Below are 139,151 nucleotides of genomic sequence, written 5' to 3' on the forward strand. Positions count from 1 at the left end.
ACAGAGACAGTTTTGGGGTTCCAAATTGCCCTCTCCTCACTGCCGGAAGAAGAGCGTGGTGGGTATTTTTATTCACAGAAAGGGGAATGTGGGGTAGAGAGAGTTTAAGCAATTTGCTCAAGGTCACCTGGCAAGACCCGACCCTGTGAGTTCCCGACGCGCAAGTTTACGTTCGTCACAGCAGCTTGTCGTGGCAAGGTATGGGAAGGTGTGGGAAGCGCTGCAGACCCGGTCACCGAGGGCGGCGACACAAGTTTGCGACGGACGCCTCGCCCGTTGTGGACGGGCGAGGCCTCCGTCGCCAGGCGCGCGCCCAGGAGAGGCGTTGCAGAAAGTGGTGCGGGAAGAGGTGTGGCCACGCGCGGGCGGCCGTTGGCGGCGTGGGCCCGCCCCGGATGTCGCGCGCCGAAGGCTGGGAGACGGCGATTGGTCGTTGCCGTATGGAGGGCGTGGCGGAAGGTTCTGGAGAGGGCTGGCGGGCTCTGGAAGCTTCCGCCGGACGGGTATATAGAGTCCGGGACGGGGCGGCGGCAGCGCGGGGGGAGGTAGACAGGTTGGCGGTGGGCCGCAGGCGGGGGCCATGGGGAAAGACTATTATCAGACGCTGGGCTTGGCCCGCGGCGCGTCGGACGAGGAGATCAAACGGGCCTACCGCCGCCAGGCGCTGCGCTATCACCCGGACAAGAACAAGGAGCCCGGCGCCGAGGAGAAGTTCAAGGAGATTGCCGAGGCCTACGACGTGCTCAGCGACCCGCGCAAGCGCGAGATCTTCGACCGCTACGGAGAGGAAGGTTCGTGCACGCGCGCGCGGCTGGGGGCGCGACCTCGCCGTTTGACAGGCGGGGAAACCGAGGGTCCGCAGCTTGGCCGCGGAATCCCGGGGGGAGTGGGAGTGGGACGCCGGGTGCGGCGAGCAGTCCCCGCCCTCAAGCCACGCGGGCCTACGCCCTCGGGTAGGCGGCCGCCAGATGGGAGGAGGAACCCTGGCCTCGCAGCTCACCCCGAAGCTTCTAGCATGCCTGGGGCTGCCCCTCCCTGGGCGCCTTCACCCGCCTCCTTGGTTGTGGGTGCCGAAGGGGAGGGGGACGGACGTTTTCTCGGGTGTTGGCGCTGCAAGGCCACAGGTCCCAGTTGGCTTGGGAGAGGTTGGGGGCCGTGCTGTCCAAGAGTGCCGGCCAGGGTTTCTGGCCGAGCACCACCTGAGTGCACTGAGCCTGCAAAGGGTAGGGCCAGTTTTCGTCCACCATCCTCTCGGGCTCCTGGGAGGGTGGAGTGAGCTAATCCTCGTAAAGTGCTTACCCAGACAGAGCCAGGCATGTAGATGGCAGCCAGCGTCCACTTCGGGCTGCCCAGGTAGAGAGATCTCAGGGGCCTGCCTCTAACGCATCCTCCCTGGGTAGCCGTCCTAAGGGAAAGAGAAAGCAGCTTTCTTGTTTGTCCAGTTGCTTGTGGATAATTCAAACTGGTTTCGGGGCTTGATGTTAAGAAATTAAGTGATTTTTTTATATAAGGATGATGGCAGTTTGTGCCAGGATATGAGAATATGAAAATACACGTGTATGGTTTTACCAACATTTTTTTATTCTTCCCACACACGTCTCCAGCCTTAAAGTACTTAAGAGTGAACACTAAAAGCTGACCCTGGGTTGTTGTTTTTTTTTATCTGGTTTTTTTTTTTTTTTTTAGTGAATTCTTTTAATTTGTTGTATCATTGCTGGAGAGTGAGTCAGTGAAGAAGTGGCAGGATCTGGGTGGCCCCTGGAGAGGATCCTCACAGAGCTTGAGGCCCCTTGCTACCTTTATGCCAAACTAAAGTACCTGGATGGGGAGTCTGCCTCTGCTACTGTAGTGGGAGGCAAAAGCTCAGGCTCCTCCTTGTTCTCTAGCACACTAAATAAAACTCATGGCTTGTGGCTCCCAAGCTTTTTTTTCCTTAAGGAAAGTCCCCAGGCAACCATCTGACTTCTTTCAATTCTCCCTTTCAGGCCTAAAGGGCGGTGGCCCCAGTGGTGGGAGCAGCGGTGGTGCTAACGGCACCTCCTTTAGCTATTCATTCCATGGAGACCCTCATGCCATGTTTGCTGAGTTCTTTGGTGGCCGAAACCCCTTTGACACCTTTTTTGGACAGCGGAACGGGGAGGAAGGCATGGACGTTGATGACCCATTCCCTGGCTTCCCCATGGGCATGGGTAGCTTCACCAACATGAACTTTGTCCGCTCCCGCCCTGCCCAAGAGCCCACCCAAAAGAAGCAAGACCCCCCTGTTACCCATGACCTTAGGGTCTCCCTTGAAGAAATCTACAATGGCTGTACCAAGAAAATGAAGATCTCCCATAAACGGCTGAACCCCGATGGGAAGAGCATTCGCAATGAAGACAAAATCTTGACCATTGAAGTGAAAAGGGGGTGGAAAGAAGGGACCAAAATCACCTTCCCGAAGGAGGGAGACCAGACGTCTAACAACATTCCAGCTGACATCGTCTTTGTTTTAAAGGACAAGCCACACAATATCTTTAAGAGAGATGGCTCTGATGTCATTTACCCAGCCAGGATCACCCTTCGGGAGGTAAGGCACTAGGCAGGGCAATGTCTGTGGAGAAAGAGGTGGTTGCTTTTCGAAGTAGTTTGGTATATGTCTGACAGATGTTTCTGCGCATTTGGTGCCTGCTATACTTAGAGGTTGCAGCAGGAACAAGGCTAATCAGGACTCCATTTTCCTAGAGTTTCTGAGCTGGTGACTTGGGTAGGTCTGGAGGAGGTCCTACTTCAAACAGCCTCTGGACAGGATTGGAACTTCCTAAGGTACCCTTTATCTAATACTGTTCACTTTTCCTTTCCAAGGCTCTGTGTGGCTGTACTGTGAATGTCCCCACTCTGGACGGCAGGACCATACCCGTCGTGTTCAAAGATGTCATCAGGCCTGGCATGAGGCGAAAAGTTCCTGGAGAAGGCCTCCCTCTCCCCAAAATGCCCGAGAAACGCGGGGACCTCATTATTGAGTTTGAAGTAATCTTCCCCGAAAGGCTGCCCCAGACATCAAGAACCGTACTTGAGCAGATTCTTCCAAAATAACCATCTGTGTTTCCCCAAGGACTGACCAGGGACCTTTCTAGAGCTCAAGGATTTCTGGACCGTTCCACCATTTGTGGACCCATGAGAGGGCGGGAGGGCCCAGGGAGGGCTTGCGTACTGCTGAATGTTTTCCAGAGAATATATTACAATCTTTCAAAGTCGTGCATTAGACTTCAGTGGTTTTTCGAGCGATAGGGCAACAGGTGGTGGTGATAGCAGGAGACAGCATTCCCGTCTGCTCCATTGGGTCCTGCAGCCCTCCTGGGATGGGCCCACCCCTCCTCCTCTAGGCCCTGCACAGAGCCAAGAGGCAGCCCTGCAGCTGGACTTGAGCCCTCTGTCATCCTTTTGCTTGCGGCTGTTAGGTGATGTCAGCCTGCCATCCTGGTTACCAGGCCTTCTGTGTATACTCCTCAGTTTCTGTTGTGTGACCAGTTCGTGTTTTATTCTGTATTTGTCTCCCATGTCTTGCTCTTCCTCTGAAGAAACCCATCTTTCACCATCTCAAATTGAGAACCTAGACTGTTTTTGCAGACCTGCCGGGCCAGTGACCACAAGCAATACCTCTTGTTCCAGCAGGACAAGGGAGCCAGCCTCAGTGAGTAGGAGTGACTTGGACAGCCACCTCTCTCCCTCAAAAGTCAGGAGCCCTTTCAACCTCTGGCTCTGAGGCCAAGTGTGCTCACTTAAGGTCCTTTCCTGTAAGGCAATCTCTGGCACACCAGGGCTTCCTAGTAGCCTGGGTTATTTTTTTGACTAATGGACTCTGGACTCTTTTAAAAGGATCTGATCCTTTTGAATTTTGCACAGCCCTAGATATAATCCCTTTTGATAAAAGGGTCTTTGCTCCTGATTATAGGAGCACTGTGGAACGTCTGTAAATACGTTTTTATAATTCCATGTAAAGTTGGTGTACACCCAAATGAAACCAGTCTACGGCAGCTGCTGCTCTCTGTACAGGTCCATGATGGAATTCAGAAGGAATGGGGGGGCAGGGATTGGAATGAGTGTCTGTTCCCTGAAGGACAGTCTGGTGCTCAGACCTTTAGACTCATTGTTAAGTTGCCACTGCCAACACAAGACCAAAGCGTGTGACTTGTCAATGTGCAGCGTGACAGCATTAAAGACTGATGCTAAACCTCAGGGGAGCAGTCTTGCGACTCTGTTTGAGGGCTCTGCTGACTGGGGCTGGGGTGGGAGCTTGGCCATTCCTCCAAAGACAGCCAGGGCTGGAGGTGGGGGCTGCGTTGGAGGCAGGATTCCTTTGTGAAACAACTTACCAAACCAGAGTTAGCATCCAGAGACTCCAATGGATTCAGAGCTTGGGTTTTTCTTTGTGTGTGTGTGTGTGTGTGTGTGTATGTGTGGGTTGGGGCCCAAGTTAAGCATTTCCCCTTCCTATATTCCGGGTCCCAGAAGGCAGTGTGTGGTCCGCCCTCTTAATCATCCTTCACTCCTCTCTTGCTGGAACAGGCTGGGTGTCAGGCAGGTCCTGGCCACGCCTGACCAGGAATCTGCCAGATGCTGGCTGCCTGCCCTGAAGAACATTTCCTGCCCTCACTATTTGCAGGCCACTGAAGCTGCTTTTACTTTGTAACTTTTTAATAAGAAACTGATTTTACTACAAGGTAGGTAATTATACAGTCTGGAAACAATGTATTGCTACTTTGCTACAAAAAGTCTTAGAGTAAAAATTTAACACCATATTAAAGTCAACTTAGGAGTGGCTTTTACTTCCCACTGGAACAATTTAACCACTGATAACAGTCTAGGAACAGCACTGTCCAAGAAAACTTCCCAATGAAGTGAATGTTCTGTTTTTAAATGGAAATTAAAATTCAATTTCTCAGTTGCTCCAACCACATTTCAAGTCCTCAATAGCTACATGTGGTTAGTGGCAACAATTGGATAGCACAGAGCTAGAGGGCTTCTCACCAAATCTAAGACAGGTCCTCTTGAGCAGCCACATCAAGCCATTCTATGGTTCAGAGGTGACTCCAGATATCAGAGCCATAAAGGACCTCATCACAAGCGATTTTACTCAACTGCCTCAGGCACCAAGAAGACATTTAATGAAAAATTTAACCTGGCCTTGGGTGGGGTCACTATCCCCAGGGCTGCCAACCCCCTGCCTCCCAATCTCCATTATGTAGCAGGTCCCTGTGAATTTTATATCCAAAAGTGCGCAAAGGCTGAATGAACACAGTAATGGGAACTTCCAAAAACCTACAGTGATCATGGTGAAAAAGACAAAAGGACTCAAGTGGACAGAAGGCCTGCTTCCCGAGTGTGTACTGTTTTACCCGTGCTGGATCTGGCTGTATGTTGTGTCCAGAGGTGCTTAGTGGGTCCACTAGCAGACTGCTCCTCTTCCTGGGCTGCCCTTTAGGGATTTTTGTTTTTAATCCTCACCCAAAGACATGCTTATTAATTATAGAGAGAAAGGGAGGAAGAGAGGGAGAGAAATATCCATGTGAACCCACAACCTAGGCATGTTCTCTGACCAGGGATCGAAGGTCAGACCTTTTGGATTAGAGGACAATTCTCCAAACAACTGAGCCACACTGGCCAGGGCTCCAGATTCATCTTCCTGTTCCTGTGCTGCCTCTCTGAGCACATTTTGGAGTTCCTTTTCTGTCAGTACATGCAGAGCTACCCCATTGACCAGCCTCATTTTAAACCACTGTAGCAGCACTGTCACATTTTTACATGATTTAAACACAGCGCAACACTCAAAATGTCATCCAGCCTACCCTGAGAAGTTGAGTCCCCTCCCACTTCTGAGCCTGCAGCTGCCTTTCCCTGTGTGCCAGTGTGGACAAGCCGTGGCATCAGAGGTTTTTTTAAACATTTTTTGTGCATCCTAAGAAAGTGCTTATATAAACTTATATAATTTCTAAATGTTCAGTTCAATTGTTGGCTGTGTAACCATAGTACCAAACTTGCAAAGGCACATAAAGTGAGAATCCTCCCACCCTCCTATCTGAGTCCACCCCCAGCAAATATCTCCAGTACCTCGTGTTTTTCCTGAGATGCTGTGCAAACGCATTTTCTGTTTTCACACAAATGATACATATATACTCTGCATTTTTCCTCTTGCGTAGTGTATCATGGAAATAAAGAGCTTCCTCATTCCTGCTACTCTACACCTTTATTCTGCCATGCCTACCCACATGGGTGTGAGTACCCAGGTCAGTGTTTGATGGCCACCTACCCTCCCCTAGCCATTTTTTCTGCTTCCAGATTTGAGTCTCAGCTCAATCACTTTCTAGCCGTGTGACCTTGGACAAGTGACAACCTCCCTGTGCCTCAGTTTCTTCAGCTGTATAATAATAGAGTAGGTCCCCTCCTTATCCATGGTTTCGCTTTCCACAGTTTCAGTTAACACCAGTCAAACACAGTCGAAAATGTTAAATGGAAAATTTGGGAAATAATTCATAAGTTTTCAACTGCACAACATTCTGAGTAGTCAAGGAAGTCTGCTGCCAACCCACTCCGTCCAGCCCATGGCTGCATCATCCGTTTGTCTGGCGTGCCCACACTATATACGCTCCTCCCAGCCCGCTCATTAGTCAGTTAGCAGCCAGCTTGATTATCAGATCAACTGCCATGGTATCACAGTGCTTGTGTTCAAATAACACATTTTATTTAATAACAGCCCCAGCGTGCAAGGGTAGTGATGCTAACAATTTGTAGATGCCAAAGAGGAGCCATACAGTGCTTCCTTTGATAAAAAGGTGAAAGTCCTCAATGAGCGAGACCACGTTCACATAGCCCTTATCACAGGATATTGTTATAATTGTTCTAGTTTATTATTGTTGTTAATCTCTGACTGTGCTTAATTTATAAATTAAACTTTACTGTAGGTAAGTGCATACAGAAAAAAGAAACAGTATATGTAGGGTTTGGTATTATCTGTGGTTTCCGATATCCTGGGAGTCTTGGACTGTATTTCCTGTGGGTAAGGGGGTGGGGGACCACTGCAATGCCTCTTCTAGGGTTGTAAAGCACTTTTAGACACAGATACATATACCCCAAGGCCTAGCATAGAACCAGCACCATGTGTCAGTTATTAGCATGACCATATCCTTCACAGCCCTCTTAGTCCACAGCCTGTGACCCAAAGGCTGAGGTGTGTCCCAGGTCTTATAGGTTAAGTGCTCTTCTTGGCTGAGCTTTAAAAACCAAATTCCCAGGCAAGTTGCTGAGACCCTCAGCTCAAGCCCTGGCCCCTGCCCAGCCCGAGGACATTGTATCTGCAGCAAGCTCACTCCCCTGCTCTCATGACAACCTGCTCGGTCGACTCCTGGGCTGAGCCACCCTGGCTCCGAATCCAGGCTCTGTCACTCTGCTGCTGTGGGTCCTTGAGCAAGTGACTTCACTTCTCTGAGTCCAAGTGGCCTCCTTTGACAACCAAGGGCAATGAAAGTACAAACTTCATAGGGGTGCTGTGAAAACTGGGCGAGGCAATGCATCAGGAGGCAAAAGGACACAGTGTGAAGAACTTGGTTTCTGGAGGCTGGCTGTGCTGAGCTCAAGTCCTGCTCACTGCTCACTTTCTCGAAGAAAAATGATACAACCTCTCCGAGCCTTGATTTCTCCCCATGTGAAACAGAACTAATCATAGAAGCCACTCTCCCCTTCTCACTCCCCCAGAGCCAGAACTCAGCTAACTACAAGCCTGGCCCAGATCAAGGGTGTAATTAACGTGGGCAGTCTTTCTAAAGCACTCAGCAGAAAACCTGCACCAGGTCTCCTTGAATATTACCTTTTCTCATTGGTTACTAATTATCGAAGTACACAGCATAGTGCCTGACACATCATAAGCACTCACCCATTCAGTAAACATGTATTGAATAGCTACTGCGTGCCTAGCCCTGTTCTTGATACTGGAGACACAGCAGTGAACAAAACTGGACAAAATTCCTGCCTTTGCAGAGCTGACAGCCAAGATGGGGAGGGAATAATTAAGAGTAAATAAAACATTAAATATGCTAGATAGTGATGAGAGTGATGAAATATAAAACAAGTGGGTAGAGAGTGCTGAGCATAATTTCAAGTCACAAAGTCAGCAAATGCCTCACTAAGAAGGTCATATTTGAGCAAAGACTTGAAGGAGGTAAGGAGGAAGCCAGGTAGAGAGTGAGGGAGTAGTATTCCAGCCAGAGGGAGCAGCCCGTGCAAAGGACCTAAGGTAGGAGAGTGCCTGAGTTGTTTGAGGAACAGCCAGGAGCTCAGAGAGGCCAGATCCCATGACTGGGGGGTGAGTGGGAGGGGAGGAGATGGGAGGAGGTGAGGACTGTGGGTGTGATGGGGCAAATGGTGCAGGGTCTGGGGGGCTGCAGGGAGAACTTGGGCTTTTCCTCTGAGTAAGGAAGGTTTTGAACTTGCAAGCATTTTGGGTTTTGTTTTGTCTTAATTTTCTTTTGCTGGGGGTGAAGAGGTGGAGTGTCATTTAATTGTAAGAAAACTTCAAGTCCCCAAAACATATCATTATCAGTCTCTTGAGATTTCAACGCACCAACTTTCCATCTTAAATAGCACAACACAAACAATAAGCATCTATAGTTTCTATTAAAATCTAGTCATTAAAGTACATGTTCTCCTGTTCCCTCCCACAGACCTGGAAACACTTTCACAGGCTGCCAGTTCCAGACCCGTCTGAGGGGGGGTGGGGAAGGGAGCCTGGAACTCTGTGATTATTCAGTCAGACATCATCCCTCTTTGTCATGAGGGGAAGAGAGACAATCTCGGGAACACTCAAGAAGGTCCCCCTGCAGAGCCACCGATTTTCCCTGAGGTCACCACCATCTTTGCACCCCAAGTGCCCAGAGTGGCACCTGGCCCAGAAGTGACCCTCTGAGTGTCTGCTGAATGAGTCATTGAATGACAAAGTGATTCCGACAAGAGGACCTGTGACCTTTGTTCTATGACCGCTCACATCAGCGAGTGTGCAGAGGAAGGACATCCTGGCTGTCCAGGCCATGCACAGGCTGGGGATCTGCTGTGGCTCCCCAGCAAGAGCCCCCACACTTCAGCTCCTTCAACTCCCACCTGAGAGGAGTGGATGTTCTCTCTGGCTCCAGGAAAGCCCCTCTTTACTGGGCCCTGCTCCTACTTCATGACTCATGTATTTGTCATTGGGCACAGCTCCTGAGAGCCAGCTCAACACTAGGCCCTGGGGACCCAGTGGGCAACAGACACAGCAATGTAGGGGTGCCCTGTGAAGCTCACTGTCTTCTGGGAAATATGGACCTCACACATGTCATCGGCTTCAGGGCCCACCCTAATCCACAATAACCTCATCTCAAGGTCCTTAATTACGTCTGCGAAGACCCTTATTCCAAAATAAGGTCACACTCACAGGTTTGGGGACAAGAACTATCATTGGGGGAGGGGATGCATCATTCAGCCCATTAAACTGAGCAAGGCACTTCCCATAACCAAAAAGCTCAGAGGGCAGAGGCCGAGAGGCCCTGGCACACAGGCCAGGGGACAGGAGCTTGTTAGGGGTCAGGAGTGGGCCATTGGAGCTGAAGCCCCATGCAGGAGGCCCCTAAGCAGGTGGCAGGTGTGGACCCAGCAAGCCTGGGGAGTGTGAGAGCTTGAGGCCTGGTGTGGTCTGAAGAGAGAGAGCTAGAGAGAATAGGGTGGGGTGTGCCCATGATTAAGACAGACCTGGTGTCTGGGCCCTGCTGAGACAGGCCTACATGCCCAGGGCGGGCAGAGAAGCTGGTTGAAAGAGTCTGACTCAAGAGAGACACTGTGTGATTTCCTTTTACCAGGAAGTTGGCACTGGTACCTGGGCGGTTTGTCTAACTGGAGGCCCAAGTTTCCTTGGGAAGATTATGCTGGACATCAACATAGCCAGGCCTGACTTCAGATGAAATACTTAAGCAAAGGGTGTTTTGAGGGCACAGGGCCTCTTGGTCGGGTCGGGGGTGATTAGCAGAGAAGGCTGGAATTGGGGGTAGGGGACGGGAACTTGACTTCTGTGCTCACAGGCGCCCTCTAGCGGCTGTGGGGAAAACAGACACGGGGTGCAGCGAGGAAAGAGCCAGGAGACCAGAGAGAAGTCAACTGCTGGAGATGATGGGGCTAGACCAGGTGGGGCCAAGGTGTTGGGGAATAATTGGAGATGTTGTTTTGAAAAGAGATCTGCCCATCCAGAAAATAGCACTACTGCCAAGTTTTATCATGACTTCCTAAAATCCACTAGCCAAGGGCAGGCACCAGGCCAAGGCTGAGACCCAATGTCACTTAGGGCCACTAGCCTAGTCAGGGCCACTTACTCTGCTTCCCCTCTGGGCCTGTCCCTCTCATTCCAGTCCTGCCTGGCTACAAGAGGAGTCCAACTTACAGGCCACTAAGAGCCAGAAATCAGACTCTGAGACCAGTCTCCCAGGGCAACGTGCCTCAGCACCACCCTTCCTCAGTTTGCCCTGTCCCCCACACCTCAGAGTCAGGCTCCAAACTGAGGAAGATGAGACTCACACTCCCAGAGGGATGTCCCGTGTGCTGGGGTTGGAGCTGAAGTGCCACACCCACGCGTGTCTGTGCAACTTTGAGCCCGTGGATCCCCCTCTCTGAGCCTCTGTCTCCCTGTCTGTAGAATGGGGACAATATCCAGTGGGATTACTCCTAAAAAGCAGTCAACACAAGGCCTGACACACAGTAAGAGCTTAATAAGGGTTTCTATTTCTATCATGTTCCTTTTATGACATGTGGTGTTTATTCTTTCCTGTGCCTTCAGTGCAGTTTGATAATACAGATGTTCACAGAGCACTTGCTACCCACAAGGCACCACTGTAGGCATTTGACACAGAATAATTCATTGCATCCTATAGAATTGAAACAACTTTAGAATTATTATACCCATTTCCTATGATGATGAACTCCAATTTACAGATGAGGAGACTGAGGCACATGGGGGAAGGTGCTTGTCCAGGGCTGCATAGCTGGTGAGCAGTGCAGGTTATGAAGGAATATAACTGTGTCCTATCCCACAACCCAAGGTGGGCTAGAGACATGGAGAAATTAAAACGAGAGAATGAATAGAAGAAAATGAGTAAAAATAGCTTTGTGATTTGAGAATAGAAAGGGCCTTCTTAATTACATTTTACAGGTGCAAACCACAAAGTGGATGTTTTATTACACTGAAATTAAGAATTTCCTCCCAATGAAGAATGTCATTGGAAGGAAATGTGAGTAAATTGTCACATGATGGAATGGAAGAATATATTTGCAAAGCTGGACACTGTAGCCAGCTCAGAGGATCATTAGGAGAGTTAAATAGTTTAATAAATATAAAATTCTTAGAACAGTGCCTAGCATCTAGGAAACTCTATCTAAACATTATCTATTATTGCTGAAACTGACAAGGGCTCTATATCTCAGTTCTATCCAATAGAACTCTGCAAGTGCACGTGTGATTTTAAATTTTACATTAAAATAGTAAAAAAAAAGTTAAATTAATTTGAATAACATCTAATTTAGCCCAATACGTCCACATTATTATGATGGCATGTAATCAGTATAAAAAAGCAGCTAATGAGGTGTGGTATTGTACATCCTCTTTGCTTTCCACTAAGTCTTAGAAATCCAGTATGTGTTTTACACCAACAGCACATCTCAATTTGTATTAGCTATTTTTAAGTTCTCAATAACCACGTGAGAGCAAAGCGCTCAAGTCAGATCAGATTGTATAGTGCAGATTTACACTCTGTAAGAAACTCATGCAAACGAACAAGAAATGATAGCAAGATCAAGTGCAAACAGGGCAGAAGCTATGAACAGATATTTTACAGAAGAGGAGAACCAGAAGGCCATCAAGCAAATGAAGATATGCTCAAAATGATTAGAAATTAGACAAATATAAAATAAAGCAATGGTGATATTAATTTACAGTGAGTGAGATGGCAAGAATTAGTAAGCTGGATAATGCCAATGACTGGTGGAAATGTAGGGACATGGGACCCTCCAGTACTGCCAGTGGGTGTGATCGGGGCAGCTAGTTTGAGGGGCCACACAACAATTCACTCTGCCCTGTGACCCAGCATCTCTACATCCAAGTGTCTCTAGGGAGATTTTTACCAGGTCCCTAAAGAGGTATGTCCATGGCTGTCCACTGTGGTGTGGGAAGCTGGAGGCTGGCTGCCTGATGACCACCCTTGAGGGTAAAATGAGTCAGTTATGAGGGAGGCAGCTCATGGAGCATTAAGGAGAATTTAGAAGAAAACAGAGTCAAGAAATTAGCAATACAGATAGATCTTCAAGGTACAGTGCAAAACAAGCAAACAAGCAGTACCATGCTGAGTAGGGAGAAAAGTAAGAAGCCCAATATAATAGAACACCTACATAAAACAGTGCATTTTTAAAAATTTTTTTTTTATTTATTTTTAGAGAGAGGGGAAGGGAAGGAGAAAGAGAGGAAGAGAAACATCATGTGTGGTTGCCTCTCATGTGCCCCAACTGGGGACCTGGCCTGCAACCCAGGCATGTGCCCTGACTGGGAATCAAACTGGCGACCCTTTGGTTCGCAGCCCATGCTCAATCCACTGAGCTACATCAGCCAGGGCACAGTGCATATATTTTTAAAAAGACACAAAAAAGAAATTTGCCTCTGGGGATGGGAAAGAAATGGGAGTATTTTCCTGCAATGATTATTTTGAAAATTTCAAAGCTGTAGAAAACTTACAACAATAATAAAATAAATATCCATATATATATGTATGTATCACTCTCCTGAATTGTTATTTTGCCACATTTGCTTTCTCAATCTCTCTCTTTCCTTATATATTAATACTAATGTACACCATATTATGATACTGCATATAAAATACTGTATACATAATTTTTTTCTAAACTATTTAGCAGTTGCAGCCATCACAAATTTACCACAAAATAATGCAGTGTGTATTGCCCAAAAATAAGACCATTCTCTTGTGTAACCACAGTACAATGCTTGCCCTCAGGAAATTCAACGTGAACGTGATATTATTATTTAATATCCACTCAACACTCAAATATCCCCAATTACCCCAAGAATACCCTTTATAACTGTTTAACTGTTTTATCTTTTTTGAAATTTTATGCAGGATCCAATTAAGGATCATACAAATTTTGGCAGTCGTCTCTCTTTTGCCTCCTTCAATCTAGAACTGTTCCCCAGATGGCTTTTTTTTTTTTAAGACTTTATTTATTTATTTTTAGAGAAGGGGGAAGGGAGGGAGAGAGGGAGAGAAACATCAATGTGTGATTGCCTCTTGTGAGTCTCCTACTGGGGACCTGGCCTGCAACCCAGGCATGTGCCCTGACTGGGAATCAAACCTGTGACCCTTTGGTTCACAGGCTGGCTTGGCACTCAATCCACTGAGCCACACCAGCCAGGGCTTTTATTCATTCATTTGATTAAGGGATTGACTTTGCCTTTTATGACATAGATCTGCTTGAAGAGTACAGGTCAGTTTTCTCTTTCTCTTTCTTTTTCTTCCTTCCTCTCTCTCCCTTCCTTCCTTTTTTCCTTCTTCCCCTTCTTTCCGTTCCTTCTTCCCGCCCTCTTTTTCCCCCTCTCTCTTCCTTTCTTCCTTTCATCCCAGAATATTCCTCAATCAGGATGTGCCTGGTTCTTCTCAAGATTAGATTCAAGTTAAAGACTTTAGGCAGGGCAAAGGATTTTGCAGATGGTTATGTCCAGCTCCGAACATCACAGCAAGGGGCACGTAAACATGGCCTGTCCCATCACTGGTGATGTTAACTTTGATCACTTGGTTAAGGTAGTGACTTCCAGGTTTCCCCACTGGTATCTTTAACCCATTATAATTAACAAGTAATCTGTGAGCTGGTTCTTTGAGACTGAATATCCACTTCCTCATTTATAAGCCTTGCCTGAATTATGTATTCATCTGCTGGCTGCAAAATGGTGATTTTCTAAGTCAACCTTTCCTTTTGCATGTAATAGTTGGCATTCTATTAGATTTTTTTCAAACAGATTTTTTTCCCCACAGGGACAGGCATAATGCTCAGATTTGAGCTCCTTACCAGCTGGGTCTCACAGCCTGTTTTCAGGCATGCCTCTTGAACTCTAAAAGAGGGTAGGAGATGCCATGTGCTGCTCTGTGCCCTTGGGCAACTCCCTTACCCCTCCCTGGGCACTGCCTCATCAGTCAACATGTGGATTCAGGTGGATTCTGGTTCAGGACACTACTGTCGCTGGGGCCCTACATCCTGCCCTCTCCAGGTGTGTAGGGGGCAACTCAGATGTCAGGTGCAACCAGGGCAGTGGGCATAGTCCCACAGAAGCCACTGGACTGGCTGAGGCAAACGATGGACCAGTGGGAGTGATAAAGGTCAGCAGAACAGGAAGGAGAGGACAATAGCTGAACTTGTTGCCATGGCAAGCTCAGTGTTTGCCAGCTGGGTGGGGCCCGAACAGGCAGTCCTCAGCAGCTAAGCCCAGGGCCCACTCTTACCTTTCACTTTGCCTCTCTGCTGGGCCCCAGCCAGGCTGGGATGCACAGCAGCTCACTCCGAGAACTGCAAAGACCCAGTCACTTAAGGAGGCTTGAGCAGGGTCTTAGCAGTTAGAGGCCTCCAAGAACTACAGTTTCCAGGACACACAGCGAATTCCTGGCCTAGCTGCCCGAGTTGCCAGTTTTGAACTAGAACAAGGAAATCTCTCGCCTGTCCTGGGAACTGAGTGTCCTGGCCTTTGAGAGGTGCGTTTGCATCTTTGTTTCTCGGATTTGCTCGCGCCTGAGCAATCCCGGTTACAAGCCAAACCCCGAGATGGTGAGATTACCTGGTCTTTTCATGCATACATGTGTGCTCTGTACAGACTGAGGTGGCGGGTTTTTTCCAGAGGCTTGAGTTGCCTGGGTACCCTTTGAAATCTAGCATTTAGTATGTGCTTTATAGATATTTGCTGATCTAACCATCACGCTCTTGTCTTCCTTGCACCCTTTCACACTGCTTTGCTATCTATCTCCTACTATATTACTCTATCCTAAAGCGGTTTGTCTCTCTGTCCGACTTCCAGGGCTTTGCACGCGCTGTTCTCTCCACCAGGTGGACACCGTCGGTGTGTAAGTAGAGACAGGACAGAGCCTGGCACCGAGCAGGGGCACATTAAATATTTGATGAGTGAATAAATGAATGAATGAATGTCCTTGTCCATTGTACACCCTAGGAAGCAGGGACACTCAGGACCCTCCCTATTCATCTCGGTCCCCCTCCCGCCAGCCTGGAATGAATGCATCTTTTTATCCGCTCCGAGGATGGCCGGGCTGGGGCAGAGCAGGCCGGGTGGAGAACTGGATTGGGGGCCGCCCTCTGCTCCTTCTCCGACCTCCTAGAGGGTTCGCTTTTCCGGACGTTGAGAGTTTGCCTTCTCTCCCCAAAACTCAGCTTCAGTCACGTGACTCCCATGACCAGCCCCACACTGCCGCACACCACCCAATATCCGCATACAGACTCCCAGCTAACCGCACCGGGTCCAGAGCTCCCAGCTTCCCATTGGTCGCTCGTCTCCTTCCTTCCCCTCGATTGGCCGGGACCCAGTCGCAGCTCCCCCCTCCGCATCCCTGCGGTGGTACAGCCTGCAGCGGCTTAGGCGGGGCGGAAAAGTCCAATGTGTTACCGCGCGGGGGGGGGTCTGGAAGAGCCGGACGAGGCGGAGAGATCCCTCTGGAATGTTTTTGTAGGACCCACCCGACCGGTTGAGGCGTAGTGCGGATTGGCCGCGAGCTCCGGGAGGCAACTCCTGATTAGCTGAACTCAGCCTCCAGCCCCGCCCCCTGTCCGCGGCTGCGGGAGAGGCCGGGGCTGGAGTTTGCGGAGGGCAGAGCTGGGTTCCCGCACGCAGGCGGCGGTGCAGGTGAGTGATCCCAGCAGGCGGGTCAAGGCGCTGCCGCTCCAGGGACCCTGTCGCGGACCTGCGGGGATCTGGCTGATCGTACGGGGTGGGGCCGGCCCCATAGACGCGGTTGGAATCAGCTGGGCCGGTGAGGGCATGCCCAAGGCCCCTTCCCAGTTGGGCGTCTCCCTTCCCTCTGGGGGCCGGGGGCCAAGCCTCCCACCGCTAGGATGGGGTCTCCAGCCGCACCCCTGTCCCCTGCACCCCTCTGGCCCTCATCCCCGCGGGGACAGACGTGGGGTTAATACTTCTAAGCCCTACCCAGGCATCTCCCTGGAGGTGACCGTACCCCAATCCTCCAGGGCCCAGGGAACCTTGGTAAAGACCGAGGTCCGGATAATAATAATGAAAAAACAATCATCCGACTGGCATTCATTGAACACTTCCGTGTCAGGTATTTGCCATGCAGATCATTGAATTTAAACACCTCATGGATGCTACTGTTAACTTCCTTCATGAGTGAAGCAGCAGACCCAGAGAGGTGGAATGATTTGTCTAAGGTCACAGAGCTAGGATGTGGTAGATCGGGAACTCAAACCCATACCTCAGAGGCCAGAACTGGAGTCGTAACCAGGAGACTACATGTTCAGTGGCTCCATGGCTCAGATGTTCTTGAACAGCTCTTCTACCTGCTGCTGGCTGCCCAGCTTCCCCTCTTCATACCCTTTTTCCACCTCCCTCACCACCACCACCACACACACACACACAAACACCACACATACTACCTAGGTCACACCTGCAGGTCTTTTCTTCTCCCCACACCCCCTTCTTCCCTGAGCTGGAAGGCAAGGCTGAAGTACCTGGGTTCTGAGAAGAGAGTGACATCTTTAAGGGAGATAGGAGGCCAGGATGTTGGGGTCCCATGCCTGCTGGGCACCCCTGGGAAGCCTGGGCCCATGCCAGGGCAGTAGGTGTTCTCCCGGGAAACACCCAGGAGCTGGTTTTTCAAGATTGAATCAGAGGCCTCCCGCCCTCCTCTCCAGAGCATTACCCTGATGGACAGGGGAACCTGGGTGTTTCCTGTCTCTGAACTTGTGTGAGCTCCCAGGAACCCCCTTCACTGCTTCCTCCTCCCCCCATTCTGTGTGGCTGCAGGATTGCTAGTTTCAGGCCCTTCACAAGGAAGAGAGGGTGGGGATGCTAGAATTCCAGCTAACTCACTCAGTGCAGGGGCTGAAACTCCTCTTCTCCAGCCCTGTTTTCAGGTTTGAGGGGAGCCTGAAATGAGGGGAGAGGGTGGCAGTTAGCAGCCTCACAGCAATCTGAGGATTGGGGGGCTCAGAGAACACTCAGAATGAATATATAAGATACATTCATTCATCTACCAATATTTACTTAGTACCTACTCTGTGCCAGGCACTGTTTTGGGCACAGAGGGTTCAATAGTGAACAAGACAAAAATCCTTGCTCTTGCAAGGGGAAATGGGCAACAAACAAGCTAACAAGTAAATAAAGAAGATACCTACAGATGAGGATAAATGCTATGCATGAAATATGAGGGGGCAGCATGATAGAAACTCTAGGCAGGAGGGCTGTCAGAGAATGTGACTTTGGAGCTGAGGCCTGAGTGACAAAAAGGAGCCAGCCCTGAAAGATCAGGCAGAGGGCACAGCCAGGACAAAGGCTCTGAGGCTGGGCTGAGCTTGGAATAGGGTGGCTGGGCAGGAGATGCGACCAAAGTGGCAATTCTGTGAGTCAGGGGGTTGCATTAAGGAGTTTGGAGCTTTTTCTCCATGAGGTGGGAAATTGTTTTAAGATTTGAAGCAGGAGAGTAACATGATCTGGTTTACATTTTAAAATAGAGACATGGAGTTAAATAACAGCCTACAACTGGAAGACAAGAGTTCTGCTAGGGCAACATGTAATTAAGTTCATGGGCCTGAACCGTCTGGACCCCGGGGCTGATTCTAAGAGGCTAGGGCAAGCTAAGGAGGCTGCCTGGAGGAGGTGGAGTAGGTCCTGGCAGGCAGAGAGGACTGAGATGTTCCTGGACAGGACAGGGAAGGGGGCAATATAATAATGGCAATAATAACAGCTTCCTTAAGTTGACTGTGAGGCAAGTTACATGCATAATCTCTTCGAATTCCCACAAGCACTGTGAGACAGGAATTCTGTTCGTTTTTCAGATGCGGGAACTGAGGCCCTGTCAAGTGGAGTGACTTGCCATACAGCTGCACAGCTGGTAAGTGGCAAGGGTGGGATTTGAACCCAGGCCACCCTGCCTCTTCTGGCCTGGAGGACAAATTCATTAATCACCCACTTCCTTCACCATCGTTAGTCCCCTCTCACAGGTGAGGACACAGCAGGCAGCCTGAACCAGGGTAGCAAGTATGGACAGAGAGAGTAGGAGGTTGGGAATTGGGGAATAGAATGCGGGGTCCTGGGAAAAAGAGGAAGTTTGAATCTTCTCTATTTATAGATGAAAATAGTCATAATCAACATTTATGGAACCCTTATACTGTGTGCCAGGAACTGTTCCAGGCACGTGTTCCTTAGGACTCAGAGAGATTGAGACACTTGCCCAAGGCCATACAGCTGTTAATTTGGGAAGCCAGATTTCAGACTCATGTTCTTAACATTCTGCCTGTTGTAGTGTATGGTGGGGGAGGAGAATCGGGGGAGGTGATGATGAGGATTGGTTTGTTTTTTTATCATCAAGTGTAATGAAATAACTTGACAAGGCAGTATTGGTTTATTCATTCAGAATTTATTTTTTGTCAAATAATCCAGTTAGTGCCTACTGTGTGCTAGGCCCAATGATGGGTATCAATGGAAGTAGCCAATAAAAGACTAGTATTCAGAATATGTAAAGAGTTCCCATAAATCAATAAGAAAAAAGATAGGCTGTGAAATTTTTTTAAATGAGCAAAGACTTAAACAGGAAAGTCACAAAAGGGCAAATCCAAGTGGTTAATAAATGTATTAAAAGGTATTCCACATTATCGATTATGAGGGGAGTGAAAAAAAAAACATGATGAAAAGTAGAGATACAGCACCTGTCTCCATGGCTAGATGAAGCACTTGCCCTGTGCCCAGCTGTGTGCTGGGATGCAGGGGGTAGGGGACTACAGTGGTGGGGCTTGTGTTTTTGCTGGGGAGACAAGACCCTCTTGAGGGCAGAGACTGTGGACTGTAGTGCCCCTTTGTCTCCCCAGAGCTGGACACAGGGTCTGGTGGGCTGGTGAATATTAGGATAAATCATTCAACAAATATTTACCAATCACTTGCTATGTGCCATGCACTGTTCTCTGCACTGAGAATATAAGGATGAATAAGACAGACAGAATTCCCTGCCCTTTAAGCAATATAAATGAATGAAATATATTTTCCACGTGAAAGAGGTGAGAGAATGAGCTGTATGGTTACCAGGGAGCACAGCCAGTGCAAAGGCCCTGAGGCTGGATGAGGCCTATGTGTTGGGACGAAGCCAATGTGACTGGAAGGGTGAGTGAGGGGGAGAAAGAGAGCAGAGGAGGGCAGGGAAATAACAGGGACAGATATTTGGGGACCCATGGGCCAAGGGGAGGATGTTGGCTTTTACTCCAGTTGAGTGAGGAGCCCTGGGAGGATTCAGAGCAGAACATAGTTGTGATATGGCTTATATTTTACAGGATCACTCTGGCTGCTGTTTTGACAAGAGACCGTGGGGGGGCAAGGGTGGAAGCTGGAAGACCCAGAGGAGGCTACTGCCCTAGTCTAGGTGAGTGATGATAGGGCTGGACCAGGTGATACCAGAGGAAGTGTTGGAGAATGATGAATGAATGAATGAACAAATGGATGGATGCAGGAGAATGGGAGCAGCCCACTGGGCTCAACTGAATCCAGGACAGCTCCCAGAAGAGGCAATCTAAAGGGAGGGAACAGGAAATCTTTTATACAGAAAAATATAATTTGGTATAATTTGATCCTTGCCACAACCTGGCCAGGGATAGATACAGTGTCCCCATCCATAGGCCAAGCATCTAAGGCCCAGGAAGATTGAGCTGCTTAGGAGAGAGCTTTGTGGTTATGAACTTGGACTTGGAAGTCAAACCTGAGGATGCAGCCAGACTCTGTGACTTTGGACATATGATTGAAAAATGAAATCTCAACTCTTTCCCAGCCTGTAAGGCCCCACACAGTTGGCTAATGTCACCTCTTTTACCCTTTCTCTTCACGCCTTTCCATTGCTTACTCCACTCCATCCACACTGGTCTCTAGCTGGTCTGTGAGCCTGAGTCTGTGATTCTGCTCAGAACCCTCCACACTGCCCACCTCACTCAGAGCAAAAGCCCAAGTCCTCCCTGCAGCCCTCAAGGGCCTGCTGCATCTGCCTGTCACCTCCCCACCCTTACCTCCTCCTGCTGTTCCTCCTCTTTATTCACTCTGTTCCAACTACACGGGCCTCCCTGCTCTTCCTCAGGCATGCCGAGCACCTCAGGGACTTTGTACCAGCCGTTCCCTCTGCCTGGAACGTTCTTGCCTCACATCCTCACGTGGATGCTTTTGTCCATCAGTCAAGTCTCAGATTCAGGTATAACCTGCTCAGAGAGGCCTCCCTGACCTTGTCTATAGAACTTTTCTTGTTTTATTGTCTTCATGGGATTATGAAAACTTGTATTGGGTATTTGCACCTCCTCCTCCGAACTGCTTGCTCCTGGACATCATGGACAGGGCCCCATCTGGCCAATGTAGCACCTAGGAGTGACTTAGAAAAAGGCAGCCCTTCCTCCCAGCACACACATCACCACACCAGGGTCTGGTGCTTCTGCACAGTATCACTGCATAACTGTACATGGTGGCCCTAGTCAGGGACCTTGCTTATTGAAGGCAGTATCTAAAATGGTGTGTGGAATTCTGTAAATACTAAAAAAAATATTTGTTTGGAGGGAGGGAGTAAGAGAGAGAGAAAGAAAGTAGGGGGAGAGATGAAAGAAAAATAGTGTATCAGCCAGGACAGGTTGTGCAGTAATAACAGACAACTTAGTGGCTGAACAAAAATTTGAGTAGCTGAACTCAACAAAGGTTTTAATTTTCATTCCTGCTCCATGTCCATTGCAGCTCAGCAGGAAGTTCCATTCACTGTAGTTACTCAGGGCCTGGCCTGATGGAGCCACCACCCTATCAATTGTGGCTGGTCACCCTGCCAGGGAGAAACAGACCTCTGGAGGCTCTTGCTCTAGCAGTTAAATGCTTCAGTCCAAAAATGACATGTGTTACTTTCTCTCACACTCATTGGACAGAGCTAGTGACATGTCTGCCCAGTCATAAGGAGGTCAGTGAGTGCCATCTGCCTATGTGCTTTGACAGGAGAGTCGGAAATATTTTGCACAGCATTAACGACTGCGACTGATAGAAAAATAAAGAGAACTCTAACCGCTCTGAGCCTCCATTTTCTCATCCTTTAAGTGGGTGTAATCATAACATAATGTGATCCTGACATCACAATGTGGTGTAAGGTCATGGAGCAGTCAGCATGGGGTCGTAATAGGTATTAGCTGCTAATATTAGGTATGAGTGTCAAAGTGCTGTGACAGAGATGCGAATGGAGGCTGTTTGATCCGACTGTGTCATTGGGCCTGGGAAGTGGTAGTGGTGGGGGAGAGATGGCCTGGGACCATTGACCTGGCCCTAAGCCCACTCCCCACCCTGCAGATCTCCTGGGCGTGCTCCCTCTTCCCACCGCTCATGCCGCTGGGACTGGGGCGGCGGAAAAAGGCGCCACCTCTGGTGGAAAATGAGGAAGCTGAGCCAGGTCGTGGTGGACTGGGCGTTGGGGAGCCAGGGCCCCTGGGTGGAGGTGGGGCAGGAGGGCCCCAAATGGGCTTGCCTCCCCCTCCCCCGGCCCTGCGGCCCCGCCTCGTGTTCCATACCCAGCTGGCCCATGGCAGTCCCACTGGTCGAATCGAGGGCTTTACCAACGTCAAGGAGCTGTATGGCAAGATTGCCGAGGCCTTCCGACTGCCAGCTGCTGAGGTACTTACCAGGGAGCCCCCAGGGTCATGATGGTGGGCTAGAGGCCTGGACATGCATGCTGGTCCTGAGCTGGTGCTGACGCTGCAGATACTGAGGCCTGCACCACACTGAGTGGTGGAGAACTAGAGGCCAGGGCTGGATGCTGAGTTCCCATCAGGCACTGGGGGGCCTGGGCACCAGTGAGTCCTTGGGACTGATGTCCATAGCTGGATGCTGAGTTCCCATGAGGCATTGGGAGACAGGCACCCCAGTGAATTATGGGGACCTGGAGGCCAGGACTAGGTGCTAAGTTTTCATTGGGTTTTGGGAAACCTGTGCCCCAGTAGATTATAGGAACTGCTGTTCAGGACTGGATGCTATATTCCCATCATACATTGAGAGGCTTGCACCCCAGTGGATTGTGGTGGCTGGAAGTCTGTTGCAAGATTCACTTCTCCATGATGCATAGGGAGGCCTGATCCTAAGTACTTTGGGCACAAAAGAGAGCCTCAGGGGGCAATAGTGGGATTGAGCAAGAAGTAGCTACAGGGGTCTCAGTAGGCTGGGTAGGTGTCTGTGCCCTTCATTCGTTACACAGGCATTTACCAGGCACCCGCAGTAGGCCAGGTTCTGTGGCTGGAACCAGCAGGGAGTTTTTGCTAGGGCAGAAATCCCAGCCCTAGCAGAGCTGACATCCCAGCTCTGGCTCTGGAGGTGGTCAGGCACTGGGATGGGGACCCCCAGGCCTTTCCAAACTCTCCTCCCTTCTCTGTCAGATCGGTTTTGCAAAGGGTGAGGGAGGGAAGATGAGAGTTGAGTGTGTCCCACCTCTGCAGGTGATGTTCTGCACCCTCAACACCCACAAAGTGGACATGGACAAGCTCCTGGGGGGCCAGATTGGGCTGGAGGACTTCATCTTTGCCCATGTCAAAGGGCAGCGGAAGGAGGTGGAGGTGTTCAAGTCAGAGGAGGCGCTGGGACTCACCATCACGGACAATGGGGCTGGCTACGCCTTCATCAAGGTGCCTGAGGTTAGGTTGGGCCTTAGGATCAAGGGGCGGGGCCACGGGCTAACAGCTCCTTTCTCTCCAGCGCATCAAGGAGGGTAGCGTCATTGACCACATCCAGCTCATTAGCGTGGGTGACATGATTGAGGCCATCAACGGGCAGAGCCTGCTGGGCTGTCGGCACTACGAGGTCGCCCGGCTGCTCAAGGAGCTTCCCCGAGGCCGCACCTTCACACTGAAGCTCACGGAGCCCCGCAAGGCCTTTGGTGAGGGGGCTGCTGCCTGTACTACCAACATATACACTCCCTGTTCTCTTGGGCCCAGGCTGCAGTGTCATGGGCCACCAGAAGGTGGCGCCCAAGCCCAGCTGGCTGAATTGGAAAGAGGGACTGCTCCACCCTGCCGTTTGGAGAGGGTGCTGGCTCTCCGCCCAGCTTCGACAAAGAGGAAGTTGCCCCCACACCCAACTTCCAGGAGCCATTAGCCCAGCCAAGCGCCCCCAACCCTGGCCAGCTCCCCTAGGCCTAATAAGCCAGGCTTGGCTGACCTGTGCCAGCCCCCACTCCCTTTTCAGTCTGGCTCCACTAACTCTCAGGAATGGGCTGCAGGCCCCTAGGGTGGGGGAAGGGGATTCTGAAACACTTCCCCAGGCAGATAGGGCTGGTCGGTGGCCCAGAAGCTATACCCCTTTAGCCCTGGGAAGAGCAGCTAGAGATCAATGCCCCACCCCCTTCCTGTCCTGCAGGCGTGGAAGCAGATGTGGCCCACTTCAGTCTCCCCCTTCAGCCTTTTCCTTTCCCAGTGCTGGCTGTCCCTCCCCCATCCATGCCAAGTCTGAGGCGGGAGTCCTGCTCTCCTGCGGTCACCTCAGCTCCAACTACCCCTGGAACCTGAAGGAGCTTGGAGGAGATAGAGAGGGACGAGGATGTCTGAATTCCTGTCTAGAACAGGCTGGATTTGTTGCCCCCTGCACCCCCTCCCCACCATAACTCCCCTGCCTTTCACAGACATGATCAGCGTGCGTTCAGGGGGTGGTCGTCCTGGCTCCGGCCCCCAGCTGGGCACTGGCCGAGGGACTCTCAGGCTGCGATCCCGGGGCCCTGCCACAGTAGAGGATCTGGTGAGTGTTCTAGCTGGGCCCCACTCTGTACACTCAAAGTGGAGACCCCTTCCCTGCACACTCATAGGCAGCAGCACTACCTGGTTAGCTGAGGGGCTCCAGGCACTGGATGCAAACCCGCCTCTGCCTCCTCCCAGCTCTAGGGCCTTTCTTGGATAAGTGGGCCTTCCTTAGTAGTTTCCTTATCTGTAAAATGGGGTGGTGGTGGTGGTGGTGGTAATAATACTGATAAATGTCAGGGTTGTCATGAGAATGAACTGTGGGTTAATATATGAAGTGGCAAAAAGACACCTGCACTTAGTAAACATATTTACAGTTATAGTCACATTATATGATGCTGCTGTTTGTCCTCCACCCCACCTCTAGCCCTCAGCCTTTGAGGAGAAGGCAATTGAGAAAGTCGATGACCTGCTGGAGAGTTACATGGGCATTAGGGACACAGAGTTGGGTGAGTGGCTGGCACTTCAATCTGGGTATGGGTGGGAGGCTTGGGGAGGAGGCTTCCAAGTCTTGTGGACTGAGTCTACCTGAGCAAGCACCTCTGCTCTCTGTGCCTCCATTCTGCTCCCCCCACCTGCAGCGGCCACCATGGTGGAGCTTGGGAAGGACAAGAGGAACCCAGACGAGCTGGCCGAGGCCCTAGATGAGCGGCTTGGTGACTTTGCCTTCCCTGATGAGTTCGTCTTTGACGTCTGGGGTGCCATCGGGGACGCCAAGGTTGGCCGTTACTAGGCTTCCTACTGGACCTTGCAATGACTTGAGCCTGGCCTGGCGGGAACCCCTGGGGTGGGAACACCAGGGCCCAGACTCCAGCATCTGGCTTGGCCCAGCCTTCGTCCTGGCCTTGGCCCAGCAGTCCCAGGATGATGTGGCCAGGAAGTGGGGCTGAGCCCATACCCCACTCCAGTTGGTACCGCCCCTCCCTGGTTCCCAGCCTGGCTGGGGTCCCCAGATCCCCTGTACTCCTGCCCTGTTCCCCACCTACCTCAGCCAGGTCAGGCTCTGGGAAGGACCAGCCAGATTGGGCAGCTAGTCCCCCCGCCCCCAGTACTTTCCACATCAGCTGCCAAACTGGTGTCTCTGTCTCTCTGGGGCCTCGGGTTCTGTTTGGGGGTCCTGACCTCCCCTGGTTTCTTAATGTAGGGGATCCAAAGGGGGGGCTTTCCCCCTCAGCAAATGCAATAATCCCCCCTTTCTTCCACCCCCCTCCAGAGGAGCTCCCTACCTCCACATTTGAAACATGAGTCTGCTGTGAACCCCCAACGTCCCCACCCCACACCTGTGTCTCCCTCAGCCCAGCCCCAGAGAGACAGGGCATGAGGGATGGTGGTGGTGGGCTTTTGTATCTGAATTTGCTGTCTGAAACATAAAGACTCTGCTGTTGGACCTGTCTGGTTGGCCTTGGGGTGGGTGTGGGGGGTAGGCCCGGGCTGGGAAAGAATGTAGCAGCTGAAATCCATCCTCCTAGGGCTCCAAATTGAATTAGGAGCTGGCCTGGCTGCCCGCCCCCTCCCACCCGTTCCGCCTGACAAGGCTTCTGGCTGTGGGCCACCAGGCTTCCAGGCAAGGTCTGAGCATTTTGGCCTACTGAGGTTTCAAGTCTGGCTCCCTTTCGAACAAGGCCTCCTGCCACCTCAGCTTGATGTGAACACTGAGCACAAGCTGCTGGCTGTAGCCCAGGGTTTTGGGGAGTCCCAGGGCTGGGAGGTGTGGAGGCCTGACTTGTAGCAAGAAAAGTGGGGGGAGAGGGCCCAAAGGGAGCCTCAGGCCTGCTGGGGCCAGCGCGCTGGGGAGGAATCCGCCCCGAAGCTGGGGGAGCAGTCGTGATACCACTGCACACAGCCTGCTGGACGTGCAGGGTTTGCGGGTGTTCATGGCGGGCCGGGCCATGCACTGGACATAAGCCCGGCCTGCTTGTTTTGACAACCTACTTCATCCTTGAGGATTGAAGGGGAATTGGGCAAGGGGGGGTCGGTGGGACCTTGTCCAGACTTGGAGGGAAAAGCCAGGATTGAAGGGAGGGGAGCCAGCTAGGCCGGAGGTCCCTGCAGGAATGTTTGAGGGTGAGCTGAGGGGAAATGTGAGCCCAGTCCGTTCCCCGTTTCCATTGGGTGGGCGATTGGCCCCCGGGGTAGGGGAGGTGGGAGGACCACTGGGCTAGGGTACGTGGCTGTGTTCTCTAGTGGAACAGGGGCAGCAGCTGTTGGGGTTACTCTGTGCACTCTTGAGCACTGGTGGGTGTTTTGCATGTGCCAGTAGAAGGCTCTGGTTTGAAGGGTGTGGTGTATGTGTTGAGAGTAGAGCTGTGTGTATCGGAGTGTTGATGATTTGTGACCGTACTGAGCACTGTAACTGTTGAAGAAACCGGATGCAATGACTGTGTGCCAGGGTGTTTGTGGGTGTAACTGGCAGTGTCTGCATGGAGTGGGGCTGTGACTGCAGAACTGTGAGCGTGTATGTCTGGCTGTTCCAGTTTCTAGGGTAGGGGTAGGGGGCAACAGGCAAAGATCTCAGGGTGTCCAGGGACTCCTTGTCTTGGACTGTTAGGGGGTATCTCTGGGTGATATGGATGTGGGCAAGGGGTTGTATCAGCGATAAGGATCTCAGGGGGCTGCATTTCAGGGTGTTGAGAAGGGTGGCCAGTGTGAGTTGGTAACTATGGGGATGTCTCTGGTGCTGGGGGTGCAAATATCTCTCAGTTCAGGGGTGTGACGATGGCTGACCCCAAGGCTCTGAAGAATATGGCTGGCTGGGGACAAGCTGAGATGGTGGCTGGTCTCAGCGTGTTAGGGGATATACTAGTGTGTCTTTAGATGTGAGACTGTGTGTGTGCCCCTTCTCAGAGCAGGAGGTGAGGCTGCAGCTGTATGTCCACAGGTGTGTCCCAGGTGTCGCTCACCACATCCTGAAGCGGGACCTAGGAGAGTCTCCCGTCTCTGGGCCTCCTCCTCCTTCCCTCCATGGGTATGACTCTCTGCTGCCCTGGCCTGGGCCTTAAGCCCCTGTGTAAATAGTGGGCGGATCTTGTGGCCTGCTGGGTCTGACCCAAGCTAGTCCACCCAAGGCCACTGCTCATCACCACCCACCCAACATGCATGAAGGCTCTGGCAGGGTAAAAGCGTGCTACCGCCTCCACCAGGGTTAGCCTCTCAACCTCACAGCCCTGTGGGTGCAGCAGCACCCCCTGCAGCCACCCCAGCCCGCCCCTGGTGACGCTCACATTTTCCAGTGTTTAGATTTTATCCACTTTATTAATGAGGCAGGCGAAAGGCCTGAGCCTGGGGGGAAGGGGGGGTGCTCCCGCCTGGCTGGCCAGGCGGAGGGGATCGCAGGGGGCCAGGACAACGCTCTGGGAGCACCTCCTTATAGGGGAGCTGGGGCCCAGAGTGGTCTCCACCCATTGCCAGGAGCACCGAGATGGGGTCTCTACCACCCTAGGAGCCCAGCAGGCTGGTGCTGGGTGGAACGGCCTCCTGGAGGCCTGAGTGGGCAGCGGGGGGGAGGCAGGGAGCTGAGGAGCCGCCCCTGTAGAAAGGGAGGGAGGAAGCGGCCTGCCAGAGAGCTCGGGCGCAGTGGGAGGTGCAGCAGGCAGCAAGGACTGAGGAGCAGGCGATGGGGACCCAGCGTCCCAGGCACCACCAGGTAAGGAGGCTGGGGTGCAAGGATCTCAGGTGGGGCTAGAGGGCAGGAAGGGCAGGGCCATGGTTCCCTCTGCCTGTCCCATCCTGTGCTCCTTGACTCTCAGCCACATCTGTCCCTGCCGCTCTTCCCATCTGTCCATTCTCCCTTCCCGTCTGACCCAGGGGGCAGTTCTGTCCTCTCGGCCCTCACCACCAGGTATCAAGGAGTGGGTGGTCCTGGGTCAGCCTGGAGGCCTCTTGGGCAGGAACATGGATCTGGCAGAAGTGGAACCCTGGGCATCCAGGGTGAGGCAGCTGTGGTCAGGGGTAGAGCCTTAGTGAGAGACAGCAGTGGAACTCAGAGATGGGCATGTGAGGGACAGAAGTGGGTCTGTGGGGACTGTAGTGGGACCGTGTGGATAGAGACAGTGCATTGGGGAGAGAGGGGTCCACAGTGGCAGAGGTGGAGCTGTGGGCATCGCACATGGGACTGGAGTAGAGGTGACATGACTGTCCGAGATGGGGCAGTGGGGCCTTGGGATCAGAAATGGGACCAGGGACCAGGAATTTAATGTGGTGTAAGTGGGAGGTGGGTCTGTGAGGCCCAGAGGCTGTGACAGACAGGAGGGCTAGAGCCAGGGGAGCCACAAGGAGGCTGGGAGCAAGAGCTGGGATGGTGAGAAACCAGAAAGGAGTAAGGACCTAGGCAGCAAGGGTCATCGTAGTTGTCACAGGCCCACATGGGCTCTAATGCTCGGAGAAGGGACGATTAGCAGGTCCCAGCCCAACAGTGGGTTCTGTGCCCTGAGCTAGTCTCAACTTTCCCTTCTCTTCTCCCCAGCCCCACCCCAGTACCTGACATGAACCCTTACGGACCCCTCAACCTGAGCCTAGCGGACGAGGCGACCACATGTACAGCGCTTGGGACCCCCAACGCGTCCGCTGGGCCGCCGTCTGGCCTCGGGGGCGCCTCGCCGGCGCTGCCCATCTTCTCCATGACACTGGGCGCTGTGTCCAACGTGCTTGCGCTGGCGCTGCTGGCTCAGGCTTCGGGCCGACTGCGCCGCCGCCGCTCAGCCGCTATCTTCCTGCTCTTCGTAGCCAGCTTGCTGGCCACTGACCTTGCAGGCCACGTGATTCCAGGTGCGCTGGTGCTGCGCCTGTATACAGCTGGACGCTCACCGGCCGGAGGCGCCTGCCACTTCCTGGGCGGCTGCATGGTCTTCTTTGGTCTGTGCCCACTGCTGCTGGGCTGCGGTATGGCAGTGGAGCGCTGTGTGGGGGTCACGCGGCCTCTGCTCCACGCGGCACGCGTCTCGGTGGCCCGTGCGCGCATTGCGCTGGCCATACTGGCCGCGGTGGCCTTGGCCGTGGCACTGCTGCCGGTGGTGCGAGTGGGTCATTACGAGCTGCAGTACCCTGGCACATGGTGCTTCATTGGCCTGGGCCCAGCAGGTGGCTGGCGCCAGGCACTGCTCGCCGGCCTCTTCGCCGGCCTCGGCCTGGCCGCGCTGCTCGCGGCGCTCGTGTGCAACACGCTCAGCGGCCTGGCCTTGTTGCGCGCCCGCTGGCGCTGCCGCCGCTCTCGACGGCAACTCCCGGCCACAGGCTCCAAGAGCCACAGGCGCTGGGGAGCACGCAGACTCCGCTCGGCCTCCGCCTCATCCGTAGCTTCGGCCTCTGCTGCCCCCGGCATCCTAGGCCGTGACTCAGCGCGTAGAGCCCGCGCCCACGACGTGGAGATGGTGGGCCAGCTCGTGGGCATCATGGTGGTGTCATGCATCTGCTGGAGCCCACTGCTGGTGAGGGGCACACCGGCCCTTCCAGCCAAACTCCCTTCTCCTCCCCTCTCGCCATGGCCCTGCCTGCCCTTTTCCATCTGAGAATACTTGGGTCCTCCCTCCCTTCCCCATCCAGGGCCCCGCCTCCTCGAAGCCCTGCCAGACAGGAGAGCCTGCCCTTTGCCCTCTCCCTTTGACATCCCACCCCTCCTCCCAGCCCCTTTATCTTTAACTTACTCCTTCTAGGTCTTTGTAGTTTACCCCAACCCACACATGCCCGCTCCCCAGCCCCACCCCTCTAGGTCCGATGCTTCATGCCAGCCCCCTTCCTTCTCCCCACCCCATTTTTCTCCTCCCCTCCAGTGCTGCCCTTCCGCACACCGGGACTTCTTTCTAGCCCCCACCCAATGAAGGCCTTTGCTTTTGCCACGCCCTTTATGCTCCGCTGGTCTTTCCAGAAAGACAGCCTTTGGCCCTTGTGATGCTCCGCCCCCTCTCACAGCCCCCTTACCTTCTGGTCATGTTCCCACCCCTCTCAGCCCCACGCTTCGCTGGTCCCCTTCTCTCACACCCACCCCACCTCTCACAACCTCACACCGGCTTTTTCCGCAGGTGTTGGTGGTGTTAGCTGTCGGGGGCTGGGGCTCCAGCTCCTTGCAGCGGCCGCTGTTTTTGGCGGTGCGCCTCGCTTCGTGGAACCAGATCCTGGACCCTTGGGTGTATATCCTGCTGCGCCAGGCCGTGCTGCGCCAACTGCTTCGCCTCCTACCCCTGAGGTCCAATGCCAAGGGCAGCCCCGCAGGGCTGGGCCTAACCAGAAGTGCCTGGGAAGCCAGCTCACTGCGAAGCTCCCAGCATAGTGGCCTCAGTCACTTCTAAACACACCTGGAGGCCCAGCAGCTAAGGTAGACCACTCTGGCCCAGGCAAGGTCCGCAGCGCAATGCCTTCCAGAAATAAAGCCATATCGCAGACCAGCCCAGAGCGACATGTCCGGTTGGGGCTGCAACACACATGTGATTGCGGGGGGGTGGGGGGGGCGGGCGGCGGGACAGTGGTTGGCAGAGGCACAGGGTGCTCCTCTGGGGGTACAGTTCTGAGATTTGCCACACGGGGACCCAGAGACGTCCCACACGGAGCCAGAGACTCAGGACCCTGTGCAAAATGAGGGACCGCAGCCCCAGGATCCGGGCTCCACCGGTAGCGCAGCGATAATTGTGGAGTGTTTCTTGCCCCTGCCGCTGCCAGGACTGACTCCCGCAGCCATTTGCCCATTGCGGCTCTGAGCTCCCCAACACAGCCCCAAAACCGTACCCCCAACCACGCCCTGTCACTGCCTCTAATTCCAGATGTCCCTCAAAACAGCTCCGAATCACCTCCCTTCTTGGCCTGTCCGTGCTCCCCGCCATAGTGACAGCCCCGAGTGCCCACTCTCCCTTGACCCTCTTCAAATAACCCCTCACCATAACCCAGGACGTCTCATCATTCCCGACGCTCCCATCCCCCTCCCCATCTCTGATCGCGGCCCTCCATTCCCATTACTGCGAACAAGAAGAGCCGGGGATGCATGGAAAGAGCAAACCCCAAAGGCATTTTTAAAAACTACTCATAGCTGGGTGGGAGCAAGGACAGGGGACAGGGCTAGCAGCCCCCCGCCACAAAGTCGAAGTCCTGGAAGGCTGCCTGCTCCGCGGCAGTGAGGGGCCGCGCATCTCGGGGTGGGCTCAGAGTGGGGGCCTCCCCTGTGAACTCCTCGTCGAAGTTGCTGACATCCGTGCGACCCGACAGCGTGGGCACGAAGGGCGGCGGCAGGCGGCGGGCCAGCAGGGCGTCCCAGCCCAGGGTCTGTATGTGGCGTGGGGGAAGGTCAGCGTGAGGGTTGGGGCACAGATGGCTTGGGGAGCCAGTCCCATGCACCCATCCAGCCCTGGATCTGTGGAGATCTATCTAATGAGTCACAAGATAAAAGGGCAAAGTAGGGGAAACTGAGCTCAGGAAGGGTCACAGGGTGAGCGTGGGGAGCCCTGGTGATCGGGGGAAGAGCCTGGGCTCACACACAGGGCAGTGGCTCGGACCAGGACGGCCTGGAGTGGGTATATGACAGTGTTGGAGGTAAAGCAATGAGCTGTTAAGGGGAGATGACCAGGCCCTTGCAGAGTGTGTGTGGGGGTGGGGGCGGGGGTTCTCACCCTGAAGAAGGGCTGTTTCTTCACATCTTCTGCATCCCGCTCGCTGGACCCCAGCCTCCGCTCTGGATTCCTCCGCAGCAGCTGGAGCGGTGGGGCACTGTGTCAGTCTTCCCCTCTGGACCCCAGAACCCCTCCCCAGGCCCACCCCAGCTTGGAGGGTCCTCACCCTGCGCATGATGCCAATAGCTTCAGCTGACAGGAATCGGGGGTAGCGAACCTCATCATTGACGATGCTGTCAAATACTTCTTCCTCATCATCCCCTGGGAAAGGGGACTTCGGACAGGAAGAACAGGGTAAATGAATTGGGCAACTGGGCCATGCCATGCCCGGACCCACCCAAGCCCTCTGCTCTGGCTGCACTTCATGTGAAGGGTAAGTCCCCATTTTACAATTTGAAAACTGAGGCCAAGGAAGAGAAACCACCTGCCCCTGATCACACAACATGTGGTGGAGCCAGATTCTCTGGGCACATGCAGGTCCCAGTGCCATCCCCAGAACAAGCAGGGTGGGAGCAAGCTGGGGCCTCACCTCACCAACCAGCATCTCATAGAGCAGCACGCCCAGCCCCCACCAGTCCACAGCCCGCGTGTACGACGTGTCTGTCAGCACCTCGGGTGCCAGGAACTCCGGGGTTCCACAGAACGTGCTGGTCCGGTCCCCATAGCCCATCCCTGGGGCAGCAGGGACATGGGAGGTTATTGAGGAGTGGAGTTAGTGTCCCAGGATCAAGGGCGGGGTTGTGAGATAACCTTGGTAGGGCTGGGGACTCCATCCCCCACCCCAACTCTGTCTAATGCCCGCAGATCCCCACGCCACCCCTCACCCTCCTTGCAGAGGCCAAAGTCTGCGATCTTGACATAGCCCTCAGTGTCCAGGAGCAAATTGTCCAACTTCAGGTCCCTGTGAGGGGTTGGGGGGATGTAAAAGAGGGATGAGTGGGAATGGGGGCCTTGCCTGAACACCTGTGGGCAGAGCATGCATGCACGAGCACGTGCACGCATGCACACACACCCCCACATATACACACCTGTAGACAATCTTGTGTTCGTGGAGAAACTGCAGCCCCAGCACCACACAGGCTGAATAGAAGCTGCAGAGAGAGGATGGCGTGAGGGAGCCAGGCCTCCCTCCAGGGAAGATCATATAAATCTGGTTATCAGATCCTCAAAGTCCCCTGTCCCCCCAGACTCCAGGATCTGGGGGCGGGGCAGGGTTTCCAGGGGAAGGAGCAGGAAAGGGACTGAGGCATGGGGTGTCTGGGGGCGGGAGGCCAGGGGCACTAGGCTCACATGGCACGGGGTTCGGAAAAGACATCGCTGTGGATGTGCAGCATCAGGTCTCCGCCAGCTGAGTACTCCATCACGAAGCACACATGCTCTGGTGTCTGGAAACAGCCAAACAGGTTCACCAGGAAGGGGTGTCCCGCACTGGTCACCGCTGCCAAGATCCTCTTCTCACACATGAGGCTGGGCAGGTGGGGACAGGGGTCAGAGAGCACCACAGCTCCCTACCCCCAACTCTCACACTCCCTAGGTCCTCAAGAATCAGGTATTTGTTGAGGGCCTCTAATGGCTGTAAAACCTTGGGCAAATTGCTCAATATCTTTGAACCTCAGCAGCCTCCTCTGCTAACAGGCACCTAGAATCCATCTGTCATCCTAGTAACAGACTCCCAACTTCCTTTTGGGGAGGTGGCAGGGGTAAGCTGATTGGAGCACCCCCTCTCCCTGGTCAGGAATTGATCAGGAATGAGGAAGCCAAGCCAGCAGGGCTCACTCTGCTGTAATTTTTTTAAAAAAATGATTTTATTTATTTATTTTTAGATAGAGGAGAAGGGAAGGAAAAAGGGAGAGGAACATCGATCGGTTGCCTCTCATACGCACCCCAACCAAGGACTGAACCTGCAACCCAGGCATATGCCCTGACTGGGAATCAAGCCAAGCCACCTTTCACTTTGTGGGGTGATGCTGAACCAACTGGGCTACACTGGTCAGGGCTCTGCTGGAATTTTTAAGGAAGAAGGGCTAAAGCTGGTGGATGAGCCTTAAACTGCTGGGGTGGGGTGGGATGGGGATGTCTCTGTTCTCTGTCCCCATGAGGGATCTGCAATCAAAGCCCATACACAGGAAAGTAGAACAGAGACATCTGAGCACCTGGATACAGCCATGCCTGAAGGTAGACACCCCTGGATGTTTCTGATCCAATGCAATAAATTCCTCTATTTGCTTAAGCCTGTCTGAATTGGGTTCCTGATTAACAAAAGGATGTCAACGTGATCAGTGTTCCCATCAAGCATTTAAAGGGGACCAGGCACTGTGCACAATGCTCTAGATTTGGTCTCTCATTTAATCTACCTGATTACCCTTTAAAAGAAAGGCATTATTACTCCCCTTTTATAGATGGGGAGGCTGAGGTTCAGAAGGGCCTGCCCGGGATCTCTAAGTATGTCTGTGGCAGAGATGGGATTTGAACCCAGGGCCCAGACCCCAAAGCAGAAGAAATGCAATGGCACCATTAAGAGCACAGCCTTCAGGGCCTGAGTCCCTAGATCTAAATAATCCTGGACCTGATGCTTACTGGCTGTGTGACCTCACTGGTTGTGTGAGCAACTTGCTCACCTTCTCTGTGCCATCAGCAGAATGGGAGCAATAACAGTATTTACCACCTAGGGCTGTTGTGGGGAACAAATGAGTTACAAAATGTAAAGTGTAGAGTGAGTGTTTTCTAAGGGTTATTATTATCTTACGTGCTAGCTTAATTTCCCAGGAGAGAAGACTGATGTTCTCAGAGGGCCTGAGCAGGGTCCCTACCTCTCAACCTCATCTCGGGCCACAATGTCCCCTTTCTTCAGAGCCTTGATGGCAAACAGCTCCCCACTGGGCCGGAACTCAGAAAGCAGCACCTGGAACCACAGTGGGCAAAGGTGGCCTTAGCAGCTGGTACAGGGGTGTAGACTCCCAGCTCTTCAACCCCTTGCCCCCATCTCACCTTTCCAAAGTGACCCCGGCCCAGGACTGCCAGGAATTTGAAATCCTCCAGGGTCAAGGGTGACTTCCTGAGAGGGCTATGGAGAGAGGACACTGATGGGGATGGGGAGAGTGGGCAGGGGTGGTAGGTGGTAGGCAGGGGAGGGGTGTCACCTGCACAGGGTGGGGCCTGGGGTCTCCTGAGTCTCTGAAGGCAGCTCAGATATGGTGGTTGTGTCCTGGATTGGTGTACTCTGTGGCAGAGAGGAAGTTAGAGTGAGGGAGGTCAAAGGTACCCCATAACCACAATAGCCACCAAGGCTCTTGTCACCTCTCTGACCTCACTTCTCCTCCTGCTTGCCCCCTTGTTCCCTGCCCTCTAGTCACAAGTTCCTCTCGCTGTGCCCTGAACAGACTAGCATGTTTCCACCTCAGTACCTTCGCACAGGCCATTCCCTCTGCCTAGAACTCTCTTTTCCAGGCATCTGCCCAGCTCCTCCTTTAGGCCTTTATTCAAACATCACCTTCATAGGAGGTCAGCTGGCCACTCCATTAAATAAGTAACAGACTCCCCCCAACACTAACACCTTGTCCACCTTCTCTGCTTTGTTTTTCTCCCCAGCACATTTTGTGCTGTAAACATATTTTATCATTTATCTACCTATTCCTTTATTGGTATTAGCCCTTTGGAGCCACCTAATTTTTTTAAATTTAAAAATATATATTTATTGATTTTAGAGAAAGGCAGGGGAGGGGAGAGAAACATCAATGATTGGTTGCCTCCAAAAGGCACCCCAAGTGGGAACTGAACCTGCAGCCTAGTCACACGCCCTGACTGGGAACTGAACCCCCAACCTTTTGTTGTATGGGACAAAATGCTCCAACCAACTGAGCCACACCAGCCAAGGTTGGAGCCACTTAATTCTTTATACTACATGTATACGTAACTTTGAAAAGGGTCAAAATTAATAGTTTATTAGGAAAAAAGTTACCTACTGGTCCATCATCCTCCACTATCGACACTATTCCAAAGTTTCAATTAGTGCAAACAGGGTGAAACAAGGTCCTTTCCCGCCTCAGCTGCCCTCCCTGGAGCCAGCTGCTATTAATGATTTCCTGAGTATCTGTCTAGAAATATTTTTATACCCACATGAGCAAAAGTGTCGGTACAGGCTCCGTTTTTCTTGCAGCCACTATTGACAATACTCCGATCTTGTCTCTACCACTGGACAATGTCTTAGAAATCATTCTATGCTGGCACACCAAACCGATTTCATTGTTCACAGCTGTGTACTATTCCACCTTGTTGCTTATTTAGCACCTGTTCCTATGGGTGGACCCTGAGTTGTTTCCACTCTCCTGCCCTCACAAAGCTGCTGTGGTGCATGTCCTGCTGCGTGTGTGTGGAGGTTCGGGTAGGTGTCCAGGAGTGGGATTTCTGGATCGGGACAGTGTCCATTTCTACCTCAGTCAGGCAGGCCCTCCCAAGTGGATGCAGTGACTGGCACACCACCCACGGGCTGCCTGTTTTCCTGCCTCTTTCCCAGCTGTGGGTGTTATTTGTCGTGTATATATCCCCATGCCTACACCATGGGTGGGTAAATGCTGTTTTTTCTATTGTCTGTGTGCTAAGGATGGTCTTTAAGTTTTTAAAGGAATGGGAAAACGATAAAAAGAATAGTTCCTGATCTATGAAAATGAAGTAACATTGAAACTTTAGTGTGCATCAGTAAGGTTTTCCCAGAACACAGCCACACCCATTTGGGTACGTAAGTACTGTGTGTGGCTGCTTTCTACAATGGCAGTGTTGAATAGTTATGATTGAGACTATCAGGCCCACAAAGCTGAAAATATTGATTATATCACCCTTCACAGAAATATGCTGACCTCTGACCTAGATCAAGATGCAGAATATTCCCATCAGTTGGCAGGCTCCCCTGTGTCCCCTCCAACAATAACCACCTCCCTCCATCCAGGCCGAGTTGCTCAGCTGGTTGGAGCACCATCCCATACACCAAAAGGTCATGGGTTCGATCCCTGGTCAGAGCGCACACCTAGGCTGAGTGTTCAATCCCTGGTTGAGACTTGTATAGGAGGCAATGGTCAACATTTTTCACACAACGTGTTTCTCTTTCTTTCTCTTTGTCTCTTTCTCTCCCTTTTCCTCTCTAAGCATATCCTTGGATGAGGATTTAAAAAAATAAAATAAAACCACCCCAACCCTGCCCAGAGAAAACCACTATCTTGACTTTTTTTTTTAATTTATTTTTTAGAGAGACGGGAAGGGAGGGAGAAATAAAGGAAGAGAAACATCAATGTGTGAGAGAAACAGGTCAGTTGCTCTCGTACACACCCCAGCTAGGGACCAGGCCCACAACCCAGGCCTGTGCCCTGACCAGGAATTGAATTGGTGACCTTTCACTTCAGGAGGTGATGCCCAAGCAGCTGAGCCACACTGGTCAGGACTTGACTTCTATCTTTGACATTGGTTTTTAAACACACTCATTTTTACAGGGCAGTGCACTGAGCATGGAGAGGTGAGGTGGCTTGGTGTGGGTCACATAGCTAGAAGGTAGCAGAGTGGGATGGGGACCCAGGAGGCCTGACTCTTGAGCTCAAGTTTTTATTGATTATAAAGAACTGGACACAGGTTTGGCCACGGAGTGCTGTGTGACCCAGGAAGCTCCTGGTGGTCTCTGGGCCTTCAGCTGGGAAGGAGGCACCCCGGTGCTGCCTAGCCAGGCCTAGGGGGGGAAGAGAGAGACGCTTACCAGACTCAGTGGGCTAGAAGGAGGGCCCAGAGGGCTCTTCTGGGGTGAGCTGTCTGAATCAGCCCCAAGGTTCAGCTTCTCCACAGATACGTCACTGTAGTACAAAAAAGGAGGTTGTATTTGGACCCAGCATCCTGCAAAGCAACTGGGGCAGCTGGGATCCCCACGGCCTTCCATCCTTACCCTGTGGACCGGGCCTCAGATGCAGGAGAAGCCCCAGGGCTGAAGGTGCCCGTGGCTGTGGCATTGGGAATGAACCTTCGAAGCAGCCGCACCCAGGTGGCGACATCAATGTTCATCTGCCTAGCACGCTGGAATGCCTTTCCTGGGGTGACGGGCAGAGTCACACTCTGTGATGCTCCAGGGGCCTCTGGCCTCTCCCCTGCCCTGACCCACCCACTCACCTTGCTGCTTGGAGAAGATTTTCTTCTGCCGTCGAAGCCGGGGTATCCTCTCAATGACAGGATTGTGGAATGTGACCTGGGGAGAAGGGTCAATGAGTAAGGACCTTCACCCACCTCCAAGCACCTTGGTGGAGAAGCTCTCAGGAACACAGGTATGTACACCCATGTTTTGGGGGTTCCAATCACTGTGGCATTGCATCATATTAAGGGGTTACAAAACCAATCCATCACTTGGCAGGGCCACCCCCTAAAGTGCCATATTGGAAAGATAAGAAGCAGGAACCCAGGTTTTTCTTAAGGGGTGGGGAAGGAGTGTGGCTCAACAAGATGCACATTCAATTCTAGCAAATAGGTGCTACATCATCTAATGCCCTGATTTCCAAGGGCAGTCGCAGCACTGCAGATCAGCGTTACCTGGTAAAGTGCTAGAAATGCAGATCCATGGGCCCCTGACCTGGACCCACAGATTCAGAAACCGGGGGTAGAGCCCAGCGGGCTGCGTTTTAATAGCTCTCCAGGTGATACTAGTGCCCACCCAGGTGGGGCAACCACCAGTCTAGTTGAATTTGCCCAACGCCAACACATCTAGAAAGTGCTGAGTCTCAGAACAGTGTCACTTTATGTGTCCAATACGGCTGCTACTTGCCACAAGTGGCTATTCAAATGAAATATAACTTAAGTAACATTAACATTTCAGTTTCCCGGTCACACCAGCCATGCTTCAAGTGGCTAGTAGGCTGGCAGCTACTATACTGAACGACGCGGACATAAAACATTTCCTTCCACAACAGAAACCAACTGCTGTTGGCTCGTCGACAACAGAACTGCATGAAGCTCTACCCGACAGCATTTGGGAAAAACATAAAACAAAATCAAATGCTGTAGTTAAACCTTGCAGGCTTCAGAATTTGCCCCCAGGGCCAACCCCCACCATTCTCGCTTGGTTTTAGTTCCTGACGGGAGGAGTAGCCCTGCCACTGAGGTTCCTTCAGTGGGCTGCACTGTGAGATCATGTGGGAGCTGTCACATGGTGACAGGGCTCTGGGAGACATGTGCGTGTACATAACACAGGGCCCATGGTATGTTACAGGCAAATTTTAAAACATTTTTAGGATAATTTTGACTAAAAGAAGGGGCCAGGGACCTTCCCTTTCTGTGCCTCAGTTTACTCTTCTGTCATCTGTGTATTGGGTTGTTGTGGAGACTGACAAGTTAATGTCAACAAAACACTTGGGACAAAGCTTGACTCATACTACAAGTGGTCAGCTAGACCATGGCTTATCAACCAGGGGACACTGACAATGTCTGGAGACAATGTGGCTGTCACAACAAGGGGGCTGCTACTGGCATTCTGGGGGTGGAAACCAGGATGCTGCTCAATATCCCACCGTGCGCAGGATGGCCCCTGCAGCGAGAACGATCCCCAATCCCCACCCCCCACCCCCCCACCTATAGTGCTCAGGGCGGGGTGGGGTACCTGATTTGCATCTAACACCCCCTTGGAAGGAATCTCTCTCTACGAGACTGTGGCTCTGGTAGCACATGTTGCCATGTACCACGACATGTTGCTGAGTTATGTTTGTCTTTTGTAGCTGGACAAAATTTTGTGATTTTAATTTTTTTAAAAATCTTGCCTCAAAACAAAACCAATCCAAGCATAAGTCGTGTCACCACTGATGTGACTAATTACATGTGCTTTTCTTTAAGGTTCTGAGACCAATTGAACATATCTCTTCTTTCTAGAAAACTGGGAGCTAGAGAAGAAGGATTTTTTCAGGATTGGGGGTTGGGCTGTACCTCGGCCACCAGGCAGCCTTGGGGTTCCATATCCAGCTGGACCTCATGCCTCTCGTTGTCCAAGAAATCTTCCAACTTAAGGAATTTGAGGGCGCACAGGCCCCGCTGGTCCCGCCAGAACACAGCCAGTTCCAGTTCCCGTGCCTCAGGGGAAAGGAAGGGGGCTATCATTTGGTGTGCCCGAGGCCCAGAACCCTCCTCCGTCACACCCCATCATCCCCAAAGCTAGCTCACCCTCTCCAGCTCCAGGGTGAAGTTCTGGTCCCAGGCGTTGGGGCCACATGGCTTCCAGGACGTCTGTCCCACCACTGTGTTATCCAGCTTGAGCACAGTGCTAACTTCACCTGGAATGGGATGGGGGCGGGGGAGGGTCAGGAAATGCTGCAGTGGAAATATCTTATACCTTATTAAATATTTTTATCACATTATTTTCTCTCATAATATTCTGTTATGCTATCTTGACAAAGCTTTATGGTTCTACCTTTCACATTAAGGCCTTTAATCCACCTCTGGTTAATTTTTGTATATGATGTGAGGTAGGGATCCAAATTCACTTTTATTCTATATGCACATTCCAGCAATAGACTCCCAAATATTTACCCTAGAAAAATATATGCAGATATACATCAGCAGATGCATAAATATGATGCTTATATAATGGCCCCAAACTAGAAACATCTCCCTGTCCACTAACAGAAGAATTAATATATAAATGACAATTTAGTCTTATTAATTGAACCAAGAACTTGTTGATATTCAACTATTTTGACCTAAAAAAAAAGACATCACTTTGATATGGCTCAATTTAAGACAATGGACTATTAAACAGGAGTACAAATGAATGAATGAACTATAGTTCCGTGTAACAATATGGATCTGTCTCCGAAACAACATCGACTGAAAGAAGCCACTGCTGTGAAATACATTTTGTACGCTTCCACACACAAGAAGTTTGAACATCAGGCAAAATTAAACTATATTGCATAAGTAGGTGCTAAAATTACAAAGCAAAAAAAGAAAAGACAACCATAAAGTCAGAAGAGTAGCAACCTCTAGGACAGAGGAAGGGGCTGGAATTGGACAGAGGAAGGTGCCTGGGGGGTCTCACAGAGAGTTCTAGTTCTCAACCTGGGGGTGGAAACATGAGTGTCTGCCCTATTGTTATTCTTCTTTGATACACACTATTTTGGGTGTATATGTGTGTGTATGTGTATGTGTGAGTGTGTATATACATATACATATATATAAATATAAAAGTTTTTAAAACTGTGGTAAAATTCACATAAGTTACTATTGTAATCATTTTTAGGCGTACAACTACATGATATTGAATTTGTTCACACTGTGACCATCCCTGGAACTCTTCCATCTGCTGATACTGAAACTCCGTCCCCAGTACACATCAACTCCCCATCCTCCTCCCCCAGTCACTGGGAAACACCGTTCTCTCCATCCCTATGAACGGGACTACCCTAGATACCTCGCATAAGTGGAATCATACAGTGTTTGTCTTTTTGTGACTGGCTTACATCACTGAGCATAATGTCCTCAAGTTCACCCATGTTATAACATGTGTCAGCATTCCCTCCAAGGCTGGATAACATTCAGGCAAACATCAAACATCATGTGGTTACACCACACTGTGTTTATCCATTCATTCACCAGTGGACATTTGGATTGCTTCTACCTGTTGACCATTGTGAGTTGCGCTGCTGTGATCGCAGTGTACAAACAATCTCTTTAAGATCCTGCTTTCAACTCCTTTGGGTATACACTCAGAGGGGGGACTGCTGGGTCGCATGGTAATTCCATGTTTAACTTTTTGAGGATCTCTCATGTTCTTTCCCACAGTTGCTGTGCCATCTTTCACTCCAACCAACTATGCACAAGAGTTCTAATTTCTCCACATCTAATACCTGATGTTTTGTTTTGTTTTATAGTATCCATCTTTTTTTGTTTTAAACTTTTTATTGACTTTAGAGAGAGAGGAAGGGAGGGAGAAACATCAACTTATTGTTCCACTTATGCAATCAGTGGTTGATTGTTGCATGTGCCCTGACTGGGGATTGAACCTGCAACCTTGGTGTATCAGAGAATGCCCTAACCTACTGAGCTACCTGGCTATAGCCTATAGTATCCATCTTAATGAGTATGACATATTTGTTTGTTACAGTGTTACAAATGTGGGGCATCCTAGGACCCTGTCCCCACACCTCATCACCCCCGCAAAGGGTTCTTGACATCCACTCACTGGTGTTCTCAGCTTCTGCTTTGAGGCTGCTCCGGCCACTGAGGCTTCCACTTCTGCTATAAAGGCCCCGGGCCGGGCGGCTCAGGAACGGGGTGCGGCTGTCCGGGGTCCCAGGCCCTCCCGTTGAGAATGAGGAGTTCCAAGGGATGGTCTCTGGAAGGTCCTTGCAGCCCACCACACGCACCTCCAGGGTCCCTGAGGGAGGGTCAGGATTGGGGGAATCACATTTGGGCAGGTTGAAGGGAGGAGACCCCAGTGAAGTAGAAGCAGCCAGCATGCAAGTAGGAGCTGGCATGCAAGTAGGGATAACCAGAGTGGGGCAGGGGGTCTGATGCAGGGGTGGCTATGGCCATTAGAAATATGGGACCAGGGAAAGGGGATGAGGTTGTCATGGGCTATGCTGGGGAGGGGCTCCAGATGCTGGGATTAAAGGGAAGAAAAGAGGTTCAGGGCATAGGCTGGAAGTCCAGGCAAGGAGAAACAGAGTAGAGCTAGGGGGCCCAAGTATGATCAAGAGGGCTGATCTGAGGTCAGGGAAGGCGCTGAGGCAGGTGCCGGGGTCTACTGTAGGGCTGGTCTGGTGAGAGAGCAGCAGAGGAATCTAAGGGGGCTGGGGTTGATGCTGGGTCGAAGGTTCAGCACTGATGGTTCTGAGAGTGAATGGCTGGACTGGAGGACTATGGCTGCAGCAAAAAGAGCCAGGTAGCGAGGGTGGGGGAAGTGAGGGTGGGGGTATAGGGGACAGAAGTCCAGAATCACAGGGCAGGGAAGGACAGAAAGTCCAGGGTGCAAGCAGCTGTCTGGATTAGAGAAATGGGGACCAGGCTAGAGGAATGGGGTAAAGGAGAAAATGAGGGAACAGTGAGATGAGAGTCTGGAAATCTGGGTGGGGTTGAGGGGTGAGGATCTTGGGGCTGAAGACACTGAAGGGTCGGGAGTCTAGAGCTACGGGGGTGGGTTCGTGTAGGAGCGGTCGGGACCCACCTGTGAGGGGCGCGGGCTTGCATAGGGTGCTATAATGCGTAGCAGGGAAGGGCCCGGCCAGGCGGGCACTGAAGGCTGCGGAAGAGGCTGCCACGAGCTCTTCACGCAGCAGCCGCCCCTTGGGGTGGTCGGCGGGCAGCTCCCCGAGTCGCCTCTCCAGAGCCTCTCTAAGGAGCCCCAGCTTCTGGTTAGACTCGGTCAACTTCAGCTGGGCCTGCAATGGGACGGGCTGGGCTGGGCTGGGGATGCAGCCAGGCCGAGGGTACCCTTTTCCAAGTGGAGATCCAGGCCTTTCCACCCACTAAGTTCTCCCTAGGGCTCCTTTTCCCTGGAGACCCCAAACACAAACCCTCTTGGTCCTACCCCTGAACTCTCTGAAAACGAGGCCCAGGCACTGCCCGCCCCCCACCCCGCTGAAGCCCCACCCATCGCCATGGCCAGCCCAGGCAAGGCCCCTCCCCCAATTGCGAGGTCCCGCCCTCAGCGAAGGCCCCGCCCTTCACACTAGTAAGACTTGGGGCTCACCTCACTGACCGCCTTGCGATCCGGAGCCTTAGCGGAGCTGAGCAGGCGCAGCACGTTCTTGGCGCCCTCCGCCACCGCGTGCTCCACTCGGAAGTGGTGCCGCAGCTCCTCAATGCGCAGCTCCACGGCGCCCAGATCTGGACTCCCTGTGGGCACAGGACATGCGGCAGTGAGGCCAGCTTGGGACCCAGGGCCAACCCAGACCCAGACACACAGCCCTCCGCCAGAACAGGTACTGGCCACAGACATACGGGCACTGACATTTATCAAGTTTCACCCAAGGGGTGGTCAGCCTCTTTTATCCAAACACTGTCACCCACAGAGATGGTCCCACAGACAGAGGCTGTCACATTGGGGCAATGGCTGCCCCAATGTGACAGCCATATACACAGGCATGCTGCAACACAGGCTTAGGGACAGAAACGTTGCCAGGTCCCACTTCATCCCCAGGGACTGTCACAGGGACACCATGAACAAATGGACAGCCACAAGGCTAGAGTCACACAGACACAAGGACACTTTTTTTAAAAAAAAATAACTTTTATTCATAGCTGATGGGAATACAAGTTGCCTTCCAATGGAGGCAGTTTGGCCACATCCATCAAAATCACAATTGTATTTACTGTCCAACCCAGCAACCCAATTCCAGGGCTGTGTCCCACAGGAACACCTCTGCACTTGACATACGCACACGGTTACTCACGGCAGCTTTTTTTCTAAGAGCAAAAACTAGAAACAACCTGATTTCCCCTGGCAAAGGGACACTGTCACAGTGGCAGATAGACATGATCACAAGACCCTTACGAGACACAGTCACACCATGGCAGAACTCCCGGGACTCTAACTCCAGCCCAAGGAAAAGCAGAACTTAATCAACACTGCCACATAGATACGACACAGATTTGGGCAAAGAAATGCCATCACAGGCAGGGCAGTGTCACTGATACTGCTAGGGATGGAGAAGCCCAATGTCAAAGGGAAATAGGCTGGTTGTCACACCCAGTATGATACAAGAACACAAGAACACAGCCATGGCCTGACACGAGACACAGCCAGTCACCCAATGACACAGGAACAAGCACAAGGACATACAGTCACATAGGTATGTAGGAAATGTGTCGCCCAGAGGCAAAAGGTCACAGACACATTTATCCACGGCTGTGGGTTCCAGGGACAGTCTCACTGTTCTGTATAATGACCTGCACTCACACGCTGGCACTCAGTCACAGAGAGTCATACTGTTACCCACAGGTGTGTGGTACTCACCTAGACACCAACAATATAGACAGCGTCACAGAAACCCTGATAGTCAGAGGCATGCTGTCTTACAAACATAGTCACACCCTTGCTTCTAGCCCTGCTTTCACATGGCACTCAGACAATCACTGAGACTTTAACACTTACACGGACAAAGTCACACGGTCACAATGGTCATGATATCACCCAGAGACACATAGCTGTGATCATACCATCACACACCATCACTGAGAAACCCACAAGGATATTCACAACACAGATGGGCAATCACACAGTCACACTGACACCCCTCCAAAGACACACACATTGTCATCGGAGTTACAAGCTGCACTGCTATGGTCTGAGTGTGTCTCCCTAAAATTCCTAACTTGAAACCCAGCCCCAGTGTGGCAGTGTTAGGAGGTGGGACCTCTGGGAGGCGATTAGATCATGAAGGTAGAACCCTCATGAATGGGGTTAGTGCCTTTATAGAACAGACCCGCGAGAGCTCCCTCGCCCCTTTCGCCACATGAAGACACAGCTAGAAGACACCATCTATGAACCAGGAAGTGGGCTCACCAGACACCTGAACTGCCAGCACCTTGATCTTGGACTTCCAGCCTCCAGAACTGTGAGCGGTAAATTTCTACTGTTTATTAACCCCCCAGTCTATGGTTCTGTAATAGTGGCCCAAACACCCTAACACCCACCAACAGCTGACTCTCCTCTGTCGTGGTGATGCACACATTATCGCAGTTACCAGGGTACACAGTCCACCACTGGTCCCAACAGTCACGCTTAACACTGACACACATCAGCAGCACAGGCACAGTCACACAATTCAGCAAGACCCTATGCCAAATTCAGGTTGACAATCAGGCTGAGATACCCCCAGGCTTTCACAGAGATCCACAGGCTGTGGAACCCCACAATTCTATACACCAGAACAACATGACAAAGTACCCACTCAGTCCAGGTGGCTGCAATTTTTTTTATTAAGAACCAGGGAGTAAATTATTTTTTACTTTGCAGATCACACAGGCTCTGTTGCCACTCACTACTCAGCTCTGCTGTCCCAGTACAAATTGGCCTTAGATAATAGTAAATGAAGGGGTATGGATGTGTGCCAATAAAAAATTTTTTTACCAAAAAAAGAAAGCAGTAGCAGATCTGGCCTGTGGGCTACGGTTTGCCAATACCTGATCTAGTACAAACCTTGAGTGGGACAAAATGGGAAACCAAAGCCCAGGAAGGGTTGGGAATGGGTTCTAGTCACAGAGTGAATCACAGCACCCACCTCCCCACCACAGAAGAGGATCCTCACAGGGCTGGGAGCTGAGCTCCACAATCTGAATGCAGGCTAAGCTGTTTCAAGGCGAGGGACTCACCTTGGGCCTCGTCTGGGGCTGCCTGGCTCTCCAGCTGGCAGGCCTGCAGCGCCCGGCGGAGCTGCATGCGGATGATGTCAATTTTGGTCTTACTGTCCTGTAGCATCTGCTGGGCCGTCAACAGCAGCTTCCGGTCCTGGGGGCACAGGTGGGCTGTGAGAGGATGGCTAGACAGCTGGGGTCCAACCACTGGTTCTGCTGTCCACACAGTGCAGGCCTTGGGTGACCGTGTGACAGAGTGTTTGTGTGTGTGTGTGTGTGTGTGTGTGTTCCTGGATGTAGAGGAGTGATGTAGCCCATGGGGCTTGAATCCTGGCTCTGCCACAGCTGTGTGACTTTGGGCAAGCCACTTACCTCTCTGGGCTTATTTCTTAAATCTGCAGGAATGGGATCAGTACTAAGGGCACTGATCCCCACTGGGCTGAGGATTAAAGGAGCTGATCTGCATGCAGTACTCAGGGCTGTGCCTGGCACCGGCAGGCCCTGTATCTGCATCAGCTGTAGCACACATACCCATCCCCATGGCAGGTGTAGCACTGACTGCGGCCACACGGTGCGTCTCCGAGGGTGACTGGGGGTGTGTGTGAGACAGTCTGCTATAAATGGGGCTCCGGATGTTTGTGTGTGCAGTTCAAGGCATGGTAACAACTGGGCATAGTCCGGGGGACCCCTTGTGGACGCTGATTTTGGGTTTTTCCGTCTACTTTGTGCTGTGGTTCAAAATCAGGCAAAGCTAACCTGTGGTGACAGAGGCCTGGGGATTAATTAAAGGGGGCAGGAGGGACCTTTCTGGGTGACAGGAAATATTCTGGATTTTGATGGGGGTGGTATGTACACAATAAAAATTCATCAGGCTGTACACTTCAGTTTTCCACAAATTATGCCTGTATGTTATACCTCAATAAAAGGTAGAAAAAATAATCTGTGTGGTCCGTGTCCTCACATTTAATACTTATGCTTGTGTGTGTACACAAGCAAGAATAGGTAAGTGTCTACAGCAGCAGGTCTGTGTGAGTGTCTCTAGGTGTCAGTCCAGACCTGTGACTGTGTCTCCCCTGTTGGTATAACTGGGGGGGAGGGGGTGTCTTTGGGATAACTCCGGTCACTGGCTGTGAATTTAATGGTGTCTATGTGTGTTACAATGGTGTGTGCATCTAGGTATTGCTATGACTTTGTGACTCTAGATGTTATGACCATGGGTGTGTTTCTGTATGTTACGGTGATGTCGTGATGTGTCAGAGATATGACAGTAGCAGTGAGCGGTCGCATGGTGACCTAACCGTGTATACCCCTAAGTCCCTGGGTGGGCAGGGGGGTGACTAGTGTGGGAGTACAGTCTCTGCTGTGCGTCTGACATCACACACAGTCACCCTGTTTCCCATATGCCCCTAGGAGCTCTCTGCACCCCAGTCCTGCCTCCCAGCCACCGACCAGCCCCTGTCCTCCCCCGCTTGCTGTCCATGGGCATGCAAGCACATGAGGTACCTGCTTGTGCCCCCACCTTGGTGCTGCCGTTGCTGTACGTCTGGATCATGTTCTCTGCCCCCTGCTTCACCTTCAGCTCGATGGCCAGCTGCTTCTCCAAGCCAGCCACACGACTCAGGTTGGTGGCTGAGCAGGCCGGGCCACCCTCACCAGGGGACTGGGGGGCTTCTGCAGAGGATGGATGTGACAGTCACCAGGGCCCTCACCTCTAGCTTCCTGGGAGGTCTGACTCAGCTCAGAGGACCTGTCCTCTTCCCAGCCTGGATTCCATCACCAGACCAGGGCCCTGAGGATTCAACCACCCCAAACCTCACAGGGAACCCCCTCAGGGCTGGGGCGGGACCAGCATGAATGAGCAGGTGCTAGTGTCCAGGTGTGCATGAGTCCTCAGTGTTGGTAGGACTGTGAACAGAAACCCCTAACTCTTTACAGAGCTGTGTGGAGTCCATGGGTGTGCTGTGGTTATAGCTGTAACTCATGGGGTGTTAGCAGGATGAAAGGAGTGTCGCCGGTGCATATGCAATGATGTGAGACAGCAGGTGTTAGAGGGGCTGTGTGAGATTCTGGGTGCTAGGGCAACCCTGTGTGTGTGTTTCCAATTGTGGCACAACTATGGGTTCAGATCTCAGGTGCTGGTATGACCGTGTCTGAGTGTCTGAGTGTGGGTATGGCCTGATATTGAGGTCTCTGGCTTCTGGCATGGCTCTCTGGAGAGTCATGTGACTGTGCAGGAGGAGGCTCCAGGTGTAGATGTGACCGTATGAGATTCTGGGTGTTAACCAAACTTTCTCACTGCCTTAGAGTGTTGACAGGACAGTATGGGCCCCTGGCTGTTGATATGCCTATGTGTATGGAAAGGCTGATGGTGTAAGTGGCATTGAACCTTCAGGCCTTGTCCCATTGTGTGTATAAGTCTCTGGCTGTAGGTGGGACAGTGTACATCTGAAAGAGCCAGGCAGCCGTGTGTGTGTGAACCTGTGAGGGTTGGTATAACCATGTGTGAGTCTCTGGGTGTGGTCTGTATGTTGGGGTGACTGTGTACATTTGTTTGGGTGCTGGGTGGCAATATGGAAGTCTCTGGGTATTGTAGTGACTCTGAGACTTTCAGGGTATTCGCATGATAGTGTCTAGGTCCTTGGGTGTTGTCTGGGTATTGGTGTAATGTTGCGAGTCTAAATATTAGTGTAACACTATGTAGATCCTTTAGAAGTTGTCTAGGAGTTGGTGCATGCTTCTAGCTATGGCATGACACTGGGTAGGTCCTTTGGTGTTGTCCAGGTGTTGGTGTGACTGTGTGTGTCTTTAGGTACTTGTGTGACACTGCAAGTCTCTGGATGTTGTTTGGGTGTTGGTGTGATCATGTATAACTTTCTCTGGGTGTTGGTTTTGATGTCTGTTCTGTTTTGAGGCTGGAGGCTGTTGTGATTGTGTCTCCCTAGGGGTCAGCAGAGATGGGGCTAGCCTTGTTCTGGGGACCTGTGGCTGAGCCCCTGGCAGTGGCTCCCCTGCAGTTCCACCTCCCCTGCGGAAGGCCCTTCTCACCATGGGTGGCAGCCGCAGGGTCAGGCAGCACCACGTGGGCATGCAGCTCCTGCAGCTGCTGGTGCAGCAGGTCGAGCCGGCGCGAGGAGCCACGCAGCAGCAGCTCCACGGGTCCGAGGCTGCGGCCCAGGTCAGTGGTGGCCCGCCGCAGGTTCTCGGCACCTTCCTTCAGCTTTAGCTCCTTGCGGATCTCTCGCCGTAGCCGCTCCCGCTCTAGTTCCAGCTGCTGTTGAACCCCGGGGGCTGCCAGGTCCGCGCCCGCCAGGCCCAGCTGCTCCAGTAGGGACCAGCTGCGGGGCTCACTCTGTGGGGGATGGAGCAGGGTCAGTGGGGCCAGGAGGATGTAGGTGCAAACGGCACTCGGCCAGCCAGGCCTAGCCTCCTCCCTGAGGCCCAGGGCTCCCAAGACAGGACCTGCTCCACATCCTCTGACCGCCCGTATTAAGAGGTGAGACAAAGCCCTGTCTCAGGGGCCCCACAGGTACAGTCCCATCTCCCTTCATCTGTTTCTTACACAGTTCCCATTGCCCACTGTGCTCCCCGAACTACAGGAGTTCCCTAGGACAGGCCCTGTCTCCCTTCCATTGCCCTCCAAGTGACAAAGTCCTAAGGGCAGACCCCTTATCCCCTGTGCTGTCCCTCCAGACTAGCAGCTTCTAAGGGCGGGCCCCACCTTCCTCCTGCTGCCCCCCAATCAAGGAAGTATCAAGGGCAGGCCTCTGCTGCCCCCCAAACTATGCAGTTGAGGTCCCAAAAGCAGGTTCCTCCTCCTCTTGGCTAAATCTCAAACTACAAGGTGCCCAGGGAAGGACTCACCTTCCCTTGGCTATACCTCTATCTAGGAGGTCCCAAGGACAGGCCCCATTTCCCCTCCTGTCATCCTCTACACCCTGGACCCTAAGAAGCAGAGCCCCATCTCCTCCTTCCTCTGCCTCCCTGACGTGGGAGCCTGAAAGGGCCCCGAGAGTTTCATCCTCCATACAAAAAACTAACCCATCTCCTCCCCTCTGTCCAAAACTGAGGAGTACCAAGGGCAGGGCCTCTCGCCTGTGCCACTTGGGGTCCTCTTCTGCCCTCCTCCCACAGGGACCCCAGCCCCCACCTCCAGCTCCTGGTCCAAAGTAGGATCAGCCTGCGCCATCCTGGGTCCCGGCTGAGGGCCCTGCCCTCTTCCTGAACCTCAGCCCTGCCAGGGCCTCTCACAGGCCACTTCCTCTTTCCTGCTAGCTCCCAGCAACCCCTGCGCCGGGCCAGCTCCAGGGCTCAAGTGCATCTAGGGAACCTTTCCCCTCAGCCCCCATCTGAGTGGACTTGAAGACAGACTCCCTCAGGTGTACACAGGCTCCTGGGGCTGACCCTGGGGTACACACATTCTTATATACCTACAGGTATGTGCACAGAACACGGGTGTACACTGATATGCAAATGTCCATGAGTGTTTACATGAGCCAGCCCCCTGCCTGCAGATGCAAGCCATCACAACTTCCGGCTTCCTCTCTGGGTGCTCATTGCTGCTGACCACAGCCTGGAGGCTTAGGGGGCGTGGCCCGGCCAAGGGCACCTCCCTGAGACCTAATCATGAGAAGACAGCACTGGAGGGGTGGGGTGACGGTACTCCCAAACCAGCAACCCTCTGAAGCTCAAATATGACTTGAGTAAGAATAACAGTAATAATAACAGTAGTTATTACAAGCGGCACCCAGGTCAACTAGAATTCCATGAGGCAGGTTCTATTATCACCCCATTTTTGAGATAAGGAAACTGAGGCCCAGAATGATTATATAATTTGCCCCACGTTCTCACAGCCAGCAAGAAGCAGAACCAGGATTTAAAACAGGAATGCCCAGAACCCTAGTGCAGGCTAGGTTGTCAGGTATCCCCCCACTCCGCCCTACTGAGAGAACCCATTTCAGAGATAAAGTCTTCCTTGACTTGCCTCCTGACCAACCCCCAGGGCAGCTGCTCCCAGGGAGTGTTTACAGCAGGCCAAGAGCCTCACTCCCACCATCCTACCAGCCACTCACATTAACCCTGAGCAGCTGCCATTATTCTCCCCCACTTTACGGGTGAGGAAACTGAGGCTCGGAAAGACGACAGAGCAGTTCTCAACGGGAGGGGGGATTCCCCACACCCCACCTCTTGGGGCATTTGACATCACCCAGAAATATTTTTGGTTGTCACAACTCGGGGTGGAGAGGGGGTACCACTGGCATCTAGTGGGTTGAGACCAGGGATTCCGCTCAATAACCTACAGTGCACAGGACAATCCCCACCTCAAAGAATGATTCAGCCCTGAATACCAATAGTGCTGAGGCTGAGAAACTCTGGGTTAAAGGACACAGACTGACACCCTGGGCTGCTGACCATGACTGCCAGTAAGCCTTTCACAGCAGCCCCGCCTGCAGAGCACTGGTATATGTCTCTCCCTACCATGAACACCCTCGTAGTTTTCAAATGGCAGAACCGAGGCTCAGACAGGCAAAGGCACCTGGCCCAGGACACATAGCAAGGAAGTGACAGTACTGAAATTTAAACCCAGGATCATCTAATACCCCCACTCCCAACCAGGCCCTGCCCACTGCCCAGCCCCACCCGGCCCCCAGCAGGCAGAGCAGGGGTACAGCCAGGAAGGCGCAGAACCATTTCAAATGGGGGCCCAGGCAGAGCAGAGCAAGCGCTCTCTGGCAGCTGAGGCCTGAGAATATGCAGAGCAGAAGGAAGGGAGGCCTGTCTTTCTGGGTTCTCCTCCCTAGAGTGACTCACTCCTGCCCAGGAGGCAGGGGTCACCTGAGGGCCAGCAGGGTGAACACTTGAATCAGGGGCCTGGCCCAGCCTTAAAGAATCCCTGCTCCTCAACTTCTCACTGTAAAGCAGGAGACCGCAGGGTCAGACAGCCCACCTCCCAGAATTCCCCCCTCTTCCCAGAGCAGCCAGGGACCTAGACCCCCACGTCCGGAGATTTCAATGCTTTGGGCGTTTCCGGAATCTGGACAGGACATCCGTCTCCCGGACACAGAACAGACAGGCACAAGTTGGACAGACAGAGGGATAGGGTGGCAGGCCCAAGCAACCACGAGAGAGGGATGAACAGGGCAGGGGGTAGGGGGTAAAAGCGGGCAAGAGATGGGAAAGGGAACTAGGTTCAGCCTCGTTCCAGGGCATGGGTTCAGCCTCGTTCCAGGAATCACAGCCTCCATCCAGGTCATATATGGTACACACCAAGCACATGCATGTGCTGGGGATTCCTAATCAGCCCTCCCAGGGCCAGGGGGAGAGACAGGAACCTTGGCCCTCCCCAGCCCCAAGGTCTGACCTTGTGTGATCTGCAACACCAGATACGCCCAGCTCCTCGGCAAGGCTGGCAGGCCATCAGCAGGACTGGGGTGGGGGACAGGGGGACATGGGGGAGACACAGAAGGGATGAAGGGCAGGTGCAGAAGGAGACGAGAACCTGGTTACACAGCACCACAGGACAACAGTGGGATGGTGAGGCACTAAGGGGGCACAGGACATGTCTCAGATTTGGGTTACTGAACCAAAGAAGGTCAGAAGTCACCCTGGCCGTGTTTGTCAAAGGTGGGGAAGGTGAGTTCAGGGCTGTCATGTCTACAAGGTGGCACAGGGAGAACATGGTTGGGCAGCAGATTGGCGCCAGTCACCTGTGCCCCTTCGTATGTGTATACCTGTGTGTGAGTGGGGGGGAGGGGCACGGGGGAGCGTTTTTTTGACCCAGTCCTGCTACCCATGCCCAGGTAGGATTCCAGGTATAAGAGAATCCCCAGTCTGTTGATCCAGGTACTCCCACCTGGGATCTGGTTCCACCTGGCAGCCCAAGGGTGGCCCTGTGGGTTCCCCATCCCCCCACCTAGTGAGGTGACTCGGACACTTCTGCCAGCAGGTGCCAATCGGGGAGCGTCGGGACCCTCGTAAAACTCAAGTCTGGAGGCCGGGCCGCTGGAGCTTTGTTGTACCGGGGAAGGTCACGTGCCGGGCCGAGTGGCCTCCTCCCCTCCCTAGGCAACAAGCCAGGCACCTGCCCCAGGTGGAGCGGCACCTGCGGAGAACCGAACGCTGAGGGGAACGTGGGTTGGGGAGAGTGACCAGGGCTAATAGGCACTAGGACGCAGAGCCAGTCTCAGACAACCAAAGTCGCGTCTCCGCGGCGCCCCCTCAAATTCTTGGGGACGGGTGAAGTTTGGTGGTGCAGCGAGAGCTTCCGGGACCTCCGCTATCCCCGCGCGTTACCTCCTACCTGCTGAGAAGGGGGCAGTGCTGACTCCACAGGACCCACCCAGAGAGGGGACGCCAGGGGCTCGGGAGGCTCCCGCCGAGGCCGCCACACTCTCAGGGATCCCAGCAGCGCGTGGGCGGCGGTGCGGAGCCCGGCGGCCAAGGAGCGGCTGCGGATGCAGGTGTGCCTACCTGCACGGCGTCGCTGGCCATGTCCTCGCGCCGCCCGCCAGGGGTCCCCGCACAGAGGGAGGGGTGGCAGAAGGAGCGCGCGTGCGCCCCGCGCTGGGTGTGGAGAGCGGGGAGGGGGCGGGCACAGAGGGACCCAGGCCCAGCGAGCGGCCCTCTCTGGCCTGCTCCACTCGGGCCCCGCTGGGCCAGGCCGCCGAGTCCACGCGCCGCGCCCTCCGGCCCCAGCGGCCGCCGGACCCGTCACGTGACCGCCGAGGTCGGCGCCCGGGGAGGGGGCGGGGCAGAGGGGCGGGGCTCCCGGCGGCCCCTGGGGCTGTGGGGAGCCTTGCTGGCGCCCCTTCGGCTCTGCACTTCGTCCGCTACCGAGGCCCTTCTGGATCCTCATTCTGCCCAGGGTCCTCCATTTGAGTGCACGGAAACCCGAAAAGAGTGAGCCCGGTCAAAGCAGGGATTGGCGAAGGACTTTGGGCCTCCTGGGACCACTCAACAAATAATTCATCCCCCAGTGTTTGCAAGCTCAGGCTTGCTGGACCCATTCTGCCTCTGGGGCCCCGGTTCAAGTGCATGAGAGCTCCTCCATTGCCTGAAAACAAGCTCTGGGAGGATCTGGGTTCACTTCCAGAGCCCCATGCCTTGGGGGAAGCCCCAAACCTCTTAAGAGCTCCTCATCTGTGAAACTGGATTTACCCACCTATCCCTCGGGTGTTGGTAAAATAAGATAGTACGTGCCCAGAGCTGAGAACTCAGTAAGCGCTCGATAAATGTTAGCTGCTATATTTTCTGTTACTCCCTTTATGAAAAAGGTTTGAATCCCAACTCTGTCACTGTCTTGCTGTGGGCCCTGTAGATTCTGTGGCTGCTGAAGCTGTATTCCCCTCTGTAAAATGCGGACCAGCCTCTTCTCAGAGGCTGCTGTATGCAGTTGGCGCTCCATAAATGCAGAGTCGTGTCCGAACGGAGGCGAAGGGTGGAGGCTTTTGCAGGCCTTCTCCAGGGTCTTCTGGAGACCCTGGTGACTGGAGGTTGGCTCCTAGCCCAATCCGCACTCTTTACAACCGGTGACTGGGCCAAACTGCAGTCCCTGGGGTGCGAGGCTGGGAGCGCTCCCTGGCGGTGATGCCTGCACACTGGCGCCCTCCGGGGACCTGCCAAAGCTCGGAGAGTTGTGGGTACCTTGGTGACAGGTGGTTGTAAATGGTTTGCGTAGCACCAGAGACTAGGGCAAGATGTTTTCCTTTTTTTCGCCCCTCTGCGCAACTCCAGAGAAATTTTAACAGAGAAAAAAAGAGAAGATTGGAGGAGAAATTATACCAATCCAGAGTCTGCCCACTTCTCTCCCCTCCCAAGGTCCCCATTAGGGCCAGTCTTCTTCCATCATCTGTTAATGACCAGTGCCCATCTCCTCCTTTCAGATCTTTCATCTCTGCCCTTGACCTCGCAGTCTGTTTTTCCCTAACAGGCCAAGGGTGCCTGCGAACAGCGGTGTCAACTCCTGTCCCTTTTCTGCTTAGATCCCTTTATGGCTCCCACCTTTTCAAAGTTAAAGCCAAAGTTCTAACCATGGCCCACAAGGCCCTGCACGATCTGCCCCCTTCACCTTCCCTCTCTCCTTTCCTCCCACCTTCCACTTGCTCACTCCAAGAGGCCATGTTGGTTGTTCCCTGAATATTTATCTATTCAATGAAAGAATCCTTTGAGCTAGTTATTTTGCTCCAGACTTACAGATGAGGAAACTGAAGCTCAGAGAGATGCCCCTCACCCAAATAATGGAGCAGGATGTGTATGGCCCTGGCCCTGAAGGACAGGGTGTTTTCCTCTAATTCTCCAGCCCACCCATTTTACAGATGGGGAGGATGTGGCAGAGTAAGGCTCCATGCCAGCCAAGGGACTGGGCCACCCTGCCTAGGGATAGGCCTTCTGCTGCCTGCCAGGTTCCCTCCAGGGATGGAGCTAGGGAAACCTGCCAAATTCTCACTCCAACCTTCTGGCATTCATTTACTCAGTGATTATTTATCAATGCCCGCCCAGGTCTGGTGGCACCTGAAACAGAGTCACACTCCAGGCTTGAAACTTGAAGAGCAAGCACTAATTGTACAATTTCAACCAAATATGACAACTGAAGCTGCTCTGGCTTCTCTCCATCCTCTCTGGAACCGTGGAAAGCCTAAATCACACCATACCCCCACCTCTGCCTGCTGTAAAACCTGTTCACAGTTCTCTGGAGTTCTTACAAAAACTTCCCACCCCTCATTTGGTCTACAAGGGGATCCTATCAAGCCTCTGCCCACCTGTCCAGCCACATCCACCATCACACTACTCATCCGTACCAAGCAACATGCCTTCTCTCTGTTCCTCAAATATTCTCACCTTACTTCCAACTTCAGGGCCCTTGTACAGGTTGTTTTCTGGTCTGGAATGCCCTTCCATCACATATCCTCCAGGCTGGACTCTGGACCATTTAGGTCTCTGTTTAAACATCACCTTCTCTGCGAGACCTTCCCAGGGTATCCCCATGCCTCATCATATCTGAAGACCATCATAACATGGTCTTGTTTTATTATTTATTTATTTATTTATTTATGCTTAAAGATTTATTTTATTTATTTTTAGACAGAGGGGAAGGGAGTGAGGAAGAGAGGGATAGAAACACCAATGTGTGGCTGCCCCTTGCATGCACACCACCAGGGACCTGGCTGCAACCCAGGCATGCCCCCCAACCAAGAATTGAACTAGCACCCCCCAGTTTGCAGGGCAGCACTCAATCCACTGAGCCACACCAGCCAGGGCCATTTGAAATGTCACCCCTTTCTGAAAGTGGTCAGTGTCTGGCCTATGCTCACTCAGTCTTTGTGGAGTGAGTGAGTGGATGCAGTGTGAGGAGAAAAGTATTCCAGGCCCATGGAGGCTTTGAGGAAGTAGTCACCCCACTGTGGAGAAGGCAGAAAAGCTGACACTGAAGTTGAGTTATGAAGGACAAACTAGGAATTTGCAAAGCAGATAAAAAGAAAAAGGGTATCTGGTGGAAGGAACAGCAGGAGCAAAGGACTAAAGGTGGGTGAGGGAGAACCTGACATGTCTTGATTCCTCTGCCCCCATCTCCCCTCACTCATTCCACTCTGGCCTCACAGCCTCTTCACCACTCCTCGGATATTCCTTTCCCTACCTCAGGACCTTTGCATTGCCTGCTCCCTCTGCTTGCAATGCTTCTCCTCATCTTAGCATTCTCTCTTCCTTACTTCATTTCCATCTTTGCTCACTTTCTTAGAGAAGTCTTCCCTAATTACACCTCCACCTAAAACAAGCCCTATCCTCTCCTTACCAAATGCTACTTCTCACATAGTTTGATTTTTTTCTTCTTTGCAAGTTTAAATACATTCGACTCTACTATTTTCTTTCTAGTCTGTCTTAACCAGGAAGATGAATGGTCTGTCTAATCTGTCATCTCGGCCAGGACAGAAATCATTATCTGTCTTGTTCACTGTTGAGTTCCTGGTTCCTAGAACAGGGTCTAGCATGTGCACACAGACATAGACACACACACATGCACACACATACAAAAGCTCAATAAGTAGTTGCCGGATATACAGATGAATGAACAAACAGGGCATCTTAAGGGGCATGGCTAGGGTTCCTGGTGCTGAGGAGACTGGAGTGGGGGCAGGCTCCAGATGGTGCGGATGAGCGGTGTGGTGCTCAGGCTTGATCCTGAGAACTGTGAGAGCCAGAAAGATTCTTAGCAGGGGAGAAACGGAATAAGATTTGTTTCTCTAAAGATAAAGCTCTTGCCCTGGCTGGTGTGGCTCAGTGGATTGAGTGCCGGCCTGCAAACCAAATGGTTGCTGATTCAATTCCCAGCCAGGGCACACGCCTCAGTTGGCCAGGTCCCCAATAGGGGCCCTGCAAGAGGCAACTGAATCTCTAGCACTTTGTATAAGAGGCAACCACACATTGGCGTTTCTCTCTCTCTCTTTCTCCCTCTGTTCCTCCCTCTAGTAAATAAGTAAAATAAAGATTTAAAGATAAAGCTCTTTGCTAACCAAGCCTCCACCAGTAGAGGCCAGAGAAAGAAATGAGAGTAGATTTATCTACTGCAGAAGAACTACATAAATGTGTTGCAAGGCTAAGGTCAAAAACAATGCCTTGAAGGGGAATAAAAAAGCAAGTAAAAAATCACACCCTTGGGTATTGTTGATATCCACTAAAAATTCAGAAAGTAAAACTATGTATCAAGTTTGTGGATACCTATGGAGTGTGCCTTGTATCCTGGCTGAGAAGGATTAGGCTACCTGGGTTCAAATGCTGGCACCATCACACGCTAACAGTGAGATCCAGAACAAGTTACTTCACTGTCCTGTGCCTCAGTTTCTTCAACTGTAGTAGGAGATGATAATAGCAGTGCCTACCTCATGGTTGCTGGGAAGCTTGATTTTTGTTAGGCACAGAAGAGGAGTATGGTTGTTGTCTAGTCTCTTTTTTTTCATTGAGGATGCTGTTTCTGCAATGGGGGATGGGAATGGAGTTTGGGAGGTGAACATAAGTAACTTACACTTTAAGTATAATGTGTTGCCTCTTATTTTTAATTATCAATTATTTTGAGTGAGGTACAATTTATGACGAAGTACACAGATGTTTTGGCATACAGCTCTGTGAATTCTTATACTGGATATGTACACACTCCTGTGGCCACTCCTCCAATGCATAAATTTTCCTTGTGGCCTTTCCGAGGCAAACTTGTCCTGTAGGTTCTATCATCATAGATTAATTTTGCCTCTTCTTGAACTTTGTACTGCATGGAATCATTTTGTGATATTTTTTCATACTGTTTTTTAAACCTATATTTTAAAGATTTTATTTGTTTTTAGCAAGAGGGGAAGGGAGGGAAAAAGAGAGGGAGAGAAACACCAATATGTGGTTGCCTCCCATATACCCCCAACCAGGGACCTGGCCCACAACCCAGGCATGTGCCCCAACCAGGAATTGAACCAGTAACCCATTGGTTCGCTCAATCCACTGAGCCACACCAGCTAGGGCTAATATTGGTTTATTTATTTTTTTTAAGAAGAGACTTTATTTTTATCTATTTTTAGAGAGAGGGGATGGGAGGGAAAAAGAGAGGGAGAGAAATATCGATATGCAAGAGAAACATCACATGTCCCCAGCCAGGGACTGAGCCTAAAACCCAGGGATGTGCCCTGACCCGGCAACCTTTTGGCCTACAGGATGACCCCCAACCTACTGAGCCACACCAGTCAGGGCTCATTTTATATTTTTATGTCTGGATTTTTAAAAAGATTTTATTTATTTTTTAGAGAGAAGGGAAGGAGAAAGAGAGGGAGAGAAACATCATGTGTGGTTGCCTCTCACGCAACCCCCATTGGGGACCTGGCCTGCAACCCAGGCATGTGCCCCAACTGGGAATCAAACCAATCATCCTTTGGTTACAGCCTGCACTCAATCCACTGAGCCACACCAACCAGGCCTTATGTCTGGATTTTTAATGTCTGGAATTCTTTCAATATGTTTTGTTTTTATTGAAATAGAATTCACATATTGTATATAATTCGCTCTTTTTAAGTTTTTAAGTGTGCAACCTATCATCTTTTTTAAAAGATTTTCTTTATTTACTTTTAGAGATAGGGGAAGGGAGGGAGAGAGGGAGAGAAGCATCAATGTGTGGTTGCCTCTCATGTGCCCCACACCAGGGGCCTCTCCTGCAACCCAGTCATGTGCTCTGACTGTGAATCGAACAGGTGACCCTTTGGTTCGCAGGCTAGAGCTCAATCCACTGAGCCACACAAAGCCAAGGCTGATTTTTAGTATATTAATAATGAATACGATGTTTTTGACATTCATCCGTAATGTCATGTCTATCAGTAGCCCGTTCCTTTTAATTTCTAGTGTCATCCATGGTGTGGATGGACTACAGTTTCTTTCTTCATTCACTTGTTAATGGACATTTTGGATTGTTTGCTGTTCGGGCCTATTATGCATAAAAAATAATCATTGCTTGTCATCTTTTTATAGGCAAAAAGATCTCTATCTAGGAGGGTTGCATAATCATGATGTAGGTGCCTGTTTAACCCAATGGCTCTCATCTGGGGTGATGTTGTCCCCTCCCCCAGGGAGAACATTAGCAATGTCTGGAGAGATTTTTTGTTGCCACCAGTGGTGGTGAGGTAGTTGCTACTAGCATCTCCTTGTCAGCCATGGGTGCTGCTGAACACCCTACAGTGGGACAGTCCCCACCACAAAGAATGATCAGGCCCAAATAGCAGGAGTGCTGAGGTTGAGAAACCTGGTTAACCTTCTAACAAACTACTGAATCATTTTCCAAAGTGACTTTCTTGTTTTACATGTTCACGAGAGCTTGTCCAGCCCCTGGCACTGCCAGTGTTTTTCTTTTTAGCCATTTTGGAAGAGTAGTTTTAAATCTTTTATATCTTAAAATAATTTTGAATTATTTTAAGCCAGTCAAGCCAATATGAAAGATGTTAGTGTTTGTTAATCGTGGGTGGTTGGGTGGTGGGTGTACTTTAGAGGCTCTGATCTTTTCCTTTTCTGGATTTGAAGTTTGGGGAAGGGTTATCTGTTTGTTTTTGGAACAGTAGAAGCTCTCCCTGGCTATATGGCTGTCAGGGTGCTGGAGTGTTTTCCAGTTTTCCCAGACTTTTCAGCTGGACTCAACTGGCTTCAGTGGCCTCCTCCACAAGTCATCTCAGATGATCTATTTACTCCCAAGCTCACCTCCCACCTGCTTTCCTGGGGCACCTTCTCTTTCCCCAGGAGAATGGTTTTCTCCAGGCTTGGGCCTCTGTCTCTATCTTCAGAGCATGCTGGCCAAGTCTAACAGAGGGAGATGACCTAAGCATGAACCACCGGCAGCTTTGTGACCTTGGGTCTGGGGTTAACCCTCTCAGGACTTCAGGTCACCCACCTGACAATGAATATGCTAAAGCATGCACCTCTTTGTGGGGTGGGAATTCAATCTGTATATGTATGTATGTATTATAGATTTTAGAGAGCAATAAGCATTTATTTGTTGTTTCACTTATTTATGCATTTATTGGTTGATTCTTGTATGTTCCCTGACAAGAGATTGAACCTGCAACCTTGGCCTTTCAGGATGACATTCTAACCAACTGAGCTATCTGGCTAGTGCAATCTGTGTATATATTTAGATTTCTTAGGACAAAGCTGAGCACTAGCACAGGACCTAGGGTAAGGAGAGTGAGGCACTTGTCTCAGATACAAAATTTAAGGGGGGTGCAGAAAACTCAAGATACACAATACTTTAATGTGATATATTTTTTAAATTAATGTAAAATAAATACAAATAAAGACAGGATCAGTAATCTTAATCTTTTTCTGCTACTTCAGGCACCACCATGGATTGGTGTCATGAAGCATGGTTACCGATTCCTGCCTTTACTTAAAATTTTGATATTTTATCTATCATAGATTTAAAACATTAGTTTTGAATTTAAAATAGTACATTCATATATTATTTATCTTAATGACTGAAAAAGATATAATTTATCTTGTTTTGTTTAGTGGTTGGTGCCCCCTAAATTTTGCATGCCTCACCCCCATCCTGGCCCTACTGGGCATACAGCAGGTGCTGTGTTATGGTGTAATTGCGAGAATTACATACAGTATTGACCTTACAGTATGTAAGTCTCCCTCTGGATGGACTGATTTCCCTTCATTGGGTGTTTTGGCTGAAACGATACTTCTGGTGGCATCGGCTTTATATTGGTTGTCTAGAGCACAGACCCCAAGATAGCCTACACTAACTGAAATTGAAATGCTAGAACCTTCTTGAAAAACAGTGGTAGAAGGGTTAACTGTTCTAGAAGGGTTAACTGTGTTAGGGGCTTAGGGAGACTGGAATTCTAGAGCAGGCTTACCTCACCTCCCCAATCTCTTCCATATCCACAAATCAAAATATAGCTGAGAAAAGACTGACTATACCAAGTATGGGCAAGGACCGAGAGCAACTGGAACTTTCACAGGATGCTAGTGGGAATGTGAGGAGGAACTACCACCTAGGAAAACTCAGAATCCACCTGGAACTAATATAAAATAATATTAAATGTAAACTGTACCAAGAAAAAACTCCAACTCAGGATCTACTAAAGCTATACACATGACCTAGGACCCACCATTCCACTTCCAGGCATTTACCATGGAGAAGTGAACTTAAGTTCACAAAAATACCTGTACAAGCTTTATTCACAGTGGCCAAACACCGGAAAAAATCCCAAGTATCCAACAATAAGTGAATGGAAAGTTTATATTGGCTATATTGGGCATAACCACACAGTGGAATACTATGCAGCAATAGAAAAGAATGAAGTATTGGTATGTGCAGCAACATGGTCAAATCTCAAAACATTTTGTTGAACCAAACAAAATAGACACAAAAGACAATGTATTGAATGATTCTGATAGGGAACTCAAGACTTGGAAAATTTTAGCTTAAGATTAAAAATTATAAGCCTAGCAAGTAATGTGTATGTAAAAGCTTTTGTTTCAGAAACTACAGATATGGCCTGTCCTGCCTCCTGGGAAAACAGCCGACCTCTTGGGTCACTGCTAAAGATTACCACCTGGGGACAACTGGAGGCATCAGGGCCTTTGTGCTCCAGGGACAAACGGCCAACAGCCCCTGGGAGCAGCTAACTGCCCAGGACAGGAATGTTGCAGCTTCTATCACCTAATCCTCCCTGAATCTCAAAGCCCTCACTGCACCTTGTTTATTGCGTTATAAAAAGTCTGGCCTGGAGAGAGAAGGCAAGATGGTCTGTTAGGGTATGAACCCACCATCTTCTCAGATCACCGGCCATCTGAATAAAGACTTCATGAAGATTGAATCGCTGTCATTGCTTATTGGTTTGGTAGTGACAGGCAATCCGAATGCCAGTGTCTTCTGGGTACAAGTCCATTCATTTGATATTCAAGAAGGACAAATCCATTCATTTGATATTTCTACAGTGATAGAAATCCACATAGTGGTTGCCTGGTGGGGGTGACAAGGAGGGTAGGGTGGTAAGGGGTGTGGCTGATGTGGGAGGGGCACAAGGGGACTTATTGAAAATGTGCCGTATCTTCTCTTGGCAATAGTCACTTTGGTGACAATCTGTTCCCTTTACTACAAACTTTATCTCAGTAAAGTATTAGGGGAAAACATCCTGATTATGGGTTTGTGGCCTGAACTTGTATGGCCACTGGCACAGCGTCTGACTCAGGACACGACTCTCAGCAAACAGAAACTACTGTTACTAAGACCATTTCTTTCACTCCCGCGCTCTGAGGGGCCCCTTCCCCAATGAAGGTGCAAAATGTCCTCTCCACGCTGGAGTCATTCTAAGCTCTCAATCTTCCTTAGAGCCTCCCCACTGGAGGGCCAGGAGATCGCAATTAGTGACTCTACAAAAGGCCTAAATTCCGTGCGCTGCGTAGAGGTCGCATTTCTGTGTAACATAATAGCTACAGGTCAATCGTCCTGGATTCGACTGCCAGTGTCAAATATGGCGGCGCCCACCGTGTGGCAAACCCTGACCACGTGAGGGTACGCAAACAGGCGCCGACCCAAACCGGGAGTCTATTTTTAGATTGACCAATGAACGCGAGGCGAGAGACACGCCCTTTTTCGTCTTTCCACCAATAGCCTCCCGAAGCCTTCAGCAGAATCCAATCAATGTTTCCTCTTCTCTTGACTGAAAAGCGAGCGGTCCAGTGAGCAGACCCTCAGTCGGACTGTAGAGGCCGGAAGCGCTGTAGCTCGTGTTGGGGCGCGGGACCGGTAACCGGGTTTAGTCGGCTCTTCTTGGAGCACGCGGAGGAGAACGGGGAACCAGGTGAGCGGCAGGTCGGGTGCGCGGGGCCCTGGTGTGTGGACGTTGGACCTGCGGGTGAGCGGGAGAGAAGAGACGCTGGGGGTTAAGGGGAGAAGGAATGGGGAGGTGAAACAAGGAGGGGCGGGGCAGTTGGGGCGCTTGCGCGCGCGGCTGTGACCGTTGGGCGCCGGGGAGCATGCGCCAAGGGCGGAACGGCAGTTGGCGCGCGGGACTCGGACCCTTTTCTGGGAGGTGCTGTCATGGCGCCCCGCGGGGAGGTCCAGACTTACGGCGAGAACCTGCGTGTCGGAGGAGATCTCGAGGCGTCTCGAGACTGTTTGGGGAGGTGTTCGGAGGGCGACGCCCTACCTGGTGCCGCGATGGGAGAAGCTGGAGCTTGCAGACGTGACGGGCTTCTCTGAGCTCGAGGGACTCGGCTCAGTTGTTGCTCTGAGTTTAGGGGGAAGGGAGTTCGTGGTTCCAGAGATTTAGGGCAAAAAACATGCTTTAGGGAATAAACTTTGAAGTGGGTATTCTTTCTAGAATTTGAGGGTGAAGGTGGAGTACACGTGCATGCATGAGCTGTCACTTGTATCAGCTTCCAAGTTCATCCGCTTCTGCGTCTTCAGTCTGTCACCGCCCTGGGCGGGACAAATCTGCCAGATTGTCTCCTGATCTAACTTGTTTTGAGGTTTAGATCCTGGCTAGCCACTTTTAGAAAATTTTGCTTCCCAAATTCTGAATGTGCCCAAATCTATCTACCCATCAAAACAAAACGACTTTGTTTGACTCTTTTAAGTACTACCTCTTGTTGAGCTAGGTTTGCAGCCTAGCGTATCGTACGCTGGCTCTCATGCCCGCAGATTACCCAGGACATTGGTCCCACTTTGTAGAGTGTTCCACTCTTTTTGCTACTTAACATGGCCCCTACCTTGGTTAGTCCTCTTTCCCTTGGTGACTGGTTTTCCCTGATGCCTGTCTCATCCCTCATTGCTCTTCCTAGTAACTTGCTCTTGGGCAAATGAAGGGCAAGTACTGATTGAGTCACTCAAATCTAAAACTAATTAGAGATTCCCTAGTACAAACACCCTGGACCTGCCCAGCTCCTTTACCTTTGTCTTCTGCCTGTGTCTGCCAGCCCGCCCTGCTCTTCATTCCCGGAAAGGGTCTGGTGCTTTTGGGACTGACCCATTTCTTTCTCCTGTTGTGTCTGCTGCCTGAGAAATGACCCCTTCTTGTCTTTGCCAGTTGGAATCCTCAGGGCTTGTATCAGATGACTTTTCAAGAATCAGATAATATATGCTCACTTTAGCCTCTAAACTCTGCCTTGAGGCTTTGATTAGTTTCATTTAGTGCTTACCTGGTATATGCCAGGTCCTCTTTTAGGCTCTTGCCTGGGGGGCTGGCATGACTTGAGGGGTACTTTTTAGATTGGGGCCAGTGGTAAATGCCTTTCTAGAGCAACATGCCTAAGGGAAGTGGAGGAATTCATGACCTTTCTAGGCAGCAGAAGCAACGTGTGTAAAGGAGCTGAGGGTGTAGGAGGCTCAGCAGTTAAGACCAGTGAGGGAGGGCAATGGGAGAGGCAAGGTCTGACTTTAGAGGGGACCAGTTTGTATAGGGCCTGGTAGGATGGTGAGAACTCGAGTTTTATTCTGAGCACAGTGGGAGCCTGTGGAGGGTTTTTGAGCAGGAGTGATGCTCTCTTACTTAGCTTCTATAGATTCCTTCTGGCTGCTCTGGGGAGAGTGGATGGAGAGTCATGGGGGATGGAAACCAGGGGGGCCAGTGAGGGGGCTGTTGGCATAATCCAGGCAAAAGATGATGGTACCCAGATTCCCATCACCTGACAATGAATAAACTGGTACTATGTTCTGTACAATGGAATGTTCAGTCATAAAAAGGAATGAATTACTGATATATGCTACAGCATGGATAAATCTTCAAAACATGCTGCATGAAAGAAGCCAGAAACAAAGGACCACATATTGTGTGATTCCATTATATTAAATGTCCAACATAGACATATTCATAGAAAAGAAAGTAGATTAGTGGTTCCCAATGGTTTTGGGAGGATATGATAGTTACAGAGTAGTTTGAGGTGGTGAGATGTTCTATAACTGACTGTGGTGATGATTGTATATACCTGTGATTACACTAAAAACAATTAAATTGTACACTGTATATGGTGTAGCATGTGAATATTTTAATGAACTGTTCTTTTTTTAAGATTTAATTTATTTATTTTTAGAGAGGGAAAGGAGGGAGAAAGAGAGAGAGAGAAACATCAATGTGCAGTTGCTGGGGGTCATAGCCTGCAACCCAGGCATGTACCCTGACTGGGAATTGAACCTGTGAAACTTTGGTTTGCAGCCCACGCTCAATCCACTGAGCTACGCCAGCCAGGGCAGTGAAATATTTTTAAAAAGAAAAAGAAAGGGCCTTGGCTACATAGCTTAGTTGGTTAGAGCATCTTCCCTATACACCGAGGTTGATGGTTTGAGCTTCAGTCAAGGCACATACAAAAATCAACCAATGAATGCATAAGTACATGAAACAACAAATCAGTGTTTCTCTCTCTGTCTGTCTGTCTCTAAAATCAATAAATAAAATTAAAAAGGAAAGAAAGGTAATTGATACCTGCAAGGTAGCAGGGGTGAGAACGGGCCTGATTCTGGTGGAATTTGTTAGCTGATTGGACAGGGCTGTGAGAAAGAAAAGACAGCCACTGAAAGAATGGAATTGCCATTTCCAAGATGGGTGAGCAGGCCAGTGGGAAGAAATGAAGGGTTTTGCGCTGGGCATTTTGAACTGAATTTCCAAAGGGAAATATGGAAGAGGTGGCTGGAAATTGAGTCGGAGTTGAGGGGAGTACTGTAGAGACACAAGTTTGATAGGACTCAGCACAGAGGTAGTGGAAGCCCTGGGACCAAATGAAGTAGCAGAGAGCATGAGTGACAGGAGGGCCAGAAGCTGGGCCCAGGGCCTTCTGTACCCGGCTTAGGAAGAAGGGCTCTTTCAGCACTTCTACCTACTAGTTTGGAGGGTGGGGTGGGGCAGGAGTGACAAAGACAGTATTGTCATATGTGGATCTCTATAACACTCTAGCACCTCTTGCACCCAGAAAGTGCTCTGTGTGTATTGGATTAAGTAGAGCTAGAGGTAAGCTTTGTATTAATTCCATTTACCATCTTGGCTTCATTTTTAATAGCCCAAGCCCAATGGGAGTCCTTTTCATGAGAGCACTTAATTATTCGCCAGTGTAGACCACAGAGAGAGAGGATCTGGGGCTGGGCAGATGCTGCTCTCTCACAGACTCAGGTCTCTGCAGCATCAGGTGCAGGTTGGGTGGGTTCCTTGGGGATTGACAGGGACAGGCCTTCTGCAAGGTAGGTGGTCTCAGGTGGTTTATTAGAACTGAGACCAGAATGGTGAGAAGGAGGCATTTGTGTGAAGACCTGGAAGCAGTTCATTCTGGTGGCATCAGTGGGCCGTATAAGCTTGGGGTAGGGGCTTGATGAGTCTGAGCAACCAAGCAAGGATGGGGATGATTTGAAAGGGGTGGTATGGAATGAGGTGGGCAGCGGCCAAGGAGGTGGGTTGTGAGGGCTGTGGGGAGGAATTGGGATATCACTCTGAGAGCAAGTGTGTGTACATGTGGGTGTAGCTGACGGTATAGGGAGAGCTGAAGTGGCTTGGAAAGTGGTAGAGATATGGCCACAACAGGCTGAAGCTGGGAGGTGCTACTAGAGTTAATGTGGGGGTGAGGGAAGGAGGGGCCACCAAATGATGTTCTGTCTCAGCTTTGTCAGCTGGGTGGCTTTCCAGGCCAAACCTCAGTGCGTAGCCCCTTTGGACCTGTGTCAATAGCCTGTAGTCGCTGTGCAGCCTTCTCCCTTGTCTGGTGGGTTTTCTTGCATGCATCTCAGTTGCTTCTCTGGGCCCTTCCCGCCTCCTCTGTTCTCAGCATTATGGCAGAACAGGATGTGGAAAATGAGCTTCTGGATTACGAAGAAGACGAAGAACCCCAGGCTCCTGCAGAAAGCACCCCAGCACCCCCTAAGAAAGATGTCAAGGGGTCCTACGTTTCCATCCACAGCTCTGGCTTCCGGGACTTTCTTCTGAAGCCTGAGCTCCTGAGGGCCATAGTGGACTGTGGCTTTGAGCATCCATCTGAGGGTATGCTTCCCTGGTCCCCACCACCACACCTCTCCTCTGACTGTCCTCGCTGTGGTTCCCTCAGCCACCTGATGAGGGGCCCACACAGAGGGAGCATCCGGTTTCCAGTCACTGATGTGCTCTCTCTCCCTCAGTTCAGCACGAGTGTATTCCCCAAGCCATCCTGGGCATGGACGTCCTGTGCCAGGCCAAGTCTGGAATGGGCAAGACAGCGGTCTTTGTGTTGGCCACTCTGCAGCAGATCGAGCCCGTCAATGGACAGGTGGGTGGGCGCCCTCGCTCCCAGGCCTAACCTACCTGAGGTAGCAGGCCCTATAGCCCCTTTGTTAAAAATTTCTGTTAACCACACTCTCTTTGTGGGCCTTAAAAATGAAATACAGTACTTAGTTGTAACAAAATTCCTCTTCAAAATAATAAGGCAAGAGAAAAAACTGAAAAGTGCCCTTAGTTTTGCTATCCGGAGATATGGCTGTTATTTTACTGTATATTTTCTAAATCGTCCTTATTTCTGAAGGGGGGTTATACTGCATCCAATTTTGTTACTGCCCTTGCTGCTGAGATACCATAGCTGTCTTCTCATGTTGTGAAAATTGTGTGCTACTCTCTTAGGGGATAATTGAGATGAATGCCAGTGTTATGTTCTTGTCCTGCTGGGGCAACATCCTTGGGCTGTGTGTGGGTACATGAGCTTTGGCTTCCTTAGGGTGCGTGGATAAGGAGGTAGCTTGTGTGGTTGCAGAAGGCCAGGTTAGCTGGAGAGCAGAGACTCAGCATGGGGCCTGTGCCTGGCTAGAGAGCAGTAGTGTGGGCTCTGGCCGGGGAGGATTTAGGACACTTCTTTGGGTGAGTCTTTCCTGCCCACCCCACAGGTGACAGTCCTGGTCATGTGCCACACTCGGGAACTGGCCTTTCAGATCAGCAAGGAGTATGAGCGCTTCTCCAAGTACATGCCCAGTGTCAAGGTGAGCACCCTGGGCCAGGCTGGGTGCCATGTGGTCCTCTGCAGCCTGACTGGCCTCAGCTCTCTGGCCCAGCCAGCATTTACCAAACTTGGCTGCAGCAGCTGCCTTTGAGGTTTGCGGTGGTTTATACTCCTTAAAAGTGTAATGAATTATGCATGGCCCCAGAGGCCTGTGCTGGTCTCCACCCTGGGCTGCTTTTCAATGGAGCTGTGCCCAGGCTCTCAGGCCTCTCTAGGCTTGAGTCTTGGGGCCTGCTGCACGCACTCAGCCTGAGGTGGCAGGACTGCAGGCTGGGTGACTCTCTTTATGGAGTGGAGTGAGAGGCTTCAGCCCTTAGGTGGGCAAAAGTGACTGACTTCCTCGACTCCTTCACAGGTATCCGTGTTCTTTGGGGGCCTTTCTATCAAGAAGGACGAAGAGGTGTTGAAGAAGAACTGTCCCCATGTTGTGGTGGGGACTCCAGGACGCATCTTGGCACTCGTGCGGAACAGGAGCCTCAACTTGAGGAACGTGAAGCACTTTGTGCTGGACGAGTGTGACAAGATGCTGGAGCAGCTGGGTGAGTGTCCCTCACTGGGTTTGTGGGGGCTGCCAGAGACCCACCCAGCCATTCCCTCCTCCCTTCCAGCCCACCAGACTTCAGAGCTTGGTGAGCTCTGACAGACCAAGGGCTTCACCACAGTTGGGGTCATGTGGGTGGCTGGCACATAGGTCTCCTGTAAATGACCTTAGGGCAAGTTCTTGTTTTGGTCTGGTGTGACCTGCTACTTTGACTCCCAAGCTGAGTGGGACCACAGGGCCCAAATGAGCCACCGCCTGGCACACATACATGTTAGCCCTGGGCTTACCATGGCCTTGTCTCCTGCTGGGTTAGTTCTAGGCCCCCTGCCTGCCCTCAGCCCTGACAGGGCCAGTCAGAGATGGGGCTTGTGTCCTGGGAGGCAGCTGCAGCTCTCACCCCAGCGGCTGTCTTTGCTTCAGGCTCCCCTCCCTGAAGCGTGGCTCCAGGTACGCTGGCACGGCTGCTTCGCTCTGGCAGCGTGTAAGTGGATTGCAGCTCCTCCTGGGCCTGCGCTCACCCTGAGTCCAACCCCACAGGCACTGGGGACTCGCCCCTCCCTCTGCTCCTTGCGCACACCACCCTCATCTTGGTGCTAGGATGGGAGGGGCTGGGACTGATCTTGGGTGGGGGTTGAGGTCTGGCAGGAGCTCAGGCCCACCTGTTTCTTGTCTTCCCCACCCAGACATGCGGCGGGACGTGCAGGAGATTTTCCGCCTGACACCCCATGAGAAGCAGTGCATGATGTTCAGCGCCACCCTGAGCAAGGAGATCCGGCCCGTCTGCAGGAAGTTCATGCAAGATGTGAGTAGGGCAGTGGCCAAGACCACAGTGCAGCAGCTTTGGGCCTCCTGGGTCCTGGGGCCCAAGCTGACTCTGCTGCATGACACCCACAGCACAATGCTGAGAGGCTGTGGAGCCCGCCCTCCCTCCTCTGTCTTGACAGTTTGGGAGCTGAGCTTGGTCCAGACCTGAGCCAGACCAGAGCTTAGATCCAGCTGTTGGGAGAGAAGTGTTTACTGGGCGCAGCAGCCTCTCTGGGTGCGTGACTGAGCATCACAGCATGGAGTCACTTCTGCAAGGTTCTGGACAGGCAGGGTGCCCAGAAGTAAAGCCTTGCCCACCCCTTCCTGCTCCCCTCTCCTCAGCCTATGGAGGTGTTTGTGGACGACGAGACCAAGCTCACGCTGCATGGACTGCAGCAGTACTATGTCAAGCTCAAAGACAGTGAAAAGAACCGAAAACTCTTCGACTTGCTGGATGTGCTGGAGTTCAACCAGGTGACATTGCTCTTGCCTGTGGAGGGGCTCTGGGCCTTTGGGAGGACAGTGCCTGGGGACTCTGGCCCTGACTCCGCTGCCTTCCTTTGGCAGGTGGTGATCTTTGTGAAGTCAGTGCAGCGCTGCATGGCCCTGGCCCAGCTGCTAGTGGAGCAGAACTTCCCAGCCATCGCCATCCACAGGGGCATGGCCCAGGAAGAACGGTGAGTACATGCTGCCGTGAAGGCCCAAGGCAGGACCCTGGGAGGCAGTGCTACCCAGGAACCCGGTACCTGATGGCTGCCTCTTCCTCCTGCATCCAGCCTGTCTCGCTATCAGCAATTCAAGGACTTCCAGCGGCGGATCCTGGTGGCCACCAATCTGTTTGGCCGAGGGATGGACATTGAGCGAGTCAACATCGTCTTCAATTATGACATGCCTGAGGACTCAGACACCTACCTCCACCGGGTGAGTGGCCCCATAGAGGTGTCACCTCCTTGATTATCACTTTTGGGGTGGGAACCAGGCCCAGCTTGTCCTCACATCCCCAGGTTATGTCTCTGTGGCCCGACCTGTGCTCTTATCTCCCTGCAGGTGGCCCGTGCAGGTCGCTTTGGCACTAAAGGCCTAGCTATCACTTTTGTGTCAGATGAGAATGATGCCAAAATCCTCAATGATGTTCAGGACAGGTTTGAAGTGAATGTGGCAGAGCTTCCTGAAGAAATTGACATCTCCACATACAGTAAGTGGCTCGAGCAGGAGGGGTGGGCTGGGGTCCGGGGGCCTCTCCTTTCTCAGTGGCCTCCCCACGTGTGTCTTACAGTCGAGCAGAGCCGGTAACCACATGCCTGACATCCTGGAGCCACCCTGCTTCCCACGTGCTGCTTCAAGTCCTTTGTAGGCCACAGTAGGCCTTTCTTTTTACTGTTTAAAAGCTGTAGATTTGTGTAAGAATAAATTTTTATTATGAAAGCCTGGCTTTCACCCATCTGTTCTTACTGGTCTCTCCCCATTTCGCAGATGCAGTGGGTCTGGCCAGGGAGCCCCTAACCAGCCAGCACAGCCACCTTCTATATCAATGTGAGATTTAAGTGTCAACATTGAAAAGTTTATACAGGTAATAAAAAAAAAATTACACAATATCCACCACCTTCAAAACAGTGAGAACCCTCTGCCAAAGAGGCAGACTGGCCTCTGTACCGTGAGCCACAGGCAGCAGGGCCAGTAATGCCCTTCTCCCATCCTTAACCTCAGTCTTTGCTTAACAGGAAAAGTTGAACCTCAGCACCTTGGCCTCTTGATTTGTAGCAGACAGATGAGTGGGAGGCCAGGTGGGCACAGGAGGCTTGTCTGTCCGGGCATTGTGTACCAGGGCAAGAGGCTGTCGCCCTGGGCCAGCTCCTGCCCACCCGGGGTCCCAGCTGGAGTGCAGCAGAGGCAGCCACAAGCAGGTCCATCGGGTCCGATTCCACCCTGGCTGTGTGTTCCTAGGTTTGGTGCCACAGAACAACTATCAACTCCCCCTCTCCAAGGAGGGTGGAGGGAGCAGGGTAGTGGGAAAGGAGGGGATAGTCTTTGGCATGTGCAAAAGCTGCTGAGGAGGCCACAGGAGCTGCTGGCCTGGCTAGAACTTGTGGTCACATGCCAGACTCTGACGTCCTGAGGACCTGGAGAGAGAGGAGCCCAGTGAGAACCAAGTCCAGCCCAAGGCTACCTTCTGGCCCAGCACCTCCGCACCAGGGTCGGCCCTTACCTTAGTCTGGTTGTGGCTGGAGCTGGATGTGGACGTGGTGAAGTCTGAGTACTTGTTTCCAGTGGCCATGCAGGCCCACTTCCAGTACTCCTCCCTCACCTGCAGGGCCCAAGATGCCAGGTCAGGGGAGAGGCAGCCCTGAGAAGTAGGGGAAGGGGGAGGGTATGGCTTGACCCAAAGCCCACCCCCACGGCTTGACCCAAAGCCCACCTTCTTGTTGAGGAGGCAGTGCAGCAAGAAGAGGAAAAGGCCCTGAAAGCAGTTGAGGATGGTGAAGATGTAGGCCAGCACATGGCTGTAGCTACCGTATTGGAAGAGGAACAGGCCAGAGGCCCACGTGCAGCCCAGCACGAAGAGCTGTGCGATGGCCGTGATGGTCAGCACCCTGGGGGGAGGACAGCAGCTGCAGTAGGGGGCCAACCCCAACATCCCCCCACTCTCCCTGTCAGCCCCTGCCTTCACCTGGCCTTCTTTAATTTATTCATGTCTGGGTTGATCTCAGAGAACTTCTGAGTGAGCTTCCAGACAGTCGTCACAAAGATGACAGCATTGCACTGTGCGGGGAGCAGAGAGTTTGTGTTAGGGGTTGTCCTTAGAGCTTGCAGGGAGAGTTGATCTCTTGGGCTCAGTGAAGGGCCAGGTGTCTCAGGCTTTGAGGGTGGAGTGTGGGGGAATAGTTACCAAAATTATGAAGGCCACAGGTCCATTGAAGCTCCAGACAAAGCCGCGGTCGGTTTTTAGCCAGCAGCTGGGTGAGAAGGGAGGAATCTGGTCAGGAGCCTGAGGAAGTCTGGGGGGAGTGGGGCACTGTGTGTGGTGCAGCCCCATGTCCCTGGATGACTCCCGTTCCTCTCCTGGCCCCACCACTCCGCACTCACAAGCTCTCGCGGCCATAGCCATCGTGATAGGCCGCTGCCGAGATGGCCACGATGAGCCCGGGAATGCCGTAGCCAATCAGGTAGAGCCAGCGCTTGCTCAGGCCCTGGCCCTGGAACACTCGCACCACGAGGAAGTAGAGCTCCAGGCCCTCCAGGCTCATCCAGCAGAAGGCGGCCAGGAAGCAGTAGTGCAGCAGCCCGGCCACCAGGCGGCAGCTCGGCCCCACCTGCAGGGGTGGAGGGGGAACCCCCATGTCAGCAAAGGGCTAGGACACCCACTGCCAGGCCACAGGCAGCCAGTCTCTCGCCCTTATGGTGGTGGTGGTGGTGGGGGCAGCTGGGGAGTTGGGAAGTTACCCCTACCCTGGGCCTTGCTGACCTAGTGCTCTGGTGCGAGTGGGGCACTCCACAGGGCCGGGCCTCACCTGGTTGCCTTTGTTCTCAATGCCTGCTAGAAATATGGCGGAGCCCAGGAAGAGGCAGATGCAGAGGTGCAGGTGCACTGTGGTGCGGGAGCCCTGGATGGGGCGCACTAGCAGGAAGGTGAGGATGCACAGCAGCAGGCAGACCAGTGACAGCGCCAGTCCCACTTGGGTGATCAGGGTCAACTTCAGGTCCTAGATGCAGGATGGGATGGGCGGGGCTTGATCAGCACCCTGAGGCCTTCTGCCCTCCTTGCGGGTCCCACAGCCCAGACCCACCTGAGATCTGACTGGCCTGCAGGACTCAAATTAGGCTGATCACCACCCCCACCTCTGCCTTCAACAACAGAGCAAGCCTGATGTATCTTTGTCATCCTAAATGCCCCCTACACACACACACACACACACACACACATACACACACACACACCCATGGGTGCAGGTTCCCACTATGCACCCAGACTGCTCTCCCAAAAAGCTCCCCAGTGAAGTCTTGACTGTCACATCTTTTTCCAGCACTAATGGGTCCCCTTCTTGGACCTTATCTGCTTCTCCCCCATCTGGCCACACTTATCAGCTCACAAACCCCACAGTTTAGTATTTCCTGGGCCTTTGGCTTGGACCACCAACCTTCCCCACTCTGCCTGGCCCATTCCAATTATCCACATGGCCATAATATTTATGGATCACCTGAGGCCACATCCAGAAAGTTGTGTTTCAACTTTTAGCGATATTTAACAAGTGGACCCAAGGGATCAGGGCGGGTAGTCGGGAGCACTAGCTCGAGTGGGGGCTCCAGTGTCAGCTCAGACTGTTTAGTTGCTGGGTCATGGGGAGGTGGTCTGTGGGCCCCAGGGAGGGGACTGGGTGGGTGGATGCAGCATGGGCCCACCTGGGCTGTGCAACCATCCAGAACCAGTTGGGCCACACCATCAAGAACCAGCTGCTTGTCTCAGCTAAGCTGGCCTCATCTGTAGGCATTGAGGGGGGCCCTGGGACTGCTCACCTCCACCTCATAGTGGGCCATGAGGACTGCAAAACTGCTCAGGTGTCTGCATCGGCAGGTGGTGCTGCCATTCTTGCTGCCCACCTTCCAGCAGCCTGTGGTGGCCCAGTACCCACCACTGTCACTGTCGCCCTTCCAGAAGGCACAAATTAGCTCCTGCCGTGAACGGGGCTTCTCCTCCTGTGGGTAGGTGGGGGTGGTCAGAGATGTTAGCCTAGAGCTCACTCTTGGGTTCTGATCTTGGGCTGGTTCTGAGAAAGGGCTGCTTTGCATTGACAAGTATTTACTGAGCACCTACTGTGTGTGCCAGCCAGGGGCACAGCACAGACCAGAGCAGACACAGTCCCTGCCCTTGTGGGGCTGATGTGCTCATGGGGAGACAGGCAGTATATATAATAAACCTAATAGATAAGGAAACTAGATGGTGTGTTAGGAGGTGATAAGTGCTATTGGAAAAAAATGAAAAGAAAAGAAAAAAGGAAAGAAAAGAAAAAGGAGCAGGAATGGAGAAAGGTAGAGCATGATTGATTACAGGCTGTAATTTTAAATCAGGAGGTCAGCCCTGGCTGGTGTGGCTCAGTGGATTGAGCACCAGGCTGTGAACCAGTGTCACCAGTTCAATTCCCAGTCAGGGCACATGCCTGAGTTGTGGGCCAGGTCCCCAACAGGCAGCACTTGAGAGGCAACCACACATTGATGTTTCTCTCCCTCTCTACCTCCCGTCCCTCTCTCTTTATAAATAAATAAATAAATAAATAAATAAATATCTTTTAAATAAGGAGGTCAGGGAGGGCCTAAAAAAGAAGGTGGCATTTGAACAAAGACTAGAAATAAGCAAAGGGCTGAGTCATGTGAGGGAACTCTGTCCGAGTCAGCGAGCACAGTAAGTGCAAAGGCCCTGGGGTACATGAAGGAAGCGGCAGAATGGGTGGAGGTGGGGAAATAGAGACTGCAGAGGGGCCTCCATGACATTGTCTATGGGGTGACCAGTGGGCCAGATCCCCCTTCCCCACCCAAGGACTCACAGGGTGGGAGAAGGAGAAGTTGACAGGGGAGCCTAGTTTCTCCGTGTTCTTGTTGCTCAGAAAGACCATGTTGACAGCAGAGAGGAGCCTGGGCTGGCCACCACCAACAGGACCTCCATGTGTGCTTTCCAGCTGGGCTTTCTTCTCAGGGTCCAGCTCCAGGGAAGCATTGGCCAGCAATCTCTGCATGTTGCGGCTGGAGAATAAGCCTGCCAGGGTGGGGCCTAGGGGACAGACAGGCTGGCTGCCCTCTCCTGCCCTCCCTCCTCCCTCCTAAGAAGTATACATTAGGCATTTCCAATTGTTACATATTTGGAACCTCACCCCTAGCCACACCCAGCTCTTTCTTCCCTCTCCCTGGTGCCCCCTCTGGTTCCCCGATGTTACCTGGCTCCCCAGTGCCAACTGCCTCAGCCCAGTTCAGCTGCATCCGTGCGTGGCTCTGGCCCAGGGTGATGGTTCCATTCCCTTGCTCCTGGATCACCAGGGACAGCTCTGAGGGGAGAGGGGCAGTGACTGGGGGCTCCAGTTGCAGGGTAGGACCCAGGGCTGGGCAGGGCAGGAAGAAGCCTCACCTGTGTCCAAACGAGAATGGTAGGTGAAGGAGGGTTCAGGTATGATTTTGGTCAGGGTCCTCAGGACTTCTTCCAGGTACAATAGCAGGTAGGTGGCTAAGCGGTGCCGGTCAGGCAGGGTCAGGGCCTCCAGGTCCCCAGGGACTTCCAGTAGCTCATCCAATGCCTCAATAACATACTGGAGGGGAAGGGTGACAGCTGCTGGGTCACTGCACCACAGGAACCTCCTAAAGGACCTGATCTCACTCTCTCACTGGGGACACACCAGGGAACCACCCGGGGTGCCTGGGGGACAGGCACGGGGGAATCATCGAGACACAGCAGTAGCCAGAAGACAAGTAGGGGGAGGAGTGGTTGCCTCTGAGCACCTGAAACAATGGCTCTGAACATTGATCAGTCCCTGACGTTCTGTTAGAAACTGTTCTCAGTCTGCGCTGTCCAGGACGGTCACCATGAGCCACGTGTGGTGCCATGTTGAAGTGGTAATATTTTGAATCTATTGGGTTAATGCACCTTCACATTAATTTCACTTGTTTACTTGTACTTTTTTTTAATAAAGCTACTGGAAAATTTAAACTGACATAAGGGGCTTATATATTTCTGTGGGGCTAAGTGCATATGCTAAAACTGACATCTAATGCTAACTGTGTGCAGGCAGGAATCTTTGAGCCCTCTCTTAGTTCACTTAACCCTTCACAATGGCTGCATGAAGTAGGAGACTGAGCCCCACACAGGGGGAGTCGCTTGCCTGAGGTCACAGCAGAAAGGTAGGGGAGGGGTAGAATTAGAACCTTTATGGCTCAGCTCCAGATGCAAAATTCTCCCTCGCTCCATTCTGTAGCCATTAGATCCCTCTTGAGTGTGAGTGTGTGTGTGAGGGCCCTGCTCCAGGCGCTGGGGGCCCCAGGAATAAGGGGAGGTGTGTATGTACATCTGTTTGTGTGATGGGGATATCCATGGGGCGTGTATGCTGTGCACACAGCCACACATGTTTCTCATATCAGAGGCCCTTGTTTGGGCTGCCTCCACTTACCCAGAAGCATCCATCCCCCAGCCAGTCCCACACTGTCCTGGGGTCCCCCCAGGTCCAGCCCTTACCTTGATGGTGTCCTTGGCTGAGGCAGGCCTGAAGTCTCTGCCCAGGTCCTGAACTTTTTCAAAGAAGCGGGACAGGCTCTGGGAGAGAGGAGAGGAGGGGTCAGAGAGCCTCACCCGTGGTGGGGGAGCAGCATGGGGAAACAGTCTCTGCTGGAGTCGCTCACCTGGCTCGTGATTCCAGTGCTAGGGGTCCAGGTGGGGAAGATCTCTGCAGGGCACAGAACAGAGGCTCATGAGGTGAGACAGTGTCTGTGTGTATTGGAGGTGGGGTCAAGGGTCAGGCCAGGTACCTTCACACTGGGTAGTCCTTTGTTTATTCAGGAATCCGGGTTTGGGCACCCAGCCTAGGAGGCAGTGGCACACATATGAGCCAGGAGTGTTGATGCAGAAGGTGGAGTTGTCACACTGATGCTCCCTGGAGCTGCACTCGTCCACATCTGGGGATGTGAAGAGGGGGTCAGTCCCTGCCTGTCCCAGCCAGATCAGGCCCCTCTCCTCTCCATTTTTTGCCCCTTCCCTGTGTGAGTGCCCCCTGTGCCCACCCCTTGGCTGGAGGGGATACAGGTCCCTGCGTGGCAGACTCAGGGACTATGGGAAGTGTGCAGAGGCCTGACATGTAGCAGGTGAACCCCACAACAGATTCAGATGTCAGGTATCAAAATACCTTTATCCCAGTTAGTGATTAGCTTCTGCCTGGGGTCCTCCAGGAGACTTCCCCTGGATACCCCAGCTCCTTCCTCAGGACTCCCCAGGTCTTCTCCCATTTAGCCTCAAAAGAATTAACGCTGGGACAGCAGGGAACCCCCAGCATTCCTTCTGCTGGGATCCTGTGGGTGCCACTGAGTCTGTAAGTGTGTGTGGGATCTGAACTCCAAACCTTCACAGACGGTGTTGTTTGGGCCATTGGGGGACCCAGGAACTGGCTTCCAGCCAGGGCGGCAGCGGCAGTTGTAGCTGCCCCGGACATTGAGGCAGTGCGTGGAGTTGTGGCAGGGGTTTTGCCCTGAGGTGCATTCATTCACATCTGAGGACAAAGCCAGAGCATCAGGCCCTCCCTCTGCTTGCTGCACCCACTTCTCACTGCCCAGAACTAAGGACCCCACCCTTAGTACACGGGCCACCACCTGGTGAGCTTTAACTTCACTCTCTAAGCACCTTATTGTGGCCTCCCTGCAAGATGGACACAGCAGGGACCAGAGTCTCCAGTGTATAGGTGGCAAAACCAGGAGGGAAACAGTTTGTGGCTGAACTTCCTGACCAAAGGCTCCTGCCTGCTCCCTCCTGGGCCCTGGCCCCTGTTCCCTTTCTGGGACCAGGAAATGATACCTCCCTGGGCTTGCATGTGACACATGAGAAAGGGGAAGTGTCAGGGGGTGCTCACAGGGGCTACACAGAAAAACCCCTGCTCTGTGGCAGGACCTCTCAGGGAGGCGAATCCTTGGGCAGGCGCTTGGCAGGCCCGTGGCATTTCAGGAACCTGAGAATCTTCTCCCGCCTCCTCAGGTTGTGGGACCTGCCCCGGCTCCTTCCCCAGCTCCAGTCCAGCCTCATAGTGTCTTCCTGAGGCCTCTACCTCTGCATAGCTTCGGGTCCTCTGGGTTGGCCTCCAACCCCGGCGGGCACCTGCAGGTGTAGCTGCCCTGGGTGTTGATGCAGATGCGGCGGCTTTTACAGATTCCAGGGTCCAGGTGGCATTCGTCTATGACTGCAGGGGAAGGAGAGAGTGGTGGGCACCTGCAGCCATGGGCAATCTTCTAGCACAGAAGCATCTGGAAGCATCCCAGGTGTGTGGGTGCCTTTTCTAATTCACACGGAGGTGTCCTATGGATAAAAGTGGTGGCCTAGATGCTTTGTCGTCCAGATGTGGCCAGATGCCACCCATGTCCTCTCTGCCAGCTTTGACTCCTTCGGACTCCCAGGCAACTCCCAGCTGGGACAGGGACATCACCACCACCTGTGTTCAGCCTGAGGACTTGGGCAAAGGCCAGGGCGGGCCTTTCCAGAACCAAGTGCAGGAGAAATGCTGCATACCCTGAGCAGGGCTCATTTTAGTGGCCTTTGTCCTGACTCCCCCAGGGTGGGGGCTGTGGGCTGAGTTCTCCTTGGAATCCCGGTGGCTCTGGTGAGACATCAGTCTGCCATCCAGGCTAATTCTGAGACTCCAGCCTGTGGAGATGGACTGAGAACCACCCCTGAGCCTGACTAGGCTTTTGGGAAAGAGCCCAGGAAATGAAAATGGTGCCAGATAGGCCAGGGCCACCTGGACAGTGGGTGCCAGGCCGTGATGGACCCACAGCCTTGGAGCAGTAAAGGTGCCTCTTCTGGTCCCCATGAGGGCATCCCCTGGATAGGCAGGGAGTGGTGGGAATCCACATGTGAGCCCGGGCAGCGGTGGGCAAGGGCTGGGTGCCTGGAGCAGGGAGCAGGTGCTGACGGGTGAAGAGTGGCAGGCGTTTCTGTCACGTGGCTCCTTGTTCTCCCACCAGCGACACAGACTTGTGGGCTTTGCCGAGGACCCTCAGCCTCCATCTTCTGTCTCCCAGTGGGTGGGCCTCCATGGTTCCTGGGGTGACCTCCTCAGGAGAGGGTCAAACCTGGGGCAATGGTCCCTGATGATGCCCTTTCTTGTCATCTGGTCCAGATGGGAGCCTCTTCATTCACCTAGCTCTCTGAGTCTGGGGCCGGGTGGGGGAGGTCAGTGTCACCCTGCTCACCCCCAACATGTCACTCTACTGATCCCAGCCATCCAAGCTGCCGACAGTCCCGTGAACTGAAATCACTGGGGAGGGTCAGGGTGGAGGCTTCCTTGAGGAAATGGATGGTGGCTGAGTGGCTGAGAATTGGGGCCAGGATGCCAAGAGCCATCTTCTCCAGGTGGGGTCGTCAGCCAGAGTCAGAGCCAGCTGGGGCAGGTGGGCCTGAATCTCCTTTCTCCCAATTTTCCTGACGGGGCCCCAGGGTCCATCATGGCCCAGGGGCTCTGAGAGGGCTCCCAGTGTCAGGTCTCATCCCGGAGGTCGCTGGCGATGGTGCAGCAGACGCATGTTGCTCTGGAACACACTGCGCCATGAGCTCCTGAAGAGTCTTGAATGCCGCCACCCTCATTGTTTTATGCAAATAAGATGTCAGGTGAGTGGGGAAGACATTCCAAACTTCTGGAAATGGCCTCTGCAGAGGGTTCTGAGCCCCAGGGTTCACAGAGGCTGGGAGACCAGGTAGGTGCCTGGGATGGCCCGTTGATGCCCGGAGAAAGTGGGGCGAGTGGCCGAGGAAGTGAGTGGCCTGGGCCCTGCTCAAAGCAGGCCTCGTGGGCCATGACACAAGTAGACAGGCCCTCAGGTGGGCAAAGGAGGGAATGCCGAGGTGGGCAGACGGCCCAGCTGAGCCTGTCACAAAACTGTGTGGTCAGACGGCAGGTCCTGACCCAAACCAGCAGGCTGCTCTCTCCCTTGAGGTCCCCCTCACTCTTGTTCAACCGTGTCTCTGCCCAGCAGCTCCAGGCCTTGCTCTCAGCCCTGGCCCCTTTCTCACACAGCAGCACATCTCCTCACTTCCCACAACCACCACCTGTGCTGCAGGGCTTGCCTCAGTCCAGGCACACCAAGCGCGATCCACGGCCACCATGGGCAGTTGTGCAGGGTGTCACTACACAAGGGTGTCCAGCCAAACAGGCAAATGGGGGCTAAAGATCGGCTCACTCTCCGCTCCTCAAACACACACAGTGTTCACCTGGAGATGGGAAACTTTTTCCAATTTCCTCTGCCCTCTGGCCAGCCTACATACTTGGGGCATAACATCCACCCACAGAGACCCCTGTGGACCAGCAGTGAGGTGGATGGAGCTATCCCACTGGGCTCCAGGCAGGTGTGGGTGCAGCTGCCCCCTTCCCTCCCACCAGGGGGCTCTGCCACCTCCCTCTGCACACAGGGCAGAAGGGAAGGGGTTGGAACTGTGGTTTTAAGCTTGTCTCTCCGTAGCTACGTGGGCCTGTGGACCCTGCTCAAAGTCCTCCAGGATCCTCGATCCAGCCTCCTCGTCCCCTCTCTGAATTCTGCACTAACTCCCTCTTTCTGGGCAAGTACTGGCTTCTGCCTGACCACCACTGGCCCCATCTGCCCCTTCCCTGCCAGCCTGCTCCTCCCAGACAGGAGGCAAAGCCTGGTGATATGTGCAGGCCTGGCTGCTCCTGGGGAGGGGATGCCCTGGGCCAGCTGTCCTCTGAGCAGCCACCCTGCAGCATGGGCCCTGGGGTGTCGTCCACCCTGGAGAGGGCATGTTAGATCACAGTGATGATAATCCAAAACCCCACAGCCACCACAAGCTGTGCTCTGTGATCCCCTATCCCTTCTCAGCAGTTCTATGAGGCAGCACCCTTGTCAATCTCTTTTACAGGTGGGTAAACTGAGGCACGGAGCGGTGAAGAACGTGTCCAAGGTCATACAGTTAACAAAAGGCAAAGCTACTTTTGTTTTTGTCTGTAAAAGATCCACACCCTTTTTTTTTTTAAACACAAAATCACCATAATATTACATATTGCACATTACCAGTGATTTCTGAGTAAGTGTCCTGGCCAACACCACATACATAGCTGTCAGGCAGCAACACCAGGACTTGGGTCCTTGTCCTTGTCTCTCGTACCACCCTGCCTCTCTGCTGGTGGGATGGGCACAGGCACACTTGTCCCTTCTCACACCTGGGCACTGCACCTACAATCAGGGACCTGCCCTCTTTCTGCTGTAGGAATGGCTCTGGTGACCACAGACCTTACGAACAGGGAGATGGAGGGCATGGGGTCATTCTTACCTCGACACATGTTCTCACTCTCATGACTGAAATTCAGTGCTCCAGAAACAAGCCTGTATCCTGGGGTGCACACGCAGTAGTAGCTCCCCTGTGTGTTCTTGCACTCTGCCAGTTTTCCACAAGAAACTGACAAGGGTGGTCTGCACTCGTTGATGTCTGAAACAAAACAGGACAAAGGGTCACCTCCCAGAGGCATGAGTGCCCTTAGGGCAGAGAGCCTCATCTCCTATGTAGCATGAGATCTGATGCTTAATCGGTGTCTTTTGGGAAAGACTTAGACTCTCAGGCAGTACTGCTGCAGCTGGGCTGTGGCTGGAGCAAGCCATTCCCAAAGTGCACACAATCAGCTCTGCTTTTCTCAGCTCTCTGCCTGTCACCCTGGATTTGGATATAGAAGGAAGTGCTGAAGTGGTGGGTGTGTGGAAGATCTGCATCCCCCTCCCCAGGCCTGGAAGGGTAAACTGAGGCACAGGTTCCAGATTTGTAGAGACCTAGCTCCTCTCTCTCTAGGAAGCCACATTTATCCACTTTTCATTTTACACCTGTATATCTTTTCCTTTCCCTTTTTTCTGTCCTTCATGGCAGTCCAAGGACAAAGGCTGAGGCCCCCAACCACCAGTCATGTTTCCATGTGGCCCTCCACCCCCCAAGCCTCCATACCATCACAAGTCTCCATGGGGTTGGTGACAATCTCCCTAGATGAAGACCTGAATCCTTGAAGACAGCGACAGGCAGTGGCATTGACACATATGGAGTGCGGGGGACACCAGCGAGCACAGGCTATGGGGGTAGAGGCTGTGGGGGTGGAGGCTGTGAAGATGGAAACCACAGTCACAAGAGGGCTGAGATAGGGCCTGGGGAGGAGTGTTGGGAAGGGCAACCCTGAGCTTCCCCCTGCAACAGGCCTTTCTCCTGCCTGGGCTGAGAGGTGCAGGTGAGGGCTGGGACTCTGGCTGTGGACGGAGTTACTCCCAGCAGACTCACCGCTGGTGTTCCGAGGTCGATCTTCCCACAGAACCAGCAAGATCCACAGCGCTGGAACAGAGAGATGAGGGTCAGGGAATCACAGAACAGGGAAGGGTTGACAGAGGCAGAGGATGACACATCTGACGGGTGTGTCACCCCTCTCAGGCTTGGGCTCTGTCCATTGCTCAAGAAGAGACTCGGCAGATGGCCCCTCCTGACCTCTGATGCCCATGGCCAGAGGGTCTGCGCCCATCACCTGAGGGTGGGTTTCAGGAACTGAAGAATGGGGAGGGGCCCGAGCCTGGCAGAGGTCTTGGCTTCTGCTGACCTGTGGGCAGCAGTTCAGGAAACAGACTGGAGCCAGGTGGCCTTGGTTCTAACCCCAGACCTTGGTCAGGTGCCTCAGTTTCCCCTTCTGTAGAATGGGGATGAAGAGGGGACCATCTCCTAGACTAGTGTGGGAGTTAAGCACACAAGTGCTGCCTTTGAGTTGTGTTTACTGTCTTCATGTCTTTATGTAAAAATGAAGGGGTTGGACCAGGAGTTCTCTCAGCCCCCCCAAATCTAAGGTGTTCAGCCCCCCTCCCCCCTGGCCTTCCTCAAGGGCATAGGTGCAAACGCAGCACACCCACATCTGTCAGCCCCGATGGCCAGCTTGGGACCCAGTAGAGACATTTCACCTCCTGACTCCCTGCACACAGGACGATGCTGTGGGCTCATGTTGGGTGTGGCACTGTACAGGCCCCCCAGTCCCGCTGTTCCTGACGCTTGGGGGGCACCCCCCTCCCACGGAGTGCCTTGGGGGCCCTCATCAAGTCAGCAGGGCCTCTAGAGATGAGGACCTCCTTGCCATTCACCAGAGAGACAGACAAGGAGACAGAGATGGAGAGAAAATAAAGAGGAAACAGAGACAGGCAGAGACGGAGCTAGAGACACAGAAAAGGGGACAAAGGAGACAGAGGGGTGAAGAGAAAATTAAGGGATGAGACAGACAGGGAGATGGAGAGATAAACAGAGAGGCAGAAGTTAAGAAGACAGTGACAGGGCCCTGGCTGGTGTGACTCAGTGGATTGAGTGCTGGCCTGTGAAGGGTTGCCGGTTCGATTCCCAGTCAGGGTGCATGCCTGGGTTGTGGGCCAGGTCCCCAGTGGGGGGCATGCAAGAGGCAACCACACATTGATATTTCTTTCCCTTCCCCCGTCTCTAAAAATAAATAAATACAATCTTTAAAAAATAAATAAAGAAGACGATGATAGGGAGAGACGACAGAGAAATAGGGAACTCCTAGAAAGGGAGAGACAGAGATGCCAGAGATTAGACAGAGAGACACAGAGAGATAGAGAGATTGAGGGTGAGACAGAGAAACAGAAACAGAGAAGGGGGAGGGAGGGAGGGAGGGAGGAGGGGACCCAGGCAGCAGGTGGGGCTGTGGGAGGACTTGAGGGAGCCGTCCAGTCCCCACTGATCTGGAAATGCTGGGGAGGCAGGCAGTTGAGGCCCTGACAATCCAGAGAGGGGGTTGAGTGGGTGGAGGGGTGGGGGTCAGGGAGAAGAGCAGGTGTGAGTCACTTCCTGGGCCCAATGAAGGGATAACTCATGGCTGGGTCGCCCTTGGAGGAGCTCCCAGGGGAATTTTGGGGTAGGTCATGGTGACCATAGCTTAGGAGCTGTGGGGGGTGCAGACTGGAGGGTCCCCTAAGCACTTAGCCCCAGTGTCCAAACCTGATTACCCTGCGGGCCAGCAGAGGGCAAAGACCCCTCTCCCCGAGACTCTCCCAGCTGGGGTAAACTGAGGCTGGAGTTCCTCTCTTTCTCCTCTCTGGCCACAGGGTTTGGGTAGGTATCTCCCTGGCCAGGACCAGTTCCTCTTTGTAGGACAGACCATAAAAAGGCCTTCCCTTGCAGGGCGGGACCTGGGCTGACCATTCTCCAGCTCCCGAGGCCCCAGCAGCAACGTTCAGGCTCACAGCTGCCCGAGGAGACAGAGGCCCTGTTCATGTCCATGCGACAGAGGGACAAACTGGGGCGCAGAGCCCAGGAAAGGCTTATGGAGAGTCTCGTGAACAGGGGCTGGGGAAGGTGGAAGTGAGGGGTCAACTCCCCAGACCCTGCAGGGAGTGGCTTCTTTGTGCCCCATCAGGCTGAGCCGGGCGTTCTGCCCCCACCACAGAGGCTGCTGGGCCAGACCTTCTCCGTCTGGGGCCTTGGAAGCCGCCCAAACAGGAGCCTGGAGAGGAGCCGCTGGTCGTCTGCTCGCAGTCCCATCTGGTTTGCATTTCCCCGGCTGCGCCCCATGCAGTGAGACTCCCTAGTCAGGGTCCCCTGCTTAGGGCTCCCGTGCCAGGGGCGGGGCCATCATTCTCTGGCTGCTCCTCCTGCTAAGGACCCCCCAGCCCATCCCCCAGACCTGCCAGTGAAATCACCATCATCATCACAATGAAAATAATAACAATAAATAGTCTCTGCTTAATTCTTACTCTGAACCAGGGCTCCCTCAGCCCTTAACACTGCCCTGTAAAGTGGAGACCAGACATGCCCTGCCCCATTTTACAGATGTGGAAAGTGAGGATCAGGGCTCTGGGACTTGGCCCCTGACACACCGCCCCCAAAGTCATCTAAATGTATACATGCCACAGGCGAATTAAATGCTCTGCGTATCGCACCTCGATAAAGCTATAAAAAAAGCTCATGCTTGTTGCTCTGGGTTAGCACACGGAACCCTGTCCCTGTGGCCTGGGGAAGCTCTGGTACCCCAAATGTTACTTCTTAACTCTCTTTGTTGCTTGGTTGTCCAGGCAACAAGCTGCCCTGATAACCGTTAGAGCCACCCTGGGTGGGGCGGGAAGCGAGGCATGGGGGAAGTCACAGCAAAACTCAAGTTCAAACCCACAGTGGTAATCCCTTCAACCCACGGCTGAGTCCCAAGCTGGGTCTGAGCAAGACTGGGGAGTCTCTGGGCTTCCCCTGCCCCTGAGACAATGGGGGAATGTGTTGGGGACACCCCATAGTAGAAGGGTCCCCTGTCCTTAGCTCCGCAGGCCCCTCTAAGCCATCTGCTAAAAGTGACTTCCTGAGAGGGTCACAGCACTCATTTTTGTCCCCCTCCCTCCCCCCTGCTTCAGTTTTCCCTCTTAAGGAGCAGCTTCCAACGTGGATCCAGAAGGGAGCTCGGAGATCCCCCTGGGTGTGGGGGAACAGGCTCTTAGAACACCCGGGGGTCCCTGCCTGGGCATGGGGGTGCCCGGGCACTGCCAGCTGCTCTCCCACGGCACCCACCTAACCACGCGTCTTTCTCCAGGGCAGGCCCCAGAGCTGCCGGCTGTGCCTCCTGTTTCACCACAAGGCAGCGGTGGGGGTGGGGAGGGAGGAGGAGGGGGGAGATGGGAAGCACAGATACCAAAGGGGTGCTGCCAGGGCCCCCCCAATTCTCACCACGTAGGACGAGAAAGACGCTGAAGCGGGGACCTCCCATGGTCTGAGCTGCCGGCAGGGGAAGCAGAGGCTGGGGCAGGGCCGTTGTGTCCCCAGGCTATGCAGCTGTGCATCACTGTGTGGCCTCAGGCTTTATAAAGTGTGGGGTGGGGCTCGGGGTGGGAGGGGAGCCTCTGCCCCTGGTCCCTCCCCGGAACTGGTGGGGCAGCTGGGAGCCAACAGGAAAGTGCGGTAAAAACACAGACCCGGGGCGCTGCCTGTACACTCACACTCACTCACTCACATGCACACCGAGGTGCAACCTGCTCTCAGATCCTTTGCAGCAGTTCCACCGTTTGAGCTTCTGACAAACACTCTGACCCCTCTCCGTGCTCCCAGGAGAGAGGGAGGGAAGGGAGGGCAGTCTTGCCCAGGGGGCTGTTTCCGTTGGGGAGGGGCTGCTTCAGAAACGGCTAGGGCCTCCCATGTCAGGGACCCCCCTGTGTTCCCTGCCTTGGCATGCCCTAGTCTCCAAGGCCAGCCCCTGAGCTAACAGTACCCACCCCTGGTTTTCAGGAGAGGAAACTGAGGCACAGAGAGTCTGGAGTCCAAATAGGAGCTGGAGGAGTATGAAGTTGCCCTTCATGGATGCCAGGCAGGCACCAAGAAGAGGAGTTTCAGACTGCCGAGTGGCCACCATGCTGGAGAGGGCCTGTCTGGGCCAGCGTTGCCCCTGGTGGGAAACTTGCATTTCAGGGGATCATGGGCACTACCTTAACCAACGGAGAACCACATGACAGGACAGTTGCTTCCTTTTTGCATAGGTCACATGACTGGCTTGCCCCTGGGACCATCTAGTAATTTTTAAAATATGTTATTACTTATAAAATGCATAATCTGAGCCAGGCCTGACTCTAGGTGCTATTTCAACTCGCTGACTGCAAAACACCGATGAGGCAGGTGCAGCTCCGATTCCCATTTACAGGGGGAAGAGCTGGGGCACAGCTAACAAGCAGCTCAGCAGAGACCCACAGGCAGGAGGCCTAGTCCCCAGGGTCCAGAAAAAAGTCTCCACCAGTGCCAATGTGTCGTGGACACCTTAGTGGCCCTGAGGTGTATCCAGCTAGTACGTGTGGTCTTAGTTCCTTGTATTAGTTATTTTGAAGTTTATGGAGTCTCAGAGTGACAAAAAAGGTTTTCCAGTTATGACATCAATACATAATTTCCTTTTTAAATGAACATATTCAAGGATGCATAAGTGTAGAAAATTCAAGAAAATATTAAGTCTGTCATAGTTTGAAAGGGGAAGATCATGGTCATGGAAAAATAAGGTCACCAATGGCTGCAGGCAGGTGGGGGTGGAGGGTAGGCACATCCCAGGGATGGGGGAGCAGCCCCATGCCTAGAATTAACCCCTTCCTACCAAGGGCATGGGAAGGGGGTCCCATCAGGGTGCCTGAGGGGCCTGGGGGAGGGAAGAGGACACTGGAGGAGGCTGGGAGGGGGCCAGATCAGGTCTAGAGTACATTTTGGGCATTTTGACTTTTTTTTTTTAAGATTTTATTTATTTTTAGACAGAGGGGACGGGAGGGAGAAAGAGAGAGAGAAACAGCAATGTGTGGTTGCCTCTGCATGCCACCATCTGGGGATCTGGCCTGAAATCCAGACATGTGCCCTGACTGGGAATCGAACCAGGGACCCTTTGGTGCACAAGTGGTCACTCAGCCCACTGAGCCACACCAGCCAGGGCCACTTTGGCTTTTTTACCAAAAAGCTGGAAATCCCAGGGCTGGATGTCCTGCCCCACAGGCCAAGGTCTGAAAGATGTTGCAGGGGAAGCTAAGGGGTGAGAGTTCCAGCCTGGGGCGGTGGGAGGCCCGCCCTAGGCCTCAGGGCATTATCCCCATACCCTCCACCAGGGATTATCCACCATTTCGCCTCTTTGCCCTGGGATGGGCCTTGGGCCATTGGAGCAGTCTAACCCGTCTGGGATTCAGTCTTCCTGTCTGATGAATGGGATCAGAACACCTGCCCACTGGCCTCAGGAGCAGCGTGAGGAAGAACTGCGGTGACACAGGGGGAAAGGCTTTGAGAGGTTTGCTGCAAGCTCAGGGGAGGCACAAAGAGGAACGTCCCCACCTCCACCACCGTGGCCTGGCTTGTCAGCAAGCCCCGTGGCCCTGACTGCAGCCAGACCCCAAGTCCTCTCACTGCTCCTCAGTGGCCGCCACCACAGTCTAGTCCCCTCATCTCCCACCTTGGTGCCCTGGATCCTGTCCCCAACACTCTGTTCCCCACACAGTGACCCGGGGGTGCTTGGGACTGCCTCAGTCAGGGCACATCCCTCCTCTGCCAAGAACCCTCCCTGGCTCCCGCCTCACTCAGGGCAAACCCCCTATGGTGCAGAAGACCCTGCCAGTTCTGCCCTGTCACCTCCTTGCCCTCAACACCCTCCTCCCCACAGTCCCTTGGGTGCCGTTTTCCTTGGGGGAAACACCAGGCACATTGGAGCTCAGCACTCCGGCCCCAGGTAACCTCCTGGTTCCCTGCCTGCTGTTCTCCATGTTTTTTGCTCAAACATTCCCTGACATACCCTCCACGTCCAATACAGCCCCTAATCCTCTCCTGCCCTCAGCAACCCCAGTCGCTCCCCACTTCCCCATTCTCTGTGGCGCCCCATCTGACCCCAGGCAGGGAGCTTACCTGCTTCCCTCTTTCCTGCCTGCCGCCCATCCTAAAGACTGCCAGCCCAGTGGGCAGGACTTGGTCCCTTTGTGTCTCTGCACCTGGTGGGGTTCTGCAGTTAGCAGTGCTGCTGCCGCCCCCACTGGAGAGAACCCCCTTCAGGTGTCCTGGTCTGGCCCTGGCTGGAGCACTGACAACATTCCTCCTCCTTCCTCGAACTTCCCTGAAGCCCCAGCCCTGCTGACTATTTGGCAGTCCCCACCCCTGGCACCTTGTGGCCTCTGTTGCGCATGGTGTGAGGCAGGGACATGGGTCCCCACTTGTCAGATGGGAGACGGGCATGGGGGTGTGGGGCCACTGGCCTGAGCTCCCTCAGCTAGGAAGTGGCTGAGACAGGGTTATTCAGCCAATAATAATAAGTGATCTCTTATGTTACATTATTATTTTCACTATTATAGCTGCAACAGGAATAAATGTCCAAAGTGGTGACAGTCGGCATCCAGCACCTACTCTGTGCCTGGCCCTCTTGTAAGCGCTCCACACGCACCTTCTTCCCAGCAGCCCTAGGAGGTAGGTGCTGTGATTTGCACTAGACAGATGGGGCAACTGAGGCTCAAAGTGATGAAGTGGCGTGCACAGTCACAGGGCGCCGCCGTCTCACATCAGAGGTCCGGGGCGAATCCCATCTCTTCCACTTTTGGACCGTGTGGTCTCAGGTGGGTGAACTGACCTCTCTGGGCCTCAGTTTCTCCATCTGCCAGAACCTGGGCAAGCGCAGATGAGGGTCATACGGCAGTGAACAAATTGCAGGGGCTGGAAGTGGATGTGCAGCCGACATCGGCAGTGGCCGTCAGGATGACAGCTTTCTCTGCGATGCCCTCTGCTGTGGGGAAGGAGATGAGGGGACCCCAAAGTCCTGCCCCCCTTTCTTGTACCGCCCATGCCCAGCACTCTTAGAAGCCCCAGCTGAGGTGAGGGTCAGATGGGGTCTCAGGACAGAGGGGGGCATAACAGGAAGCCCCCTGACTGGGAGACAATGGCAGAGGAAGGCGCCGGGCCAGCCCCCCACACGGATGAGCCTAGCTGCTGGCTCCAGGAGGGCGGCACAGCTATTGTGAGGCCAGACAGCTGTCCCAAAGCAGGAAGCCCCAGAGAGTGAGGAAAGAGGGCGGGAGGCTTCTGGTCTGCCCTGACCCCAGACCCAGGAGCGGGTGGGACAATGGACCCTTTGTCTCCTCCTGCAGGCTGGACACCTGGGTTCCCTCCAGGCTGGTCTTTCGGAGTCTATTTGACCAGGTATTCCTAGTCAGACCCTGCCCAGTCCCAGCTGGCATCCTCCTGACCCTTGACCCCCATCCAGCCCAGCCCAGGGAGTTGGGAGGCAGTGCTGAGCTGGGCCATATTTATAGTTCCCTGGCACTGCTGAGTGACCTGCTAAATATAGAAGCCAAGCTATTTGGGGCCTTGGCCTGGGGCAGAGTGGGGGTGGGGGCACCGCACATGTGCCTCCCTGGCATGGGTCCCCAAGAATTGCCCGGGCCTCTCATTTTCTGGGGCTGCAGGGACCTGGGGTCAGAAAGCAGCAGGTCCATCTGAATGGGGACACAGCAAGACCTGGCGGCAGGGCCCAAGGAGATGAGAGGGGGTGCAAGGGACTGTGATGCCTTAGAGCAGCAATTTTAAAACTTTTTCTTTCTTTTTTTCCCTTACCACCCTCAATCTTTTTCATCTCATGGCACACATAAACTAATTACTGAAATTCTGCAGCACACCCCAAAATTTATTTTTTGCCAAATCTCACAAAAAAAAAATAGGTATAACCTTGATTCTCTCACACCAAACCTCTATTTTTGTGTTGGCTGTTGTCATTTTTTTATTTGACATCTAAGGGAAAATAAATCAGGTGTCGCAAGCTTTAGCAACTCTTGCGGTGCACTGGTTGAAATCACTGTCTCAGAGGGACACGGTTTTGGGGGACCAAGAAGAAGGATGGCTTTATGGATGGGGGTCCCAGCACCCACTTCCTTTGCCTCCTTCACCCCAGGCCTGTTGCGGTAGGAAAGTGGGGTTGAGCCGTCACCCGAGTGTTCTGTGCTTCTAGGAAATGAAGGCCTTCAGGAAGCTGCAGGGACACCCCCAAACCCCAAACAAACCCCAGCTCCTAGCAACCCACTTCCCCTTCTCCATCACTGCTGAGCTCACTGGGGGCTGTGACATGGGCTGGGGGTGGGGCGGGGTTATAAATAGCTGGTTTATAAGCAGCTGCCAACACTGCTGAGCAGGGTTCCCCAAGGCAGAACGGAGCGGGCTCCTAACCTGGCCGCTGGACCTCAGATGGTCCCTAGCTTCACCCCCTCCCAGTGATCACCAAGACTTGGGGAAGTAGGGGGACCTGAAGGGTACACTGTTTAAAAGGGGCAATGCCAATGATCTCCAAGGCAGCCCAGGAACACAGTGGCCATTAAGACTTTGATGGAAACTTAATGCTCCCTCAGCCACTAGATCAAGTGGATTAGAATATTACACAACTGTGAAAAAGAACACCAGGGGCATGCGACGAGATGGCTGGGTCTTAGCAACATACTTCTTTCTTGACTTTAAAAACTGAGTGACATGCAGCTCTGGCTGGTTTGGCTCAGTGGATTGAGCACTGAACCAGGCAGGGTCACTGGTTCAATTCCCAGTTAGGGCACATGCCTGGGTTTTGGGCCAGGTCCCCAGTGCAGGGGGGGTGGGATGGGTTGTGTGAGAGGCAAACACACATCGATGTTTCTCTCCTTCTTTCTCCCTCCCTTCCCCCTCTCTAAAAATAAATAAATAAAATCTTTAAAAAAAAACCTGAGTGAAGTGCAAACATCTTAATTTGCTTAATGGATTTTATGGCAGAATTTTTTTTCAGCTTTATTGAAGTACAATTGACAAATAAAATTGAAATATATTTAAAAGGTATGACCTAATGATTTGGTTGCAGTAGAATCTTGAGCAAAAAAGAAGTCCCCAGAGCCTCATACAAAAGCCACCTTTGTCATAAACCTCAGACCCAGAGAAAAGAAGATAAGGTTTCAGCTACAGACGTGTAAGAAAACAAAAAATGAGTGACAGAATAAGAAACAGAATGCAGGGTGGTAGGAGGAGACAGTAGGGTCATGTCCCAGTTCTTGGTGGGGAGTTTGATGGGGGGTTCCTTATAGGTTTAAAAAATAAATGAATAAATTAAACTAAAGCCGTTCATGGGTAGACTGACAGTCACAAGATTGTATTTCATTGATTCTGTGAACCTGAGACCCTGTAAAACTTTTTTTGGAACTTTTAAAATGTTTTAAGTCTCTAATGAGGAGTGGTTAGAGGAAGCACAGGACAGAGTTGGAAAGAGCTGCCCAGGGTGGGGGTGTTCAGAGTGGGGAGGCCCAGCTGGGGAAGGGGGTTCAGGGGGAGGTGGCGGTGCCCAGTGGAGGAACTGACAGCAGCCAACAGGAAGCTGTGCAGTGTGGAGCTGGGAACATTCAGTGCTACTTCTGCCTCTTTCTCAAAGCTCACAGCCTCTTCCCCATTCTGCAAGGGCTTCTGGGAGTGACTGGCTGGGGGCTGACAGAGCCCCAGTGAGGATGGGCTCCAGCCTCCCGGGGACCCTGCAAGGGGGTCTCAGAATGTGGGGCAGATGAGGAAGGAAGGAGATTTAGGCTGAGTGTCCAGGTCAGCCTCTCCCCCTGCCTCAGTTTCCCTAGCTGGGTCCCCTTGTCACTTTCAAGGGTAGTAGGCAGTGGTGCTTATAGTTATGAGCAGTCTCAGAAAGAAGTGACATATTCTGGGAGCCTGGGGCTTCAGTAAGAATAAACCCATCCCAGCACTGTGTCAGGTTGGGGTCTCCCTTCGCCAGCTGTGGAAAACAGTTTGGTGCTTCCTCAAAAATTTACATGGAGTTCCCCATGACCTAGCAATTCCACTCCTAGGTAGATACCCAAAAGAACTGAAAACGGGACTCCAACAAATACTTGCACACCCACGTGCATTGAAGCATGGCTCTCCGTCGTCAAAGGGAACAAAGCAGTGTCTGCCGACGGATGAATAGGTGAACAAAATGTGGTCCGCCAACACAGTGGAATAGTGTCCCGCCAAAATAATGAAGTTCTGGCAGAGACAGTGGCCACCCAGCGCTGTGCATGTGCTGAATGCCCCTGGATGGTTCACTTTTAAATGGTTGATTTCATGTCATTGGGAATCTCACCCCCATTTTTAAAAACCATGAGTGGAGATGGCACTGTCCCCCAGCCCTATCCCTGGGCATCTCTGACCTCACAACCTCTCCTCTGTGGCTCACGGGTTGCCCCTTAGTCTTCCTTTCCACTGTCTCAGATGACGTAGGCATTACCCTCCTCCTTTGCAGATCTGACAGTCACACATTCACTCAGCAAACACTGTGTGCTTGTTTTAGGCACTGGGGGCCCAGGTGTGAACGAGCCAGAGCAAAATCTCTGCCCCTTGGTGCGGACATTCCTACGCGGGAGATCATGGCGTAATACATGAGGATGTTGTGAAGAGTGTCAGCAATGAGGACATTAAACAGGTTAATGAAGGGGGAAGGGGATACTGGTGGGGAAGGGTTGCCAAACTAAATGGGGTGGTCAGAGAAGAGCTCACTGAGAAAGTGAAGGAAGACCTGAAGGAAGTGGGGAAAGAAGAGCTGTGAAGATCTCTGCGGTAGAATGTTCCAGGCAGAGGGGAAAGCCTGTGCAAAGGCCCTGAGGCTGGATGGTACCTGGTGTGGGAGAGCACTGAGGCCTGTGTGGCTGAAGCTGAGTGAGCCAGGGGGTGAGAAGTGGGAGATAAGGCTGGAGAGATAATGAGGTGACATTGTATGCGGCAAGCAACGAAGTCAGAGGTAAATTCAAAATATTTAACACCCAGACAAGAGTGGAGGTTGACCAGTTAGACTGGAGCTGCCAGCCCTGCAGATAGGTTCTCTCTCTTGCACCTTCATTTCTGATGCCCTCCACTGAATGCCTGGGGGACTGGGACCCTCCACAGAAGCTCCCCCTACCCCAGGGACAGCATAGACTTCCCCACACCACACCTGAGCCAGGAAAGACTATGGGTCATTTTACAGGTGGGGAGACAGGTTGGAGGGGGTGGGATCACTCAGGGGGGTCCTGATGCTCTCTACCACGCTGGGGTGGGAATGTGGATGCTGGGCAACTTCCTGCATCCAGCCCCTGTCATCACTCACTTGGACCAGTGTAATCACGGCCAGTCCCCTACTTCCGTCCTCCCTGCCCACAGCTGCCAGAGGGCACCTATGAGCCCCCTAGTTAGAGGCCATGTGTCCTCTGCTCATCTCTCCTCTCCTCCATGGCTCCCCCCTCCTTCAGAGCAAAAGCCCAAGTCCTCTCGCACAGTCTGAATGCTCTGCCCTGTCCCCTCCCTGCCTTCATGATCTTCTGCTGTCCTCACACACTCTGTTCTGCTCCAGCTACATAGGCCTCCTCACTGTTCCTCAACTCTTCAGACACGCTTCTGAGTTTGCATGGACTGTTCCCTCTGCCTGCACATTGCCCCCCACCCCTCCTTAGGGTCTTTGTTCAAATATCACCTCTTCACCGAGACCTTCTGGGACCCCCTCCTTAAAGCTGTAAACAGCCCCAGACTCCTTTTTCAAAGCGCTGACCACCTCCAAAGTCACTTGTTTCCACTGTTCACTGGCCGCCTCCCCAGCACCTTCGACAGTGCCTCAGACACAGCTGGTGCTCAACAGAGGCTGCAAAATGGATGTCAGAGTCAGAGTTATTACAGCTATATCTTCGACACCTTTAAACACTTCGGTAATCTGTTTTCATTTTATTTTATTTTCCTTTTCCTATTTTTTTCTCAAATCCTCACCTGAGGACATTTTTTCATTGCTTTTTCAAGAAGAGAGTAAGGGAGAGAGAGAAACATCAGTGTGAGAGAGAAGCATTAATTGGTTGCTCCTGTATGTGCCCGGACCGGAAATCATACGTGGTCAGACTGGGGATCATACTTGTCTGGACTGGGGATCAAACCTACAACCTAGGTACATGCTCTGGCTGGGAATCAAACTCACAGCCCTTCGATTACAGGATGACACTCCAAATCATGGAGCCACACCAGCCAGGATCTCTCTCTCTCTAATAAAAAGAGCAATCTCATTGACCCACGTCTGGAATGGAAGGTGAGGCTTCAGTCCTCAGAGCCCTGGGAGTGCAGGCAAAGCTCTGCAAGTGAGCGACCCCTGCATTTGCTCCCACGTGCCTCAGCGCCTCACCCCAGCCCCAGCTCTGAGCCATCAGCAGGCAGTAGCATTAACCACATTTAATATCACCTCCACCTGCCCCCATCGATGTCGGGGGGGGGTTTCTTTTTTTTCTGCTTTCCGCTTATGGAAATGGCCTTGGCTTCCTTTTGTGACAATGGAATAAGGTTCCTTTCAAAATAAAGTCATTTAAAAATAAGAAAGAAAAAAGAAAGGAAAAGCAAGTTGATTGAAGGAGCAATCAGTGGTTCGAGGAGAGAGGGATGAATGATGCTTGGGAGCTGCCAGTCACCTCCGTGCTGCAGGAGTCAAGCACGGGGAGGCGTGTCGGGCTTCTGTGTGCAAATGTGACAATGCCTCTGCCAAACGTCCTGGAGGTGATGCCACCAGGAGCTGCGGAAGGGAGAGGGTGCCTCTGGGCAAACAGCATCAGTGTTTTCTGAGCAGCCCAAGGAGGGATTTTTTCTGAGATCATTTCCTGTTTGCACCCTCATATCTGGGGCTCCTGGTGTCACTGGGGCTTTTTGTGGCCCCTGGTATGGGTCTCGATGCTGAGTGAGAAAGTTCAGTGGCAATGCCTTCATGCATGTGCCACTCAACGCCTGCCTCTTGCTCCCAGTCTCTGCCTGACACAGGAAGGCAAGGAAGCTAGTCCTGAGGACCACAAGCCTGCCTGGTGCCCATGAGGCTAGGTGGCCCTGGCACTGACCACACCCTAGGCCTTCCTTGAAACAGAATCATTAAGATGCCTAGACAAATGGCCAAAAAGCACATGAGAGGATGCTCAATACCACTAATCATCAGGGAAATGCAAATCCAAACCACAATGAGATATCACCTCACTTTTATTAGGATGGCTGCTATAAACAATCAAACAGAAAACAGCAAGTGCTGGCAAAGGTGTGGGGAAATTGGAACCATTGTGCACTGTTGGTGGGAATGTAAAATGCAGCCGCTGTAGAAACTGTATGGCAGTTCCTTAAAGAATTCAACATAGAATTAGCACGTGATCCAGCCATCCCTCTTCTGGGTATACATCCAAAGAATTGAAAGCAGGGTCTCAAAGAGATACTTGTACACAGCAGCATTACTCACAATCGCTAAGAAATGGAAGCAACCCAATTTTCCACTGACAGATGAAGGGATAAACAAAATGTGGTGTAATATGTACAATGGAATATTATTAAGCCTTAAAAAGAAAGGAAATTGTGACACATGCCACAATGTAGATAACCCCTGAGGACATTAGGCTCAATGAAAGAAGCCAGTCACAAGAAGACAACTGCTGCATGGTTTCACTCGCATGACATGTCTAAAGTAGCCAAACTCCTAGAAACAGAAAGTAAAATGGTGGGTGCCAGGTGTGGGAGGAGGCAGAGGGGTGGTGAGTGTTTCTCAGGCATGGAGTTTCAGTTTTGCAATATGAAAAAGTTCTGGGGGTTGGTTGCACAACAAAGTGAATGTACTTAACACTACAAAACCGCACACTTAAAAATGGTGAAGATGGTAAATGTTGTTTTTTACCACTTAAAAATTTTTTTAACAGGAAGGAAATTCTGACTCATGCGACAACATGGATGACCCCTGAGGACATTATCCTGAGTGAAATAAGCCAGTCACAAAAGGGCAAACACTGTATGACTCCACTTTTATGAGGTCCCTGGAGGAGGCAAACTCGTAGAGACAGGAAGTAGGTGGTGGGTGCCAGGGACTGGGGGAGGGGTGTGAGGAGCTTAATGGGGACAGAGATCCAGTTTGTGAAATGAGAAAGTCCTGGAGATGGGTGGTGGTGATGATTGCGTGTGAATGTACCTAATGCATCTGAATTGTCCACTTAAAAAATGGTTAAGATGGTAAGTTTTATGTTACATGTATTTCACCACATTTAAAAAAAATCCAGGCCAGAGGCTAAGAGGGGCCACACACTGTTTCCTTTTCCTTACCTCCCAGACAGTACCCAGGTGAGAAGGAAGATCTCTGATGTTTTAAGCCCCTGAGATTTGGGGTTTGCTTGTTATTAGAGCAGAACTGAGCCCGTCCTGACTCAGATGTGGCAGCTGACACCCGAGTCCTCTCCTGCATGTGCTGACGCCCTCCAATGGGAACCCCAGGGCTAGCAAGGGAGGCACTTGAGTCAGGAGCAAAATTTAAGAGGGTGACAAAGACCTCTGTGCTTCCTCTTGACATCAATAGTCAAGAGGATTATTATTCAAATGCATGTGTTTTAAAAACTCAAAATGAATGCAAAACATTGATGAGGACTGGAAAGGCAAAATTTTAAATTAAGGCAGGATCTGTCAAGGCAGTGTGCTGAGACATAGTAGAAAAGAGGCAGAGGGGACAATCAGTTTTTGTGCCTCGTGCGCCTCACTCCAGGCCCAGCTTGGGTGACCATCCGTGACCCTCTGCCTGGGGGCTTTTTATGCCAGAATTGATAGGGAGTTAACAGTCCTGGAATAACCCTCCATTATTTTTGGTGGGCCAATACCCCAGCGCCTTCAGTCCTCAAGGGTGTTTGTCCCACACCATCTCAGAGGTCCCTGGAGGGACTGAGCCCCACGTGCCCGGTGCAGAAATGCACTCATTCAGACTCTGTGTTTGCTGCCTACACCTCTCTGTCTCACTTCCCTTCTTCTCTACTCACGCTTTCTAAGGTCCCCTTCTGATGAAGTGCCTGCGCTCAGTCTTTGTCTCGCTCTGCAGCTGGGGGAAGCCAGACCAAGGCAGATGTGTGTTACAATTTTATTTCAACATGCCAAACCCTGTAACTCCTGATTCACCTCCTCATCTTGGGCAAATATGCTGCATTCATGATTTATTGCTGTGCAACAAATTGCCCCAGATGTAGGGGCTTAAAATAACAGTAAACAGTTACGATCTCACAGTTTTTGCCCATCAGGATTTAGGTGTGGCTTCGCTGGGTTCTTCACTTCAGGGTCTCTCATAGGCCGCAGAGTCACCTGAGGGCTTGATGAGGAAAGGGGCCACCCCCAAGCTCACTCCCGAGTGGTTGGCAGGATTCGGCTCCTCGCTGGCTATTGAGGAGGTGGCTCTCGGGTCCTCGCCACGTGGGCCTCTCCACAGGGCTGCTCACAATGAGGCAGCTGGCCTCACCAGAGAGGGAGAGAGACAGAGAGCGCGAGCCATGGGGGCATGATGGAAATCTCAACCTTCCTTAACCTAATGTGGAAAGCCACATCCCATCACTTTTGTCTTATTCTATTGTTAGAAGCGAGTCATGAGTCTTCGCCCACACTGCAGAAGAGGGGATTACACACAGACACCAGGAGAGTGGATCATGGGGGCCATCTTGGAGTCTGTCCTCTGTTCCTCCCCTTCTTAGTGTATGGTTCCACCACCAGTTCAGGCCCCAAGCGAGGGGGTCATCCTGTCCATGAGGCATTCTAACCTTGCTCCAAATGGCTCTGCTGATCTCTCCCCCTTCCTTTATCCTGTGCCAGCCTCCCTTCCCTTCTTGGAAGCTCAGTCCCACCTCAGGGCCTTTGCACCTGCTATTCCAGCTGCCTGGACCTGTCTTCCCCCAGATATCTATTTGCATGGCTCTCCCTTCAGGGTCTTTCCCAGGCTGCTGAGCAGGTGTCAGCTGGCGCTGCAGTCTCATCTGAAGCCTGGATCAGGTAAGCACTCACTTCTTCCAGCTTTAGCTTTAACCCAAATTCCCTAAATATTCCTTAAATAATCCTGTACATTCCTGGTGTACTATTCAGTCCTGCACAGTGAAGCGTTAGCTCAGTGGGCCTGGGGTGCTCCCATCCTGCACCTCTCAAAGGAAGGCCTGTCTGCAGGATGCCCTCACCGTCTTCCTGGGAGGTCATTTTTAAGGCCCTGGGGTGTCCTGCCTGAGAAGAATGTCTGTATACTCAGACCTTAGGCCACACCAGAGAGCCAAGCTGTGCTCACAACGTCATTCATGGTGGAGGCCTTGGGCCGCCATGCGCTAATGGCTTGACCTCGGAAGGGGCTGACATCAGCCACATGAGTGGCAAGCCAGTCCCACGTGACAAATTCTCAGTAAAAAGCCTGGACACCAAGTGTCAAATGAGCGCCCCTGGTTGAAAATACTCAGTGCATGTTGTCATGCATCACTGCGGAACAGTTAAGAGCTGGAACTTCACTGGGAGGGGACCCCTGGAAGCTGATGGCTGTTATCTCCTCAGCCTCACCCCATGTGCCTCGTCCTTTGCTGATTTTCACTGGTATCCTTTCCTTGTAATAAATGGTGACCCCGGGGTACACCAGCGTTTCTAGGTTACGTGAGTTCGAGTGAACCATTCACCCTGACCCAAGCCTGCGTCCCCCAGCCACCCTCCTCTGAGACTGCGTTGCCCTCGTCACTGAAGGGCATGCTCTTGCTCATTTGCTGTTTCCTGTCTCTCCCCTCTGGACTGAAGGGAAGGCCAGAACCCTGTCTGTGGCTCTCCTGAGAGGCAGACGACCAGAGGGGTCAGGCGGCAGGTCCCAAGTCTGCGGCTCCCTGGCGGTGTGGCCCAGGGCGAGTGGCGTCACCTGTCTGTGCACCAGCCTCCCTATCTGTAAAACAGGAACGTGAACATGAGTTCCCCTTTCTTTCTTTTTTTAAAGACTTTATTTATTTATTTTTAGGAGAGGGAAAGGGAGGGAGACAGAGAGGGAGAGAAACATCGATGTGAAAGGGAGAAACATTGATCAGTTGCCTCTCATACTCTCCCGCAAAGGGCACCTACCCCACCACCCAGGCATGTGCCCTGACTGGGAATCGAACCGGTGATCTTTCGGTTTGCAGGATGACATCCAGCCCACCAAGCCACACCAGTCAGGGCACAAGCTCCTCTTGCATCGACCACTGGGAAATGGTAGGCTGGTTTATTAAGGTCCGAAAAGTCCTCTGTAAGTATTAGCTTCTAAGTGTTGGTCACTCTGTCTCCCCAGGAGCTAAACAGAGCAGGGGTCAGTGCCCAGTTAAGAACAAATGAGTTAAGAAGACCCCCCTGAGGCCTTTGGCATGCAGAGGCAGGAGGGAACCAGAGACGCCCAGAGAGTGGAGAGGGGAGCCAAAGAAGTGCCAGGGAGGGTTGGACACCCACCTGCCCTGTGGCTCTGGCCAGGCACACGCCCTGCCAGGGCTACTTGGAATTGCCCTGGAAGCCAGGCCTGTGGTGGCTACTGGGGAGGCGGTCCCAGGGAGTGACAGAGCTGGGTAGAGAGGAAGGGGTTGGGGAAAACCAAATCCCACGGTCGGTCGGTCGGTCAGGGCTCCTAAGAGGAAATGTGTGGGAGGGCCAGAGGGGAAGAAGTGGTCAGGGCTGCTGGAGCCAGGGCTGTGGGCAGACACCGCAGGCCCGGAGAAGGACGAGCTGGGCGACTGTGGGTCGCCCTGGCCTGGGAGGGTGCCTCCCTTCTGCTGGAGGCCCAGGGGCTTCTGGACACAGCCCTCCCCACCCCCTCGGGTGGAATGTGCCCCCTCCCCACCCCCTGCTTCTAGATTCTTCCACATAAGGCTTTCGGGGGTGCTCATGCCATATGAGTTCAGAACAAAAGAATCAGAAGCACATGGTCTGAGTCCCTGGGGGAAGGAGTTTTGGAAATGAGACTAAAAGGAAGAAATCGGAGCCAGGGGGAGCGCTGGGATGTGGACTTGAGAGGCAATAGGAGGAGGTGCCTGGCTCTGAGCAGGCTCTGCCCTCTCCGTACATCCACACCGCCAGAGCTCCAACCAGGGCCAAGCCTTGGCTGGGGACAGGCCACTGTGGACCCTTGTGCAACCTGGGCCCCACCCTCTGCCTCTCTGGGCCTAATGGCCCAGGCGCTCAGGTCAAAATACTCGGAGTCACCCGTCCCTCTGTCCCTCTCTGCTCCCCCACCCCCACATCAGCAAACCCTGAGGGCTCTACTTTCAAAGTCTATCCAGCACCCCCCCCACTCTTTACCTCCTCTGAGGCCCTCCCCTGGACCAGCCCCATTAACTCCCACTCGGACCAGTGCAGCCCCCTCTACCCTGATCTTTCAGCTCCCACTCCACCCCCGGAGGCTGCTCCCCCAACAGTGGCCAGAGGGCAACCTCTGCTCAAGAACCCTTGGTGGCTCCCACTTCACCCAAAGTTAAAGTCAAAGTCTCCCTCGTTGTTAGCAGTGAAATGATAAGACCTCGGTTCTTGTCTTCTTGAAGGAGATAGTTCAGTCAAGAGACAAAGTGCAGCAAAGCAAGAATTTATTGGCCGCGGCAGAAGCACACTCAGGACGAAACAAGGAAGGGCTTAGCACAGAAGCAGCAGGAGAGCCAGCTGAGGCTGGGCTGCCTTAGCTCCCTGGGGGCCTGGGAGACCGATTCAGGGGTTATCTGGGGATGAGCTCCCGCTGCCTACTGCTCCTCTGTTGGCAAGTCTCGTGGGGACCCTCAGAGTTTAGGAGAGACGCACTTGTGGGGAAGAAGAAGGGGTCGGACAAGGCACCACACTTATAACCCGTAAGTCTCTGCATATCCTGCCCTGCCCCCTCCCTATCTTCACCTCTTCCCACTGCCCCCTTACTGTTTCCTCTAGCCCCACTGGCTTCCTCTGTTCCTGGCACACTCCCACCCCCGGGGCCTCTGCACTGGTGGTTCGCTCTGCCCCGTAACCTCCTCCCCTGGATCTCCACAGGACCCTCCCCTCAGCTCCCCCAGGTCTTTACTCAAATGTTACCTCCTTAGGGAGCCTTCCCTCCTTCCCTGACCCCCGACCTAAAGCTGCACTCTCCTGTGCCTACTTTATTTATCGGCACACATCACCGACTGGCCCGGTAGATTTTGTTCTTGATCCTTCCTCCCCAGGGAAATGTCAGGTCCACAAGGGCAGGGCTTGTTGTCTGTCTGGCACCCTGCCGCGTGCCCAGTTCAGAACACGGTCTGGCCCTGCAGGTACCTGTTGATTTAACTGACTGGTGACAGCCCCATCTGTGGATTATTGGGGTGACTTTTTATGGCTTTATTGAGGTGTAATTTACATAGCATGTAATTCACCTGCTGTATGCAGTACGATTAGATGATTTCCAGTGAATTTACTGAGTTGTGTAACTGTCACCACAGCCCGGTGTTTGAGAACACTGTCGTCACCCCAGAAGTTCCCTCACACCTCCTCTGCACCCATCTCCGCTCTCCTCCCCTGCCTCAGGCTACCGTGGTCTGCTTTTTGTCTCTATAGCTTCACCCTTTCGAGAAACTTCATACAAGTGGAATCTACATACAAAATGTAGATTTTGTATGTAGAAACAAAATGTAGATTTTGTATGTGGCTTCTTTTACTCAGTATAATATTTCTGAGGTTCATCCACTTGCTGCGTGTATCAGTAGTTTGTTCTTTTTGATCGGTGAGTAATATTCCATTGAATGGGAGGGCCACATTTTGTCCATCCATTCACCTGCTGGTGGATAGCTGGGTTGCTGCCACCTTTTGGTGATTGTGTGAACGATGCTTCTGAGAACACTCCTGTACCAGCTTTTGTGTGGACATATGCTTTCACTTCTGGATCATATGGTAAATGTACGCTTAATTTTTTTAAAAAACATCAGATTGTTTTCCAAAGTGACGCTACCATTTTATATCACCACCATGAGTGGTTGAGGTTTCAGTGCTTCCATCCTCACTAACACTGGGAATTGTCAGTCTTTTTTAAAAAATATATTTTATTGATTATGCTATTACAGTTGTCCCATTTTTCTCCCCTTTATTCCCTTCCATCCTGCACCTTTCCACCAGCATTCCCCCCACTTAGTTCATGTCCATGGATCACACATGTAAGTTCTTTGGCTTCTCCATTTCCCATACTATTCTTAACTTCCCCCTGTCTATTTTGTACCTACCATTCATGCTTCTTATTCCTGTATCTTTTCCCCCCTTCTCCCCCTTTCTCTTCCCCAATGATAACCCTGCACATGATCCCCATTTCTGTGATTCTGTTCCTGTTATAGTTGTTTCCTTAGTTTTTTTTTTTTTGGTTCAGTTGTTGATAGTTGTAAGTTTATTGTCATTTTACCATTCATATTTTTGATCATCTTCTTTTTCTTAAATAAGTCCCTTTAACATTTCATATAATAAGGGCTTGGTGATGATGAACTCCTTTCACTTGACCTTGTCTGGGAAGCTCTTTATCTGCCCTTCTATTCCAGATGATAGCTTTGCTGGATAGAGCAGTCTTGGATGTAGGTCTTTGCTTTTCATGACTTTGAATACTTCTTTCCAGCCCCTTTTTGCCTGCAAGGTTTCTTTTGAGAAATCAGCTAGTAGTCTTATGGGAACTCCTTTGTAGGTAACTCCTTTTCTCTTGCTGCTTTTAAGATTCTTTCCTTAATTTTAATCTTGGCTAATATAATTATGATGTGCCTTGGTGTGTGCTTCCTTGGGTCCAACTTCTTTGGGACTCTCTGAGTTTCCTGGACTTCCTGGAAGTCTATTTCCTTTGCCAGATTAGAGAAGCTCTCCATTGTTTTTTCAAATGAGCTTTCAGTTTCTTGCTCTTCCTTTTCTCCTTCTCGTTCCCCTATGATTCAGATGTTGGAATGTTTAAAGTTGTCCTAGAAGTTCCTAAGCCTCTTCTCATTTTCTTGAATTCTTGTTCCTTCATTCTGACCTGGTCGAATGTTTATTTCTTCCTTCCACTTCAGACCTTTGATTTGAGTCCCATTTTCCTTCCCTTACTGTTGGTTCCCTGTACATTTTCCTTTATTTCTCTTTTCATAGCCTTCACCTCTTCCTCTATTTTGTGACTATACTTAACCAACTCTGTGAGCATCCTGATTATCAGTGTTTTGAACTCTGCATCTGATAGGTTGGCTATCTTTTCATTGCTTAGTTCTATTTTTGGAGCTTTGATCTGTTTTTTCATTTGGGCCATAATTTTTTTTGTCTCCTGCATCTGTTACATAGTAAGGGACGAAGCTTTCAGTATTCCCCAGGGCAGGACAATCCAGGTCCCTGCCTTGTGGTGTTGTATGTGGGGGAGGGGTCTGAGAGGGAACACTGCCACTTGCTCGGCTCTCAGACGGCTTCCAGTCACTTTCCCTGCCCCACATGCCAAATGGGCCCTTCTTGTGCTGATTCATGGGTGGGTGGGCTTGTGTATGTTCTTGGACCCTGTGGGTCTCTCCAATGAACTCTCCTGTGAGGCTGGGAGTTTCTCCCGCCACCACAACCCCCACAGAATTTTACAGCCAGAGGTTTTGAGGCTTTATTGGCCCCATGCTGGAATCCCGGGTTACACTGTCTGTCTCGCTCCCCAGTTGCTCCTCCCAGTTTATCCGAATGTAAATGTGGGACTGTCCCATCCTCCAGCTGATGCCCAGCTGCCCATCTCTGCCCCTCCTACCGGTCTGGATGAACATTTCTTCTTTACCTCCTTGGTTGTCAGACTTCCATACAGTTGGATTTTCCAGCAGTTGTGATTGTTTTTGTTTTTAAATTTGTTGTTGTCCTTCTTTTGGTTGTGTGAGGAGGCAAAGTGTATCTACCTATGCCTCTATCTTGGCTGGAAGTCCAGTATTTTTAATTGTAGCTCCTCTAATAGGTGTGTGCTGTGGTATCTCATTGTGCTTTTAATTTGCATTTCTCTAATGACTAGTGCAGTTGAAGATGTTTTCCTATCCTTATTAGCCTGTTTGCTAAAATATCTATTCAAACCTTTTGCCCATTTTTAAGTTGGCTTTTTGGTTTTATTATTAAGGGTTTTAAAAAATGTATTTTTCATTTGCTTATAGCTGGTATATAAAAATGGAATTTGGTTTTATTTTTTTTAAGATTTTACTTAATTATTTTCAGAGAGAGAGAAAGGGAAGGTGAAAAAGAGGAAGTGAAACATTGATTGGTTGCCTCTCACACGCCCCCAACCGGGGACTTGGCCCACAACCCAGGCATGTGCCCTGACTGGGAATCGAAGAGGTGACATTTTGGTTCACAGGCTGGCACTCAATCCACTGAGCCACACCAGCCAGGGCTGTTTTTTTATATTGATCTTACATCTGAAACCAGGAAAGCAGGCATTCATGCTGCTTGTCACCTAATAAGCAGAGACAGGGATTGAATCTTTATGGGTGCTTTATTCAGATGGCCAGGGATCTGAGAAGATAGCAGTTTATACCATAACAGGCCATCTTAAATTCCACTTTAAACTGATCGGTTTTATAAAGAGAAGCAGTGTAGGTAAGGGGTTTGGAATTTAAGAAAACAGTTAATCAGATAAAAGCCTAGCGTCCTTTCGTCAGTTGCCTGGTGATTCTTCATTTGTGTCCTGGGCGGTGGACCGTCTCACCCTGGAACACAGGGGCTCAGATACCGCTTGGCTGCTCGCAGTGCTCCTGGGGCACAGAGGTGGAACTGCTCGTGGCCTCCTGTAGTCAGGGTGGGTCCTCCCTTCAGTTCCTGAAACAATGGCTTCTTATGTACATTGATTACTAAGCTTACTAGCTATTACCTGAAGCAAAGCATTTTCCAAAATTCGAGTCCCCCATCGTGTTCTGGGATCTTGCTACATTTGTTTAAATCTATTAGTTCATTAGTAGATTTTTATTAGATCTGCTAGTTATATAATTGTGACATTCACAAATAGTGATGATTTTTTTTCATTACATTTCAATTTTAAACTTTCTATTTCCTTTGCTGTCTTAGCTGTCCTGGCTGGGTCTTCTGGTGCAGTGCTGTGTGAGGTAGGGGCCTCAGCCATCTTTTCTTGTTCTGATCTCAGTGGGGAAATTTTTCATCATTTCCCAGTTAAGTTTGATATTTGCCGTGGGGTTTTTGGTACCTACCTTATATCAGAGTTTAGAAGTTCCCTTCCACTTTACTTAGAGTTTTAAACATGAATGGATGTTGCATCTTATTGACTTTTGGGAGCTCTTTATATACTGTGGATACAAGTCCTTTATCAGATATATGATTTGCACATATTCCCCCTGGTCTGTGGCTTGTCTATTTGTTTTGCTGATGTCTTTTGAAGAGCACAAGTTTTCATTTTGATTGTGCTTTGGTGACAAATCTAAGAAATCTTCACCTAAGTCAAGGTCTCAGAGATTTCCTCCTATGTTTTCTCCTAGGAATTTTATAGTTTGAGGTTTTACATTTAGGTCTACAAACCATTTAGAGTTACTTTTTCTGTAGGATGTGCAATAAAGTCTAAGTTCTTTTCTTTTTTCTTTTCTTTCTTTTTTTTTTTTTTTGCATGTGTCTCTCCTATTCTTAGGAAAATGTGGAGGTGGGAGGCATTGCTCTTTTCCATAGAGTTAACAGTTGGCACGTGTACCCCTGGCTGTAATTCTCCCACCATGGCCAGGGCAGGGCTGCAGAAGAGAAAGCTGTAGGAGCCTGGCCAAACAGGACATTGCCCAGCCCTCATGGCTGAAATCCAACTTCAAGAACGCTTATCGGCATTTCCATCAACAGCTCTGGCCGCAGGGCCCCACCACCCCAGTCCTACCCCTTCCTATGCTTGAGTTTGGGCAGGAATCTTGATACCCAAACAGAGCGAATGCCAGCAAGGCCCCAGCTGACCCTTGTACCTTCTTGGAGGGTGCAGCCTCAGCCTCTGCAGCCCTCTTCTCCTGGATCTGAGGTGTGGGTGACCCAGCTTCCCACCTCTGCCCTGTCCCCTAGCTAGACTGGGCCTGCATAAGTCCCCAGCCACATCTGTTCCCACCAACTTAGTGCAGAGAGCAAACATTCCCAGCAGCCCTGCCCAAGTGTATCCTGGCTTAGGGTAGGGCTGCGGCAGGTTCCTTGTCTCCTGGGGAGGGGGAAACCCAGGTGGCCTATCCTCCCAACCCCTCACCCTACCTGCCCCTCTCCCCATGGATGGTAGGGGAAAAGCAACAAACCAAACCACAGAAGGAGGGGATGGCAGTTGGCAGACATGCTGAGACCACGGGTTATAGAGACCCAGCCCCAGCCTGTGGTTGAGAACAAGCTTGACCTGAGGTCAAATCTAGTTGTTTATACATAAAATATTTCTCTGTATACATGCTCTGTTGGTCTGACCATTAGTCTGCTCACCTACTCTTCTTGTGAACACCTGAGTCAGGTCAGATCACATCTCTCCTCTACTCAGAATCCTCTGTGACTCCCACCTCACCCAGGGTAAATCCTAAGTCCTCCTCAAGGCCCATGAGGCCCTGCACGATTTGCCCTGTCACTTCCACCTCACCTCCAGCTCTGCCGTTCACCCACTCTCTTCAGCCACACCAGCCTCCTAAATGCTCCCCAGACATACCAGCCTCGGGCCAGCACCAGAGCCTTGCACTGAGCATTGCCTCTGCCTGGGATGCCCTTGCCCACATATTTTCATTCTTTCTGCTTTAGGTCTTTGCTCAGAGACCACCTCTTATTTAAAATCTCAGCACCCTTCCCCTAGCCACTGCTGTCCTTTATGCTTTAATTTTCTGTATAGCACATATCACCTTCTAATATCACTGCAATCCTCATCTCTACCTGAGGGTCAGTTCCACAAAAGCAAGGGCTTTTTGTCTTATTTACTACTGTATTCCCAGAGCCTAGAACACAGCCAGGCACACAGTAGGTGCCTAATAAACGTGTGTTGAATGAGTCATCTCCCTTCTCTTCCACTCTTTGTCAACTAGGTGGCTGGCTCCACCTGCAGAGCTAGAAGGGGTCACATGACCCAGGCCTGGCCAGTAGGCACAGTCCATCTTTTCTGGCCACAGTGATTGGTTCCTAAATGACATATGACCTCAGTCTGTCCAATGAGAGGTAGCCCCAAGATTTTTGCTAGAGCTGTTGGCAAAGTGGCTTTCTTGTTTTTCCCTGGAGTTTCTGATAAAACACAAGCCAGGAATTGCTAAGGACATTTTATCCCATGGGAAGTGGCTACCTGAGAGTGAAGCTACCCACAGGAAAGTTTAGTTGAGGGAGGATATTACTCTGAGCCCCTGGAACCAGCTATGCCTGAAGTCAACATTCCTTAGGCTTTTCAGTTACATGAAACAATAAATTCTTCTTTCTCTTTTAGTCAGTCTGGGTTTGGATTTTTACTTGCAACTGAAATAGTACTGACCAATTCTTCCTTCCTTCTTTCCCTTTCTCACTCTTCCTTCTCTTCTCCCTTCCTTTCTCTCTCTCTCTCACTCCCCCTCCCTCCTCCCTTCCCTCCTTCCTTCCCTCCTTCTTTCTTTTTAAGGATAATTTAACCCTTATCCCCTAATCCTGGCCTGAACCACCATCCCCCAACACACAGCCAAATCAAAATTGTAGTTTTTACCTTCCTGCCAAACAGCCCTCCACCCACCACTCCCTCCCTGCCTCCCCAGGCCTACCCCTCCCCCATGCTGGGACTCTGCCAAATGGGAGTGTGAATCCCAGCTCCTCCACTAGAGGGCTGTCTGCCTTCCACAGGGGACTTCACCTTGGAAGTGGGGGGCCCAGTTTCTCTAACTGTAAAACTGAGGTGTCATCCTGACCCCCATTCCCAGGTCTGTCTCCTCTCCATCCTCTCCTGACAGTCATCACCTGAGCTCACTCTTGCCAGCCCTGCCCGTTCCCTGTTTCCAAGCTCTTCTCAGAATCCCCCAGTCCATCCTGTGACCTACAGAAGAAGGTCCCATCACATCCTGACCTCTGGGGACACCACAGTCAGGGCCCAAGACATTGAGGGGACTGTTGACATCACCTCCGTTTTACAGATGAGGAAAACTGAGCCCCAGGTCACTCAGCCAGGATATGAACAAGGCTGCGTTTTCTCAGAGGGATAAATGAAGGATAGGCTGGGAGTTCCCAGGGAGGCAGTGGATCCTAGGGAGACAGAGTAGTCAGGGAGAGCTTTGTGCAGGGGATGACGTTTTAGGGCCAGAGCTTCCCAGACACAGCACTGTTGGGGGGAAGTAAGCCAAGCAGGGGGAGCGCAAGGGCAAAGGGCCAGAGGTGGGAACCATGATGATGTGTTTAGGGTCCAACAAAGGGTTTGGGAGGAAAGCAGGGGGGAGGTCAGGACCTAATACTGGCATTTCTATGAGGCCACGCAGAGGGTGCCGGAAGGAGCAGGGTGGCCAGAGGGGCTGAGCGAGCTCCCACTGAGGACCATTACTTTGGTACCCATCAGGGCCTCCCCTCTGCCAGAACAGCTGATCTTGGTGTGTTTTATTTCACTCACTCTCAGTGCCTAGTTCATTTCAACTGTGGCCCCATTTAACAAATAAGGAAAATGAGACTTCAAACAGGACCCCCCCCCCACCCCGCCCCCAGGTTGAAATCATCTGCTTTCCAGGCCTTGCCAACAAACCCCGCCCACCCCACTTCCATCTTAGGAGCTCTGGGTGCAACTTGGGGTCACTCAGGATCCTTAAAACCAGCCCTCAGCCACCTCTTCCAGGAAGTCTTCTGAGCTTTCTCTGGTCAGAGACCTCCCTCCTCTGATTCAGCCCTTGCCTGTGTTAGGCCCAGAAAGTGGGGTGTTTGCAGGCAGACTGGTGGTTTTGGGTCTTTCTGACTCTGTCCTGCCCACCACACTCCTCCATGCAGGGAAACCGAGAAGATGGGGGAGGGGCGCTTTTGGGAGGGAAAATATTTTGGTTCTCAGAAGGCTGAAGAATTGCCTGATTCCCAGCCGATTAGTAGTAATTAACCCTTCGCGAGGCAGTAATTAAGTCTGTGCCTCTAAAACCATAATTAGAAGCTCCAGGAGGCCCCACCCCCTCCCCAAGAGCCAGGCAGTCCCCAAAGCTGAGGCAGCAGGGACTGGGGACAGAGCTCTGCTCCCTTCCCAGAGCCAAGGGAGACTCACTGTGTCCTTCAAGGCCCCCCAGACCCCAAAGGTAGGGTTCTGCGAACAGCATTCATGGAACTGGAGCACATCTCTGCACAGTCTCTTCTGAGGTTGTCCAACCACACAAGGAGACTTTGCTCTTGGCAGGGGTGAAGGCCGGGGAATTGGGCTGGGCTATGGGGCTGGGACAACCCTTGAGGGCTTTTCTATCTAGCCAAGGGGAGCTGAAGCAGAGACCCCAGGCTCAAATGAAGGTGAGGACACGGGGACACAAGGCTGGCCACAGGAAGATTGGGCAGTCCTTAGGGGGGCTCGAAGAGGACAGGGGATGCAGGATGCCCTCTGGTGGAAGAACTCACCAAGCTGAGAGGCGCTGGTTGGGACCCAGACTGGCTGTGTGGTGCCTGGGCAGGTGGGGGAGCTTTGTCTGCAGAGTCGAATCCTGCCCCAGTGCTCATGGAGTGCCACACAAGGCTCCTTGCTTTGCCCGTCCCAACAGTGTAATCCCAGGCCTCCCTCAAGGAGCTGTCTCAGGCCAATTCCAGTCCCCCCCAGCCCTAGGCCAGTCACCACCCAGTTCCTCCCCACTGCACATGCCCCTTGGTGGGGTGATTGCCATCAATATTATCACAGGCAAAGGCCAGGGAGAATGAGGTGGGAAAAGTGGGCTCCTGAGTTGTTGTGGTGCGTGGGGAAGGCGTGGTAGGTAGGTAGGTAGGTATCTGTGTGGAGTCCCATCCACACAGGGTAGTGCTGAGGGCTTTCTGATCAGAGTGATGTTTAAACTCCTCCCCTCAGGAGTGCGGGGCTGGATTTGTCTCCAAAAGGAGCCTTGATGTCCCACCCCACCTCTCCTTTCCATCTCTCGGCTCTGGCAGCCTGACCTCCTTTCTTGTTGTCCAACGCCCCAAGCTCCTTTCTGCCCTGGGAACTTCACTCTTGCTATGCCCTCCCCTGGACCCCCATGGCCCTCTCTCCACGTGGCTGGGGCCATATCTCCCTCAAGCCTCAGTGCATGCATTGTGTCCTTGGAGAACTCTCCCCACTCACTTTATCCAGAGTGGCTGCCCTTCCTGTTACATCCCTGTTTATGTTCTCCTTTTAACTCTTATCTCCACCAGCAGTGGCTTCCAGGGTTGTTGTCCCCTTCCTCTTCTGTATTCTCCCAGATGGTAAATTCCAGAAGGGCAGGGAAGTGTACCTGTTCTGGTCCTTGTGTGTAGTCTGAACTCAGAACAGAGCCCGGTACCCAGTAGGTGTTCAATAAATGTTTGTTGGTGGTGGTGGTGAGTAAATGGACGACGAGGTTAGCAAGAAAAGAGCGGCTGGGAAAAGGGGGACGTGGAGGAGAATTTCGTAGATGTGGGCTGTATTGTATACTAATGGGTGTCCCTTGAGGCCCTAGCAGAGGTAAATCGCCCTCAGCGACCCACTTTCCCAGGAGTCGCACGCACCTCCTCCAAGTGGCCTACAGGTGGCGCTCGTTCCCCGCGCTGCAGCAGCGGGAAACAGAGGTGAGAAAATCCAAGTGTTGGGTGGTTGGAGAAGACACCTCCAGATGTAACCCTCTCCCCTGTCTGCCTCCTGGGGTCAGACCCGATTTGGACGCCAGGCCTTGAGACCCTGCCTGGATCCCAAACCCTGATGTCTGAGAGTCATGGGGATGGAAGCTGAAGGTTGACGAGAGCTGTGGACTCTGCCCTTCTGCCCCACACAAGCTCCTGCTCCCCACAAAACTATTTAAACCAGCCCTGTTCCTAGGGGAAGGTTATAGGTGGGAGGGGGCGTTTACTGTGCGCATGTCCCGAGTTTAGAGCTAGGCGGAGTGCCGGGTACTCCTTGGGCCTTCTGTGCATACTTGTGGAATAGTGACTAGGTGAATCCCCATTTTACAGACGGGAAAACTGAGGCTCAGGGAGGTTGCATGGTGCGCTCAGGTTCACACAGGCTGGGGTTGGAGACTCAGGTGTCTCCAACTCCAAGGTCAGCGGGTTTAAAAAACATTTAAAGCCCTGACTGGGTAGCTCAGTTGGTTACAGTGTCCTCCTGCTATGCCAAAGTTGTGGATTCCATTCCTGGTCAGGGCACATACAAGAAGCAACCGATGAATGCATAAATAAGTGGAAAAACAAATTGCTCTCTCTCTCCCTAAAAAAATAAAAATAAATTAAAAATAAATAAAAACGTTTAAAGATGGATCTTTTAGCTACCCACTGTGATGAATCCCTCTGGAAAGCTTAAGTCTCCCTTGACTTGACCCTCCTCACTTCAGCCCCTAGGCGTCAGGTGTGCCTCCCAGCCTGCTTCCTCTGCATTCATGCACACGCTTGGGGCTGGTGCTGTCTGGGTTTCTCGCTAGGTCACAGGGCATAAACTTCCCCTCTCTGGGCCTCAGTTTCCTCACCTGTAAAGTGGACTTAATGGTCATCAAACCATTTCCCCATGTAGTTGTAAGGACTGGATGAGTTATACCCACAAAAGCCCTACAAGCAGAGCCTGGTGCACACCAGCGGCACCCAGATGGGTGGGTCTCCCTGGCAATCTACAAAATCTGATGGGAAACACACCGGGCTTGAATGTTTCTGCTTAGTTCCCTGGTAGGAGGGCCTGGTGCAAGTGTGTATCTGTGGCCTGAAGCCCCCTGGGATCCTGCAGCGTGTCTGTGTTTGATGTGCTGCACTCAGCTGTTTCCACATGGGAGTCTGTGAGTATGCCAGGGTATACTGGCAGCTGGTTCCCGTAGACCAGGGTCCTCAACCGCGGCACTCTTCACATTGGTGGGGGATCATTCTTTGCTGAGGGGGCTGTTCTGTGCACTGTGGGATGCAGCATCTCTGGCCTCCACACAATAGATTTCAGTAACAACCCTCCCCCACCCCCAGCAACTGTGACAACCCAAATGTCCCCAGGTACACTTGTGAACTTCTGCTCTGGGTGGCTTGGTTGGGCTTCCTCCAGGAGCTGACCCAGACACAAGGATCTCAGGGCACTTGGTTTATTTGGGAGATGCAGTGGTCTGAATGTGTGGAACTTTGCACTGGCTGGTGTGGCTCAGTGGATTGAGCATTGGCCTGCAAACTGAAAGGTCACTGGTTTGATTCCCAGTCAGGGAACATGCCTGGGTTGCAGGTTCAGTCCCTGGTCGGGGCACATATGAGAAGCAACCAATGGATGTTTCTCTCTCACAGTGATGTTTCTCTCCCTCTTGTTCTCTCTCCCTTCCCCTCTTTCTAAAAATAAATAAATAAAATCTTTAAAAATAACTGAATGTGTGGAGCTCCTTTGTCCCTTCTACCGTGTGAGGACATAGTAAGAACTTAGTCATCTATGAACTTGGAAGTGGGCCCTAATAACCCCACCCAGATCTTGACTTTCAGCCCCCCAGATCTATCAGAAATAAATGTCTTTGGCTGGTGTGGCTTACCACTGGCTGAGTGCCAGCCTGTGAGCCAAAGGGTTGTTGGTCCGATTCCCAGTCAGGGCACATGCCTGGGTTGTGGGCCAGGTCCCCAGTTGCGGGCATGTGAGAGGCAATCACACATTGTTTGTCTCCCTCTCTTTCTCCCTTCCTTCCCTTCTGCCTAAAAATAAATAAATAAAATATTTTTTTAAAATGTCTTTGTTCATAAGCCACTCAGTCTGTGGTATTTTCGTTATAGTAGCCGAAGCTGCCTAAGACAGGAGATGTCCTCAGAGAACTTGCGGAGGGGGAGAAGGAAGGGAGACAGGCTGAGTGCTTCTGGGGCCCTCTGGGATACCATGTGGGCCCTGCACTGCCTGGAGAGGAAGCCAGAGTGTTTATCCACTAAGTTCCTTCTGCCTCCGGCCAAAGGCTGCTCCTGAGGCATTTGTTCTTGAACTCGTGACTCTTGGCCTTGGCACTGCTGCGGTCAGGGCCTCGATGTCTGGCACTGTAGCCTCTGCTCCAAAGGAGGGGTGGGGTGGGGGGTGTGGCTGTTCCTGGGGTGTCGTCTGAACAGAACGGCCAGAGCCCACCCCGATTTCTGCAGCCGGCTGTGTGTGCATTTAGTGTGCCAGTGTGTGTTTATCTGCCGCGCATGTGTTTGCGTCTGTATTTGTCTGCGCGAGTGTGCTGTCTTTGTTTTCCCTTCTGCTCCGTCTCCGAGAATGTGGGGGGAACTTCTGTTTTTAATCAGGGGCCAGGGAACTGTCTTGTCACCACGGTAGCGATGGCATTATTAATTAGGCTGATTGGAAATGATCTTTCTGAGCCTTTCATGACACTGGACCGAAGAGACCTTGTCCTGGGGCCTTCACAGAGGGAGCAGCAGGAAGGTGCCCTGTCCACTCCCAGTGTGCCAAGGAGGGAAACTGAGGCACACAGCTGCAGAAGGCCCCTCAGTTGGCAGCCAGAAAAAGGGAGTTAACATCTATTGGGAAATAAGTATGTGTTAAGCAGTTTATACACATAAATGCTTAATGAATCCTCTTACACACAGAACAACAGAATTTTCACTCCCATGTACAGATGAGGAAACTGAGGCTCGGGGTGGGACCCAGAGCTTGTGTGAGGCCGGAGGCTCTCAGGTCTCCACGGCTTGGTTCCTCATTCCTTCAGATGGCAACCAGTTGTGAAGCTGTCCAGGGCTGCTTGGTCCTTCTCTGTGCCTCAGTTCTTCTTCTGGTCATCATGAGGCATTTCCTGTTAGCCGGCCCCAGACAGGCTGAATAACCCATGGTGCCTGGCAGGGTGCCAGCTCTCTTGTACTTTCCTTCTTCTGTTGCTCCAGGCCCAAGCGCCTGGCTGGCTCTGTGAACACAGATATTAATTAGTGTTAATTAATAACCCCTGCGGGGTAGGGGTGTTGCCTGTGGATCCCTGAGCTCTGAAAGACCAAGAGGCTGACGTGGGTCCCTGGCGTGTGGTGGCTGGAGATTGTGAACGGGCAAGGGCATTGCCAAGAGCTGGGCCCCCAGATGGTACCACCTGGGAGGCCTTAACTGGTCAGGGTCACTGCCGGGCCCAAGCTCGAGACCCAGGACCTGTGGCTTCCTGTGGCTTCAGAACCTCATCTGGACTGGAGGGAACCCTCACCCCATTAACTGGGAGATGGAGCCTGTGGTCCCTGGAAAAGCCATGTGTTGGGCTCAAACCCCCATCAGGTACCTACTGTGTGATCTGAGTTATATTACCCACCCCTTCCTTGCCTCGGTTTCTTCATCCGTGACAGGAGGGTCATTTCCTCTTTGCAGGTTGTTGGAAAATACAGACGATTGTACACTGTCACCATGGACGTCAGTGACCAGTAGTCACGGTTGTGACAAAAGGCCCCTGGGGCCAGCTCTGCTGCTTACCAGCTGTGTGACCTGGAAATAGGCATTCAGTGTACCTGGGTATCAGTTTTCTCATCTGTAAAATGGAGCCAACTCAGTATGAACTCAGTATGAAATGAGGTTGTTGTAAAAATTAAAAATTAAATAAAATAAGCCCCTAAAATGATTAGGATAGAGCTGGGCATGTTTTAAGTGCACAGTGAAAGTGGCAAAATCAAGGGAGGAAAGTAACAGCTGTGTTTGGGCTAAAGCTAAGGGGTGTGGGGGTCCAGGTGGGAGAACATCTCATCCTAACAGGAGCGCCCTGAGAGTTTATCTCAAATGAGGGCTGGAGCTCCCCAGTGATGCTATAGTCTAGTCTATTCCAGGGAGATCTGCAGAAGCTTTCTTAACCCATCCCACGGGGCGTCAGGTACTGAAGTAACTCACTTGGGGATCTGGTTTCCCAAACCTCGAACACTGAGGGGGCTGGGAGATTTGGGATGCAATTGATCTGGGGTCTCCACTTTGGGGCTCGGTGCTGCTGGGGAATGCTGAGACAGAGTGGAACACCCATCAGGATTTTCCCACCAAGGGACGAGGGAGCTGGGGTGCTCATCCAGCAGCCCCCTTGTCCCCCCCCCCCCGTACCGCCCCACATCAGTCACTGGGCAATGGCTGCTCCAGCAGCGGGTTTGCTCTGCAGCGCTTTCCTGCCACCCTGGGGCTGGTTCCAGCAGCCAGTGGCTGGTTGCTGGAGGCTGCGGGGTCATGGGGCACAGGAGCGCCGTGGGCATGTGGTGGGCTCTGACATTCTGGGGAAGACAATAAAGAGAATAAATAAATCCCAGGGCATGCTTGAAGGGGCACCTGTTGGAGAAAAACACGATTAGAACAGGGTAGAGGTAAAGCGATGATGCTGTGGGTGAAGGTTCCTAACACGGAGCTCAGCAACCAGTAGGCAACTAATAAATGTTCTGTGCGCCTCTCTAATCCATGAAGAGACAGCCAGAGAGAGGGAAGCCCGTGTGAAATAGATGCCTGAGCAGGGTGGAAGGGAGGGAGGGAGAGGCTGGTAATGATGTGAAAAGTAATCGGCCCTTCTCTCTGGGAGGTGGTGAAACTCTAATTAGAATGAAAATGTGGTTTAATGAGGATGAAAACGGTAATTGTGCCGGGCAGCTCAGTCCCCACGTGCCACTTTCCCGGGGGGCCTCTTCTGGGTCTCCGGAGGTCTGAAACAGGAAAATGGGTGAGGAGGACTTGGGGCTGGGGAAGGGTGTTGTCAGGCCTCAGTTTCTCCACAGAGGGTCCTCCTAGATGTGCAGAGCTCCACTGGGTTCCGGGCTGGTTCCAGGTGCCCAGGGCACTGCTTTCCCACTTCATACCTTATCCTCAATTATAATACAGCAAACAGTGGAACTGAAATAGTGGTGTTGTTCATTGAGCATCTACTATGTGCCAGGCACTATTCCAACCCCTTTATAGATGCTAACTTGTGTGATTGTTAAAATCATCACCACATCACACATGGCAAAATTGAGGCCTGACAGGGAAACCATGGGCCCTGATAGGAATATATTAAAGAGTAGATGAGAAAAGTAGGCTCAAGTAGCCAGGGACCTCCTTCTTTCCTTAACCAGGTGGGTACTGGGGGCACCAAGGAGTTGCCAGCTGTCATGCCAGCTATCAAGGCCAGGGGATCCCTCCTGCCTGTCCTCCTCGCACAATTTCTCTGGCTATGGTCTACCCATCCTTTTTTCTCTGCCACTTCTGGCCCACTAGAGGAGGTGGGCATAGTTGGATGGAAGAGGGGCAGGGCTTTTAGGTACAGATGCTTGGGGCTTTGTAGAGAGGTGGGTGTGGCTGACAGGTCTTGGGCTGCGCTGGGTTTACCACCCCCTCTGAGCCCAGGAGAAGCAGAAGCTGAGCCACTGCAGTGGGCTGCAGAACTAGGATACTAAGTTGGTGCTCCTGGCTCCCAGGTCTGAGCTTTCTTGCCAGGGAAACTTGAAGGGTCCTGAAGTGCTGGTCAGGATAAGAATGAAGTCTATAAAATCTCAGTGTCTCCACTTTTGCTTCTGGGAGAGCCACAAATAAAATTCAGCCTACAGTGAAGACTTATCAAAGCAGAAACATTCACTGAGGCCAGGTGGCAATAAAAGCAAACCTGCCTGGTCTTTCAAAGTGGCCCCGGATAGAGAAAGATGAGACTGTTTGCCAAATATATGGCACACAAAACATTAAGAGTCTTTTTAAAAATATATTTTATTTATTTATTTTTTAGTGGGGGAAGGGAAGGAAAATGAGAGGGAGAGAAACATCAATGTGTGGTCACCTCTCACATGCCCCCTACTGGGGACCTGGCCTGCAACCCAGGCATGTGCCCTGACTGGGAGTCAAACCAGCAACATTTTGATTCTCAGGCTGGCACTCAACCACTGAGCCACACCAGTCAGGACACATTAAGAGTCTTAATATACAAAGAGCACTTACAAATCAATAAGAAAAAGATATACCAAGTGTGAAATTGGCACAGGGCATGAATAGGAGGTTTACAAAGGAATGGTAAAAAGTCAACAAAGCTCTGCAAAATGCTCAGTCTGGCTATTCATTGGCTAAAGAATCACTTTTACTTGTCAAGCTTATCACTAGCATGTGTGAAGTTTTGGGGATGCACAAGCACACTCGTGCACTCTCACGGGAGTGTAAACTGACACAACCTTCCTGGAGGGGAGTCTAGATATCTGTGTTAAACATTTAAGTGTGTGAACACTGTGACCCACCAGATGCATCTTTAGAAACATGCAAAGATCTATAAAGAGTAACTCAGGGTGGTTAAGAGCCCCGAAGTCAGGCAGCTGGGGTTCAAACCCTGGCTCTACCACCTGTAAGCTGCATCACCGCAGCCTCATGGCTTGATGTCAGGGGGCCCCTATCTTCTCCCCCATGCAATGGGCGTGTCTCGAGGACTCTGTGAGTGTGAGGTAATGTGTGTGAAGTGTGTGGTCTCTTGTCAAGCACATAAGAGGCGCTGTTATCATTGTTATGAAAACTTTAAGGAAAACCTAGGGGGTTGACACAGTAAAAAATGAAACTGATAAAACCTATACTCACTGACACTGTGTGACCTCTGTGATATATTAATTAAAAACAGAAAAAGAGATTTCAAACATCCTATATAGCCACATATGTCAAGCACTTTGATCAAGAATCAAATAACTAATTTCCTACATTGCAATGTGGCCTACCCAGATTTGGAGAGGAAACAAAAGTTTCATGAAGTGATATTTGCCCTTTTCTCTGTGCTTTGGGCTCTGATATTTTCTGTTTGTTTTGTTCCCTTTTGAAAAGCAGAGCATTCTCACAAGTACAATATTTTTTTCCCTTCAAAGTTCTGGTTGATGTCACCTGGACCCCTAAGAAAGGACACATCTAGACCGTGACTGAGGAAAGGGTGGGGGCAGAGGAAAGCGATGTTCTTACCCACTGGCCTGACTGCACCCCCGTTAGTGGGTTGTGGTTATGTGTGAGCTAATGTGTGTGTGCATACCTATGTATGTGTGTGCACACATGCCTATGCATGTGTGTGTGTGCCAGGGCTGGGACAAGGGTGAGGTGAGTGAGCAAAACTTAAGGGGTGTTATCAGCATAAATTCAGTCATCAAGATACATATTTAGTGCATTATTTTTAAAAATCAAGATATGAAAAATCCACATGAACAAAACCCCAAATTTTTACTTTTACTTTTTAAATTTTATTTATTTATTTTTAGAGAGGGGAGAGGGAGGAAGAACAAGAGAGAGAGAAACATCAATGTGTGGTTGCTACCTATACACCTCCCACCAGGGACCTGGCCTGCAACCCAGGCACATGCCCTGACTGGGAATTGAATCCGCAAACCTTTGGTTCGCAGGCTGGCGCTCAATCCACTCAGCCACCACAGCCAGGGCCAAAGCACCAAATTTTTAAATCCAGCCAGAATCTGACCCTGATTTGCATGACTCAGTCTCACTCACCTCACCCCAATCTTAGTCCTGTGTATCTGTGTGCATTTGCACACATGCACACACTCTTGAGCATCCATGGGTGTGAGAACACATGTGTACATGCTTCTGTGCACTAGTGTGTGTGAAGTGTGAGTTGTGTATGCACAAGTGCAAACACGTGTTCATTTGCCGGCAGGTTGTGTGTATGTGTGCATGCCAGTGTATGTGTGTGCATGCCTGAGTGCCCAGGGAAACACCCAGAAAGACGCCCTCGGAGTGTTCACCATACCTCCTTCCAGGAGGCAAGAATTTAGGTATTTCCTTTTCTCTGTATGTGCCCAGATTTTTTGCCCCTGGTATGTGTCATCTTATGACCAGAATAAAAATGAGACAGCTATTTTCACTATGCAGAAGGTCACTGGGCAGTGGTGCCTCCCCAGCGAGGCCAACCCGGAAGGGGGAGTGGCAGGGATCCCTGAATTTACTGACCATCAAGATTTGCTGCCATTCACCAAGCATTTAACCATGGGCCAGGGACTATTGTCGCATGTTTTCAGTGTGTCCTATCTCTGTTCTTGGTCCACGGCTGTGTCCGTGGCAGGTGACAGGTGCTGAACGAACAGCTGCTGAATGAATGAGTGAGTAAGTGAACGACACTGACACCTGACCACACCAGGGGTCAGGACTGCTGTGGTCTGCCTTTGCCTTTCCCACCTCTCTGTACAGCACCCTTCTTGAAAGTTCTTCTGTGACCAGCTCCTTCTCATTTTCCAGACTCCAGTTAACGCCACGTCCTCCATGAAGCCCTCTCTACCATCCTGTCTACACCAACCCATCAGCCTATTTTAATTCTCTAAATAACACATGTCTTGTTTTTATTGCTTATTTCCCTGCTGAAGACAAACCTCCCCTCTCCTATTCATCATTGTATCCCCACCCCTTGCACTGGGCATGTGGCACATAATAAGTGTTCGATAAATAGTTGCTGAATAAATAAATGACACCCTCCTCCCATAACAAATGAAGAAATTGAAGAACTGCCCTGGCTGGTGTAGCTCAGTGGATTGAACGTGGGCCGTGAACCAAAGCATCGCAGGTTCGATTCCCAGTCAGGGCACATGTCTGGGTTGCAGGCCACAACCCCCAGCAACCACATATTGATGTTTCTCTCTCTCTCTCTTTCTCCCTCCCTCCCCTCTCTAAAAATAAATAAAATTTAAAAAGAGAGAGATTTTTAAAAAGACGGCAATTCCATTTAAAAAAAGAAAGAAATTGAAGAACCAAGGTTCAAAGTCACCCACTTGCCCAAGGTCACTGCATTTTTTATGTAGTGGGACCAGGGTTTGAACTCTTGTCCTTCTGATGCCATCAACCTGTATCATCAAGCAGGAAGCTGTCCTCTACCCTAGATGGCACCAGGCCCTGGGCCTGATGCTCTGTGTGTCATCTGGGTCCCTAAGGCTGTTTGCAAGTGGGAAGCTGCCAGGAGAGGCCCTGGGGATTATGGAAACAACAGGTTCAGTTTATTGAGCACCTACTGTGTGCCACTGTGAGCTCAGAGAGGCTGTGCCATATGCTAGCGTCCCATAGCTGATACACGGGGCATGGCCTATGTTGGGGGTTGAGTTATGCCCCCAAAAGATATCACCAAGTCCTAATCCCTGGAACATGTGAATGTGGCATTAATTGGAAATAGGTATTTGCAGATGTAATTAAGAACCTCAAGATAAATGCATCCTGGATTATACAGGTGGGACCACAATCCACAGACAAGTGTCTTTAAAAGAGACAGAAAAGGATAAGACAGAAGAAGAAAGATGCTATATGAAGATGAAGGCAGAGACTGCGGTGGTGCAGCCACAAGCTAAGGAGCACCAGGAGCACCTGGAGCACTCAGGAGCTGGAAGAGGCAGGAAGGACCCTCCCCCAGCACCTTGGGAGGTGCTGGGGGACGGCCTGCTGACACCTGGATTCCAGACTTCGGCCTCCAGGGCTGTGAGAGTAAGTCCTGTTGTTCCAAGGCCCCCGGTTTGTGGTCATTTGTTATAGGAGCCACAAGAGATAATAAATCTATTCTTCCACATTTCAGCATAAATGTTGCCAAATGTACAGAAAAACTGAGAGAATTTCCCAGTGAATACCCACTGATACACCTACCACCTGGAGTGTAGCAGTGACATTTTGCTCTATTTGTTTTTATCTATCTTTCTAACCATCCATCCACCCTCCTCGTTACTTTTTTTTAAAATTAAGACCCTTCAGAGCAGTTTTAGATTTGCAATGAAACTGAGTGGAAGGTACAAAGATTTCCGATATACCTCCTGCCCCCACACCTGTAAGCCCCTCTATCACCAACATCGGCGGGCGCTCGAGTGGGGCGTGTGCTGTGATCGATGAGCCTGCACTGGTACGTTTTCGCCCCCAGAAGCCCGTGGTTTATACTACAGCTCACCCTCATGGGTGCGTTCCATGGGTCTGGGCAAGCACAGAACCACACGTACCCACCACCGTAGTCTCATGCAGAGTATTTTCGCTGCCCTGAAACTGTTCTGGGCTCTACTTATCATCCCTCATTTTCCCCAGCCCCTAATCGTTAGGGGCTGGTTTTGCCTTTTCCAGAATGTCATCGAGTTGGAATCATACCGTATGTAGTCTTTTCAGATTGGCTTCTTTCACGTAGCCACCTGCGCTTAAGTTTTCTCTACGTCTCTTCATGGAATAATAGCTCATTTCTTCTTAGTGCTGAATAGTACTCCATTGCCTGGATGTATCACAGCTTATTCATTCACCTACTGAAGGAATAACCACCTAATTTTTTTAATGTATTTCAGGGCAAGACCCTGTCTCCTCCCCTTTTATTTAAACACAGTGGCCAAAGAGATCTTTTAACAGTCAAATCATGTTCCTGCTCTACTCAAAACCTTTCTGGGGTCCCCGTCTCACTCGAGCAAAACCCACCTGCTTTACTGCACCCTTGTACCCCTTTATCCCTCTCACTGGTGCCCCACCATCCTCCTGACCTACACTGGTCTGCACAGTCACTATTGGCCACACGTGCGTGCTGAGCACTGGAAAATGACCGCTCCAAATTGAGATACACTCCAAGCAAAAACATACTGGATGTTGAAGACTTAGTACTGATAAAAAAAGATGTAGAAATATCTCATTATCATTTTTATATTAATTACATGTTAAAAGGATAATATTTTGGCAATATAGGGTTAAATAAAATATATGGTCGCAATTAATTACATGCATTCCTTTCCTATCTTTTTTTAATGCTGCTACTGGAAAATTTTAAATTATATATATGCCCATATTTGTGGCTTCACCATACTTCTGTGGTGGGTGCTGGCCTAGGATGTTCACTTTAAGTGAATGGAGGTCTTAGTCACTCAATAAATGTTTGTTGAATGAATGAATACATGAATGAATGAATGAACGGATGAACAAATAAGCCCAAACGTGAATGGCACCAGAGGTGACTCTAAGTCAAAGACTTACTCGCCCCCATAGCGTGAAGACCTCAGCTACCGCCTTTCTGGAGCCATCTGGGCTCTGGCGCCTGCTGAGTGGGGAGGAGACAGGCCCCCACCCCATCACAGCGCGCAGATCGCAGACGGCTGGTTGGTTGCTCCCCTCCTGCCCCTGGGACCAGATGAAGTCTCAGTGGCTGGGACTTCCGGGGACAGTGAAGGAGGAAGGTGCAGGGAAGGGAACCAGAGCCAGCAGTGGGGCTGTGAGCAGGCTCCAGCCGGCCGGTCCCCTCCCGGGGCTGGACTGGCGGGAAGGGGCCGGGCTGCTGGGCAGGCGGGACGGAGTCGGGGTGTCTGCTATCGACCAGCCTGGGCGGCGGCAGAGAAGCTTTCAGACCCTCCAGCGCGTCCCGGCGGGGGACAGAGGTCAGGGCTACCGCCCCGCTTAAATGGGGGAGGCCATGGGGCTTCCTCTCAGCCCCAGTCCTGCCCACCAGCAAGGCCTGCAGGCTCTGAACTAGAAGGGAGTGGGGAATCCCAGCGCTTCTCAACCCATTGTCACCAGGCGGGGGTGGAACCACTTCCCCTGGAGTCTGATCCGTGTCATTTGCCTCCAGTGAGGTCCATGCCCATGTGCATTACATGTGCATGCAGCCCGACGCCCCCCAGATCATCAGAAGGGGGAACATGTTCACCCAGAAGGCCCCAGACGCGTCCCATCCTTTTCATCTCCCACCCGAAACTTCTATTACTCTGATTTCTGTCACCATGGGAGACTTTCACACAAACAGAATCACAAGGGCGCCCTTATGATTCTATTGGTATGGTTTCTGCTCTGCATCCAGTTTTCTGAGACTTATTCACGGGTCCTGTATCAGCAGTTTGGCATTTTTTTATCGCTGCACAGTATTCCCCGGTATGAACGGTCCTCCGTGTGTTCATCCAGTCTCCTGTTGCGAGGCACTTGGGCTGTGTCCAGTTTTTTGGTGATAACAAGTAAGGCTGCCGTGAACATTTTCCGATGGGTCTTTGTGCCAACATTTTTTCATTTCTCTTGGGTAAATACCTACGCGTGGAATTGTTGCGCTATACAATAAATATATAACTGTAAAACAAACAAACAAACAGGCAAACCCTGGCGATCTGTTCTCTGCATACCAGCAGCGGATGAGTTCCAGTTCCTCCTCATCTCGCCAGCACCGGCACTGTCAGCCTCTAACACTCGGCATCGGCCATGGTGATGGCTGACAGCCTGGACCGTTGCTGTCGCCTCCACTGTGAACCCCTGCCTCTCCCGCAGTTCTTTCGCCCCCCAGAAACCAGGTAGATGGTTTGTCTTCTGTTTTTTTCTTAAAGAAAATGTCCACACAAGTGCAAAAGTGGAGAGAGGAATGTGAAAAGCCTACACGGTGCCATCACCTGACTTCAACGATAACCCACACTTTCCCCGTCTTGTTTTGGCTCTCACCTCCCCGGTTTTTTAATGGACTGTTTCACGGCAAGCCAGGCACCATTTTATTTCTGTAAGTGTCATAGGAATCTTCTCAAAATGTACATCAGGCGACATATCATGCCTGCCTTGCAATCAGCCAGAGGTTTCCACCGCTCTTAGGAAAAGATTTCTTCCCGTGGTCCTCAGGACTGGCCGCAGGCCCCTCTGCCTTCATGCTCTACTGCGCCCCTTTCTGCAGTCCCTGCTCCAGTCACATCGTTCTGACCACATGCCGAGCTTGCTCCTGCCTCAGGACCTATGCACATGCTGTTTCCTCTGTGTGGAATGTTCTCTCCCTAGATAGCTGCAGGGTTCCAACAGTAGGCAGCATCTAGACAGCCTCTAATGGCCCTGCCTGTTGATCTTCATGCCCTGTGTATTTCCCTCCCTTTGGGTGTGGGCTGGACCACTCACTTCTAACTAATAGGACACGGCAAAAGTGATGGGATGTCACTTCCAAGATTAGGTTACAAGACTGTGACTTCTATCCTGCTGAGCTCTCCATCTTGCTGGCACTCCTTCCTATCCTCCCGCTTGCTCACTCTAAAGAAGCCAGTGGCCATGATGCAAGCTACCCTATGGAGAGGTCTATGTGGCAAAGAACTAAGAGTGGCCTTCAGCCAACCATCAGCAAGGAACTGAATTCTGCCAACAGTCATGTGTGTGAACTTGGAAGTAGCTCCTGTGCAGTTGGGCCATCCACTGTAGCCCCAGTGGATGTGGTGAGTGCAGACTCGTGAGACACCCTGAGCTAGAGGACCCGGATTCCTGACCCACAGACACCGTGAGGTCATCCATGCTGCTGTACTAAGCAGCTAGACTTGGGAGCTGTTATGCAGCAGTAGATCACTAATACAGCTCTCTCAGCTCCTTTAGCTCTTTGCTCAAAAGTCACCTTCTCTGTGAGGCCTTCCCTGGCCACCTAATTAAAATTGCGCCCCCATCATCAGCCATCCCCATTCTCTTTCCCAGCTTTATTTTCCTTGTAAAACTTACCATCTATTATATTCAACTAATTCATTGTCTGCCTCTCCTCCCTGGAACATGGGCTCTGGGAGGGCAGGAACCTCAGTCTGCTTTTGTTTATGGCTGGATCCTCAGTCTTAGAACAATGCAAGGCACACAGCAGGCCTCGCTGGATTCAAAGATACATACGCTATTGACCCTGCAATACCACTTCTGGGTGAATACCCAAAAAATTAAAAGCAGGGTCTCAAAGGGATACTTGTACACCCGTGTTTACAGCAACATCATTCGAAATAGCTAAACGTGGAAGCTACACAGTGCCTATCAATCAATGAAAGAGCAAAACAAACATGGTACATTCATGCAACAGAATATTATTCAGCCTTAAAAGGAAGGCAATGTGGCGATCTGTGACAACATGGATGAACCTTGAGGACATTGGGCTAAGTGAAATAAGCCAGTCACAAAATAAGTGATTTGACTTATTTGAGGTCCCTAGAGGAGTCAAATTCATAGAGACAGGAAAGAGATGGTGGTTGTCAGGGGCTGGGGGAGGGGCACGGGGCGCTAGTGTTTAATGGGGACAGAGTTTCAGATTTACCAGCTCAAAAGCATTTTGGGGATGGGTGATGGTGAAAGTTGCACAACAACGTGAATGTACACAATACCACTGACCTGGACACTTCCAAAGGGTTAAGAGGGAAAATGTTACAGTATGTGCATTTTATTTATTTATTTATTTTTAGAGAGGGAAGGGAGGGAGATAGAGGTAGAGGTAGAGAGAGAGAGAGAGGGAGAGAGAGGGAAGGAGAGAAACGTCAGTGTGCGGTTGCTGGGGGTTATGGCCTGCAACCCAGGAATGTACCCTGGCTGGGAATCGAACCTGGGACACTTTGGTTCCCAGCCCATGCTCCATCCACTGAGCTACGCCAGCCAGGGCTAGTATGTGCATTTTAACATGCACTTGCTATGTGATCCAGGGCCTCAGGGCCAGGAGCTGGGTTGCCAGCTTCAGGTTTGCAGTCATGGGTTGGGGGCCTGAGTGTCCCCCTCCTCTGTTGAGCTGAGCTGTATGCATGCCATTCCTACCCACCCCTCCTTCATCCGATCTGCCTGTTTTTCACATCTTCCAGCATCTTAGGAATTTGTCAGAGATGGGAAATCGCTTTCCTGCCCAAAAATGGAACTAGAAAGCACTCATTTACGTCTACTGAGCATGGACTTGGAGCGGTGGAGAACTTGGCTTGGGTTCTCTTGTCGCCTCTGCAGCTGCCTCTGGCCAGCTTGATGGGCAGCGGTCTGCAAACCCGTGCTGGGAGGGTTGTCAGTCCTGGGGACACTGTCCTGGGAGAATCACACCTGGAAGGGGCTCTGACAGACATTTTTCCATTCCCCAGCCATAGATGTAGCAGCCACTGCAGGGCACACAGCAGACCCCACTCCAGCCCTCTCACCCTCTACATACAGGCAAATGGAGGACCCAGCCCGTGTTCACAAAGAGTCTGCGTGCCTTTCCGTCACTGACGAGCTCACAGTCTGGCTGTTGCTGGATGTTCTTCCATTCACCCTGTTATGGACTGAGTTGGATCCCTGCAAAATTCATTCTTTAAAAATGTTTTTTTTAAATGTATTTTTAGAGAGGAGAAGGGAGGGAGAAGGAGAAGGAGAGAAATATCAATGTGTGGTTGCCTATCGAGTGCCCCTACTGGGGACCTGGCCCTCAACGCACGCATGTGCCCTGACTGGGAATCAAACCAGTGACTCCTTGGTTCACAGGCTGCTGCTCCATCCACTGAGCCACACCAGCCAGGGAGCAAAATTAATATGTTGAAGCCCCGACCCCCAGTGTGATGCTATGTGAAGTCTTGGGAGGTAATTAAGGTTAAATGAAGTTATAGGATGGGATCCTGATCCCATAGACCTGATGTTCTTATAAGAAGAAGAGCCCTGGCCAGGTGCTCAGTTGGTTAGAGTGTTATCCCGATATGCCAAGGTTGGGGGTTCGATTCCTGGGCAGGACACATACAAGAACTCACCAATGAATACATAAATAAGTGGAACAAATAAATCAATTCTTCTTTCTCTCTCCCTTCTGTCTTTAAAAGTCAATTTTAAAAACAAGAAGGAAAAAGAGAAGAAGAGACACCAGAGATATCTCTCTCCATACACACAGAGAAAAGGCCATGTGAGGACACAGAGAGAAGGCAGCCAGCCATCTGAAAGCCAGGAACCCAATCTGCCAGCACCTTGATCTTGGACTTCGAGCCTCTAGAACTATGAGAAATAAGTGTCTGTTGTTTATTAGCCATTCGGTGTCTATTCTGTGATGGTGGCTGAGTTCAGTAAGACGGAGAAGTAACAGCTCCTCGCTCCTGGCAGCCCTGGGCTGCATCACCACCCCTGCTGATTTTTTGGACGCAGGCCGCACCGGCGTTCAGGCTTCCTCGGTTGCCTGCTCTGGGTGTGTCACCTGCCTCCCATCACCGGTCTCAACCTTAGCCGAATGATGGGATGACCTGGTTACCTGGGGAGTTTTTACCATGCTGACCTCTGACCCCATCTCCAGGGAGACTGAGGTCACTGGGTGAGGCTGGTTCAGGGATCAGCCTCTCGCAGGTGATTCTCATGTGCAGACAGGGTGAAGAACCACTGACCTGGAGCAGTGTTTCTCAGCGGGGCAATTCTGCACACACCCCCTCAACCAGAGGCACTGGGCAATGCCTGGAGACATTTTGATTGTCACAACTTGGGGCCTGGGTGCTACCAGCATCTGGTGAGAGGAGGCCAGGGGTGCTGCTAAACACCCTACAATGCACAGGGCTGGGCCCTGCCATGAAGAATGACTCAGCCTCCAGTGCAAGTACAGTAAGTCCTCACCTAACATCATCGATAGATTCTTGGAACTTAGGAAAAACAACATATAACAAAACCAATTTTACCACAGACGAATTGATATAAACAAGAGTTCAGTTCCTATGGCAGCTCATCGATGCTATTCGAGGCCCTGCTGTATTACCCGAGTAAAGAAGCCGGGCTGTGCAGGTCCCCCCGCCAAGTGTTCCTCCGCAAAGGCGCACAACACTGTGTGGGGGAGGAGGCTACTCCGTGCGCATGTGCAGAGGGGAAAACTGAGGCTCAGAGGAGGGAAGTGACTTGGCGTGCTCAGACTGCACAGGTGGGTGCTCACACCTCTCTTTAACACACAAAGCAATTAAAGGACCCACATGTACTGGGGAGAAGAATCAAGCGGGTGATAGTGAAGCCCAATGGTTAAGCAAGCAGATGCAGCAGCCAGTCCCTTGCCCTCTGGCTTGTGTCTTCAGGCAAGTGCTTCACCTCCCCCACTCATAAAATGGGATATGGCAGTAATGACACCTGCCTGGGTGGCCACGGCAGGGGGCTCACAGAGTGCTGGCCGCTTGAGCGGGCAAGGTCTACAGGAGTGTGGGATGGGATCCACTCAGAACTGGTGGGGAAGACTCAGTTATTATCTGGGGAAAGAGCGTGGCAGGCAAAGGGAACAGCAAGTACAACAGCCCTGGAATGGGAGGCGAGGAGGAAGCTTGCTCCACCCTCTTTCTTCCCCTCCCTTTAGCCTGAGCCAAAATTGGAAAAGCCAACTTCGGGCCAGGAGATGAGACCCAGTAGTGCACTTGAGCCAGATCAAACTGGCTCACGAGAACCAATTGTGCATATCTCTTCCGAGCTCAGGGCTCAGCAACATCACTTTCACAGCCTGAAATTGCCACGGTGGGAGAATTTACACCACAGAGATTGGCAAACACTAGCAGTCAGGTCCCCTCGCCCCGGCTGGTTCACCAGCGCACTGAGGCTTACACCCATCTGGACACCCCCTCACTCTCTACCTTAGACCGTTTGTGCTGCTATGGCAGAATGTCATAAACTGGGGGCTTCCAGCCTCCAGGACTCTGAGAAATAAATGTCTGTTCTTTATTAGCCATTCAGTCTATGATTTGCTGTAACATCATAAACTTCTCACAGTTCTGGAGGCTGGAAGGCCAAGATCAAGAGGCAACCAGATCCGTTGTCTGGTGAGAGCTGACTTCCCAGTTTGTAAGTGGCCATCTCCTCTCTGTGTCCTCACATGGTGGAAGGGACAGGGAGCTTTCTGGGGTCCCTTTTATAAGGGCACTAATGGCATTCCTGAGAGCTCCATCCTGGTGACCTAATCACGTTCCAAAGGCCCCACCTCCTAATACCATCAACTTGGGGGGTAGGATTTCAACATGTGAATTTGGGGGGAGCACAGACGTTCAGTCTGTAGCACCCCTTCACTCCCTCGGTGACATCACCTTCACAGCTTAAAACTGACCCAGGTAGGGGAATTGTCAAACAATGCAAAGCTCAGCTGGTTTACGCCATCCCTTACATCCTGCGGATGGCCCCGCTGAGCTGACGTCTTCCCGGCCACCTTTCGGGACAGACAAGACCCCTTGCCCTCAGGTGGGGCGAGGCAAGAGGCCAGTCTGGGGAGGGAGGCAGATGAGGAACAAACATCACAACAAAGGGTGACAGCAGTGTAGACAGAATGCTCTGCCCTCTGTGCAGTCCTGAGTATCTTCCCACTTCCCGGCCCCCCCACCCCCCCACCTCAGCTACTTGTCTTGGCAAGCCTGGAATTTTTTCTCTCACCCCTTCCCTCTCCTCCCACCCCCCTGAGTCCTTAAGGCCCTTGCCCAGCTGCCCTGGGTCTGTCCTGCTCCCTGGAATTCTCATCACACAGAAATTTCTCAGTTCCAGCTCATTTCTGCCCATGAACTCATCTTTCATTTGAAATTGGCTTCGTTGTCTGTTCTGGAAAGCCGCTTTGCTCTTGTTCAAATGGACGCACATGGGAAGTGGCTCGGAGGTCATCGGTCCTTTTGGTAACTCATGGTCACCAACTCACTCTGTCCACACCCACCCCAACCTCACAGCCACTAAAGGGGCTCCTTAGGCTGGTGGCAGCCCCACCCCAGCCACTGGGCAGACCCAAGGCTTGTCTGCCCAGCATGAGGGTGGGTCAGGTGGGCACCAAGTGTATATCCTATGGCCTAGCCTTCCTCACTCTGCCCTGCCTCAGTTTTCCCAACTGCTCACCCAACCTCTCCCAGAGGAATTTCCAGAGAATTTCCAGACACACAAGGATAAGGCAAGGCCACCTCTCCTATGCTCCTTCTCATGCCAGTATGGGCCCAGCTCAAGTGGCCCTAGTAAATTAGGGAGTTCCAGATCTTTCTCAGACCAATACTCCACTCAGGCAGGGCCTCCAAATGATGGCGATTCCCACTGAGCTTGAACTGGGACAATTTCGATCCTCCCATCACCTGGAACCCCCAAAATCTAGACACCCAGATGAGCACTATCCCCTGCTGTTCCCTCCCTGTTCTGCACTCCCAAATTCCACAGCTGAAGTCAGAAGCCATGTCCTCTGTTTATAGATCATGGAGGGAGGGGGGCTGGCAAATTCTAAAAGCTCATTAAGGCCTGAATTCTTTTTATAGATGAGATTTCCTGCATCTTCCCTTTTCTCCACCCCTCTCCACCCCGCCCTGCTTTCCCAACGCCGTATTTATTTGAGTTAGAAAAATAATGAGGTCCCTGAGGTCATACACAACACATCGGCTCTCTAATCAAAGTATTGCTGTGGAATTAAAAATATATAGAAATCTGTGTGTGTTGGCACACGGGCCGCTGGCCGCGGACACGGGGTACACTTGCCCGTCGCCAGTCAGCCCCACCAGACTGGCTTTTGGGGAGGGACGTAATTAGCTAGTTTCCAGCCAGGTCTCTGGGGTGGAGAATAGGATGGAAATGCCCAGGTCCTCACAGTGGGGGGCTGCAGGTGGAGCGAAGGCCACTCAGAAGGCATCCTGGGATGAAGTGAACAACTGAGGGCTGGCTCCCACCGGGCTGGATGGGACCAAGGCTGGGGTCTCAGGGGCACCGTGGAGGGGAGGCCAGCTTGGGTGTAAAAGGCAAGAAAACCATCAGAGAGGAGACCTCCCCCCAAGAGTGCACCCAGCCTGAGGGGCCAATAGACACCACTAGTTAAACCCCATGCCCTGGCTGAGTTGGTTGGAGTATTGTTCAGTGCACTGAAGGGTTGCCGGTTCAGTTCCCAGTCAGGGCACACACCTAGATTTCAGTTTTGGTCCCTGCTTGGGACACATCAATGTTTCCTCCTTCTCTCTCTCCCTTCCTCTTTCTCTAAAAAAAATCAATGGAAACATGTCCTCGGTGCAGATTAAAAATAATAATAATAAAATAAACTGCAATGTGGTGGGTTGAAGAGTGTCCCCCCTGCACCCCAAAATTCCTGTACACCTATAGCCTCAGCAATAAGGTCTTTGCAGATGAAATCAGGGAAGGATCTCAAGATGAAATGTTCTGAGCAATGGGCCCTTAGTCCAATGATTGGTGTCTCTTTTTTTTAGATGTAGGTATGTATGTATTTATTTATATTTTTATCTTTAGAGAGAGGGGAAGGGATGGAGAAAGAGGGAGAGAAACATCAATGTGTGTTTGCCTTTCTCATGCCCCCTACTGGGGACCTGGCCTGCAACCCAGGCATGTGCCCTGACTGGGAATCGCAGTGGTGACCCTTTGGTTTCCAGGCTGGCAATCCATTGTCCCCTGAGCCACACCAGCCAGGGCCAATATTTGGTGTCTTTGTAAGAGAAAAGAGATTGGGATACAGATAGACACAGAGAGGAGGAGGCCACGTGAGGACAGAGGCAGAGACTGAAGAGACGTGGCCACAAGCCATGGGATGTCTTTGGCCACCAGAAGCTGCAAGAGACCTAGCAGGATCCACAGAAGGAGCAAGACCCTGAAGACACCCTGATCCCAGACTTCGGCCCAGGACTGTGAGAGGATATATTTCTGCTATTTTCAGCCCCGTAGTTTGTGGTCATTTGTTACAGCAGCTCCAGGAAGCCCCTGCCTCTAAAACCCTCTGTGGGCCTGGCTCCCTCGGAATTAAGTGCTGACACCTGGCTATAGCCCAAGGTCCCTTGGCAAGTGGCCCCTGCCTCCCCTAGGGCTTTTTGTCCAACATCCTCTCTCTTGCCCTGTGGTCAGTTCAACACCTGCCTCTTGGCCTTTGTCTGTGCTGTTCCATCTGCCTTCAGCTCTTCCCAGCATCAACTCACTTGAATCTCAGTCCACAGATCAGCCTCCCCTCCATCCTGCTCCACCCCAGCTTTTTGTCTTTCATATTCCTTATTACAATGTTACGCCCACGTACACTTTTGTTTAGTCTCTCTGTTTAGTATGAGTGTGTGAGGATGTCAGGACATCAGCCCCACATGGGCAAGGATTTTTTTCTCATCCAACCTGGCACCCAGAACAGGGTCAGACATAGGGAGGTGCTTGATCAAAAAGTGCAAAATGATCAGTGAGTGAATAATGACAAAGGACCCCAGTTGCCCTCCTCACACCAGGCCTGGGGCTGGTTCCTCCTCTAGCCTCTCCCAGCTCTGCCTTGCCCCAGAGGCCTGTGGGGTGCTGGGCTGGGAACGCTCTGGTTTCAGAAGGGTGGCCTTTACTCTAAATTTGCCCAGTCCTAAAACAGAGGAATTCGGGGCATCTTCAAGCTTGTGGGGAGTGGAGGGGCCGGGGCTTGGCCCATTGCCTGCCTCTCACCCCCGCCTCCCTGGCCTGCCTGAGCCAGAGTAGCACAGCTGCTGACATTTACAGAGTCTTAGGGTGCCTGTGGCCGGTGGAGGGGAAGACAGAGGAATTTGCGGAGCTTGTGTGTGAATGTGTAACTGTGGGAATTTATGTTGATGTGTGTGAGCGTGCGGCTGTGTGAGAATTTGAGATGTGTGAGTTTTTGCACATTTAATCTAGTGCTTCCTGTGTGTCCGGCCCTGTTCTGGGCACCAGGGGCACTGGGGTGAACAAGATTAAATGTCTGCCCAGTGCTTGCCTTGCTTCGGCAGCACGTGCACTGGAATGGGAACAGCACAGAGAAGATTAGCATGGCCCCTGCACAAGGACAGCACGCAGATTCGTGAAGTGTCCATATCTTTAAAAAAACCAACAGTGATGCCTGCCTGCGTGGTACTGACATCCTGGACGGGCACTAAACAAACGTGTGTGTGTGTGTGTGTGTGTGTGTGTGTGTGTGAAGTAGCAATAAGTGTGAAGGATGAGAGTGTGTGATTGTGTGAGAGTGTGTGTGAGAATGGGTCAGCATGTGATTGTGTGAGAATTCGAGGGTGTGTGTGCATGATTCTGAGGGTGAGACTGATCATGGGAAAGTGAGAGTGTGTGGATGTGTATGAGTGTGTGAGGATGTCAGAGTATATGTCAGAGTGTATGATGGTGTAAGAATTTGAGAATGTGAGTGTATGAGAATTTGACAGTGTGTAACTGAGAGTGTGTGACTGTGGGGACTTAAGGGGCTGTGAGGGAGTATGAGCCTGTGAGTGTGAGCGCGTGTGTGCTGGGGAACAGGCAACCTGTGTGCTCAGGCACACGTGGACCCTGGGCCTCGTCTCCCTCAATGGCTCCCATCACTCCATTCCCTCCCCTCCTTCCCTAGTTCACTCCTTCTCCTCAGGGTTCCTTCCTTCCTCTTCCCTCCACTCATTTATTTTTTTGGACTTTGTCTTCCCATTTGAAGTTCTGGGGCCTGTCACTTTATGCCCATCTCTCTCCCCGCCTCAACCCCCAAGGAGGGTCAGAAGAGCAGACAGGCAGGGCCGCAGCTGAGTCTTCTGCACCCGGAGGTCTCTGATCCTCCAGTTGCACAGGGTGGGGGGCCCAGGGAAGCCCCGGAACCAAGGCTGTAGGGCTATTATTGCCTGGGCAGACTCTTCCACCCTCCCGCCAGACTGGCCCACCCGACCCACTGACCCCAGAGGAAGGGGAAGAGGGACTAAAAACTGACCCTCTGCCTGGCAGTTCTCAGCCCTGGCTGCACATCAGAGTCACCTGGGGGAGCCGTGGACACTCTCGTGTCCTGGCCGTTCCCCTCACCGTGCTGCACTGCCGGCTGGAAGTAGCTGGGATTTAGAGTTGGAGGCAGGGCCTAGGGCAGGGTCCCCAGCCTCTGTGCTGTTGACACTGGGGACAGATCACCCTCTGGGGTGGGGCCACGCTGTGTGCCCTGTGGTGTGTCAAGCAGCATCCCCAGCCCCCACCCCTCAGGTGCCAGTAGCGCCCTCTCTCCCAGTCGTGACAACCAAATCCACCTCCAGACGTGGCCAAGTTGCCCCTGGTGAGCAGGATCGCCCCTGTGCAACCTCCGGGCTTGGGGGACAAGTGGACCTCGATGGGCACCATAATGCAAACCCTGTCCTATCTCCCAGGGCCCCCCAAAGCTATGGGTTTTGGGGGAGTTTTTTTGCCACATGCTCTCCCAAAGCTCCTAGGACAACAGAGGGAAAGTGAGACCGGGCTTGGAGGGGTGGGAGTCCCCCTCAACGGCCCTTAGCACTGCTGGCTCTGAAGGAAATGGTTTCCACCTGCCTCCTCAGCAGCACTGCCCCAAGGCTGCAGATTAAGAATCAATTAAGAGCAGGAGGAGGATGTGCCAGGTGGAGGCAGGGCGAGCTGGGGGCACTGGCCTGCGTGATGGATGGGGGTGACTGGCAGGGGCCGGGGGCTCAGTGGGCCCTGGTCGGTGAGGGGGAGGCTCCCTGAGACTGCCGTCTGGAGTGCTGGCAAAACAATGCTCGTTTTACAGGTTGTTGTGAAGATTTGAATGTGTACATATCCTAGATGAATACAAACTCCATCTTATTTTATTTGGCAGACACTTATCTATCAACTGCTGCTAGATAACTGTTTACTAAATAAAAATATTTAAAATGAATGGCCCTGGCCGGGTGACTCAGTTGGTTGGAGCATCATCCATACACCAAAAGGTTGCAGGTTCAACCCCCAATCAGGGCACCTGCCTGGGTTGCGAGTTTGATCCTCAGGGCAGAAATGAGAGGCAACTGATTGATGCTTCTCTCTCCCAAGGATGTTTCTCTCTCCCCCTCCCTCTCTCTCTCTCTCTCTCTCTCTCTGTCTCTCTCTCTCTGTCTCACTCCTTTCCTCTCCTTTTAGAAGTCAATAAACAATCTCAACTGAGGATTTAAAAAAATAAAAATTGAACAAAATAAAATGAATGATGGGGCTGAGCCCCGCCCCCACCTGTATGTGGCTGATGGCCACTGTGGGAGACACTGCTGGGGCCCCCACCCAGATCTGCTTCTCTGGGCCAGGGCCTCCATCTTCTGCCCACTTCCAGTATTGGCTACCAATGGTTCCCACCTGCCTCTCCTCTGGAGAATGTCTCCTGCTCATGGGAGCCCCCTTCTGTGGAGATGGGGAGCCCCAAGGGAGGCTTCTCCCTCCACCCAGATGCAGCCCACAGCCAGTAGCTGTCTGATATGCGGCCAGCCTCCGTGCCTCAAGCTGAAACAACGGTGCTATGCAGTTCAAGCTCCAGAGTTCCTTCTGGGACCCGCAGGGGCAGAGCCCAACTGAACCCACTGCCTGGCTGAGCCCGTTTCCTCCGCCCCAGGACAGAGGCTGAAAGCTCTGCCACACTGTGCCACCTGTGTCACGTGCTGCTCATTAGAAGATGGTCACTCAGCCAGCTCACACTCAAGAAAGGGGTAGATGGGGCTTCATCTCTTGAAAGGAAGAGTATCAAAGAATTTGGGACATACTTTAAATTTTATTTTATTCAAAATGTTCATTGAGGCATAATTGACATATAACATTGCATTAATTTTGGGTATACAATGTAATGACTTTGTGTACAGACTGTCCCTGACAACAATGGTTCAGCTCATGACTCCTCTACTTCATGATGGTGTGAAAGTGATCCCCAAGGGCACGAAGTGTGCTCTTTGATCCCCAGCACAGAGCGGCTGCTTAATAACTAGGTTTTAGTTTGGGTTACTCAGATGTAGAGCCTGAGGAAAGGATCCGAAAAGCAAGTTGTTTATCTAGGAGATGGCCACAGCAAACACCAGTAGGGCACAGGGACAGACAGAAGACAGCTAACAACGGATGTGTCATCAAGCCAGCCACCTCTGTGGGCAGTTGCAGCTCAACCAAACTGGGGACCTCTGGGGGGCCAGTGTAGGACACTGTCAAGGGGTGAGGGAGGTGGCCCATCTGTCCACCAACTCCTGTCAGGTTGAGAAGCACTGCTGAGGTATGAGGATTATTCCCTGGTGCTTCCAGCCTGCTGCATGGGGCAGAAAAGCCACTGAAAGCTTCAGAAAAGCCCTCCAGCCAGGAGTGGCTGCAGACAGCAGCAGTGGATGGCAACTGGCGCCTGCTGAAACTGGGGAGGCTGGAAGGATACAAATTGGGCATCAAGACCTTTTGTTACAAACTATTAGTTGAATAATTGAATTAAAAATTTTCAATAGTTGCCCATAGCCTAAAGGACAAAATGCGCTTCTGAGCTGGCACATAAAACCGCTGTGACCCAGCTTTATATCTCAATGCTACATCAGGGGTAACAAATTCAAACATCTACAGAGGCCACTGGGCAGGAAAGATAAAGGGCAAAGCCAGTCAAGGGTGAGGAAAATGTAGTTCCTGGACTTATTTCATTTTCCTTTTCTAAATTGAGATGTGAGTGTGGTTAGGTCTTGCTCTGTCACAGGGAAAGCAGCAAATACTGTGAGCAAGATGCTAAAATGGTAACAGACCCGGCCACAGTGTTGGGAGATTATAGGGAGTGGTGGGGACTACGGAGAATTGGGAAATACTTTTCCATTATGCTCTATGGAAAGGCAGGCCCAAAGTTACCAGATTTTCTGTTGTTGTTGTTTTTTCTAGAAAAGCCTGGATTTTTATACAAAATCCTTAACTATTTACATCTTGATGATCAATCCAAATATTTCTTAAAGCACACCCGTGGGCTGGTTTCAACCAGTCCTCACCCTTTGTGCTACCCTTATCAAGCACCCTAAAGTTTCAGGAAACTGATGCAGCCTTTAAAAACCCCAAGTCTTTGCACATGTTTTTCCTTCTGCCAGGCCTGCTTTCCCACGCTTGTGGAAAACTCCTATTCATCCTGTAAACCTCTAATCAGAAATTACCCAAAACAAGACTCTCCTGGAACTCCTATTGAGCATTTTCTTACTTTGCTGAGTAGACTTACTTGTCTCTTTTCTCCACAACCTGTGAGCTCTGCAAGTGCCATCTCTGTGGACCTCGTCCAGCTCTGTGTTCTCAGGGATCAAGGGTCAGCATGCCAGAGCACAGACAGAACTGTTTGCAAGCATGCCCTTGCTTTATCTACATCCAACGGTATAGTGAGTGGTGAGTGGCTCTTAAGGAAAAACAGAAAAGACCCTAGTCTGTAGTGCCTGCCAATTTCCATGGTGTAAATACTCCCTCCCACCGTGGCTGATTTCAAAATACCAATATTACATCATAAGTTTCCACTGGGACGTCCCTAAGTTGGGAAGACAGGTGTCTAGTATGAGGCAGCCCAGCACAGCACTGCCTACATCTCTGCCTTCCCCTTAGCGATAACTTCCCCTCTTGCTTCAATGATAAAATAGCCGTCCCTGCCCATCTTCTTCCTCAACATGGCCATTGCCATCTTTGTTTTTTAAACTCCTAAAAGTCTTTTTTACTGGAACATACCCTACCGTAAGATGTGTATATCACAAGCTTACCACTCCATGAATTTTTATGAAATGAATACTCCCATGTTACCAGCACCAGATCAAGAACAGCCCCCCAGAGACCCCCTTCCAGTCACTACCCTGTTGCCCAATTTCTATCACCACAGAAGAGTTTTGCCTATTCTAGAACTTCATGTAAATTGACTCAGACACTGTGTCTTCTTCTGTGTGCACTTCTTTTCTCCAATATTGAGTTTGTGAGATTCATCCATGTTTATTACAGGAAGCAATGGGGCTCTCTTTTTTGTTGCTGCATAGTATTCCATGATGTGACTTATCACAATCTGTTCATTCTATTCTTATGGACTGGTGGGTAGTTTCCACTTTGGAGCTATTTGCCCAAGAGCAGAACCACAGGATCATGGAACAGGTAAATATTCAGCTTTCGTAGATGAGTAAAACAGTTTTCCAAATTGGTTTTGTCATACACCCTCCCACTGCCAGTGTGTGGGATTTGAGTGGCAGAACCATCTTTTCTTTTTTTAATTAAAAAAAAAAGATTTTATTTATTTATTTTTAAAGAGATGGGAAAGGCGGGGGAAAGAGAAGGAGAGAAACATCGATACAAAAAAACGGATCAGTTGCCTCTCACACATGCCCCAACCAGGGACCAAACCGGCAACCCAGGCAGATGTCCTGAGCGGGAATCGAACCGACGGCCTTCCACTTTACAGGACAATACCCAGCCAACTGAGGCTCATTGGTCAGGGCTAGAACCATCTTCTTTTTTGTTTATTTATTTTTTTAGGATTTTATTTATTTTTAGAGAGAGGAAGGGAGAGAGAAAGAGAGGGAGAGAAACATCAATGTGTTGTTGCCTCTCGTGTATCCCCTACTGGGGACCTGGCCAGCACCCCAGACATGTGCCCTGACTGGGAATCAAATGGATGACCCTTTGGTTCACAGGCCGGTGCTCAATCCACTGAGCCATCTTCTTAAAATGTAAATCAGACCAAAACCCTTTAATGATTCCCATTTTAAGATGAAGTTCAGACTGACTAACATAGTCTTTGTCCTCTGCTGGGCTTTTCCACATCAGCTCTCTGCCACCCTCCCTTCCTCATGGTGCTCAGGCCACAGTCCTCGAGTATGACACATGTGTGCACATCTGAGGGACTTCCATGTACGGTTCACTCTCCCTGGAAGGCTACCTCCCACTCTTCGCCAGCTAATTTCCACATCCATTAACTTAGCTCAAAGTGCAATCAATGTCTTGAGAAGATACCTTTCTTGACCCCCTCCCTATCTAAATTTGTTTCCCCTGGGGTTATTCTCCTAGCTTCCTGTTCTTTTCCCTCAATGTAATAATGACACATTTGGGTGACATAGGTATTTATTTTATCAATGTTTAGGTGTCAGTCATGTTCTATTTGTTAACTGCAGTTGCAGGTATATTGCTTATTTATTAAATTATACATTAAAATATATTGAAAACATATATAGTACTCAACCCCCTGTTAGGTACTACTGT

General features: G+C 51.7%; 5 protein-coding genes and 1 non-coding gene across 13 annotated transcripts; 4 read left to right on the plus strand and 2 right to left on the minus strand.

Moving 5' to 3' along the window:
• Positions 1-440: 440 nt before the first annotated feature.
• On the plus strand, positions 441-4,215 carry DNAJB1 (DnaJ heat shock protein family (Hsp40) member B1). The gene is made up of 3 exons (XM_028519681.1): positions 441-791; positions 1,986-2,566; positions 2,842-4,215. Exons 1-3 carry the CDS (start codon positions 581-583, stop codon positions 3,070-3,072), a joined length of 1,023 nt encoding a protein of 340 aa, XP_028375482.1. The 5' UTR covers positions 441-580; the 3' UTR covers positions 3,073-4,215.
• An 11,526-nt stretch (positions 4,216-15,741) lies between these two features.
• Positions 15,742-30,422, plus strand: LOC114502621 (PDZ domain-containing protein GIPC1). Of its 5 annotated transcripts, none has more exons than XM_028519685.2 (10): positions 15,742-15,946; positions 18,112-18,167; positions 19,597-19,685; positions 21,620-21,940; positions 22,756-22,941; positions 23,012-23,192; positions 23,934-24,046; positions 24,413-24,494; positions 24,627-24,763; positions 30,060-30,422. In XM_028519685.2, exons 4-10 carry the CDS (start codon positions 21,653-21,655, stop codon positions 30,324-30,326), a joined length of 1,254 nt encoding a protein of 417 aa, XP_028375486.2. In that variant the 5' UTR covers positions 15,742-15,946; positions 18,112-18,167; positions 19,597-19,685; positions 21,620-21,652; the 3' UTR covers positions 30,327-30,422. The 5 variants fall into 5 exon arrangements, with proteins under 5 accessions (XP_028375486.2, XP_035888254.1, XP_035888253.1 ...); XM_036032360.1 differs by lacking the exon at positions 15,742-15,946 and adding an exon at positions 17,403-17,430; XM_028519684.2 differs by lacking the exons at positions 15,742-15,946; positions 30,060-30,422 and adding exons at positions 17,403-17,430; positions 28,508-28,671.
• A 587-nt stretch (positions 30,423-31,009) lies between these two features.
• Positions 31,010-53,805, minus strand: PKN1 (protein kinase N1). Of its 3 annotated transcripts, XM_028519676.2 has the most exons (23): positions 53,406-53,805; positions 52,297-52,361; positions 48,984-49,287; positions 47,458-47,609; positions 45,957-46,092; positions 43,333-43,478; positions 42,808-43,021; positions 41,824-42,018; positions 39,807-39,916; positions 39,573-39,716; positions 37,776-37,851; positions 37,555-37,696; positions 37,372-37,465; positions 34,775-34,854; positions 34,623-34,698; positions 34,445-34,536; positions 32,925-33,101; positions 32,663-32,725; positions 32,459-32,535; positions 32,164-32,306; positions 31,801-31,908; positions 31,635-31,715; positions 31,010-31,290 (listed from the first exon to the last, which is right to left on the minus strand). In XM_028519676.2, exons 1-23 carry the CDS (start codon positions 53,788-53,790, stop codon positions 31,087-31,089), a joined length of 3,264 nt encoding a protein of 1,087 aa, XP_028375477.2. In that variant the 5' UTR covers positions 53,791-53,805; the 3' UTR covers positions 31,010-31,086. The 3 variants fall into 3 exon arrangements, with proteins under 3 accessions (XP_028375477.2, XP_028375476.1, XP_028375474.1); XM_028519675.1 differs by lacking the exon at positions 52,297-52,361 and having other exon boundaries at positions 53,406-53,622; XM_028519673.2 differs by lacking the exons at positions 52,297-52,361; positions 53,406-53,805 and adding an exon at positions 50,086-50,168.
• Positions 53,806-63,112: 9,307 nt separating this feature from the next.
• Positions 63,113-71,175, plus strand: DDX39A (DExD-box helicase 39A). Its single transcript, XM_028519680.2, has 11 exons — positions 63,113-63,265; positions 67,212-67,423; positions 67,558-67,685; positions 68,293-68,385; positions 68,761-68,944; positions 69,630-69,748; positions 70,093-70,224; positions 70,318-70,427; positions 70,527-70,671; positions 70,798-70,945; positions 71,027-71,175. Exons 2-11 carry the CDS (start codon positions 67,216-67,218, stop codon positions 71,041-71,043), a joined length of 1,284 nt encoding a protein of 427 aa, XP_028375481.1. The 5' UTR covers positions 63,113-63,265; positions 67,212-67,215; the 3' UTR covers positions 71,044-71,175.
• A 114-nt stretch (positions 71,176-71,289) lies between these two features.
• On the minus strand, positions 71,290-86,294 carry ADGRE5 (adhesion G protein-coupled receptor E5). Of its 2 annotated transcripts, XM_036032356.1 has the most exons (20): positions 86,162-86,294; positions 82,748-82,798; positions 82,424-82,558; positions 81,764-81,919; positions 78,534-78,665; positions 77,838-77,984; positions 77,251-77,397; positions 77,125-77,168; positions 76,961-77,038; positions 75,863-76,040; positions 75,675-75,782; positions 75,288-75,511; positions 74,263-74,442; positions 73,260-73,451; positions 72,835-73,061; positions 72,638-72,704; positions 72,419-72,510; positions 72,167-72,341; positions 71,957-72,055; positions 71,290-71,870 (listed from the first exon to the last, which is right to left on the minus strand). In XM_036032356.1, exons 1-20 carry the CDS (start codon positions 86,199-86,201, stop codon positions 71,841-71,843), a joined length of 2,502 nt encoding a protein of 833 aa, XP_035888249.1. In that variant the 5' UTR covers positions 86,202-86,294; the 3' UTR covers positions 71,290-71,840. The 2 variants fall into 2 exon arrangements, with proteins under 2 accessions (XP_035888249.1, XP_035888248.1); XM_036032355.1 differs by lacking the exons at positions 77,251-77,397; positions 78,534-78,665.
• Positions 86,295-132,946: 46,652 nt separating this feature from the next.
• Positions 132,947-133,058, plus strand: LOC114504352. The gene has a single exon (XR_003685134.1). It is a non-coding gene; the product is annotated as a U6 spliceosomal RNA (small nuclear RNA).
• The last annotated feature ends 6,093 nt before the right edge of the window (positions 133,059-139,151 follow it).

The sequence above is a fragment of the Phyllostomus discolor genome, chromosome 8, assembly GCF_004126475.2.
Source record: "Phyllostomus discolor isolate MPI-MPIP mPhyDis1 chromosome 8, mPhyDis1.pri.v3, whole genome shotgun sequence".
Lineage (NCBI taxonomy): Eukaryota > Metazoa > Chordata > Mammalia > Chiroptera > Phyllostomidae > Phyllostomus > Phyllostomus discolor.

Bases quoted from the DNA above. Each gene is read 5' to 3' on its own strand.
- ADGRE5 (XM_036032356.1), bottom strand. From the start codon at position 86,201: ATGGGAGGTCCCCGCTTCAGCGTCTTTCTCGTCCTACGTG. The intron at 77,169-77,250 runs GTACCTGGCCTG...TGTGCCCTGCAG, and splicing joins AAGGACTACCCAGTGTGAAG to AGATCTTCCCCACCTGGACC. The intron at 72,705-72,834 runs GTGAGTGCGGAG...CTTCTCACCCAG, and splicing joins GGCTATGGCCGCGAGAGCTT to CTGCTGGCTAAAAACCGACC.
- PKN1 (XM_028519676.2), bottom strand. From the start codon at position 53,790: ATGAGGATCCAGAAGGGCCTCGGTAGCGGACGAAGTGCAGAGCCGAAG. The intron at 39,917-41,823 runs GTGAGTGGATGT...ATCCCATTCCAG, and splicing joins AGCAGAAGCTGAGAACACCA to GTGAAGTTAGCACTGTGCTC. The intron at 32,726-32,924 runs GTGAGCCTAGTG...CTCTCTCTGCAG, and splicing joins TTTTCCGAACCCCGTGCCAT to CTTCTATTCAGCCTGTGTGG.
- LOC114502621 (XM_036032359.1), top strand. From the start codon at position 24,690: ATGAGCGGCTTGGTGACTTTGCCTTCCCTGATGAGTTCGTCTTTGACG. The intron at 24,764-28,507 runs GTTGGCCGTTAC...TCTTCTCCCCAG, and splicing joins GTGCCATCGGGGACGCCAAG to CCCCACCCCAGTACCTGACA. The intron at 29,469-30,059 runs GTGAGGGGCACA...CTTTTTCCGCAG, and splicing joins TCTGCTGGAGCCCACTGCTG to GTGTTGGTGGTGTTAGCTGT.
- DDX39A (XM_028519680.2), top strand. From the start codon at position 67,216: ATGGCAGAACAGGATGTGGAAAATGAGCTTCTGGATTACGAAGAAGAC. The intron at 67,424-67,557 runs GTATGCTTCCCT...TCTCTCCCTCAG, and splicing joins CTTTGAGCATCCATCTGAGG to TTCAGCACGAGTGTATTCCC. The intron at 70,672-70,797 runs GTGAGTGGCCCC...ATCTCCCTGCAG, and splicing joins CAGACACCTACCTCCACCGG to GTGGCCCGTGCAGGTCGCTT.
- DNAJB1 (XM_028519681.1), top strand. From the start codon at position 581: ATGGGGAAAGACTATTATCAGACGCTGGGCTTGGCCCGCGGCGCGTCG. The intron at 792-1,985 runs GTTCGTGCACGC...TCTCCCTTTCAG, and splicing joins CGACCGCTACGGAGAGGAAG to GCCTAAAGGGCGGTGGCCCC. The intron at 2,567-2,841 runs GTAAGGCACTAG...TTCCTTTCCAAG, and splicing joins CCAGGATCACCCTTCGGGAG to GCTCTGTGTGGCTGTACTGT.